Source organism: Vipera ursinii (assembly GCF_947247035.1).
Source record: "Vipera ursinii genome assembly, chromosome: 1".
Classification (NCBI taxonomy): domain Eukaryota; kingdom Metazoa; phylum Chordata; class Lepidosauria; order Squamata; family Viperidae; genus Vipera; species Vipera ursinii.
The window spans coordinates 30417359-30561537 of record NC_139512.1 but is presented as its reverse complement, the minus strand read 5'-3'; the positions used below and the strand labels follow the sequence as shown (position 1 = coordinate 30561537).

The window sequence follows — 144179 nt, the reverse complement described above, 5'->3', positions numbered from 1 at the left end:
CCCTCCATTTTATAACATTTTTTTTCTTTTTCATCTGAGGTTAGCAAAACTTCACAAAAACTGTGATGAGCATCTTTATCAGCAGTTTGAATACTGTTCATCTTTATCTTTCACTGTGCTTCAAAGGGGCTACCTGAATTTAAGTTAACTATTATAGCCATGTCTCTTTAAATCAGTTTTTATTATAATAAGCCTGCTGGCATCTGTGAATGAAAAATTAGGTCTCTACGGACTTCCGGTTTGTGCTCGTAGTGTATGGCCATGTGAGAGTGGACCTCCGCTCCCCATGGCTAATTTCACTCTGCTAGGGGGACCCTAGATGGGTCCGAAGTCACCCTGTAGAGGTAACTGTGAAGGAGGGGCGCCCCATTGATCACAAAGCAATGGCAATTGTTTTGTTTGATCTGGGGACAGCCCTCCAAACCCGACAGGAGAAAGGCTAGCCGCATGCCAGTGTCTAGCCCAAGCTACTGCAGCCAAAGTCCAAGAGCACTACCAAGAACAATGGTGAACAGTGTGCTTGGAACTGATGACAGTATTTGATTTTCTCTCTCTTATTTTACAACTAGTCCCTGGGAAAGATCCCCAAAGCAAACAACCTTCGAAAGTGAGGGGAGGGGACTACATTCCCATTCCCTCATAGACGGAAGTGGTGAATTAACCTTTAAGGAGAAAAGAACCTTATTGAAATTAAATTCAAAATACTACAATCTCATCAAACTTAGAAACTAAAACAAACTGTTAAGATTATATTCTAAAGGATTTTGATTGAATTACATAAAAAATAAAAATAATAAAAACTTTTTGTTTGAAAAAGCTGGAAAATAAATATTGGGTGACATCTAATGAACAATGAGAATATAGCACATTAAACATAATGCCCAGTAACAAAGAAAAAAATCTGTTCCCATGAACTCTGATAACTTTTAAGAAGATAGTTGCTAAGGAACAGAGAAGAGATTGCATACTGGGACAGCTATAAGATTGGAAAGTGTTTCAGGGAAAAGAAATACCTTGGTTGTGGTTTAAATTTATGAACTGTTTAAAAACTTTGATCTATGATAAATTATTGAGAAGAGAAGTTACAGGAAGGATTTAAGCTGGCTAAATATATTGAATTGACAATTGATTCTTGAAAGAATTGTTATAAAACATTGATTTTACTGAAACCTTGACAAGTGAAAATTACACTGGATTACAAAAATTATATATAAAAACAACAACTATACAAAATTGGACTGTATGGATTTTGAGTTTTGATTAACTTGACAAGGCTAATTACAGAGACCATGGCATTTATGACAGACTACTTGAAAGGGAGAAACAACATGGATATGACATACTCATCAAAAAATGATAGGAAACCACACCTAATATCTACTCCTGAAAGATTTAGCCTGAAAGATCAAAGACTTTTAGAAACACTTCAAGACAAGACAAATACTTTCCAAGATGAAATTTATGCAATGCTATGACAGATACAAACTACAATAGACCTAAACTATGAGGAGATTAAACATAACTTTGATACTGTAAGTGAATATACTTCTAACTTAAATCTACAATAAAAAAACATCCAAAGAATGATGGTAAAGAATGAACAAACAATTCAGACAACAGGATGTGAACTAGAAAAAAATGATTTAACTGGTGAAGTTACAAATGAAGGTAATTATAACTTAATACAAACAAGAAAAAACAAGACTTGGATACAATAAATATGGAAAAGATACCTTATGCATTAGAACGCCAAAATAAATCTGAGAAGAAAAACTTAACAAAATGGACACTGCTAGGATAATCATTGTTTGGGAGACAAAAAGCATACATTTTATCTACTATCTATGTTACTATCTACTATCTACTCTACTCCTAACAATAACTACAAAAATAGAAGAACTGAACAAGATAAAAATATTAATTTGAAAAACAATTTGGCAAAGGAAGAAGATTAGAGACCGGCTGAAGAGCCTGGATTCGCCCTATCAGATGGAATATTATATGAGTAAACACTTGTTTGAATATGTCTAAATAAACAAATAACTTTGGCCATAAAGGGACTTTACAATAAGTGGGATAACAGATATAAGTAATATAGTATTTTTTGATAAGATACAAAATGTAAAAATATTAGGATGTTGTAAGTGAAGGAAAAGTTTGAATTTTAAAGACAAATTAAGTTTGAAAAGATTTAGGATTAAGGAATTATTGAAATATTGAGGGGAAATTAGGCTTAATAAGAACTCTGAAAAAAGGATATATAGTGATTTAACTAATTTTTACAAATAGAAGTGAAATATAAATTGACTAGAAAGATGTTATGGATAGATGTTATGATAATTAGTATAGTATCTCTATAATATATGAAATATGAAAATACTGGGATGATACATTTAAATGGAAAAGTTGGATATTTAGATGTTAAACACTGGAAAAAATATGATTGACAAGAATTGTTTGAATATTATGGAGAAATTGAGTTTAAACAAGATTTATGAAAATAAGATATATGGTGAACCAATAAGATGACTCTTACAAAAATAACATAAGGTGATAAGAAAAAAATGCTAGATATGGATGCTACTATTGTTGGTATAAATATAGAAGGAAATGTTTTTATTTAATCATTTTAATATGGAAAATATCAAATATTAGAAATTATATTTGTTTAATGTTGTAGAAGGAGAATACTACTGGGTGAAGAGAAGATCAAGAAAATATATTATTAATTGATATACTAATTATGGAAATATAAAAATTAATTATTATTGATTGTTTATTAACTATTATTAATTGCACATTCTTTGCTAAAAAATTTATGAACCAAGACAACACACTGTACACCAGGCACTAAGGCTGTTATTGTAAAAAACCAATAAAACTTTTACAAAAGCCTTGGTGGAGCAGTGGGCTAATGCCTCCTTAAGTAACACCAGCTGCCTGCAATTAATGCAGGTTCGCGTCCCACCAGGCTCAAGGTTGACTCAGCCTTCCATCCTTCCGAGGTAGGTAAAATGAGGACCCAGATTGTTGGGGACTTTGTAATAATGCCGCTTGCGGTTTGTGTGAAAGCCCTAATAAGCAGGCATATACATAGAATGAAGGCTACTGCTAAGCTTGTAAGCCGCCCTGAGTCTTCGGAGAAGGGCGGGATATAAATGGAATTTAAAAAAAAAGAAAAGAAAAGAAAAATCAGGCCTCTACTTTCAAGGATTTTCTAATTTGGCAAACAGGTGCTAGTAGTGCTATCAAATCCATAATCATTCCACCGTGAATTCAGTTTGAGCTCTTGAAAATGAGGAACTCCTTTGCATCAGGCAGGGATGAGGTTCAGGGCTGCCGTCCTCCAGCAGGTGCAACGTTAATATTGTTTTTAATGCTTTGGGCAGTGGTTAACTCAGTCTTTCAGGCCTCCGAACCAGTGATTCGGATAAGAATAGGATAAGATTGATCAGCATCAAGCTGTGACATGCTTTCAAGAAAATGAAGAGAAGAGAGATAATAGGGAACAGAGATGCTTTTGTTTCTGACTAATTAAATACTGCCATGTTTGTCTTTTTACTGACAGTTAAAAAGTCACAAGATGTAGCCAATACTTCAGAGAGAGACACTGTGGACAGGAATGGTGAAGCTGGCTTACCCACTGAATTTATTGTTATATTTGCCAAGTTTCACCCGCTGTCTACCACTTGTGTTTATATACTTGTGTTTATATATTTTTTAAAAATGGTTAACATTGCAAATAGATGATTATATCCCTCCCCTTGCTTTGTGATGTCTTTGGTTCCAGGCCTAACATGTTCTGCAGCTGTTGAAATACTACAGCTTTCCCTGTTGTAAGGTATAATTCTCAGAACTGACTCAGACATTAATATGTCTCATCCTTTGGTTGTACAAAAATTTTATTTTTCTATTCAATTTCACAATGCCATTTTTATGTATAAAATTTCTGCCTAAGAGATATGCCTAAACCCACCCTTTCATATCTAATTTGTTTGGAATGATAGGCATGTTCTAACTAAATAATGATAATTTAGGTGGGTGGTATAACTTGTTTCATTATGCAAAAATTTGCCATTTGATGGGGTGGTGAAAAAGAAGAAAAACACTTAATTAGCGTGTATCTGAAAGAACTTAATTTGATCTTCCAGTGGAAGAAAGAAATGCAGGTCAAAGTGAAGATTAGGATTATATACACACTAGAAGAATCCACCCATTTTTACGGCTTCTTCTTTAAAATGTTGAGGAAATTAGTTTTGCTAGTGAAAAAATCCTACTGAAAACCAGTATTTAATTCAATCTAGATGGATTATTATTTTTATTCAAAAGCTTGATTTTAGTAAATGTTCTTGAATGAGGCCGAACAATTTGAATACTTATTGCCAGTGACAGGTTTGGAGGTAAAATCCTGTGTCCCACTCTCTTCTATCCTAACCTAATTTATAATAAAACCTAGAAGGTGGAAAATAATCATTCAGACAGTAAAAAAGAAAAGATTTAAAACAGTATTTAAAACATTTGAAAACACTTGTCACTGAGCACTTTAAAAGGTGAAATAAAGAGATGTGTTATAACTGCTTTCTGAACTACCATGTTGGTTTGGGTTTCTGGAAAATGCAGACTAAGTGCATCTGCTCCAGATCATAAAAGCCACTATTAAAAGAAGAAGGAAAAAAAAGCATGTCAGAGGAGAAAATACTTCCTGATAGGCAGATAACTGTCTGCTATCTGCAGAACTTCAAAAGAAGTAATTATTTACTGAAAAACAACCAGAAGTATTGTTTCATTTCCTTCATTTTTTTTATTAGTGCCCTTCCAATTAAATTTTCCCTCTTTTGTTTTTTAATTGCTCATTTGTGGCTTTTATAAGTAGTCTTTCAGGTGAGACAAAATAAAGCAGTGTTACATTCCATGCATGTAGAGGCTTAGTTGCCATTTAATTGTGTGTTCAACCCTGTAATTAAGAAGCAAATGGAAACTGATGCCCTTAAACCATAGAAATTGTAGGGTTCTTGGGGAAAGGCTTGGGCAACTGTACTTTGTATTAAACAGCCTCTGTGTATTGGGAAATACGTGCTGGGGAAGGGGGGGAGGGAGGGAGGGAGGAAAAGGGGAAGGGAAGACTACTGTGTTTGAGACTTTTAGAGTGAGGGTGGGTGAGGGCAGAAATAAAAATGTTACATAAAATCATGCAGGGCATGAGAAATGTACTGTAGAGAGAAATGCTTGGGTCATCTGTTGAAACTAAATGCAGAAATCACACAGAATGATGGTGCTCAACTTGGAAGACTAAGTGCATTAAGTAGCTTCATAGATCTTTTACTGCTCAAATCAGAGGCACTATTCTGCTGGAGAGTATTAGTGGAAGAAAGATGTCACCCTCCTTTTCATATTTTAGCTTCCTGAATGCATAGGGTGGACCAGATAGACAATTGGTCTCTGAAGCAAATTCAGGCAGGTTAAAAATCTCCCATATCCTGAGTACAGTCTAAAGAGAAGCATATTTAAGATGCTATAATTTAGCAAAACAGAGCAAAAAGATGGCCACTGATAGAAGTTCCGTTAAGGAAAGAAAAATGGCACATTTTTTAAAAAAAACCACTCTCCTAAGTCCTTCTATTCCTGAGTGTGTGTTCGAGTTTTTTGGAGTCACATTTTACTCATTGCATTACCAAGACTTTCTTGGAGTGTAGCTTAGAACTGTCACAAAGCATTATCTGGCCATTTGGCTGATACAAAACACAGCAGTCAGGTGAAATCCACTGCAATCCACTATTGCAGAACAACACCAATTTTACAGCTGCTGTACCAGTTACCAGTATATTTGTTTCAAAATGCTTTTTATCACCTACAGAGTTCTATCTGGTGTGCAAGGTGACCGTTTTTATTAAATATGATTTTGCCTGTTCTGCAAGGTTATCTAGAGAGGGATTGCTCAATATCCACTGCTATAAGGAATAGCAGGGACACAGGCTTAGAAGATAAGACTTCCCCATAGTTCCCACATTCTACTCCCAGTAGTATGTCCTTATTCTCTGTGTCTGGAAAGGTACTGAAAACACATTTTTTTTAGATGACAGATTTAGATTTAGATGACAGAGGTAACATTGGGCAGTCTTGTTTAGCAATATATTTTAGTGATGGTTTTCTTTATAACAATTATTATTTTAGGTTTACATTAATGTGTTATTCTATCTTACTGTACACCATCTAGATCTTGCAAGGATGTACTTTAAAAATGTCGTAATTAAATAAATAAACTGAAAACTGTTACCGTAAAATATAATCAGATACTATAAAATCTTTACAGCCTGGACCTCATGTCTACTTTTAGTAACCAAAGCAGCAATTTCTAGCAAAGTTCTCTGGGCAGCTGTTTAATAAATGATGAGGCATTGAGACTCATCTTTAAAAAAAAGTCTTTTAGTAAATCAATACCTACAGAGGACAAGACATACCAATTCAAAAACAAGCATTCCATCTGAAGGACAGACAGAAGATGGGAAGGGAATAAATATGCGTACTTAAGAACTAGAAAATACAGAAATATGGTCTTTAAAAAATGCCAGTCTTTTTGATGTTCAGATTACATTTCAAGATGTAACATTTTATTTTTGAAATACCAATTTTTTATGTCCAGTTTGTAGTTTTCTGGCAGTTTTTCGAGTACTTGATCTTCATGTGGGTGTTAAATATCAAATTCTCATCAGTCAGAGGTTAGTAATAGGCATTAAATATTAAATAGCATTGCATGTCAGTTCTAAATACTTCTGCATGCTGCTGTCAGACTGCAGAACCAGACAGGAGAACTATGTAGCTGCTGAGCCCATAGGAAAGTGGGAGCTGAGGAGTGCTGGGAAAATTCAAAGTCAGTGGCAGTCTTCCCTTCTCTGCCCATTGTACATATGCTATCTGTCTACATGCCAGGTGAGAGGAAAATGGTAAAGAGCAGATCTGCCTGCCACTAGCAGCAAGCCTGAAACTAAACCACATGGAAAAATTAAATATTGAAAACAATATCCAAAAGAAGTGTACAAATGTGAAATCAAAATGCAGACATGGCACTTTGAAAGCTCTTTGCCCAGTAGGTGTATATTAATTGAACAAGTGTTAATATAAATTTTTACAGAAGAAAATATTTGCATGCATCTTTGATGCCAAATTAATTTCAGGTCCCACTAAAGAAGTCATGATTTGGCAACAAGATAACTTAAATCTAACTCCCTTTGCCTTAATTAGCTCTTCATTGAACTTCATGGTTTTTTTTTAAAAGAGCCTGGATCTTATTTGAAGGGGACTATGAACACATGTGTATTTTTCCTAGATTGGAGAAAGGGCATTGCTACTGAGATCCCTGTACTACTACTTTTGAAGTATATGCATTAACTATACTGCATAGTTAATAGTTATAATAGTTATGATGTTATCTATTAAAGGGACCTCTCTAAAGGCTTTTTCATGTGTCTAGTCTGTGTAAAAGTAAATGTAACTCTTCAGATAAATAAAAAGTAAATTTGTATGTATTTGACTGTTACTTTATTCTGTATCTCCTTATTAGAAGCCAGAAGATGAAGACTGAAGCCTCAGTACAATACTGGTACTCAATATTTCCCTTCCCCTCTTTTTCCATAACATAACCTTTACTACTGGAAAGACTACAAACTTAAGAAAACGAACAAGCAAGATTATGAGATCAATAATTCTGTCTCAAAAATGAGAATCTGCAGAACTGTGATGCTTTTGCAGAATTGGCTTGTCCTCAATAAGCACTGGTTGAGCCATGGGATATCACAGGAATGGCGTCTGAACTGGTCCTCAGTTTCTGCAGGAAAAAGTATTTGTGATATGACAGAGCTGTGTGCATTTATTAACCCTTTGTAGGATCTGGGAGAAAACACTGCAGGAGATATTAGAGTAGTCTGAACGTTTTCATTGAAATGATAGGAAGGAAGATACACAGGCTGTCACTGTTACCATGGCTACTATGCTCCATGTTATTATGCTTGGAAATAAACAACTGTTTAAACCTTAACACTGCCATCTATTCTTTGACTATAATAGAGGGGCTCCAGGATTCAGATACTTTATACATACACCAAGGTACTTTTGTTTTAAATAGCTAAGTAAATGCACACATGGTCTATGAATCTCTCACCAAAAGCTTTCCCTCCATTCTCATTCTACTAGGAATAAGAAAATGAAATAGTTACAGCTGAGGCCATGGGGTGGCCTTGTCTGCTAAGAATAAACAGAATGGTTGAATTCTAGATAGTGTATAGCTGACCAATACCTATAGGAAGCATTATCTCAGGATCTGAGTTAGCACTGAGCAGGGAGCGATTGCCCAAGAAATGCACTACAGAACAGACCTGGGCATTTTATGGCTCCAGGGCCACATCCAGCCCTTTGGCTGTCCATAACAAATCCACATGAGGTTAATTGGAAAATAGAATTCAAATGTAAATAAGATGTAACATATATTCTTATCAGTAGACGTAATCAAAACCATATAATTTGATGATTTTTATGAAACAGTAAAATTAATATTGAGCAGAATTAAGTTCAGCCTATTCAGTTTCTCATGTCACTCATTGGGAAAATAAATTGCCCACTCCTGCCATAAAATAGCCAGTTGGAAGTGGCAGAAGAGTCCTCCACCGCCCTCATGCTCACCTAATTCTTTTTTGAAATGGATGGAAGCATGAAGGAGATGGGGAAAAAAGGAAAACTCACCAGGCAGGCAGCTATGCACCAATGGGTTCATGTCCTACAAACAGAACAGTGGCACCAGCTTTTGTTGGATAAGAGATCTGAGATTCATACAGTTCACTACAAATACAGTTCACATGACCACTCGCTGTATCTCAACCAACCTTGTAGGATTGCTGTGAAAATAAAACGGAGCAAGAGAACCAATATTTGCCACTTACTCTCTAGCACAGGAGTCGTCAAACTTGGCCCTTTTATGACTTGTGGACTTCAACTCTGCCAGGCACGCTCTAGCAGAAGGTCACAACTCAATCAAAAATCACAATGGTGCTTTTCCATCAACCTGGGAGGCTATAAAACCTCTATTTCTTTCCAATCCATTCCCAGTTTTTAAGTCCGCTTTTGCCAATCTGACATCCTCCAGATGTGTTGAGAATGCAATTGTTAGAATTCCCAAGCAACACAGCCACAGTATGGCAAGTTCACTGAGGTTGCTACATGATAGTCCTCAGCTTGAAGGCAGAAAGAATTGTCCAGTCCATATCAAACACTATAAGATGGGACAAAAAGAGTTCTGAAGTAGCCCATCAGCAGTTAACATTTGGGTGACAGATTGAACAACATTGATGTGCCATGGTTGTGGCAATACTGTCTTTGTTTCTGATTATGTAACTGAGGGTGAGACAACAAGGCTACTTATCTTCTCCAACACCCTCCTGGTCTAAACATCTCTTCCTTAGACGTAGAAGGGAAGAAGAATACAAGGTCTGAGACTTCACTGCCAGTCTTAATGCAGCCAATGCACAAGACTAAAAGTGCAAGACTCTTCAAGACCCAAGCGCTTTTAAGTATGTACAGCGACATTGTCACTTGCTCCATGGAAGAGCTTAGTTGGCTGTGAATCAGCTCTGAAGCAACATTGTTGTGAATTGCTCCAAGTTTTAAACTCCCCTTCGTTGTGCTATTTACAGATTTTCACTGTGCTACCCACTCTGATTACACCTTGCATTTAGGAAATTTGACTTTTGGTCTGATTCCTTTTGCATTATGAACACTCATTCTCAATCTGCATTCATTTCTCGAGGAGGCTATTGTGGTTGCACCACATGGTTTACCTTACAGTATTTTACTAAATGTAACCAAATTGCCATGGTTCGCATAACCTTCTGAACCACAACTCACTTTAAGTCATTTCTGCAATAGTATTTTCTAATATGTGCATAGCATCACCCAGTTCTATAGAGCCTGTCTGCAATCATCTGTAGCATGCATGTATATGTTAGAAAAGTCAAGATGGCAGCTGCAAATCAGATCAGCTCCTTTTGACATGCAGTCATTTATGCAGAAGCTTAACTTTTTTTTTACTATCCCCATGAACACTTCTGCAGGCAGGAAAAGAATCATCACCAGTCTGATTTTGCTTTCAGTCAACTGCTGTTCATTCCAGCCTCAGTGTCTGAGACTTCTCAGTGTAAATATAGAAAAAGATCCATGGAAAATGCACACACCTCACACACTATTGAGGTGACATAACTTGGATGAGATTGTAATTTTTATAGCTTTTGAGCACTGATGTTGATCAAGTGGGCAGAATTCTCTTTGTTATGTAATTACAGAGTGATCACATTTAAAAAAGAGATAATGTATTCCCAGAGGGGAGGCCAAAAAAGAAAAGATTTGCATGAAAAAATAGCATATGTTGTTTATCTGTTTAGATGCAGTTTTAAACTGTTGGGATTTGTCCAGGCAGTCACCAGGAGTCAATATGTTTAAATGGGAAGGATAAGAGACAAATAAACAGTTGCTCAACCTGTGTGACAATTCTAGCCTAGCCATGTCAGATGGACAGCACTATCATTGATGATAACCCTGGCAAGATGGTGGATTTACTCATGTTCTCTCATTTTTCCCATGTGACTCTCTCTCCTCACCCCTCACATCCCCCTGTCTGTTTAAAGCTGGCCAGATGCTATTCAAAAGATCACTTGGTTATACACCCTTTGTAGGCTCTGGATCTGTTGCTACCCTGCAGAACATTCCCGTGCCGGACACTTGATCTAGGTGTAACAGAAGCAACCATCAAAAGAGTTTGGTGTCTTTTATCAGTCACTCATTTTGCAAGGGTAGAATAGGAGTAAGCACTGACAAAAGAAATGGTTGAAATGCTTTAGGAAAGATCCTGTTGCCACCATTACTACTTTAAAGAGCAGGAGTTCAGCAACCTCCTTGGTCCAACTTTTTCCACAGAAAAGAGCCCAATCAGGTGGGTTATCAAGATGGCTTCTAAATCAATTATACTATATGCTACTTCAATAAAACTGACTGTGACATTTTTTTTCCTTTCAATGCACTTGGCTCTGCTTTCCAGCTCACTTAATAATGCATTACCAGAAGCTGAGGCAGCTTGATCTCTGAGCCCAGTAATAACACAGATCATATCCTCCTGTAAGGAATCAGGTTACTGTCATTTGGGAATCCAACAGATGGAAACTCTGGGATTCTTTCCATGGCGTTTCAGCTTTGGAGGTCTCCTACTATAGTAAATTACAAGCATATCATAATCCTGGTGTAAGACGGTCTGGGGGAGAGTGAAGGGGATGGAGAAATAGGAGGGCAATGGTGAAGTCTGAGGAGTTAGAACAAACTTTGCTGCAGAGATAGCCAGCAGGTTTTGAAAGCTCATGAGGCAGCAACCATGGTGAAAGGGTTAAGTAGGTTTGAATGGGATCTGGACCTGGCTGAGTGATAGCCTGAGGACTGGATGAGCCCCATGGAAGAAATGTGGTCCAGAAATAGCTTAGGTAAATACACGGTGGAATTTGCCAGAAAATCATAGATCACTGGCCTCGGCTTCTCAGTATCTATTGTGCTCCTGCCTAGTTTTCAGTCTATTTTCCCCATTCCTCCAAGTCAAGATTTTTCATCTCCTTTACCTTTTCTTGACTTTCATTATATGCTCCTATGCACTTCAGCCAACTGAAGGGTTGTCTCAAACCTGATCGTTGCCTGCTAAACATGGAAATGTTTTGGCAAGAGAAGCAGCGGCACTCAATGTCTGAATATGAGAAATGAAGGGAATGACAACAGACAGACCTCATAGACTAGTCTTGTGATGAACAGTAATTTGTTCCAAGCTCTCCCTGCTCTTGACGTGAGTTTTCCCCCTTTTTTTTAAAAAAAAAATGGAAGTGAGAGTTACTTGTGGCATCTGCGTCAAGGAGCTTTGGCAGTAATCTATACAGTATTGTTGTTTACTTATTCTATTAATTTAACAATATATGATTTTTTTCAACTTTTAAAAATTTAAAAATGCAAAGCAGGCCAGTGCGAAACAAAATCTCTCTAGCATTACCTGTATTTTGAAGCATAATAATGACTCAGCAGTTTGCCCACCTACCCACAAAAAAGCAAAGGTAGTCCCAGGTAGGGAGGATGGGGGTTACTAAAGAGAATAATAAGAAACATGCTTGCAAATTTACACCCTGCTATTGGAGATATCCCTATAGCAGCCATTTTGTTAGTGGGCAATCCCTAGCAGCCATTTTGTGAGTGTAAGTATATTGCAGTTCCAAAAGGTGCTACATCTATGATACCATCCATTTCTGTCCCCCTCAAACAGGCAATCAGGCCCTTCCCCTCTTTTCAGAGTCTGTCAAACACCTCTCTTTTGTCACATCATACAACAGCCACTGAACCATGGTATCTGATGTCCAAATGTCCAAAAAACGTTCTTTGAGCCCATGAGCATTTGCCCAGCCCTTGTATTTGATGGAAACAGACCATTATCCCCAATAACCAAATAAAAGCAGGAAGGCTCCCCTCTTTTCCCAGCTTCACTGCTCTTGGTTGGAGGCACAAATTAACTTTTTTGGATACTTGTAAGCCAACTTTTTTTTTACTCTGGCTGATAATTATTTAGGTGCTGTCCCTCTTTTCTCACCCCCTTCCAGGATTCCAGCAGAATCACTTATCAGTTATGGAGGTTTTGTGTTTGTGTGTGTGCGTGTTGGCAGATAATTCTGATTTGCGTACATTTTCCAGTCTAAAAAGTCCATTTTGCCCAATTGTGCACCTGAAAAAATGATATTGTTTCTTTAGGAATTGGGAGCTAGGAGAGAAGTGGTGGCAGTTTGGAAGGACAGCCAAGATACTTCTTTAGCCTGGCAGAAGAAGAAAGAGCAGTCAGAGTTTCTCCTTCCATCGCCCATTTGTTTGACCTACTTGGACTAGAAAACCTCCAAGGTCCCTTCCAGCTCTATTATTACTATTACTATTATATCTCACTGATTACTGTAGAACAAATTGGGATAGGGATGAGCAGGAAGCTGGGAACCAGCAATATAATATGTTGATGGAAAACATCAATTTTGAAAGCACAGTGAAAGGAATTCATACTCTCCAGCTTTAATTCATCCCTATTTCCAAACCATCTCTTTTTTATCTTATTACGTAGCTAAGGGGTGCTCTGAAATTTTATTGGTAGATTTCATTGATTTTTCTTGAGCTCACAATCTCTCTGGAATCTCTTGATCTCTCTCTTTTTTACATATCTTGTATGCACTGTCTGTTGTTGCATTTGCTTACCACAAACTTGCACTGTTGCTCAGGGTGCGTGGCATAAACAAGAAGGTACTGCAAAAGAATTAGGCATAATAGGGTTGTTTGTATCTATAATGCAACAACCGGCTGTCTCTTGTCTCTTGTGCTTGCTTGCCTGCACATCTCCGCCCAGGATCACAGCATTGTCTTGAAGAATAGCTTGCGTAGGAAAGGTTCTCCAAGCCCGTTGGTTCATGCCACATTAGCCAAATGCTTTTAGCTGCTGCTAATCTGCTCAGTGTTGAAACTTTGACCAGGTTGTGCTATTCAAAGTTGCCTCAAGCACACATTTCTTAATTTACTGAGCCAGAGTTATGCATGATAACACATATTTCTGTAAGGTAGAAAAACTACACCACTTCAGAACTCAGATATAGGAATATAGCCAGCCGTACCAACAGGCTGAAGAACAGCTTTTATCCGTGGGCTGTTAGGCTTTTGAATGGGATGTAATCTTATGCAGAGTTGACTTGGGAGGCCGGTGTGTGGTGTAGTTGGTTCACATAGTGTGGTGGGATGGAGGGTTTGTTGTCACTGTGTGTTGGGGGGAGAGAGCACAGGGGGAGGCTCAGCTAATCTCAATGTACACATGTTGTACTTTGACAATAAAGGTTTATTATTATTATTATTATTATTATTATTAGATGATGGTTGTAGTGGTGTAACATTTTTATTATTGCTCAAAATTTCTTGAAAACAGAGACTTTGGACTTTCCCCCTCAAGTGTAGAAACCTGTTGTTATTCAGGGTCAGCCTGTGGGTTCGGCAGTTGGGTCTGATGACTCAGAGGAGGAGGGGGGTGTTGAAGACCTTGCTGAGGGGGTTGAAGATCTTGCTGATGAGAGCCCTCAGCCAGGCCCTTCCCACTTGGTCACCACGGAGACCCAGCTGTGTGAGCCTGACAGCGTGGATGAAGATGACCCACAGCTGGCCCTGTTCAAGGACGCCCGACACAGGAGGCAGTCAATTAGGAGTAAACAGAGGAAGGCAATGGGGCTCCTCAGAAGGAGGCAGAGAGAAGCCACGCCCTGAACTCTATATAAGGGGAATGTGTGGGAGGGCTGGTTTGCTGAAGGCAACCGCTTGGATAGTTCCTGTTTCTTAAAGCTCCTGTTTCTTGGTTTGTCTTGTTCCGTTTGTTTTTGTAGCAATAAATTTGGCAGGCGTAATTCCAGCCTCTTGCCTTCTTGTAAAAGGGGTTGTCCCCGCCTTTTCTGCAGGGCCGGTAGCAGGCTGGTACAGAACAAAACCCCAGAATCAAAAACTCCATCTATTGCAAGTCTGAAAAAACCCTCCTGCTTTCTCCTCCCATCCTGCTGCCCCCAATCTTTATTCTATTTCATGAAATAGAAGTTTTTTCCCAAAAGAGAAGATAATTTTGGTGATCATCTCATGGATGGTGTCTGGTGGCTTTTCACTGTTATATGTTATAAGAGATGACCAAGAACTGATGATGAACTCTTTCCCACATTTCAGGTGAATCCCAAGGAAAGGTCTAAGGAGAGCAAAACTTTTTTTCTACTTGTTCAGGAATTGTGGGCAACATGGAAAGTTATCAGATGATAGAAAGACGTGTAACCGAAAAATAATCTACCAATAGTATTCTTCACAAAGTACTGGATAAATTTTATAGACATTCTTAAGCATTTCTATTGTAGGATTGTGGGGAAAATTAGCCCTATTGAAAGTAGTCACCAAGGGCCTGTGGTCACTGTTATTCTATTTCACTTTTTGTAGTACCCGAAGGAATGCTTGCAATGTACATAACATCATTTCATCAGACAAGGACATCTTTGATATATTTGATATTGATTGCTTCTTTGAAGATCATCCATTACATCTGTGAATGCCTTCTATGTTCCATGAAAGTTTAAAATTAAACTTACTACTGTGTTTCTCTGAAAGCAAGATCTACCCCAAAAATAAGCCCTAGCTTGATTTTTTTGTGTGGGCCTAATATAAACCCTACCCCAAAATAAGCCCTAGTTTGGGGGCAAGGTACACACCTAATCAAGCTAGGGTGGGGGTGAGGGTGTGGAGCTGCCCAACATGCCTTACACCCACTTATCTTACAGGCAGGCCTCTCCTCACTGGCCCAATTCTTCTGAGGCTTGGTTCTTGGCTGCAGAGGCCTTCCAGAAAGGCCTTTGACTGTGAAATGCAAGTCAGAGCTTCTTTCTCAGCCGCAGAATGAAGCTGCTCCTGCGGCTGCAGAAGTGGGCTGGCTGGGCAGGGCTGTCGGTCCCGTAGATGAGTGGAAAAGACACCCCTTCCTGGAAATAAGACCTGGTGCCTCTTTTGGAGGCAGCAAAAAAAAAAAAAAAGGCCGTGTCTTATTTTCAGGGAAACACAGTAGTTTCAAATGTGGATAAAGTGAGAATATTTGTTTTGGGGATCCTTTTGCAAGCTTCTCTGTTGGTTTCACCATTGACTTTCTGGGGAAGCTGGCAGAAAAGATTTCAAGTGACAATTACATCATCATGGAGCACTTGCCAACCAGTTTTAGTTGCAAACAGGTTGCCAAGAAAATCACAATCACATGACCATAGGGATGGGGGACATCATGATCACATCTACAGCAAGAATTGTGACCTTCAATTAATGTCAATAAATAAGGGTATACTGTAGATTAGCTTTTCCTAGCCAGGTGTCTATTAGATTAGGTTTATCTAATCCCACATTGCAAGATACAAACATGTTTATTACTATTTCTTGTAGCCTAATATGGCTTTTTGGGGACTCTTTTCTAATTTTATACTTGCAACAAAAATCATGTGAGGTGGATTGATCTGACAGACATCACCTAGTCTATGTTCAAGTAGGATTTCAATTTGGATCATTCCACTCTGAGTCTAACACCTTAAGTATTACATTAGTCTTGTGTAGCTGGTTGGGAAGACATGTTTTAGAGGACAGTTAATTGATGATATGCCATTTCTAAATACATAACTTCTTCCTGAGTATTTATGAGTTCACCTTCCCCTTTCAAACTTAGCTTGTCTTTTACAGGAAGTGTCTCTCATTATTGAGAACTGTCTTGAATGCATTTGGGTCACTATAAAAGGGGAGGAAATGACATTGCCATAGGTGTATACTATAAGCCACCCACCAAACAGAGGTTGCTAATCAGTTAACTAAGGTATGTAGGAAGCACATCACAATAGTAATGGGGGACTTTAACTATCCTGACATCAACTTGGAGACAAACTCCACACCAAGTAGAAGATCAAACAGGCTCCTGACAAACATAGCAGACAACTTTGTCTCCCAAAGAGTAGAGTCTTTGGACTTTTTGGACTTAATTCTCACTAACAGATAGAAGGTGTTGAAGCCACAGGAACCTTGGGGGGTGGAGTGATCATGCAAGCACAAGCAATAGAACAAAGTCAATCTACAGTCTTGGACTTTAAGAGAGCTAATTACAATAAACTTAGAGAGAGTTTGGGTAGGATTCCATGGATGAGAATTCTCAAGGGGAAAACAACTTAAGAAGCTTGGGAAATTTTGAAAAGTGAGAATATAAAAGCCCAGTCTAGCACAATACCAACAAAGAAGAAAAATAACAGCTCTCAAAAGAAACCAGCATGGCTGCATAAAGAACTTTCTGATAAATTGAAAGACAAAATAGACAAGTATAAAAGGTGGAAAGAGGGACATATAACTAAGGCAGAATATCAGCAGATAGCCTGAGCCTGCAAAGATGAAGTGAGAAAAGCTAAGGTGTGTGACAAAAGTCTAAAATAACAACAACAACAACAACAAAAAGCAGCTTCTTTCAACATGTAAAAAACAAGAAAAAAGTCAAGGAAACGATTGGTTCCATTAGTGGGAGAATGTGGCAAGAAGGTGACAAGCAACAGGGAGAAAGCAGAACTACTTAATTCATTTTTTGCATCCCTTTTTACACAAAGAAAAAAAACAGTCCAAGCTATCAGAAAAACAAGTTAAAATAGACAAGAAAATGGTAAGTGAGCACCTGCCCACCCTACACAAGTTCAAATCACCAGGATCAGATGGATTATACCCCAAGGTTCTGAAGGAACTGGCAGATGTGAACTTAGAACCACTGAACTATATCTTTCAAAGATCCTATAGTACCAGGGAACTACAGAGGACTCTGGAAAAGATAATCAAGCAATGAATCAGTGAACACCTTAGAGCAGGGGTGTCAAACTCAATTTCCTTGAGGGCTGCATCAGCATTGCGGTTGCCCTCAGGGGGGCGGGTGGGTATGGCCAGGGTGGGCGTGGCCTAACTGGGTGGGCGTGGCTAGACTGCGTATGGCCTACTGGGTGGGCATGGCCAGCTCTACATCGTTCGCATCCAGGGTGCCTATGGGGCCCTGGGCAGGAGTGGGACAGATCTGAGGGTCTCTGGCAGAAGGAGGGTCTCTGGGCCAGGGCCAAGGCAGTGGGGGCCGTTCCCTCCCTGTTTCCAGGATGGCTTTGCGGGCCGCATGAAACCACTTTGCGGGCCAGATCTGGCCCCCGGGCCTTGTGTTTGACATGTCTGCCTTAGAGGCAAACAAATCATAACCAAAAGCCAACATGGGTTTGTCAAAAACAAATAATGCCAGACAAATCTTATCACATTCTTTGACAAGGGGACAAAATTAGTGGACCAGAGGAATGCTGTGGTTATAATTTACTTGGATTTCAGTAAGGCATTTGATAAAGTAGGCCACAACCTACTATTTGATAAGATACAAAAATGTGGGTTAGACAGCATCACCACCAGACGGATTTGTAACTGGCTGACCAACCGCACTCAATGTGTAGTCCTCAAGTATGGTTCTACATTTAGGCAAGAAAAACCAAATGCACAGGTACAGGTTAGGTGGTATCTCGCTCAGTAGTAGTAACTGTGAGAGGGATCTCGGAGTCCTAGTGGACAATCACTTCAATATGAGCCAGCAGTGTGCTGCAGCTTCCAAAAAAGCCAACACAGTGCTAGGCTGCATTAGCACAGGGATAGAATCAAGTCCAGTTTTGGTCACCACAATGTAAAAAAGATGTTGAGACTCTAGAAATAGTAGAGAGAAGAACAACAAAGATTATCAGGGGACTGTAGTCTGATACATATAAAGAATGGTTGCTGGAATTAGGTATGTCTAGTTTAGTGAAGAGAAGGACTAGGGGTGACATGACAGCAGTGTTCCAATATTTCAGGGGCTGCCAGAAAGAAGAGGGAGTCAAGCTATTCTCCAAAGCACCTGAGGGCAGGACAAGAAGCAATGGATGGAGACTAATCAAGGACAGAAGCAACTTAGAACTAAGGAGAAATTTCCTGACAGTTAGAACAATTAACTAGTGGAACAACCTGCCTCCAGAAGTTGTGAATGCTTCAACACTGGAAGTTTTTAAAAAGAGATTCGACAACCATTTCTCTGAAATGGTATAGGGTTTCCTGTCGGAGCAGCGGGTTGGACTAGAAGACCTCCAAGATCCCTTCCAACTCTGTATTGTATTGTATTGTATTGTATTGTATTGTATTGTATTGTATTGTATTGTATTGTATTGTATTGTATTGTATTGTATTATTGTATTGTATTGTATTGTATTGTATTGTATTGTATTGTATTGTATTGTATTGTAGTATTGTATTGTATTGTATTGTATTGTATTGTATTGTATTGTATTGTCCTGATATCCAAAGTAGATTTCCTACCCCAAATTAGGGAGAATGCATTAGAGATGTATAGATACACTAACAATTTCTTGACCTTTATTTTGGTGTCATGTGCTGCTTTTACAGTTGAGACAGAAATATGAGAATAGGGCTATTTTGAGTCTTACATTAAAAGAAACAAGACAGAGCCTCAGGAATGCAAATGTTTAAAAAACTGGTTTCTGAATGCAATGACATGCAATAACACCAGTGTTATTCTCCTGGAACTTTACTATGTTTGCTTTTTTGTCACAGTTGTTCTACTTCAATTTGCAGGTCTTTATATTTTGTGATTTTCTCCAGTTCTTTCTCTTCTACAGTATTCTGCTTTCTCCAGGTATTGCAACACCCATTATCCAGAGTTTTTTGTCTTTCTTATTGATAATTGTTAAGTCTGGAGTATTATGGGCAGGGGCTCGTCTGTTTCAATTCTAAAGTCCCAAAGTAATTTAGATTCTTCATTTTTTATTACATCACCACCACCACCACCACTATCGTTGTTGTTGTTGTTGTTGCTGCTGCTGTTGCTGCTGCTGCTGCTGCAGCTACTATTACAACATGAAAGCAGAGCTGCCAGTTCTTTAGCTGACGTTGGCCTTCATATACAAAAATCTAGGATGAAATAATGTATTGGCATAGCAAGCAGTTTGGCCTTTTGTAATTGACAGATAATTTTTTTCTCAATGTACATGTTTTCTAAGTGCAAACCAAGAGTTTTTGGTTTGGTACCCAGTGTACTGATAACCACTGGAACCACCATGGCCGGTTTATGCCATAATCTTTCCATTTCGATTTTTTGATCTTGACATATTGTGATCTTCTCCAATTCTATTATTCTATTCTATTCTATTCTATTCTATTCTATTCTATTCTATTCTATTCTATTCTATTCTATTCTATTCTATTCTATTCTATTCTATTCTATTCTATTCTATTCTATTCTATTCTATTCTATTTCTTTCATTCAATCAATTTCTATAGAAGTCCACCTGATATTGCTATATCAATTATGCACAGTTTCTTCTTTTCAACCACAGTTAAATCTGGTGTGCTATGATTATGATTATTCCTTCTTGGATTGTGGGCCAGTAGGAACAACCTTAAGGAGGAGTTAAAGAAAATAAGGATTACAGGTGTGACTATGTGATTAAAGCCCTGTCCTTTTTTTATGTGCATTGCAATGTGCATAGAAAAGGGATGGAGCTTTAACCTCATGGTCATGTCTTCCATCTTAACTTTTTTGACCCAGCACTAGCATACTATTCAATGACAAGTGGAACTCTTGTTTGGAATATAATTGCACAACATTGTAGTCTGGTTCTAATCCTTAGCTTGCTTGAGCTTTGAGGAAATTTGCTACAGCTAATAAGGAATCTTTATTATACATTAAGATAGAAATTGTTATAAATGGATGATTGTCCACTAACAGAATATGTTACACTCAGTACTCTTTCTCTTACCCTTCCATAGCTTAATGAAACCCCTGCTTTGGACATCTAAAGGCTTGATGACTCTTAGTTATGAACATTTTAGCATTCCTGCTCTCAGAAACCTATTTCTTATATTTCCCATAAGTGTGACCAAATACAAAAGAATGTTAGATTTCTTTTACAAAACTGCAGGCATCGTTTCTCATAGCATAGCAGAAAGAGAGAAAGAATCTTGAATCACCTAGGAAACAACATAATTGAGGCTTTCAGGAAGTTTACATTGGTTCAATTATTTTTGAAGTTCATACAGCATGAATATATATATATATATATATATATATATATATATATATATATATAACATATATGTATATATATATATGAAGGGACGCGGTGGCTCAGTGGGTTAGGATGCTGAGCTTGTCGATCAGAAGGTCGGCAGTTTGGTGGATCAAATCCCGAGTGCCGCGTAGCAGAGTGAGCGCCTGTTACTCGTCCCAGCTTCTGCCCACCTAACAGTTCGAAAGCACGTAAAAATGCAAGTAGACAAATAGGGACCACTACGGTGGGAAGGTAACAGCGTTCTGTGCTAGTCATGCCGGCCACATGACCACGGAGACGTCCTCGGACAAGCGCTGGCTCTTTGGCTTTGAAACGGAGATGAGCACCGGCCCCTAGAGTCGGAAACGACTAGCACGCATGTGCGGGGGAACCTTTACCTTTACCTATATATATATATGTGTGTGTGTGTGTGTATGTTAACTCTTAGATTACCTTGCTAGGCCCCAAACATGGGGCAAATCTTTATTTCCAGTTTTCAGCCTTATCTCAAAGGCCATCGAACAGGCTGTAGTCACACCGGACAGTTCATATATTTGTGTAAATTACTGACAAAGAATTTAGGGAGGCTGATATGCATATATATATATGCATATCCACTCAAAACACACCCCCACCCAATCAGAACACATCCACCATTCAAAACACACTCCCACCCAATCAGAACACACTTACTCCCCCACCCAATCAGAGCACACCTCCACCCACAGAACACACCCCCTCTGGCAGTTTAAAAAAGAGGAACAAACAGCCACATGCTTCTCCCAGAAGAAGGAAGCAGAAGCCACTAGCCTGATGATGACGGATGGGATTCCGTCGAAACGTCGCCCCTACACCTTTAGTTCTACGCGGGGAAAAACCCGAATAACCAAAGATCCACATACGAACACCCGCGAAAACCTCAGAAAACAAATATCTTACCTCTACGGGGAGGAAATCCACCAGCTAACTAGGACCTATGAAAAACTCGAAGTACGAAGAGCTTCCATTCTGTGTGACCTCACATTCCTACGCAAATGCCGAGATCAAAATTTAATCCCCACATCCTTCCAATTGAAATTCCACTCCAACTCTGCAGCCATCAAACGCATCCTGATAAGAACTAAACTGGCCCTAATCAGAAATGAACTCCACACAAAAAGATTCCTCCTGGACCGAATCAACAGAGACCTCCTCACACTTCACCTCAAACTCAGCAACAAGATCCACCCCACACTTTGGGACAAATTCAAACAAATCGCTGTCTGGAGAGCTGAAACAGAGACTGCCTACAAAACAGACACACACACCAATAAACTCCGAAGACTAAAGGAACGCCAGAAACAAACCCCTCCTCTCTCACAGCATCACATGAAACAAACTGTGCACAACATCTCAGATAGGATTCTCACCAAAGCCAAAACCAACGTCCTGTCTAAAGGATTTAATTTTGCAGTCGCTCCCAAACACATTCCCACGGAAACCATTATATGCGGAGTCGAATCCAGCCTGACCAAAATTAACCCTGATGACGGCAACAAAATCAGACTTGAAGTGACCAACATCCTCTGCACCAGCAAACCACCCAAAAGCAACTTACCCAAAGAGGAACAGACAGCACTACTTAACCTAAAAAAAGACACCAGCATAATCATTCTGCCAGCAGACAAAGGCAACGCCACGGTGGTAATGAACTCATCTGACTACCATACCAAATTATCCAACCTACTCCAAGACTCCACATACAAACTCCTCAAGACAGATCCCACCACCTACATATATATATTGCTCCTGGAAGCATTGCTCCTGGAAGCAGCAGGAGGAACACTCCGGCCTGATGATGACGGATGGGATATACATATATGTTAAATGTTTGTTAAGCATTCAGAGTACACTTGCTTATTCCCAGACAAATCTTATTTCCTGTTTCAGCCTAGCCCAAGGCCATCTACAGGCAGTAGCCACAGCAGTGGCAGCTCATATTTCTGTAAATTTTTTGGCTTGCTAACAAAGAATAAAGGGAGACCGATACGATCATTTAAAACATTTCAGAAGGGTATGGCTGACTGATGAGAACAAATAAGGTTGAAATGATCATATCGGTCTCCCTTTATTCTTTGTTAGCAAGCCAAAAAATTTATACACACACACACACACACACACACACACACACACACACACACATATTGTGTGTGTGTGTGTGTTTCATATAAGCAAGCTAGCTACAATGAGCTTAGTCACATAAAATAGTATTCACCATACAAATGATGACTTAAAAATGAATTTCCCTGCATTAAAATACTGGTTACTAGAAGATCAGGAAATGTACAGATCGTGTGTCCACACGTATGATTAAAATAAATCAAAATGGCAACCATATGGCCAGATTAAAATTTTGCTTGTTTTTATGTGCCTTTGATTACATATTGTGGCTGCCATCTTGACTTTTTGACCCTATTTTGCAGACACCCTGAGAGATGCATGCAGATTGGCCTTATGGGGCTGCATTGCCCACTTCCACCTCACTATATCAAGTCTTAGCAAATTCTCCCCATGTCCTCATGATGTTGACTTTCTCTTGGCCCAACCATGGGTGAAGCATTCTTAAATTGCTATTAACAATATTGGTATTAAAGCAGAACCCCACCCCCCATCCCCATCCAATTTCCTCCAGTGGTTTATAAAATCTATTAGGGCTTGTCACCCATTTCTTAAAAGGAAAGGAAAGTATGCATCAAAGTGAGGGAAAGAACTGAAAATAGGGAGAGAACATCTCATGCTGACATAGTTTTTTGCCAAGTCAAGAATGAGTAAAGCGAACTTCAGTTCTGTAGAGGGGAAAGAATTTGGAGTAGGTGTAAATGAAACAAAATATTTAAATTACAACATTACCTTAGCGTAAATGGGGACCTGTTTGGTGCCTTTGCTAATTCTGATGGAATGAGATAATCATATCTGCTCCTGTCTTTGATTTATTCCTATAATTCATTGTTCCCCAAGTAGACGCCTGCTAGATAGGGGCTTCAGACCTACTCCCCTCTGAGGCAGATGGGGTTTATGGGAGTTGTAATCCAACACATTTGGAGACTATCTAGACCAGGGAAGTCCACCTTTTCACAGCTTTCCTCACTGGCAAACATACTCAGTGTGGCCTAGTCAGGGTAGCTGTTATTTCTTTGGGATGCTAAGTGGCATGCCTAAAATCTCTGTGTGAAGGCATGTTATTGATTTTGATATATCAAATGCTCACTCTCTCGAATGCTATTTGGCTATGGAAGCCAAATTTTGAACTGAATTGGAGAAGAAGAAACAAAACCCAAACCTTGGAATTTCCTCTTTGTCTGGTTTCTTTCTGCAGATATAGCCAGGCTAAGGCCAAAAAAAAAAAAAAGCTGAGCTCCTAAGTAAGCTCTATGCCCCTGCTCAGAATCCAGCCTCTTGGATTCCTCCCAAAAGCAGCCTGATGCTCTTCTCTGGGAATGAGCTAGAAAGGATTTGTGAAGGTGATTTCCCAGCATTTGATAAGAAAAAAAAAACGGCCTCAGGAATAGTGGCTGACAAGTTTAATTATTTTTTTATTGGTAGCTTAAATATATTTTCTGTCACTTCTACAGCTCTGAGAATTTCCTATGTAATAGTGCAGCATTTGAGATTCAAGTCTTATGGATACAACAAAGCCAGGGATGGCAGGGCAAGAACATCCAGAACAGAGAGTAGAAGGTTAACATAAGGTCATGAAGAAATTCTGCTGCAGCAAATTCAATTGATGTGCAGCTCTGTATTAGAATGTGGTCAAAGCCAAACCAGAGATGGTATCAGATACATTGATTGCAATCAATATGCTCATGTTTAGAAATGTTTTTAGTAGCTATTGCTTATAGTGGGTGCATTGGTACAGCAGGAAAAATTGAAGACTCATAGGGGTGAAAGCTACTTTGGAGGTCTTCTACTCTACCCCCCTGCCCAAGGCAGGAATTTTCAGACCATCACAGACAAATAGCTGTCCAACTTCTATTTGAGAGTATCCATAACTTCAGGAGGCAAACTGTTGCTCTGCTAAAAGATCTCACATTGAGGAGATTCCTCCTTGATTTGAGTTTAGCTCTGTCTCTGCAAAACTTCCGTCCATTGGTCCTTGTCTTACTCTCAGGAGCTAAGAAGAATGCATCCACACTGACTTCCTCATGGCAGCAATTCAGATATTGGAAGACTGGGAGTAACACATCCATCTTCACTCTAATTGACCTCTCAGTTGCCTTCAATACCATCATTGCCGATGAGGTCCTTCAGGTTCAGTTCGAGCAGTTGGGGGTGCTGATTGTCTTCTTTCCTTCAGGGTTGGTTCCAGTTGGTGTTGACTGGGAGTGATAAGTCCTATCTTTAGCCCCTACTATTTAGGAGACTGCAGGGTTTAGTACTTTCTCTGTTTTGGTTTAATATCTGCATGAAACTGCTGGGTGAAATTAGCCATAGCTATGAGGTGAAGTATCATCAGTATCCTGATCATACCCAGAGTCATATCTCCAGCCCTGGTGAAGTGATACTACAGTCTTGGTGTTGGGAAGCTGTGTGGGTTTAAATGGTGAACAATGGATCTCAACTCAACCCTGGCAAGTGGTTTTGGGTTTTGGAGCCACGAGGCTCCAGCAATTTACCATCTTTAGATCTTGGCCCCAGCAAACCTAATGCACAAATTGGGGCACTTCCTTCTTAACTCATGACACATGATCAAATGACAGTTATGGCTTGGAAGGATTATTGGATTATTGTAATGTGGTCTACATGGACCTGCCCTTGAAGAGCACGTGGTGCAGTTATTTACTTACTTACTTATTTATTATTTTATTATTTTTACAAACAATCCAAGGCAGTGAACATATCTAATATATCTTCCTCCTCCTGGTTTCCTTACCGATCCAGCTGAAAGGGCATTTACAGGTCCTATCTACAAATGAATGTCATTTGGCAGGACATAGAAGGAGAGCCTTTTCTACCTCTGAGCCCACTATTTGCAACATCATGCCTCCAGGATGAAATTGGTCCCAACCTTGCTGGCTTACCAAAAGAGCTTGAAAACATGGCTTTGCCATCTGGCATGGAGATCTAGTGACATTGGTGGAGAGCATGCTAATTGGCTGCATTTCTAGGAAAATGACTAGTGTACTCCTGCAGCACACTCTGGTTAACTTAATAGATCTATTACAAAGCTTCTGCCCTTTTACAATGCATTGAACACTAAGCTAAACCAAATGCTGTAAACACAGTTACTGTTTCTCTGGATTATCTCCACTCCTTAAAGCAGGGACAAATACCTAGGTACATTGAATAATAGTAAATTCTACTATTGATATATTGAAAAACTTGAATTGATTCTTCCTGTTTTTACAAGGCAGCACTCTTCAAAAGCACATTTGAATTAAAGTGAATTAAATATGCAGTAAGCTTAGGGTTTTTATTTTATTTTAAATAAAAAACAAACTGTCATAATTTTTTTTAAAGAGCTCAACAGGCAGAACAGAAACAAAAATGTTTTTAATTGAAGTGTGGCTTCAGCTACCCTAGAAAATATATATATATATATATATATATATATATATATATATATATATATATATATATATATATATATATATATATATATGTATGTATGTATGTATGTATGTATGTATGTATGTATGTATATATGCATGCATGCATGTATGTATGTATGTATGTATATATATATAAGAAAATGTTATATATCTATAATATATCTATATATCTATATCTATATCTATATCTATATCTATATCTATATCTATATCTATATCTATATATCTATATCTATATCTATATCTATATCTATATCTATCTATCTATCTATCTATCTATCTATCTATCTATCTATCTATCTATATATATATATATATAAGAAAATGTTCTTTGATCTTGCTTTCAGAGTTTGTCCAAAAGAAAATATTAAAAACCAAAATGTTGCAATTATTCCAGAAAGAATGCATTAATTGTCATGGCAACAACTTGATATGTGTCTGAGGTGACTGTGCATAAAGCACATTCACTGTATTACCTTGTTTTCACCTATCAGAACATGTAAAACAGTCTCTAGGCAGTTTCACAGTTCCACTGATTCATATTACCAGTATTAGTATTCACCAGTATTAGCTATCCTAACTCATCAGTTTTCTTGGCAAATCTATTAGAGAAGTAAATATGAGATTCTGAATCAGCATTTCAATCTCTTCCCCTAATTTGGATTGCTTTGTTTTGCTATTTTTATCTGTAATAGTAGATTTTCAAAGCTGAAAAGATAACAAAGATCATGATCTAACAGAATCCAATCCACCCTAGATTCATCAAGTGGGTCCCAGAAACAGGCTAATCTCTAAAATGCAAGAAGTGATTTCAGCTTGGAAGATGTAAGAATCAGATCATTTGTCTGCACTCCTTCCCTCTTCATTCCATATCATGGTGCAAGATCAGAATAAATGCCACAATGAAATCACTCCAGAGAATTAAACCCATTATACATCAACTCCAGGGAGACTGAGCCAAAGAACATAATTGCAGAAACTCTACTGTGTTTTGTGCTCAGCTTGATCCCATCTTAAACATTTGCTTTGCATAAATCTGTTGAGTGACTTTTTCGTGAACTACAAGGTAAGCAAAACTTTCAGAAGGCCGAAAAAAAGAAAAGAAAAAGAAAATATGGGTTTCTCTCCATTGCCTTCTCTAGGTTTCTTTTTTAATGTTTTAACTTATAATGCCTTTAATAGTTCTAAGGCAAATTTAGACACAGAACAGGATATGCTGTAGGGTATCTCTACTACCACAGACTTCAGTGTTCCTCCCAGTTCCTTTCTCCTGGTTGATCTTGGCAACAGATCATACAGCTCAATATAAACTATGTCCATTGTTAACTCAGCCTAACATTTCTTCATGGCTAGAACAAGACTTCTCTTCCCTGCCGCAAACACCTTCAGCCAAACTGTTGCTGTACCTCTCAAAGGTTGTCAGCTATTTCTCTTTTCTCTGTGTGCATCTCTCTCTGTGTTTGTACACACACTAATGTGCACATGTCTGCATACCTCCTCCTCCTCTCTACCCTTCCTTCTCTGCCTCATTCTCCCTCCTCCTTGTCCTCCCTTCTCTCCCTCCCTCTTTCTTATTCTTCACTATCACCTATCCTCCTCCTCCTCCTCCTCTATCTTTGTCTATCTAAAACAGGCAATGTAATGAGAAATGGATAGGATTACTGTATAGCTGTGGATTGTTCTGGGTTTGTAGGGGTGGATTTGCTTTTTTGAAAAACTGTGAATCCTATTTTGGGATTTATATTATAATTCATGACTCTCCCAGCAAGGGAAACCATGCCACCATAATTTCAACAATGCAGTCCCAGTTTGTCTACGGCAGCTGTAGTGATAAGCAAGGAATGAAGTTTTGGAATTTAAAGGTCTCTGAAATCCAGTATTTGATGAGCCCAATGTGTTGTGTTTGATAAACACAACTAGGTGTCCCTACAATAAAAATGTGATAGTAATATTTATTGTGTATTTATGCATTAAATATATATCCTGCCTTTTCTCAGGAGTTCAGAGGGTTTTCTGGCAGAAGGTGGATTTGTACCCGAGTCACTCCAGTTTTATTCTCTCATTTTAACCAATATGCTTTGGTAGCTATAGCTTTGGTCACTTTTATAGGAAGTGAATAGGCATCAGGAATAAGTAGCCAGCCACCAGTAGTCTTTTCTTGCACAGATTTGTCTAATTTCTCCTTAAAACTCTCAAATTTGAAGTTTTCATTACTGATTTGGCTACCAAATTCCATAATTTCATGATGTGGTCTCTTTTGAGTCTCCATCTTTCACCCAGTGAAAGATGAGTCTCCATCTTTCACCCAGGTATAGTACTAGTAAATCAAAAAGAAGTTTTTCTTTCACCTAGATTTTTCCCAGATATTATGCATAATTTTATACATAAAGTTCTAATACATACTTTCGTGTATAAGATGCTGCACATGTATAAGATGCACTTGATTTTTGAACAGGTTTTTTGCAGGAAAAATAGCGTCTTATACACAAAAAAATACAGTAATTAAGAATATGATGAGATGCAACTGCTTTTCATCTATCTATCTATCTATCTATCTATCTATCTATCTATCTATCTATCTATCTATCACGCTTCTAGACTGCCCATCTCCCTCATATATTGTACGTGACAAAAAATGAAAACTGAAGAAAAGCTCTGTGATCAGATACAATACAGAGTAAGCAGAACACAAGTTTGTCTTTTTTATCTTAAGACACAAACGTGATTTTTTAAAAATGCAGCCAAGTTGTCTGTATTATGACCCAGGTACAAAGTCATGTGTGTTTGTGTTGAAGTGTGTGTGTGTTTGTGCGTGTATGAAAGAGAGAGAGAAGTGGAAGAACAAAATCTGGAATAAATACATTAGAGCATAATAGAGATTATTGGTCACTCTGAAGTATTGTCAGTTTGTTTTGAGAATATTGGCAGAACTGAGCAACAAAATGTAGTAATGCAAGGTGGATTCTACCTGAGGAATCCAAGGCACAATTCCTTTTGTTCTCCAGCCTGAAAGCCATATGCTCTCTTCACTCCCTGCCCACCCCCGCTCACTCCTTCCCGGTTGCTGCTTCTCCTCCATCAGCACTAATGAATAATGGATGAAGAACAGTTTATAGCTAAAACAGATGAGTCTCCCAAGATCTTTAAAAGCTTAGTGATAATGGCTTTGCAGAGAAATTGAACATAGACTTCTATAACCTTGTTTTGTAAATTTCTTAAATATACGTTGTCTATGTATGCTGAATTAGCAGAGATTTCAGTGCCACCTGCCTTGCTGAGCTGATTTCTTAAACTTAACAAATAGGTATGTTTGCTAATGTCGAATAAGTTTACAAATCCTATTGGAAGGATATTGGAAGGATACATTTTCAAAATACTAAATACTATTTGTCTGGATCAGCATTTATACCACTCAGCCAACTCCCAATTCCGTTTGCAACTCTTTGGTCTCCCTTTCATTTGGAAAACATATCCAATAACTAGCATAACTTCCTTAATGTGGTGACCTCGTATTCATCTTCCATAATTCTTACCTTGAAAAGGCCTTCTGGTTGAATAATATAGATACTAAAGACCAAAACATGTAATTATTGCTATATCTGGTGCATTTCTAACTACAATTTCATAAGTATCTGATTATGTGTATTCCTAATTATGTAGTGTCTTGATATGCATTTGGTAAATAATTTTTAGAGTTAAATACTTTAATTTCAAAAGATAAGCATCAATTAACAATATGAAAATAAGCCCCTGTAGGCAGAGAAACACCATATTAAGAGATTTTCATAAAAGAAAAAAAATCAAGATGCACAAATAACTTTATTTATTAAAGCTGTGCTTTGGAGTCCAAAAGATTATTTGGAACATGTGGGGGTGCATACAGAACCCTCTTTACAGCTCATTAAAACAGCTGCATTTCTCTGCGCTCCAAATCATCTTTTGGTGATAAGAATCCGAAGCACTGCATAGTTCCATTATTTAAGTTTGGCTCATCCAAAATTATTTTGAATAATATCCCCCACCTCCATCTACACCCTCCCCATCTGTAATTTGGATCAGACTGTTTTCAGATATTAATTTATATATGTTTTATATATAATCTTTTATGGCTATGGTGGTAAGATGGCCAGCCAATAAATTTTGTAAATAAATAAATAAATAAAATAAATATTCAACGTGAAGACCAAAACATTAGAAAAAATATAGAAACTTTAAGACAAAAGGCTTCACAAATATAAATTGTACAACATAAATTGTACAAAATATAAACCTCATAGCAGCAAAATATGATTGGCAAGATGGCAGCATAGAAGTTTAATAATGATTTTTTTAAAAAAATGCAACTATAGATTGTTTAACAATAAAAGATAATACTTACTTTGTATCCGATACAAGCCCTTATGTTTTATATATACAGCAAAATTGTTTTCCTGGCAACATGGAAGTACATGACTACGGATTTCTAGGATTTTTTTTTGAACTTTCCATTTTAGTATATGAACCTATTAGCTTTTGAAGATAAACCTAGATGTTATATCAAATCTAAGTATTTCAGTAAGGTTAAGTTTTTGGAAATAGGAGCATGTCTCAAAGGTGTTTTTTCAAAAGACAACTGGAAAGAAAACATTTCACTTCTCATCCAAAAAGCTTCATCAGTTCTGACAGTATATGGTGTGTGTGTAATCATTCCATTTCCCCCACCATCCAGTCAGAACTGACAAAGCTTCTTGAATGAGAAGCGAAATGTCTTCTTCTTCTTCCTCAAGGAAAAAACACAATTCAGATGCCTTTAAAAAAAAACACCTTTGAGATGACCATGAGCTTGATGACTGAAAATCTCCATAGAAATAAGAGTATCTTTTATTCTTTAAATTATAAAATCTAAAAAAAATATTTACCAGTTTGAAAAATTAATGGTTATATAATGCAATTAGAGATCTATTGAGTTAACTTATTTATTAATACACAACTTCAAAGAAAAACTTTAAAGACAGTGAACTTGCATTCACTATGTAATTCCTTTTTAAAAGATCTTTTATCCCACCTTTATTGATTTTGTAAATAACTCAATGTAGCAAATACACACAATGCTCCTTCCTTATAATTTTTCCCACCTTGTGAGATGAGTTGGGCTGAAAGAAAGTGACTGGCCCAAAATCACTCAGCCAGCTTTCATGCCTAAGGCAGGACTAGAACTCAGAGTCTTCTGGTTTCTAGCCTAGTGCCTTAACCACTAGATCCAACTGGCTCTCTTTTTATGTTCTTAAGTGGACATAGCAATGTTCTAGTAATGTTCTCTGTGTATGTACAGGAAACCCAAGAAAAAAAAATAAATTTTCTTTGGCTGGATTTATACAACCTATTAGGTCATAAAGTAGTTTGTTTGGTTATGTTATGTAACCCAGTTATTATAGCACACTGTATAAGCTTTAGTTAAGTTTAGTTAACTGAATGCAGTTAATGTTACTTCCCTAATATTTTGCATTCTCAGAATGAGCAGTTTGCTGAAATTTGCTGTGAACCTAATATACTACCTGAGAAGTGTTGCAGAAAATGGGGAGAACCTATTCTATTCTCAACTGTAGATCATTCCAGGTGCACAGATGTTAATTTTTATATCATGAAAAGATGCTGGTTTGCCCTGCGTGACTGTGAAGAACCTTCAGCCCTTTAGTCAAGCGATGCTGAAAAAAAGAGAGGAAACTCTCAAGAGGCTGAAACACATTTAAAGTGCATCTGTGTATGATGAGACCCACAAGGAGATAAAGTGCATTGAATGCCACCATAGGTGCCATTAAAACTAAGCAGATCTGCCACAGAGCCAGTATCTCTGAGCTTCCCTGCCTAAATTTAGACAACAGTCAATGTCAATTTCTGATCAAATATACCCTTGCACTTAGTTGCCTCTGCTAAATGAAGACTGCTCTTCCAGAAGCAGAAGAACTATTAAGCTATTTAAAGAAAGAGATTTGGCAAAATACAAGGGAGAGCCAGATGTTAGGTCAGGATAAGATGCCAGTATTCTTTGGTCTTTTTGAAGAATATTGTAATTCTAATCCAAATTGGCCTATTGGTGGCCTTGGGAAATTGGATGCAGGTTCCAAGTCAACTATAAGCAATCTCTGATCATTCAAATGTTAAATGTTATAGGTTAGTTAGTTAGTTAGTTATTCAGTCAATGACCAGCAAGATAGATAAAAAAATTGCTTCCAATTTTCCTAGCCAATTATAGTTTTTTAAAACTAGGTGGAAGACTAGCTACTAAGTTATCAGTCTATTAACTACTATAAGGATATAATCACAAGGGTTGCATAAAAAATTCAGTTTCTGTATAAACAAGTCATCCCTCTTTTGTTAAGAAAATTGTGGGGGTTGATCCACATAATCTGAAAAGGAACATTTTACATGCCTTTAGGATTATATCTGTTCAGAGAGGAGACTGAAGTGGTCATGAGGAAGTTAGTGGTGATTGAGGCAGTTTAAACTATGAAAAACTTCATATTTTAATATTGCTCTGATGTTTGGTTGCTTGAGTAAGACACAAGACGCAATGCATTTTCTGAGGTATAGCTATCCTATACAGAACATTGTACCAGTTTATGTATTTGGATTCTATACGTACATTTCTGTAAAGAGATGCTGGCCTGCTTTATTCCAAGATATCTTGGTGGGACTTTTGGTGCAACTTTTCAAATATTTCTGATTGATGTGTCACCTTCCATTGCTCCTTTAAAGAAAGTATCCTCCAGTTGAAATTTGACTGTCCATGTTTTGCTAAGAACAACTTTCAGTAAGACTAGCAGAATGGCTGCCAGATTGGTCTAGCTGCATAATTTTCACTGCGTCTCCATAAGCAGTGTGAGCAAATGGGCAAAGAGGTCACAATGCACAGTTCAGGGGAATCAAGCAATATCTGAGATTTAGAAGAGTGGTTCTAATAGAAGAGGGAAAGAAATGCATGCTCTTTAGTAGTAACTTTGGGTTATTTCTTGAATATCTGGCCATAGTTAACAAGCAAGTTTTATATATATTATATATTTGTAAATAATCAAACTTTTAGTTCCCAAACCCCTAAATTTAAGAAATTAATTCTAGTCTCCTTTTAATGAATTGAGTATAAATTTTGCTAGTTAATGACCAAAATAAGGCTCTCCTGTGATAAGTTATGATTGTTTTTTAAATATCTGTCCATAATTAAGTTGAACAAATGTTTTAAAGTAAAAGATCTATTCAGTTGTTACTGTATGCAATAGGTAAATTAGTCAGATATTAAGATAGTTTTAAAAACAATGAGACACATTTTAAAATATAATCACTGTAGGTGTTTTTTTTGGTAGTGATAGTAACAGCAACAGTAGTAGAGTTTCCATCAGAGGACAGACTGCAGGAATGTTAGCATTCCTCATTTTGGATATTTGCTCATCGTAATCCTGTTCTTCCTGGTCTTGTAAGCTCTTCAATATAGCATTCCTGGCTAGATTTCACCCTAAACTAGGTCTTGCTCAAACTTGTTTTAAAATACCAAAACAAGGAGAAAAAGATATAGCCAGAATCTATTGTGTTCAAGAAAATGAAGAGCTTGCAGAGTATATATAGTATAAAGTCAAAGCGGGATAATATGTAGGCTTCTGTATACTTTGAGGAACATCAATACCATACTGGACAATAATCAGAGGGAATGAAAGCTTAACTGTATCATTTAGCAATGGTATCCCAGATTCCACTTCACAATTAGAGGATCAGGATATAACCTATTATACCAAAGGAGCAAGGAACATGGAAGGCTGCTTTGCATTGCATGCAATTTAGCCCACTACTGTTTCCTGGCTAGTGCCAATTTTCAAAGTATCAGGTAAGGGTTTTTCCCGATTACCTTCTGCTGTGTAGATGGATGAAATCTTTTATGTACAAACCTCCAAGAATCTCAGGCATCATTATCCTGAGACATAGTTGCTAGGGAACCTAAGAGGAAGAGTGCTATTGTCTTTTTATCCAATTTAAAGGCTTCTCAGTAACATTTGGTTTGGCATTTGGTGAAACATAATATGGCCTCTGTGAACCATTTGATCTTATAAAGCAGAAACCTTAAGATATGTTGAAGTTCTGAGGTAAAGTCTATTTTCCCCTATAGTTTAGGAAATCCTGCTGGCTACATGACCTTTCATCCTATACAGTACTAATCCTCTCAACTGAGAGAAGCAATTGGAATTAAGTAAGCTTTAAGCACGTAAAAATGCAAGTAGAAAAATAGGGACCACTACGGTGGGAAGCTAACAGCGTTCCGTGCGCCTTTGGCGTATAGTCATGCCGGCCACATGACCACGGAGACGTCCTCGGACAAGCGCTGGCTCTTCGGCTTTGAAACGGAGATGAGTACTGGCCCCTAGAGTTGGAAACGACTAGCACGCATGTGTGGGGGAACCTTTACCTTTACCTTAAGCTTTAACTGTGAATGTCTTATCCTGGTATCTGGAAGCTGTGTGGGTCTGGATGGGGAACAACAGGCTTCAGTTGAATCCTGGCAAGACTGAGTGGCTTTGGGTTTTGCGGCTCACTAGTTCCACAACTATACCATATTTGATGCTGGCTTGGTGACACTCCCATAGATTGACCTGGTGGGCATTCGGGGAAGGGCACATCTCCTGCTCATGAGCAGGTTGCAGTCATGACTAGAAGGGCCCTTGCACACTTGTGTGCCAATTGCACACGTTCTTGGATCAGCAGGTCTTGCTCACAATCACTCATGCCCTAATTACTTTCAATTTGGAGTACTGTAATGTGCTCCACATGGGGTTGTATCTGGAAGCTTCAGCCGGCACAGAATGTGGTGGCACAGGCAATTATGTATGCTTGTAGAATAGTATTATTAGTTGCACTGGCTGCTAGCTTGCTTCCAGGTCCAATTCAAGGTACTGCTTTAATCTTTAAAGCTTTTCATGGCAAGGGACTACCTCTTCCCAATTACATCTGCCCGCCGTATTAGATCTGGCATATGGGGCATATTGTGCATACCATCAACTAGAGATGTACATTTGATGAGTTCCAGGCAACTGGCCTTCTCTGTCATGGTGCCTTATGGAACATTTTTCTCTGTGAACTAAGATTAACTCCATCCCTTTTGACATTCTGGAAGTCCCTTAAGACCTGATTATGCCACCAGGCCTGGGACTCTCAGGCAACTGGAGACACATCTTGATGTCTTCATTGCTGAGGTAGATACTTTCATTCTCTTTGTATTTTACTTTTAGTATTTATCTTTTAATACTGATTCTTATATTTTTACACTGTTTATATACTGTATATTATCAGATTGGTGTATGCCACCCAGAGTAACTTCTTGTGAGATAGATGGCCATACCAATTTGGTTAATAAATAATGAACTCACAAGAGGCACAGGAGTTAGGTAAGGAGGAGATATATAATAGTTGCCTATGGGTTATTCTTTGGGTTCAAAGAAAACATGCTGCTGTGCACTTTATTTGTGGATATGGACACGGCTTTGCAGTCCCAGTCTGGAAGTGAAGAATCTAGCAGATTTGGGGCACTGAAAATCCATTGTTGCAGTAACTGTGTTACTCTGCAATACTATGCTACTCATGGTTTTCTATCAGTTTTGATAGGACTTATCTTTAAAGCTAGTGGAGGCTTCATAGCAAACCTTCATCCACCCAAGGAAATGAAATTTCAGGAATATTAAAACCAGGGGAAGGCATACAAATACATAAGGATACTTTTAATCAAAGCAGAAAGGTTTTCAAAGATTCGTTAATAGTACTGAAGTCGTGCTCTCCTGAGGGTTAATTAATCTGGTTGGTGAGAGTACATAAACATACACAGAGAACAACAAAAGGCCAAAAGGAATACAATGTACCTAAGTTGATCGGGGAATGGACTTACTATACCTGATTGGAAAACAATTTGGACTGGATTTTTTTTTTTGGTGGGGGGAGAAATGTATCGACAACAGAAGTTTATGATTCTGAGGAATAAGATACAATTGTTGAGAAAATCCTAAACTAAGATGACTGTAATAAGTTTTGGTTTTTGTTTTTAAATTCTGATTCCAGATTACTAAAATTTCTTTGTTCTGCATTCAAGAAATAACTCATTTATATTTGACGTGAAGGCTCAGACTCCTCCAGTTTCTTCCTTTGTCCTTCCAAACCTGAAATACCACAGGTGACAAGACATTTGAAAAGCACTGTTTCAAATGTTATATATATATATATAAAATGAGGGAAATAAGTTTTATTAGGCTTTGGAAGACAGCAGTATTGCAATACAAAATAAAATTACAATGGCAAGAAAATTGAATTTTAAGAAAACTCTTAAGTTGCATAGGAAAAACTGGAAAAAGACACTGCAGTTGTGGGAGTAAGAAGATGGGGGTGATCAGAGATTCCAAACCATTCTGAACACTTAAGCAGAGTCAGGGGCAAAAATTTCAACTACTGACATTGTTATAAAATGCTTTAATAAATAGTTTTCATCTGAAAACTACAGAACATGTCAAACAAAACGTACTGCACAGAAGTTTCTGCAAAGCAATTTCTGCGTTCATGTATAAAAAGTGGTTCCAAAATGGCCAAGCCATTGAAATATTTCTTTCCTTTGCAATTACAGGATAACCTACTTAACATAAGGTTTTATCAGTAATTAAAATAAAAGTAGAGCCCATTTCTGTAATAACAAAGCCTTTTTTAAAAAAGAACCCCACAAATGATGCATAAGCCTTCTATTAAGAATAACAATTTCTCCTGAGATTTTCCATCATGTAAGATGGAACCAGATGTTACAACCAACGCAAAGCTGAGAACAGGCCTCTATTCTCTCCGCATGCATCTAGTGACCCCAAACGCATGACATGATGATGCTGTGCTGCAGGTTTACCTGCCTCCACAAGTAGCAGCTAATGAAGTGACACAGAGGCAGGAAACTCAATTCAGTGGCATCACCCCATCAAACTTGAAGAAACACTAGTTATCAGGGATAAAGGAAAGAATCCCACAGCTAATTGATAATTGGCAGGTTTCTGCTACACCACCTAATTCCAGCATGTTTGCCAACATGTTTTCTAGCGTGAATAAGCATAACAAACAAGAAATGAGAATATTGTTCCCTTCATTAGGCCTGTATTTAAAAAAATGCAAAAAAGCAATACCACATGTAATAGAGACATTCACAAGAAAAAGAATATCACCCTGTCATCTTTATGCTGTACAGGATACTTACTCTCTGTGTTCTTGAGATGCGAGGAAACACCTTGGATCTATTTACATGTGAAATGGTTGCAATACATTGAAAAAAAGTACAAAAAGTGACCAACAGTTTCCCAACATTAATTATAGTAACATCATTTTCTAATATGAACATAATACCAAAATAAGGTTTTTGTATCTTTTTTTAGAAATTGCCATAAAACTTCCCTTTCTGCGACATAAATTAAAAAGGAATGACATTTAAAAAGATCAAAAATATTTTTAAGTTATTAACTCAAATATACAGAAGTGATTCATTTAAATATATACATATTTACAAAAATGCACTTGCACAATCTGAAAATAAACTGAATCAGTCTGAGAGAACCAAATATCTTCTTGTGGTAAACTTAGATGGGCATGGCAGTCTTTGACAGTTGCTATTGAGAAAGCAAGATGATATTTCAAGGCACTTGGTATGTGCTTCAATACTGCATTTCTAAGGAAATTAAATCAAATTGACAGAGTCAAATTAAAAAGGCCACTTTTTCTAACCAATCACAGTTTGAAAGATCTCTATAGATTTTCTTTTGTTCACAGAATAAGGCAATATTTTTTTCAAGGGGACAAACTTGTAGAAGTATTGAGAGAAGTTTTTAGTAAATATTAAACAAGAACACTTCATGTTTTCTTCCTTAAGTTTAGCAACTTCCTGAACCAGGAGGTTTCTAAGCCACTGTTGTAACAAGTAAAAAAACAAAACAAAACAAAAAACCCTCCATTTTGTAAACAGTGTTGAGCTTTCTGTGATAAACCTTATGAATTGAAAATACAAACTTCTCTCCTCTGCCTTACAAGTGTATTGTAAGTAAAAATTACAAAAATAGCAACTATCAAAGATTACTCTATCATCTGACAGTCATTGAATAATTTATACAAGGCTAAAAGAAACAAAATAAAATTTTTATTTTATTATTTTAATTTTTTTATTCAAAATAAAGTAACTATGAATATTTGACTTCAGACAGTTAAGTCCTTTATGCACAATGGAGATGCCAATTTCTCCAAATTTTTTTAACGTAAGCAATGTAGTCATGGTCCAAACACAGTTTAGTCTCTTCCACCTTCAAGGTTTTTTGTGTTCACATTTTTTACAGATCTGTTGTCCATTTTGGTTGTCTGAAGAGTGTTCTTAATAGGACTATTCTCTATTGAGTCCACTGCTACCTTTGTTGTCAAAGGTTTAGAGAGTTTTTGAGAGAGGAATTTGTCCATTTCCATAACCTCTTTTTCTTCTTCTTCTTCTTCTTCCTCCTCCTCCTCATACTCTGTATACTCCTCTACCCCATCGTAAGTTCTTTTTTGAGGAGATATAAAATTTTTCTGTTCATAATGAATGCCTTTATGACTGTAAGGTCTATCTATAGGATTCCAAATTGGATTTAGAGGTGCCCACTGATTATTTGTAGCTTCTTCTCTGGATGGGCGATTTCTTTCTCTCTCTTTTCTTCTCTTTCGTGTCCACCACACACAAATTATTATGCAGGTTATCCATACAATACTAAAAACTACACAGAGGATTGGAACCAGATAATCTAGAAAGCAAACCAAACACAGCTTAGAAACGGAATCCTGAAACTATATGGAGTGCAAATGAAATCTCCAAAAGGCATCATAGGCACTATTTGCAATGAGCCATGCAATCAAAGAATTGTTTTTGCAAAACTAATGAATTAGGAAGCAGCTATCATATTTACATTGAATTTTTAATGAGGGCTGTTTTGAGATGGCATTAAATGTTTCAATTTATCAACAAAATCACAAAACATCAAGTACAGTATAAAAATAGAAAGATGAGCAAATAGAAATTAATAATCAATGTTATTTTTTTAAAAAGAAAATGGAAATCTGTTTTATACTATGTATCAAATTTGTCATTTGAAATACCTGTGCCAGTCATTTATGACACAGTGTTTTTAGACACACTTGGACACAGGAGGACAGCCTTTCAATGTGATGTATTGGGATGATTTTTTGAACCAACATTCCTTTTTCCAAGAAGAGTGGCTTGAATGTTATTCTTGTCACTCCCCTTTGTAGAATAGGAGAGAAATACTGTCATGATTGGGGGGGGGCATTCTCCACTTACACTTCATAACACAACCATTAAATTAAAAGTGGAAAGTTATTTGGATAGACATGTAGAAAAGGCATTTATTTTGGTATTTATACACTTTCCTATTTATAATTTATTCCTTCTTTCTTCATGCAAGTACAGAAGGAATATGGGTAAACACATTTCATTAAAAAAGGAAAGACAGAAATTTTACTTAAATTTTTAACTTAAGCAGCTCTACTGCAGGACATTAAAGAAAATCAAAACCAAACATCAATGCTTAAAAGATGTACAAAGCCTAAACATGATAGCCAATTCCATTCTATGTAAACTACTTTGGGATTTTTTTAAATGAGAAACAATTTACAAGTATAAATAGTCCTTGTTTAATGACCACAATTAAGACTAACAATTCAGTTAAGGAAAGTGATTGCTAAGTGAAACCACGATTACAATCCTACTTCAGTTTTCCTTTGCCTTACAGACCTGCAAACGTTAGAAATGCAAGGCTTAGAGATAATATTACTTTTTCATCACCACTGTAACTGCAAACAATAGCTAAACAAGGCAGTTGATAAAAAATAGTACATGTACTATAAAATCAGTATATTCTGAGGTACGCAAACTGTCTCAAATGCATATTTTATCTTACCTGATGAAGAAGAATTCCCAACTACTATGGTCTCTATTTTGACTTCCGTTACTGCTAGCATAACTGTGCTGTTTTGCCGCCTTGTAATTGCATTTACTATAGTATTGGCAGCATTCTGTATGAGACTATTATCCGTCTCATCCTGATGCGAGATGAAAGACTAAGAAGAAAAGACAAACAGGAAACTTAAATTTAAAAGTAACTACTTTCTTGAGACTGATGATGGAGAACTTGAGAATTCCAGTTGACTGTTGTGGCATGAAGATTGATTTCAAGCCAATATGAAAATAAGGTAAAAGGTAAAGATTTCCCTCTCCAGTCATGTCCGACTCTAGGGCGTGGTTCTTACCTCCGTTTTTTTGGCCAAGGGAGACAGTGTTGTCCAAAGACATTTTTATGGTCATGTGGCCAGCATGGCTATACGCCAAATGCTGTTACCTTCCCAACAAAGTAGTATTTATTAATCTATTCACATTTGCATTCTTTCAAACTGCTAGGTGGGCAGTTATAATATGAAAGTATTACACTGATATATTTATAGGTATAATATTATACATATATATTAGTATATACTATACTAATAATAATATTTAATAATTCAATCATTTAATCATTCAATCAACCAATCAATTTCTATAGTAGCCTAATTGGCTCCTCCATCCAGTTGACTCAACTGGTTACACACTGAAGATTTCTTATTATTTACTGCAAGCTAAACTTTTAAACGTTGAATTAACATTTAAAAGTTTTTGATGTATTATCTGGCTAGATATTTGCATTAATGATATAACCTGATACATAAATAACACAAGCTTTCTTCAATTTGTATCCCAAATGCAACCATATTTGAGGTGGTTAAGTTAGCTAAGAACGATCACTTAATATTACTCAGCAAAAACAATGTCATCAAGCAGTCTTCAGTCCTTTCAAATCACTTTTCCTAGTTTCCAGGCTGAACTCATATTTTTACCTTTCCTGGTATCCAAGGCACGTTAGTTTAGCCAGAAAAGATAAATCTGATTTATATGGCTGCCCATCTTGCAAATGTTAATCTGGGCACCTAACAGAATTTTAAAAGGCTCAAATCAAATGAAATAAAAAATAAACAGCAAAAAATAAGGACAGACAACATATAACTGAGAAAACCAACAACCAATCCAACTGAGCTCAATTAACTTTCCAACCCCCATGCCTGGAAAAATAGCTAAGTCTTCCTGGGTTGCACATAATGCCATTATCTCATCAACAGGGCCTGGAACATGTCCCTCCTGGCAGATTTGGAACAGGCAGAGACAACTGGAAAAAGGCCAAACACAGCTGTATGCCATGAAAGCTTTATAGATGGCAACTAGCACTCTGAAGTGCACTAAGAAACCTACTAAAATACTTCTATTTCTATCTTTTGGGCTTTGACTGAGGTGTACAAAGTAGGTTAGCACTAAAATTAGTTAAAAACAGGTGACAATTAAAAATAGCAAAGATTCATGCTGAAAGCAAATCTAACATCCACACATTCTCTGCATTTTCTTTTATCTCTTAAACTGAATTACACTCCATTTCTATTTGCATAAATCTCACATCTGCCTTCAATAACTGAATGAACATTCACTTTACATGAATCTGAAGGGATGCTTTCTCTTTCACTGAAGAAAGAGACAATCCCTTTCTCCTTCTGGGTCATACCGACACTTATGTTCTTTGTTCAACTTCTGCACTTTTCTTGGACAGGTTGATTCATAATAAGCACGTCCTCAATAATAATTAGCTCATTATCCAAATCTTGGGTAGTTCTTACTGTATTTACTAAGCTGAAAACAGCCTGGCACTACAAAGAAAGGGCATTAATTTTAATTTAACAAAAATGTAATACTTACAACAGCAACTTCCACTGCATTCTCTATGGAGTAGGATAGGTCACACAACACTAACAATATTCTTTCACTAGAAACAGATCTAGTTGCTGGTAAATATCTTATTTCAGAGCATACATTTTCAACAGTAGTACCCTAAGAGAAGAAAATGTAACAACAGGAAATAAAAATTAAAGTGCATATTATTTTATAGAAAACTTAACTATTAAACAAAAAAAGGAATCAGTGTTATAACTTACAACATATGTAAACTCCTTATGTTACAATGTACATTAGTAGTTTTAGAAACACTATTCTCATATTCAGCAATCTCACTAGACTGCTACCAGTATATACTTGACCGGAGATATGCAAGGAGTTAATGCATGAAATTTTAACAAAATTCCCTTGTTTCCCTTATCTCTTCAACAAGAAGGAGACATCATGGTCAGAAATGAGGTTCTGGTAGTCACCTGCAAAAGATGTACCTTTTCCTTTCTCCTAGAACAGAGGTCCCCAATGTTTCTAGGTTGGCAGCCCAAAGGAAGGGGAAGCCATGGGGCTGCATGCGTGACGCAAACGGGAGTGGTGCGAATGTGTGTGTGATGCTGGGGGCAGGGCTAACGCCCATGTGACACTCAAGGTGGCACTAGCGCGAGTGGGGGGGCAATGGGTTTTCTAGAACCCTTGTTCTAGAAAACAAAACATTAGTGGTTAAAGATGCTGGCCTAGAAACCAGGAGACTGTGAATTCTAATCTAGAAAACTAGCTGGGTGATTTGGGGCTAGTCACTTTTTCTCAGCCCAATTCACCTCACAGGGTTGTTGTGGGGCAAAATGAAGGAAGGAGTATTGTGTTCACCACCTTCTTAATAAAGGTGGGATAAAAATCAAATCAGACGAGATCAAATCTTAAATAAAAAAGTGGAGATGGTGAAGATTCTGAAAGTAAAGCTTGGTGAACTGGAGGCAAAGCATAATCTTTATAACTAATTCCCTTAAGATGAATACTTCCCAAATAATAGTGTGAATGCCATTACTTCTCATAAACAGCAGAATAATATCAAATGCACAACTTTAGCGAAGGATAAGAATGAAGATAGCTGGCAACGTTGCTGTCACAAAGAAAACTAATATGAAGCAGAGTAAACTCCTAGTTTTGGTAGCCAATTTCCACCTTTATCCTTTGGATATGCTTTTAAAAACGAGAGCAAAGCTACAAAAGCTAGAATTTCGTCATCTGATTCAAGTGGACATGGTTTACTACCAATCATCAAGAAGAATAAAAGAAAGGCTATGATTCTAGATCACGGGTGTCAAACTCGATAGTGTCACGTGATGTATTGCGACTTTGTTGCCTTTGCGAAGCCGTGGCGGGCCTGGCTTGCACGTGACACATCTGGCCCACGGGCTACCAGTTTGACACTCCTGTTCTAGATGATTCTTTCCGAGACACAGAAGCTCTCATTTGTCACCCAGTTCTTCCATCTCAACACATATACTATCTTCCATATGCCCAAATCCAAAATGCAAAGGAAAAAAAAATGACCTGGCACACCAACCTACCAGTCACAGACCCATCCATGTGAGCACAGAAAAAGCAACACCTCCCACATATCAAAAGTGACTTCATGGCTTTCAGAAAGGTGAAAAAATGGAATAACCAGCAAATTGTTCTTTAATGATATAAACTTCAGGGATGATGGGCTACTTTTAAAAGATGGAATTCATCCCACTAAAAAGGCAAATTACATATTTGGATGATTGGCTATGTTGAGAGGATGACTTTAAATAGAAACAAGGCTTTGGCAGTCATGAGAGCATAAGTTACAAACTGGCGAGTAATGGATTATATACAGCAGTAAGGTGTTTTGCATTAGTTTAACAAAGAAAATGCAGATAAATGGAGACTAAATTTAAGGAAATAGACATTACCTTAAATATCTCTACACTAATGGACAAACTTAGGCAAGGTGAATGGGATGTCATAAGGCACAAACAAAAAAACAAAAAAATGATAGAATCGGAACTGTAGAAAACATGGTGAGATGAATTCCTCAAGTGGAACATTGGGCTTGATGGGTATACCTTGTTTAATAACAACAGGCAATATAAGAGTGGTGCAGTGTTGTATATCAAAGAAATGATCTATACTGAAGTCCAATGGAGTGATGATAATAAAAGTACTGAAAGCATCTGGGTTAAGATAAAAGGGCAAGCAAAAGAAAAAAAAAGATTTCTTACTAGGATTTGGCTATAGACCACCAAACCACTCAAATTTGTAAATGAAAATTTAATGGAACAGGTAACTGAAGCCTCAAAAAAAACATGAAGTAGTTATGATGGGATTGTTAGTGTTCTTGATTGTGAACAGAAATTTGGTTTAATATCCTACTATAGCAGTCTCAAAGCTTCAGCTTGGAAAAACAGGAATGAGTTTACGAAGGCAAGGCAGAAAGTGAACTTAAGCTAGCAAGAGAAGCAAGAAGGGTTATTCATATCATCAAGAAGACAAAAAGAAGTGGTGGGCTCACTGTTTACTCCGGATGGAGAAGTCTTAAGAGAATGCAGAGGAACTTAACTCTTGTTTTGCTTTTTGTCTTTATATCTAAAGGAAATGGTGATTTAAATATCATAGACTGGGAACACACTCAACAGAGAAAAATGCAAGTCAGTAAGGATATTATAAAGGAACTTCTAATCAATTTAAATGAGGGCAAGATGTCCTTCAGCAGAGGAAAATATTAAGTATCAGGGAGAAAAATGTAGAACATGCATAAGATGAGGGATTTGAAAACACTTCCAATGGGGGGAAAAACGTGGGTATGTATCGGCAGCAAGCCAACTGCAAGTAATGGAATTCTAGGCTGCATTAGAAGAAATACTATATTAAAGATACATAAATATCTCATTATCTTCTATTCTACATTGGTGAGATCAAATCCAGAGTACTATGTACGTTCAAGGTACTGTATTTCCAGTATACTAATGGATCAGTACACGTTCAGAGGATGGTGATAGACATATCATATACTCTATAAGGGCAAATTGAAGACATTTAGGATGTTGCATTTAGAGAAGATTGTGGGAAGACATCAATGTTTAGGTACATTAAAAATGGCATAGGAAGATGGTCAGGAAGTCATTTCCATTATCAGAATCAGAAATAATGCATAAAGTTGTAGTTAACGAGATTTTGCTTAAATATAAGAAAAAACTTTGCAACAATAAAATATGTACAAAAAAGTGGATCTATGGAGATTATGAATTCTTCATCTATGGAGATTCTTAAAAAGAGGCCGACAGCCATCTTTCCTGGATGTATTAACTGATTTTCTTATACATTTGTTCATTGAAATTATCATCATGGTTTCTTCAAATTATGACATTGAAAGCATGTTGATGTAATGGATCAAAATCAGTATACATGAAAAATGCCAGAATTCTCATTTATATTATTTTCCTCACTTAAGGATTCCAATTCTTCAACAAAGAAAATATTTTCAAGAAATGCAGAGAAAGAAATGTACCTGTCATAAGAGTTCTGCCGTCTATTCTCTTGAGTATCACAACAAATTCATCTAAGAAGTATTCAATTATTAAGAAACCATTTATCTATAAAGCAATTTCACCCAAAATGTACTAATTGACTGTGGTGGGAATGGATGGGAAAATGTGAACAGAATAAATTGTGTGATAAGGATTGGATCCAAAATCTTTGTAAAATTGGGCCTGCTTCCAAATTGTTGCATTTCCTTTCCAACTGATACAGATGGAAGGGTAGCACAAGGAAGCTACACCAGCTGACCAAATAGAACCCATCCTGCCAAAAAGCTCATTCCACAAAAGGCCAAATAATAGGCAAATTTTGAAAAAGATGGTCATTGAAAAATAAGGTCATTCCCAAGAGAGTCTGGGGAATTTTGAAGTCCTAAATGTATTCCAGGAAGAATATATAATTTCCCCAATACTTGTAGCAAAGCGAATTTGGAACTGATTATATATTGTTCACTATTTTGCCACACATCTACCTAATTTTTATACCAAAAACTGATGGGAATTTTAAATAAGACACATGGAATCCTTCACAATTAGAAAAAATGATTTTGTACAAGAGAGCTGATCTGTATTAACATTCCACATAATCAGGCAGGAGTATTTTCCTAAGAAAAAGATCAATACACAATACCAACAGACTTCAAAATAAAATAAAACTTTCTCTCTCATTGCCTCCAAAGCAGAGGACTGCAAACAGAAATGATGAAAGTACTACAGACCAGTTAATAACAATTAGAATTATGCTAGCAATGTGATCAATTCCAAAACAAAATGCTCTGTAAAACACTAGCAAAATCTAAATAAAACTTAAATGTCTTACCTGGGGTACTTTATCTCTGTTAAAAATTAGAGTAATTCTTGCACAGCTATTGTCCAAGTGGCCTGAATTGGGGAAGCACTTGATGTTACCAGGTAGAGATTCTGATTCACTGCATTCTCCCCAGCTAGAGCAAGGTGGTTGGAAACATTTGATGTATGAATTTTCTTGGCATTCTTGGCCTTTAGGACATTGATAACTAGAATGGTCCCCAAGTTTGGTAAGCAAACAAGATTTCCTTCCACACCATACCTAGAATTTAATACAGACCTATTGATTTCAATGGATTGTAAAAGGAAACACTAAAGGAGATTGTAAAATTAATTCCTATCAGTGTCTATTCATGTCATTCAAGCATGTTTTTCTAGGGTTATACTCATAACAACTCTTTCTTGTTCCTTATCTACATGTAGTCCTCAGTTAATAATGGTAATTGGAATTGAAATGGTGCACAGGTGGGCTAGTGAATGGTGAGTCCAACACAGTTGGGTAGCTGCTGGTGGGCAGGGGAGGGGAAGGTGCATGAGTGGTTGGTGAAGTATGATAAGGATGCTGCTGGGCAAGTGAAGATATGTGTGTGGCTGATGAAGTCCAGGGTGAGTATGGTGGGGCTGGCTGTTGCTGGGCAGGGGAGGATGTATGGCGGTCAGTGTGGCATGAGCATAGCAAGGCTGTTGTTGGGCAAGGGAGAGTGTGTAGGTGGATGGCGAGGCAGGGCTGGAGGGGGCTGCTGCTAGATGAGGGAGAGTGCGAACGACTTGCCAGTCACGCAACAAGGATATAGCTTACTTTTTCCTAAACATTGATGCTGGTGGCAGAATATGATTTAGAGGCTTGCACTGTGCCCAATAGCCATGAATTTAAGATATTAATTTTAAAGTATTATTTCATCAGCCCTAGCCAGTAGACTAATTTCTGGGCACTGTAAGAGTTCTTACTAAAAACATTCAGAAGAAGGTTACCATAAAGAAATATAATTAATAAATTCATTTCACATTGTTTAAAGTGGGAGAAGAATTCCATGAAAATTTACCTTGGTACAATCAATGTGGCCATCCAGACAATGGCAACTGTTGCATTCTTGATCCCATTTACTCCTGTGAGGAAAGGACTTTCCTTTAAACCAGCAAGATTTTCCAGAGCCTATAACTAAGGAGAAAGAAGGGAAGGAAAGGCAACAATTTGAGAATGGGAAATTTAACCTTGGAAGAAAATGCCAAGTTCAATTTGCAGATAAAGCCTGACAATCATGATTTGCAAGATGTTAACTTCAATATCTATTTTCTTATTTTAGTTTACAGCTTCAAATTACCTTCTTGGCATCTTGTTCCAGCTCGGCCAGCAGGACAAATACACCTGTAACCATTTATTTCATCAATGCAAGTAGCACCGTATGCACAAGGAGAGGATTGGCATTCATCAATATCTAAAGGAAAGTAAAATTCAAGGGATTTAGAAAAAAACAAGTGCTCAATGCATGAATTGCTATTGCTATTAGCAATTTTTACTAGAATTTATTCAGATATTGTATTAGTAGCTTTCTTCAAACTTATGGCTTTGAGATCCACTGAATTAGATTGAGTCAGCATGACCATTAGTTGTAGTGTCTGAAGATGATGGGTGCCATAATCTATTATACCTACAGGTCTGATGCTAGGAAACCTTTATTTTTAAAAATATCTCTTTATATCCCTCCCCCCCCCCCGTTTATCCTCTTTAGCCATTATAAACTTTCTCAGGTAAATTACTGCAAGCATCCATTTTCTTTGAGACTATGTTACTAAGGCAGAAAATGGAAGTTGGTTTTACTTATTTAACCACATCCTTCACATGGAAGTCAACTATTTGTAAGTGTTACAAAGTAGACAAAATACAACCTCTGTAAGAAAATCAGTAGGGTTCCAATTATGGCAAAGAATGAATCTCTGCGAATCCTAACCTTTCTTTTGAAACCAGTGCTTTTAGGTTAAAAAAAAAGAGAATTAAAGTGAGCGTGAGAGATAAAACAGTATTTACCTATCAGTAACTTTCAGAAATCTGTACATACGCTATTTCAAAATTTGAATATATTGTTAGAATGCTGTGTACCAACACACATGGTTTCTAAGTATAAATTTTATAACATCTCTCATTTTTTATTCAGCTCCTCTCGCCTAGGCATTTTTTAACATCAGATTGTCATACATTTTTTCTAATCTTATTAATTTCAAACTCTTGAAAAATTTCTCTAATTCCCTATTCTGTTTTGAATGCATTATCACTACTCATGCTTGCTGTGCTTTTAAAGTTAACTGGTCTTAATTATTTCTAAATAATGGAATATATAAATTTATAAATTATCAGAATTGTCTCGAGTGAGCAATATTTACTCAGACTTGGGACTTAAAAGGCTAATTAAGAAAAGTCAGAATTATTTCAGCTGTAAAGAAAGTTCAGAGACTTTTTGTTCAAACACAAATAAAAACAGGTTGTCAGTAATTCTTACATAAAGCAGTAATATTGCTGAGTATTCCAAAAAAGAGCATTCTGTTCAAGAGGTAATCTCTCTTTAGATGGAATCATATTTTAATATATAGTCATAGTGTTAAAATATAGATATAGAATACATATATACATAGAACCCTGACTTGCTTGTTTTCTTGCAGACGTTTCACTACCCTAACTAGGTAACATAATCAGTGCTGGTAAGAAATGCTGTTTGCAGTTTATATTCTGGTGTCTTGCCTGTCTGTGTGGGTGGGGGTGGTCTTAGGGATTCTTTGATTGGGCTGCTTACTAATGGCGCTTTGGCAGTTTCTTGATTGGGGTATTGCTTACTTGACTGTTGGACTGAAATTGACCTTAGAGTTAACTATACTGATTTGAGTACTGATTACTGGTGGAGAGGTGCTGGAGTCTTTTTTCTCTTTGGGGTTGGTTGATTGTCTCTTTTGCATAGTCTATAGATTTATTAATGTCTATGTGTCTATTGATGGCTGATTTGTCAGAGTGCCAGGCTTCTAGAAATTCCCTGGAACTTTTGGATTTGGCCTGGTCTAGGATTGTCACATTTTCCCAATTGAAACTATTGTTTAATCTGTCTGTATGTTGTGAAATTAAAGAATTTTTGTAATGCCTTTTGACTGCGTTGGTGTTCATGGATGCATTCTGCCAGTCTTCTGGCATACACAGAACCCTGTCTGGATCCATTTGGAATTAAGATTTTTATCTGTGCCTTTTAGCAGAGTTAGCAAGCCTTGGTCTGAGGTATCTCCTAATGCAGTTTACCATTTTTGTCTCATAGAGTCTAGAATGGATGAGACTAAAAATCTAAGAACTTAAGTTTTGTCTGATTTGGGAAAAAACAAGTATCTTAACCTTAGAAAGCTTAAGTTTAAAACAAAAACATGTTTGCTGGGGATAGATTAAGAGGCAACCTCCCCAGTCTAAAAAAAGAAAGGAGCCCAAAATTATTAGCCCTGTCCACTCCAATTTATTATGTTACCGGCCACATCCATGTTACTCCCTAACATGGTAGGAGGAAACACGACTTTCAGGCAAATAATTGTTCTTCATCTCTAAGATATTCTGCCCACTGTTTCCCTTCAGTTCTGAAACAATGGATTTTAAAGTAAAATAGAAGTGATACCAACTGAAGTAGGATGGATAATTTGTAGACATAAATGATAAAAGAACCCATTAGTTCTTAGCAACTATTCTTTATAATGATGTCTCTGATTCATAGTTATTACTTCAAAGAGAGCAAAAGAATCTATGATAGATAATTGAACTGCTCTACTAAAATAAGTATTCTGATAAGTTCACAAATCAGGTTAATGAGGGGTGAGTGATATTTGCCAGATGTAGTCTTCTGAACCCTATCAAGAACATCTTCAACCTTTAGATTAAATAGGCCTTGGCCACTGCAGTTTCCATATACATTTGAACCATTCAGGCAAAACAAAAAGCACTCAAAATCTTCATTACCTCTAATTCAAAATGTCAAGCAGTTTCAAATTGTTGTACTTCATCCCCAAATACTTCTGCATTTAATACATTTGCTAGTTTTTTTTATATATTTCAGAAAATGAATAAAAAATAACACTACTTTCAAAGAGGTAATTCTTGGCCATAAAAAAATTGGTAGCTCCAATTCTAAGCAAAAAGGCTCAAGAAGAAGAGGCTTCTTCTTGCCTGTGCGATCCACACTTTCTGTCTTCCTAATACAAAAGAGCTGAATTTTGTTTTTAACATTAAGAAGTCTCCATGATGACAAAATGGGGAGAAAGGTGCTTAAGAGGAAGAGCCAACCATCCTCTTGAATCCCAGAGGTTCTACTTCTTTTGGAAATGGGTATCATGGATGCAAATGTGGATTCTGTATCTTTGTGCATAAGTATGATGTAACTTTGAATCTAATGGAACATGGGCTGGCCAAGATGCCACCATCAAGTCATGTAGAACTTCTTAGAACTCAAGAATGGATGATTTTCCTTAGGTGTGGGAAATTCAAATAACTTGAATATATTTTGGAGAGAAGCATGGTGCCAAAGCCAAATGATAATAAATCCTAAACACTGAAGATCAATTTATTATGCTGATAAGAGGTTAAGGTAATAGAAAGATCTAATAAGAACTGGCTGAACAAGTGAAAGCATAGGAGTAGAAGGGGAAACAGCTGGTTAGCTGCTTTTATCCAGGCATAAAAGAACAGGTTGAAAAAAGATGCAAGTGGGACCATACCAAGCATTATCCTTTTCATAGTTTGTGTTGGTTGTGCTGTGTGGGTTGAGTAATCAGGAATCATCATAGTTCACAAACAAACTAAAGCCCTCCAAAACATCTTAAGTAAATCAAAAGACTCAGTACCCCAAGAAGTAAAAGAAGAGTCATCTACAACATACAATATAAGGAATGTAAGAGCTACAATGTAAGAAAAACAGGCAGAAGACTAGCAGAGCATACTCATAAATACCAACTAGCAGAGACACAATGAAAACATGCTTGATTTCTTAACACATTAACAGACTTTACTGTAGTTTCAAGTGGGAAACCACTAGGGAAATCCTGAAAGCAAGGCACTCAGACAAATCAGCCATCAACTGGCACAAAGAAATAAACAACATTTCCACACCATTCAAAAAATATCCAGGAGTTTATCATTTTTTATCTTGGATGAGGATGGAGTACTTCAGACAGACCTGGTGCATAATTTGGGGGTCCTCTTGTAGCTCCCACTCAAAGAGCAGGTGGCTAGGAGGGCTTTTTCTGAACTTCATGTTTTGTGCCAGTTATGCCCTTTCCTGGACAGACACACTATCCACTTGATCACTCATGCCCTGGTCATCTCCCATTTGGACTACTGCAATGTTTTCTATATGGGGCTATCCTTCAAAAATATCCAGAAGCTTCAGCTGGTGCAGAGTGCACAAGATATAATGGGTGCCCGAAAAAGAGCACATGTAACATGTCTGCTCTGTGAACTGCATTGGGCGCCAAGTTGCTAGTTATGATCTATAAAACCTACAGAATGGTTTCTGCCATCACATCAGTCCATCCCACCTGATCAGGCAGGGAAAATATGTTGCAAACCCTGTCAAGGAATTTCAACTGAGGTGGTCTAAGAAGACTGCCATTGCCCTGCCCTATGGAACTTTGTCCCCACAGAGATAAGGTTGGCCCAGACTCCCCTGGTCTTCTGCAAAGGGGTTAAAACGTGGATTTGCTACCTTGAGTGGGGATCACAAAGGAGTATACAGTTGTGGAGTTTGTTGGTGCCATTAAGAGCTCTCCCTTTGCCTTACTAATTTTAACAGGGTGTAACTATTCTTACCTTCTTGAACATTTTTATAACTTTTATTTTTTAAATATTTTAATTCTAACATTTTGTTTTTTATATGTTTTATATTTTGATGTCTTATTGTACACTGCTCCAACCCTTCTTTGAGGGAGATGGGCAGTTCAGAAATGTAAAATATAAATAAGTAAAATAAAAAAACATAAAATTATAACAAAAAGACCACATACTTCCTCACCATCAACACTCAGATAAACATGGGTTAACCCCTGGATTAACAACTAGACAAACAATCAAGCAGTAAACAATACCCTAATCAAGAAACAAGAAATTCAGACTAACAATCAAGCGTAAACAAAAAGAAACTGCCAAGGAGAAATCAATACTTCCATCGATGTTGACAAGGAAAGCTACTGTATTAAAAAAGTAAAAAAACCAACTCCCTTCTAGCACTGAAAATATTACCTAGTCAGTTAATCCCAAAGCTGCTGTTCAAAAGGCAACTAGACTTTATTTTTTTTTTTCCTTGAAAAAGTTTTGCTGCCCATCCAAGAAGCTTCTTCAGTTCTTGGATCAGAAGGGAAATGTTTTCAAGGAAAAATCAAGAACAGCACCTTTGGGACAACCATGACCTGGATGACTGAGAATCTCCATAAATACCTAGTCAAATAATGAAATGTTCACAACAGAACACCAATGACTCCACAGTTCAAACCTGAGCTACATATTCTCTCTTCTGTTGTTAATATAGCATCATGAAATGAGATGAAAATGATAAAGTGCTAATAGTTGTATTTGAGGTAAAATAATGTAGCAATTTAAAGTAAAAAAATCATGATTGGTGTGATACCAAGAGATCAGGCTTCTCAAGACCTTGGTAAGGCCATAAACAAGTTTTCAGAATGGAAGCTATCTAGAGAAAAGCACTTTGACTGAGAGAATAAAAGATGATGAGTAGGTGAGATGCTATGGACATATGTGTTAGGGTTTTCCAGGGTAAGTGTTCTAAACATAAGAGAGACAAAGTGTGTTTATTCAGTGGAGAGAATCTATCCCTGCACTCCTTGTATTTGAAATAAGGCAGCATTCAAAGCCCACAGTCCCAAAACAGGGGAGAAACATTTAAAGAGCTGTGCATCCCAATATAAACACAGAAATGACAGCCGAGAGAAAACTGTAATTAGTAAAAAAACAAAATAAAACTACAAATAACAAATGGAACTGACCATCATTATGGAAGTTGAAAAATAATTTAAAAGAAATATAATTTAAATAAAGGACAGGACAAGTTCCTACCATCTTAGTTCTGGAATATTCTGAATGGTCTTTGCAAAGGGTTCATAACACATGTATAAATCATAAACAACATAATGAAGAAACATATAGATAAATCTGCAGTAATAATAAACAAACATACTACAGGATATTCTTGAGTTGAATATATATTAAAGGTCTTGGCTGAATATGTTAGTATCATACATTTATTTAGAAATAGCAGATAATTTAAATACAATTTAAACCACATTTAATTTATGAAATGTTATTTATAACAGAATTCCATCCAATAACAAAAAGAGCACTATTCTTTGTAAGATAAATATCCGCATCAATGAATAATTCAGTTAGTTTCTGCATTATTTGAGATACAGCTGACTAAAACGTAATGCATGGGTAAGGGTAAGACATGACATGACAACAGCGTGATTTTTTCACTCCTTTTCCTATATAGATACTTACTAATTCTGCAGTCAGGACCAGCAAATCCAGGTGCACATTCACAGCGAAACCAATTCACACCATCAACACAGATGCCTCCATTATAACTGTAAAAATGATAAATCTATCATCGCAATGAAGGCTGTCAACAGTTTTTCAAGCTGAGAGAACATTAGTTTTTGTATAAAATAATGTGCTGAAATTCAAATTTATTTCTATCCATAGTCACTGTATTATTAGTCAACATTGCAAAATTCAAGTAGTGTAGTTAATTTATAATGAATCCCTTTTTAATAAAATATTTGTGTTGTCTTAATTTGTTAATTTAAGTTTAGTTAATTAAATGTTCAGTCACACTGAGCAAAGGTCTTACTTTTATTAACAGAAGCAGCATGTAAAGAATTGTTAATAATGGGTAATAACTTTGATTTAAACTCCCAAAATTCTATTAAAGCAGAGGAAAAAATAGGTAACTACATTGTATTTTAAAGGTAAAGGTAAAGGTTCCCCCGCACATGCGTGCTAGTCGTTTCCGACTCTAGGGGCCGGTGCTCATCTCCGTTTCAAAGCCGAAGAGCCAGCCCTTGTCCGAGAACATCTCCGTGGTCATGTGGCCGGCATGACTAGACGCCAAAGGCGCACAGAACGCTGTTACCTTCCCACTGCAGTGGTCCCTATTTTTCCCACTGAGCCACCGCGTCCCTTTTACATTGTATTTTATAGGAATATAAAACAGATTTTTTATTATTTCAAAAATAAAATACATTTTAGTAATATGACTATATAATTCAATAGTAACTAATCCAATCACATGGTTTAGATTTTACTTCAAACAAGGATATGAAGTTTTAGAAATTTATGACTTAAGAAACAGGACATTTTGAATGCAATTATATTAAGTTGCACAATTTCATAAATTCTGTAACCTCAAGGAAGTGGGAAAGCTATGAGAAAGCCCTTTAAAACTGTTCATTTTGTGGTTGCTAAGAGTTGACAATAACTGAATGGCACATAATCAAGAGTATTGACCCATAAAGGGACACAGGGGAACTCTAATAATGAAGATGCAGGTAGGAAGTATTTTTTCAAAAATCTGGAAAAATACTGCATGTAAAACTATGTACATAAAGCTGGAAGAAAATATTCAATTGCATATTTAAACATTTAATGCTGGTACACAAAACCAGAAAGTTCAAAGGGAAATTTGTAAAGAGGCAAGCTAATACTGAGGTAGAACTGAGGTAGAAATTTGTAAAGAGGCAAGCTAATACTGAGGTAGAACTATGATGAGTATACACACACACACATATATGTTTATTATATATGTTTATTATATATATAAGTTTAAGTTCACATGCTTACACTTATCTCTCTTCAAAACCAATATTGTATAAAAGGTATAAATAAAGCGCTTCATGATTTAAAAGTTAACGAGTCAAGATTCATAATCTTTTGACATTATTTGCAGCAAAGGTGCTTACTCTACTCTTTTACACTGTTTGAAATACATAAGCTTGTTTTTTAATTGTAGAAAATTTGGGCATGAAAAATCTTGCTTGCTTCCTCTTCAAGTATGAGCATGCTACCACTTCACTAAGTTATACAAATATAACCTGTAGCTTCAAATAGGGAAAACAAAATTAATTTAGGTGAATATAGATCCTTTCTGGACTCAAAATCAATGGTTATATCAAAATGGATATTTGAATTTTTGGAACAATGTAGATTAACCTCCCTAACTTGATTACTTCCAATTACATTAAATTACAATTCCCTGACAACATTAACAATGTATTCTGGAAGATGCATTCAACACATCTGAAAATATAAGCATCTGAGTGTGGGTAATATTCCATTAGTTTTTCACAGATACAGGTAGTTTGCAACTTATTACTGGTCATTTAACTATTTTCCAATAGCTACTTATGCTTTTGAAGTTATGACACCCTCCCCATGGTCATATGATCGCATTTTGGGCACTTGGCAACTGGCCCACCTTTATGGCCATTTTCAGCAGCCTAGTGTCAGCTGGTTTTTTGCTGGTTTCCAGTGTTTACTGCTAATTTCTGCCAAAAAATGTCCATTGGGGAAAACTGAAAAGCTTAAGATTCATTTAATGTCTACAAAAAACTGGATCTGGTCACGTTATGCCTCGACTTACAACTACAACGACTTACAAACATTAATTCTGGGCTCAATTATGGTCATACATTGAGGACTATGTGTATTATTAAAATCTGCATTGGTATTATATCAATATTTATCACTACTAAGATTGTTTTCTTTAATTTATAGCCTGTTGTGGATAGGTACACAAAGTAGCTAATAAAACAAAAAAGTAAAAAATTGCAATGTTAGAAATATAGCTTATAATAATAATAATCAAATAAATATTAAAATAATCTGATAAATAAAATCTGGCATGCATAGTGCCTTAATGATTTCATATTCAACAAGAAGGGGTAAGTGACTGGAGAAAGAAGGGAAGGCAAGCCCAGGTTTCAAGGGATCGCATTCCTGAGCTAGGAAAAAAGTTACTTTTCCCCCCACTTCCTCTCTTATTCTAAATAGGGACATCAAACAACTAGATCCAAATAATTCTGTTATAAATGGGATTATTCAAGTAAATTTTCTTTTGAGCTAATTTGCTTCCACAAAAATTTTACAGCTAAGAAACAGATTTCTTAGGAGTAGAGTAGAGTAAGTATAGGAAAGTTCATTTGGTAAGCCCAGCACAATTGCTTAAGATGGATGTGAAGATTTTGAATCAATATCATTTATTTTTATTGCTGTATTAGAATATTTTGAAAAAAGAATTATTATTGAGTACTCACCATGGATGTGGATTGCAATCATTAATATCTAAAAAGAGAAAAGTAAAGTAATTATTCATCTGAAGTATATAAAGAATATTAAATGTAGACCATATCTGAGCAATTCAGTCTAATTTTATGCATAGAAAGTTTCTGTATAGTATGTACAAAAACTTTCCCCCAACAACATACAATAGTAATGGCAATTCTATTCCTATATCCCAATTTGTTTTTATATGTAGTCACAGAAGTATCAATTCTAAAGCTCCAAGAAAGTAACACTACTGCATTGTTAAATGTGTAAACAGGAAACTTTTTTTCATATTGAAACATCAAATTGGATGATGCGAGTTAAAACCTTTGTCTGCTAGATTTATATTCCAATTTTTCTTGGGGAGCTCTAAGTGGGTTCTCTCTTCATCACAAGAAGTGATGTTTGTTGGCTTGAGAATTTGTTACTGACCCAAAGATAGTTTCATAGTTAAAGAGGGGCTTGAGCCTCGGTCTGCTCTGTTTCAGTTCAATATATGAGCTCATGTAAAACACATTTCTTCCCAAGCCTCATTCTTGCCTCTAGTTGGACTTGTTTTCAGTATCAGAATTTAAGAAAAAAATAGTTTTAGAAGTTAAAACACAGTGAGGTCATAAAAATTTTAATCTTATTAATAAATAATGATTTTGACCTTAAAAGTAGATTTTCCAGCCCTACTTTATAGATACAGCACATGCAAAAGTTTTACAAGAAATCCAACTTTGTTTTTGATCTTAGAACGCTGGCCACAAAGATATTGAGATGACCTCTAGAGGTTTTAAAGCAGTTCTTCCACAACTGGGGTTCTCCAAATGCTCCCTTTGCTTATGAGCCCCTTCCCAGTATGTCTAATTAAGATAGTAGGTAGAAAAGATGAGGTATAACAAAATGAGAAGCATTTTGGGGAAACATATCTATGTGTACACCAGACTATTCACACCATTAATGTAGGGATATTCTTTGTGTTGCTTTCCAATAAATAACTTTACTTTTGCACCAATTAGCATAACAAAATGCTATGCCACAATGAAGAACCACAGTATAATGCAATTCATAAAGAAGCCAACCTTCTCTTATCTACCATTTAAAACTGAATAATGCTACAATCATCACTGTTCATATTTTATGGCACAAAAACATAATAAAAATAGAGATTATTAAAATAATTTAAATGCAAAATTAGAAGATTTAGACCAGATGTAAAATTTTAAGCAAGTTTTGTCATGAGTCAAAAACTGAATCTCAACCACACCTAAGAAACTCAGTACTGTGTATCAGAATGCTAATACTCAAATACAATATTCAACTAAGCTATTTTAATAAAATGTAAAATAATTACTAATCTGAAGTATATTAACAGTATTAAATGTTCACCATATCTGAGCAATTCCATCTAATTTTTTGCATATACAAAGTACTTTGTATCAGAATGCTAATAAAATGTTGTTAGCTGTGAAGTCGTGTCCGACCCATTGCGACCCTATGGACAATGTTCTTCCAGGCCTTCCTGTCCTCTACCATCTGCTGGAGTCCATTTAAGCTCACACCTACTGCTTTAGTGACTCCATCCAGCCACCTCATTCTCTGTCATCCCCTTCTTCTCTTGCCCTCAATCTTTCCCACCATTAGGCTCTTCTCCAGTGAGTCCTTCCTTCTCATTAGGTGGCCAAAGTATTTGAGTTTTAGCTTCAGGCCTTCTGGCCTTCTAAAGAGCAGTCAGGGTTGATCTCCTCTAGGACTGACCGGTTTGATAGCCGCTAATAAAATACTCAAATATAATATTCAACTAAGCTGTTTTGATAAAATGTTTAATGCAATATGTAAAAAACTTTTAGTACAAAAGTCCACTCTTAAGTATCCATCACAATAAATTATCTGGGTATGCTACAGGACTAAGAACATTATATTAAAACAAACAATAATTATACTTACTCTGGGTACATGTGCGTCCTTCCCAACCTTCTTTACAAATGCAAGAAAAAGAATCTCCACTGCCAACACAAGTTCCACCATTCAAACAAGGATTAGGAATACAGCTGCTGTTCTTTGCTATAATTGAATTTTTAAAAAAGGGGGATTTTTTTGACCATAGGAACTTCCATTGATATTAACTAACAGGCCAAAAATAAAAATTCACATTGTTACAATTATTTTAATTTAGACCATGAAGTAGATTAGCACAATACTTGAAATAATTATCAAATAACCCAACTTCTATATCAGATGCTAAACCAAGCCTCTATCAAAAATTATTAATATTTTGTTTAACATCAATCATTAAACCAGTCAGACAGTCTTTTGAATGGGAGTCCAGAGTCTGATCAATGTCTTTGTTAATACCATATATGGGATTTTTGATAGATTTCAGTTTTTCAGTCTTATAAAGCAAACTCCCAGCACATTATCCAAAACTATCAATCCTCCAAGTGTGACTTCTAGGAGTTCTGGGAAGTCAAATAAATATTCTAAAATTTCTTAGTTTTAATGGATATAACCCTCATAAACCAAAGCTCTTTAGATCTTCAATCATTTTTAAGAACACAGACAGGTCCTGAGACCAAAATATTTCAGAACCAGTATTCTAAACTATTCAAAATATTTAATTTTGCCATGTTGATCAGCTAGTAACCTGACCATTATTTCTGCCTATCTACAGTGCATTCAGAAAGTATTCAAACCCCTTTCACTTTTGTCACATTGCAGCCTGATTCTACATTTGCTGAAATTCATTTTTTTCCTCATTAATCTACACTTAGTGACAACAGAAATTTAGAAATGTCTGTAAATTTATTAAAAAGAAAAGACTGAACTATCACATTGGCATCAGTAGTCAGACCCTTCACTCAGTACTTTGTTGAAGCACTTTTGGGCAACAATTACAGCCTTGAATCTTGTTCTTCACAGCCAGAGAGTCCTTCATGTGCTTTTTTGCAAACTCCAAGTGGGCTTTCATGTGTTTTGCACTAAGGAGAGCCTTCCATCTAGCCACTCTTACATAAAGCCCAGATCACTAGAGGGCTAGTGATGGTTGTCCTTCTGGACCTCTGTCCTATCTCCACACAGGATCTTTGGAGCTGAATCAGAATGACCATTGGGTTCTTGAGCACCTCTCTTACCAAGGGCCTTCTCCACCAATTGCTCAGTTTGACCAGGCAACTAGCTCTTGGAAGAATCCTGGTTGTGCCAAACCTCTTCAATTTGAGAATTATGAAGGCCAGTGCTCAGTGCAGCAGAAATTTTATTGTAGCCTTCCCTAGATCTGTGCCTTGCAATAATCCTGTCACTGAACTCTGCAAGCAGTTTCCTTGACATCATGGCTTTTGCTCTGCTCTGCATGCATTGTCAGCTGTGAGGCCGTCTATTGAGATACATGTGCCTTTCCAAATCATTTCCAATCAATTTAATTTACCACAGGTCGACTCAATCAAGGGTGTAGAAACATGTCAGCAACAATTAAGAGAATTGGGAAGCACCTGAGCTAAATTTCATGTATTGTTGCAAAGGGTCTGAACTCTTATGCCAATGTGATATTTCAGTTTTTTCTTTTTAATAAATTTACAGACATTTGTAAAATTTTGTTTTCACTCTGTCATTATGGGGTGCTGAGTGTAGTTTAATGAGAAAAAAATGAATTTCAACAACTCAAGATCACGCCTTGGTAAGGCCACACATGGAATACTGCATCCAGTTTTGGTTACCACAACATAAAAAAGATGTTGAGACTCTAGAAAGAGTACAGAGAAGAGCAACAAAGATAATTAGGGTACTGGAGGCTAAAACATATAAGGAATGGTTGTTGGAATTGGGTATGTCTAATTTAATAAAGAGAAGGATGAGGGGTGACATGATAGCAGTGTTCCAATATCTCAGAGGTTGACACAAAGAGTCAAGCTATTCTCCAAAGCACCTGAAGGCAAGACAAGAAGCAATGGATAGAAACTAACCAAAGAAAAAAGCAACCTAGAACTAAGGAGAAATTTCCTGACAGAATAATTAATCAGTGGAACAACCTGCCTCCAGAAGCTGTGAATGCTTCTACATTGGAAGTTTTTAAGAAGAGACTGGACAGCCATTTGTCTGAAATGGTATAGGGCAGGGGTCAGCAACCTGAAACAGTGAAAGAGCCACTCGGAACCGGTTCCCTCACAAAAGGAAAAACTGGGAGCCACAAAAAATGTGTGCACATGCGCGTACATGCACAGAACAGGGTTTGACTGAAGAGTGGAGCCAAGGCAAGATATGCACCTACCCTGCATATTTGAATTGATTGGTTGAACTTTTTTAGTCCCACTTTTTTTTTTGACTGCACATGGCAGAGGACTGGGAGCCGCGGGTTGCAGACTTGTGGTATAGGGTTTCCTGCCTGAGCAGGAGATTGGACTAGATGACCTCCAAGGTCCCTACCATCATCATCATCATCATCATCACCATCATTATTAACTGTAGAATCAGGCTGCAGCATAACAAAATTTACAAAAGTGAAGGGGATCTGAATACTTTCTGAATGCATTGTATATTGAGGTAACTTTGTTCACATTGTCATATTTCAACAGGGCTCCCAAAGTGTTATTGTGTTGCATTTGTTGTTTAAAAACTGTTAGATCCTTTCTTTCTCTTTCTTTCTTTCTTTCTCTTTCTTTCTTTCTTTCTTTCTTTCTTTCTTTCTCTCTCTTTCTCGCTATTTATTATTTGGCGCCCATTCAATCTGGGAGAATTACAGCATAAATATAATAAAAACTTCAATTATAAGATAGCAAAGCAGATAAAATAAAATCATTAAAACAACATGGAACCGGATTTTTATACATTTTCTGCCTCAAAATAGTGAGAAATGATACCTTTCATTTGAAATAATGATAATTAAAAGAGCTTTAGAGCCATAAAAAAGGATTGGTATCCTTAGGACTGATTATTTAATTCTACCTTAATGGAAGATAACCATCTCAATTCCCTCTTTCTTTTTTTCCCTCCACACCCTTCATTTTTATGCCAAAACAGCAGTCCTCAAATATAATCAACACTAGTACACTGTTCTACATAATAAAAGACTTTTTCTAGATCACAGAATGAAGAATGAAGAAACAGACTACTTATATTAGCTTCTCAACCAAGTCATTCTCTCGATTTAAAGACAATATAAGTAGATTAAGCACTTACCAATATTGCAAGCGCTTCCTTTCCATTCTGGAGGACAAGAACATCGAAAAGTGTCACCATCATCGTAACATGTTCCTCCATTTGTACAAGTATTTGCATCACACTGGTATTTACCTAAAATATCATAAAAGCACATTAAAGCAGCCTATCAAATATACTATAAATTAATTGCTATAGAAGGTAGGGATATATTCTTTGTTACATGGGATTATGTACATTATTAGACCCTGAATTCAACTTACTTTCTATTTCAGGTGTGCAGTGCTTCACATTCAAAGACAAGAACACCTCACTTCTTGGGATAATGCTGCAAGCTATGTAGGGCAGCTGCCTAATCCCAGGAAAACACGGAGCTGTTTTAAGAAGCTGCAGAGGTGTGCTATTCAAGTGCTCCTACCTCACATGAAGCATCATTTTGCATTTACCTAATGTGAAGCGCTATTTTGCTGCATTGCCCTTTCTAAATAAAATTATATGTGAAAATAATTTCAAATGGCATTATTTTATGAACATTAATTTTATATGGGGACTAGACAGAAGCTATAATTTATAACTTGATATTTTATTATACTCTTCCCTATATCCAGATCATTTCATTTGTTAGACTTAATTGTAGATTACCTTTTTCATCGCAATTTTTTTTGCAATTCTTAAGTTTTCTTTTCAGCTTTTGAATATTTTAAGCAGTAAACCACAACATACTTACTTGAATGACATGTTTTTCCCTTCCAGCCATTTTTGCATGCACAATAGAAATCATTCTCTAAATCAATGCACTGGCCTCCGTTGTGACATGGATTTGGTGAGCAGTCATTAACATCTGTAAAATTCATAAAGAATTGAACAAAAAATGTCTGTGAAAAGAAGAATCTTCATAAATAACAATCCATTAAGCCATACATAATCTAGACTCATTAATCTGTATTTAAATACTACAGATCCTTGGATAACTTTGAGTAAATTAATGTGGGTCACAACTTAATCTGTATGATGCAAATCCAAATTCTGTTAATTAAATTGCAATGAACAACAACTGCTGGGTTTGTACAGTATGTTAAAACCAAACTGAAATACTTTATTACTTAGCTCGGTAGAGAATCAGTGTAAAGTTATTAGATGAGAGCTAAAGAGGACCATCCAAAATTCAAGTATTTCTTAACATGAGATTTTAAAATATCAAAATCTGTCTGATTGGTTTTAAAGATAATATTGACTGTCTCAGATTACCTAGAAATTCTTGTCAACTTTGTTTCTTTATATTTTGGTTGACTTTTATTGATCTTTAATAAATGTTTTAAAGCATGTTTGATATTTATTTATTTATTTATTTATTTAGTTACATTTATATACCGCCCTATTGCAAGCGGTATATGATTATTAATATGATTATTAATATGATTATTAAGATATATAATCATATATCTATTATAATACTATAATAGAGGAATGATCTTTCTTATTAAAAATGCACATACTTATCTAATTTTTATAGTCTTTAAATCCTTCTTTGTATTTCTTCCCTCAGTTCTATTCTGTATCTTTAAAAATAAACTAAGCTAGTTATCACATATCTTGACATGTGGTTGAGAATTAAAATACAAACCTAAATTTCTTTTTAAGTATCATAAATAAAATCCCTAAGAACTGCAAGTGATAAAAAGATTTCAATGTCTAACTTAAATATATTAATATTTAGCTGTACTCACTAATGTCACACAATTTTCCTTCCCAGCCATTCCGACAGAAGCATCTGAAATCACTAATTTCATCTATGCAAGTTCCACCATTCTTGCAGGGTTTTTCAAGACAATCATCAATATCTAAAATATAATAATATAAAATTATTATCTGTTTGTTCTATGGTGACTGTTTGGAAGAAACACAAACACCTTAAATAAAATTCTTCAATAATCATTCAAAATTAGTAGGTATAAAACAAATATGAAATTAATGTGAGGAACAAAATGTTCCATTTGTTTCAAATAATATTGTACCTCAAAGATCCTTTCTAAATTAATCTGGTGCTTATTCGAGCCCAATGTGGTGAGTTTTGCTTTTCTACTCCAATGAAATAAGTCTGTGATGACTTCTTCTTTTGTTCAAAAAGCTACCATGTAACAATTGTTTAGTTAAACATGTAAAATCTAGCTACATTTAAGATGTTATCTGAATGGGCTCTTGCTTTATGAAGTCTTTATTACTTTGTGGGGTTTTCCATAATCTGAAAAATGTTAGCTTGTTGCAGAACAAGAATCACATTTATAAATGCTATTTATCACTCTTAAAAGTTTTACTACAAAACTAAATTTTATCAAATGTGGCGAAGTGTAAAATGGCAGGTTGTGGGCCAGGAAACCAGATACCAGGCTGCTCTGTTTCTGATTTTCTCTCTGAGCTCTCTTCACTCCAGCTAGGACAAGCTGAAAATTCTTGCCAAAAATCAACCAATATTCAACATACATTTCACCACAAAGTGCTTTTTTTGGACAAAACATTGGTATCAATGAGAAAGAGCAAGTGAGCTCTTGTAAATTTGCCAGACAACAACAATCTAGTCATTATACAGTTGATCTTTAAACAGCTCACCAATGAAAAACTATCATTTAGTATTTGTACAACACAGAAGCTGTTTGTGCAAAGCCACCTGCCCATCTCCCTATTGAGAGCAAATGGCTAGTATTCATAGAAATAGTCATTCACGATCGAAGTCTTCAACTAACTTAGACCTCTAAATCCTATTATGTGCTTATGGAACCACTTTAAACTGTTAAGAAACAATGTTTTATAAAGTAAGGCCAAGTACATTGTGTTTTAATACTGTATTTTTTCTTTTACATACTTTCATGACAATATGCTCCAGTAAAGCCCTTTTCACAGGCACAAGTAAAATTTCCTCCTGGTTGACTGATGCAGTGTCCATGAGGTCCACATACACTGGATGAGATCAAACGAATGCCATTCCGAGTAGCATTTGTGAAGACTTCTATTGTACAGCTGTCTATTACTAGGAATAAGAGAAAATTATGCATATAAGCTACTCTCTAGGATAGAAAGCCAGAATAAAGCTGTGGTTTCTTAATTCTGGCACAAAATTTTTCATTTAGGCTTCATGTTTAAGTTGCAAAATTTAGCAAAAAAACAATTTAAAAAGTCACTTTATGACACATCCTTGCATGGATTAGGGAGCAGATACATTCTAAATATTACTTGCTAGTACTTAGTATATGACATACAATGCTCTTATAAAATAGTAATTGGCTAATCATTATCATTATGAAGGAACTTTAATATGTATTAGAACTTTTCCCTCTGTACGATCTTTTAAATCTGCTCTAAATAGTTCCCATTTCGCTTGAATCAGACTTGGAGAGACAAAAAGTGGCTACAGAAATACATGAGAATGTGATCCTCTACTGTCTGTTTCACTGGCACTCAAAACAGAATTCAATCTGGGAAGCAAGGTTGATAATGCAAACAAGGTTAAGAACAAATTAAACAGATTGTCTCATTTTATCTAAGAAAAAATGACTAACAGATCCTCTATGGATAAGTAAAATAATTCATGTTCATCTCCATATATTTATTTTCTGTAGAAGGACTGAGGTTTGTTAGTTCCCTTTCTTACTCTATTGATTTTATTTTTTTAAAAAAAAATCAAATTTACATGCATTTAAGTTTGCCCATATTGTTAACATCTGTAATACTAATTAAGAAAAATCAGTGAACATGATTTTTTCCTTAAAGAATTCTATTATTTTAAGATTTCTGGCATTTGGATACATGGTCAAAATTTCACAGGACAGACAGTACCTTTACAAGAGTTATTTTTACAATGATCCTTGAGGTGAGAGCAGTTCTTTCCATCATAATCATCAGAGCAAGCACAGTAATAGTCTTCTCTCAGATCATAACACTGAGCTCCATTTTGGCAAGGGTTAGGCTTACAGAGATCTATATCGATCTGCAAAAGATTTAAACTGCAGTTAGTTTTGTAACAATATTCCACAAGATAGTTACTCTATTTTTTCAGATCAGTTGTAGACTTAAAAGAGAATGGTTTTCTACAGAGAGAAGTAATATGTCACTAAAATTAAATTCTAATTTATATCAAGTGATAATTCAACTTCTACATGAATATTCTGACATTTGGCGCTCAAAGTGACTTAAATGGGGGTCTTACTTCATTGAATTGGCACAATAAACGTGGGTTAACTTTGGCAGAGTGCGAGTGAGTGATTCAAAATCTTGGAACAAATGTTAATGGATAAAGGCGGTGTTTAACCTGGATTTTTCCAATCCTAGTCCAGTTTATTAATCATTAAAGCATGCTGGTTGAAAGCATTACTCTTAAGAATTTCAGTTCAATAGATGGATTTTATTAATCTATTTCTCTACCTGTCTTTTTCTGTGCATCAAATGAAACCTAAATTCCAAAACATAGACGGATAGACCCTAATTCTTACCTGAAAAGCTTCCTATAGAATTTCAGTTAAGATGCATCTCACACTTAAGATGTATTTGGTAACAGGGCTGATATAATAATAATAATAATAATAATAATAATAATAATAATAATAATAATAATAATAATAATGATGATGATGATGATGATGATGATGATGATGATGATGATGATGTAAGGGACCTTGGAGGCCATCTAGTCCAACCCCCTGCTCAGGCAGGAAACCTTATACCAGGCGAACCTTTTAGAGACAAGGTGCCCAAACTGCAACCCAAAACCAATTTATCGCCAGGTGTTGAGTGGGCATGGCTACAGTGGTCATGGCAGATTGAGTGGGCGTGGCCAGGGTGGGCAAGGCCACCTTGATGTTGCTCGTGGGGAGGGATGCCTGTGGGGGCCGGGCAGGGTTGGAGGAGATCCAGGAGGTCTCTGGCGGGTGGGGCAGTGGGCACGAGGCTCATCCTGCAGGGTGAGGTGAGGCAAGACAGGGTGAGGGTTAGGGTTAGGCAGCTGTTACTGCCGATGGAATGCCCCACCACTGCTTCACCAGTGGTGAAGGTGGAGTTTGGGAGGCAACGGCAGGGCATAGCCCAGCTGTGGCCCAACAGCAGCAAAGTTGTCCTCCCCACTCAAGCGGCCACCAGTGGCTCCATCCGAGTTGAAGAAAGCGGAGGCACAGCAGCAGGATTGCTCTCAATAAGGCGGGCACAGAGCGAGCAGCACACCTGGCTCTTGTTTGAGAGCAATCCCACTGCTGTGCCTCTGCTTTCAACTCGGACGGAGCCAAGGTACCCAAGCTGTGCACCGGCTGCCTCCCCCTCCCCCCTGTGCCTCGGACCAGTGTCTACAGCAGCTTGCTCAGGGAAATTATTACTTATAGCTTGTTGTAATTTAATTGCATTATGGGTATATTTAAAGCATCTTGAAGGCGATTTGCTACTATCATGATATAGGTGGCAAATAACTACAAAACTTATTGAATTACACATACAAATTATTCTAAGGAACCATAGTCCTAATATAGTTCTTTCTGTCAACTACAAGTGTTTAAAAGAAGCATCTACTGTATTTGCATTAAGCTTTTCCACAAGTTTCACCTAATAATGAAACGTAAAAACACAACAAAACCATATTACAGCATTAAAACAGTTAAATACCCAGCTAATGGAGATAGGTTTTTTTTCCATTAAAAGATCTGGGAACTGGGATCAAGCTTAGCTGTATGGGACAACATCTTCTAATACGAGATTGATGTTTAGGCATACCTGAAAAAACTGTTCTCTTAAATGAAGGTGCCCCCTTCTACAGATCTTAATGAGTCAAGCATTATTTTAGTACTAAAGCTTCAAATGAGCCAAAAACAACTAATAAAGAGGAAATAATCTAGCATCATTTCTCATTTATGTTCTAATACACAGAAAAAGTTATTTCAATAAAAGCACACTCAATTCAACAAAAAGGAAATGAATCTAGAGCAGTTGTTTGCTCCTAAATCACACATTGTGATTATAGCAGCATAGCCATATTAGAATGCCTGTACACTATCCAGTTGCTCATAAGATAATACACAATACCTTCTATACCTAACAAATAGTATAGGATTTTTTCACCCAAAAATACCTTGGCCTGCTATTTGCAAATATATTAATTCAAACAGATTGACTGGCGGAATGGTATTAGATCTCCAGATTTTTGCATGAAACAATTCATTTGCAAGACAAGAGACTGGCCTTAACAATTCATTAGTCTGTTCAAATTTGAAGCAGATTATGATTTCCTCCTTGCAATAGAAATTAGATGTAGAGTACTAATCAATACTTCCAATCAATAATTCTATTCCTAAATGGACTGGAGTGAAATGCAATAACCCTCTATTTACAAACCTACCCATTGAACATTAGGTTTAGAATTTGATTTATAGTCTGTAACAGTGATGGTGGAAAGTAAAGAAAGGGAAGGAAGGAAGGAAGGAAGGAAGGAAGGAAGGAAGGAAGGAAGGGAAGGAAGAGAAAGAAAGGAAGGAAGGAAGGAAAGAAAACACACTGTTGTATATTCAAAAAATGCTACTACTTTAAAAAAATAGTGCTCACAAGAGGGAAAGATTGAGAGCATCCCGAAGTGTCCTTTCAAGTACTTCCTTTCCTCAAAAGGCTTATAACAATAATTAATTTCTACTGCAATAGCTGACATATGCTATGAAGCAAAATCACTTAACTGGGATCTAGAAGAATTTGGGGGAAATGAAAGGACGGCTTTCTGTTGTAACAAAAAAAAGGAAAAAAATGAAAAAGGAGAAAGAAAATGAAAAAGAAGAAAAAGAGCGTTGGTGACCTCTTAATGGGCTCTTTCTTTTACGTGTCCCACTATGCTTAGATGGCAGTACTATTTTGCACCAAATTTGCTTGTTCCTGTGGGGCAGTAAATGAACTGTTGCATTCATCCACAACAACAAACACTCAAGCTGCTCTAGAATTCAGCCTATTCAAGCATTCTAACAAGTCTAAAATATCCTTCACCTCACAGAATTCTCCTGAGAAGCCATGAGGGCAAAGACAATGGAATCCATTGACGAGGTTAGTACAATGACCTGCATTCTGACATGGGTTGCTCGTGCAGTCATCAACTGTTTTTTCACAGTTCTTGCCTATGAAAGCAGGAGGGCATGTGCAATGATAGCCATTCACTTCATCCTGCATGGAAAAATTGAAAAAAAAATATCATTTCCAGAAGATACTATATATTTTTTTAATGAATAAAGATTACAACTTAAAAGACATTCCAGATAGTTTCTAAAAAGAATGACTGGGCCAATGGTTCCTCTAGGCTGATTCTCCTTTAACTTTAAATCGAGGCCCATGGATTAAAATACTGGAATGTCTATTTGACTGTAAGTGACTACTTCTGCCTTAAATTTTTAAAAACAAAGCTGATGAAGCACATGTGTTTAAAGAAGAAACCATTAAACCCATAATAAAATTGTTTGGGATGAGTCCAATGCCAAGCAATTCAATGCCACTAAAGTTTGATGTCTAGAAAAAAGTAACTTAATGGCTTTGTTTATGCTTTAGATTCATTGCTTCTACCATTATGCTTATTTATTATTTCTAAGACAGCTGTTATGGTCTTTTCAGAAAAAGTGCCCATCTGAATATTTCTGTTTTAACTTACTGATTTAGAGACTATGCCACGCAAAAGGCACAGAAGAAAGTTAAGTTGCCCAATAATTTTGCATCTGAAATTTTAGAATTACTGTACAAATGCTTCATAATCAGTTTGTTCTAAAACAAACTAATGACCATTTTAGTAGGATTATTCCCAGTTAACCTCTAAATGCTCACATATGGATTTGAATTGACTTTACTTTTTAACAGTGTTTAAATCTTAATTTGCATTTCCATTTTCTAATGTCATAAATATTAGGGATACATACCCAAATAAATATTTTCTGAAGTACCTCAGAATTCTTCTTTATGGTCTTAATTACATTTTAGGATAAGGTAATCCTCAAAATGTAAATAATCCTCTTATTTACAGAAAGGGGGCAATTAAAAGTCAGACAGTATCCTACCCTAATGGTTTTAATATACCTAGTCCATATTATAAAAAAATTGGATTTAATGTGTCATTTTATCTCCTTGATTTTACTGGATGAATTTATTTATTTATATGACTTCTATGGCTGCCTATCTGCTACAGGTAGCCCTTGCTTAACAAACACTTGTTCAGCAACTGTTTGAAACTATGATGGTGCTGAATGAAGCACTTAACAACCTGTGACCTATTGCAGTGCCTGCTGCTGAGAGATGATTGCGATCAGGTGGTCCTCACTCAATAGCTGATAGGATTCAATTATCAACAGCAATAGAGACTGTGATGTCAGTGATGGAAATTCAGGTCCCAATTCAAGGGCTACCTGTACATTACTGAAAGTATATTTTTGAATGGCTGTTGGCTATGCATTTGAATCTTGAACTGTGTAATGTATTATCCACACATGAACAATTGCTACGGTATTATTCGTCTACAAAGATATAAAGAATTAAAAGGGCGAGGTTAAGATAAATGCTGTTAGGATCCAATTATGATTGTCCTGATAAATTTTAAATTTAAAAGGTTGCTCAAAGAATCATAAAACAACAGAAAAAATACCTTGCAAGTCCCTCCATTTTGGCACTGCCCATGACAATACTTAACATCTAGGGATAAAATAGGAAAAGCATTAAAAATAATGGAAAAATAATGGAAATAATGGACTGAAGCATAATTAATGTTATATCTGTTGATTAAATATTCAAACTGATGTTTTCCAGAGGAAAGGAAATAAGAATTTTATGAGTGATGCAAATTTGAGAGAGCCCAAATCATAAAGTCAAGCAATATTTAAAACATATTGACCCATGTGAGTAATTTCTCAGAAACTTTCAGTTAGTTCATTCCATAATTCAAAAGCTAAGGCTTTTAGATGCAAGGAAGTATGTGGTAAAAGTGTCATTGTAAAGCCTTGTAGAAAAGTTAGGTTTGGAAATGACACATATGCATTAATTTGTTTTTAGTCTATAAATAAGAGACCCTTTAGGTCAAGTGTATACGCTAAATATTAAATACTGACTGATATGACAATTTACTCCTTTCCATCCTGGAATGCAGTCACAATAATATCCACCAATAAGATTTTTGCAAGAATGAGCATTAAGACAGGGTTTCCCTTCACACTCATTAGCATCTGTGAAAGAAGAGAAGAAAAGCAGAGTGAAGAACAAACCCAGAGAGAGATTGCCCTTGCACCAAAGCAAAGCTTCCATGCTTTCCAAATATCAGCTACATTTCATTCGCTACTTTAATATGATTTGCTGATATTTTCAATATGCATGCTGCATTCTTTGCCTTAGGAAAGCCTCAATGACTATTTAAATAAAATTCAGGGAAATAGCTGCAATAAAAATGATTTGAACAGGTTTCTTCCAACTTTTTCTAAAAACGAACTAAATCAAACCACACCACCCTGGCAGCTGCATTAGAAATTTTTCAACTAACAACTTAATTGTGGATTAGATGCAGAATAGCCAACAAATGTGGACACCTGGGATAATGTATGGCTATGCAGCATTTTTAAAGAATAGTTAGATATCAGCATCTGTTCTACCTCTTATGCATCCATTCAATCCCTTGCTCAACAGAAAATTGATTAAGATATCTGGGGCATTAAGATTAGTGATCTCACTGACCTAATTCTCCTCTAATGTCATTACCTATTTCCAGTGCTTTTTTGTAAAACAAAAAAAAAAGTGCTGGAACTCACACACGTCATACCTACATGTCATGCCTAACCTACAAGGTTTACCTTTGTAGCTGAAAAAACCACTTTCAATTTTAGTGTATCTAAAAGACTAGGATTTTGTTCAAGGTAAGTTAATACTATTAATGTTACCATGCGCTGTTTGGCTTTAAATTACAAAAAGGCATTTTATTAATCTTTTGAGACATTTGTCACAGGCATACCCATTTAGTTTAATGAGTGGAAATGGCAGCTTTCAATGTGGAATGAAATTGGCCCAATAAAACAAAATTTGGTTGCTTGTAAAAGATTGATTTTTTTTAAGAAGTTGTCAAACAAGGAGGAAAAATTAACATTTGGAGTTTAACATGGATATTGACTTGAAACAAACTGAAGTTGAAACTTTGTCAGTGAACAGCTTACTTTTAATTTACCTTTAAGTTAAACCCAATTTAATAAATAGATCTGATTAAACCTGTAAAGGTCTACCTTTACATCTGACCAATACATAATATATATTATTATTAATAATAATAATAATACTTCCAAATCACAAGACATTAACTTTATTCTTCTTCTTCCCCTCTGCAGTTTGAATATAAAGTACAAAAGACTAAAAAGAGATTTTCGTAGACATCCCAGCATTTGAACTACCCAAGGAACTGAAACAGCAAAGTTTTGCTGTCAGGCAAGTTTCCACGCCAGCCACCTTTCTTTCCTCTCGCTTTGCCTCTTTTTAACCTCACACCCCACCTTCTGTAAGGGAAGGCAAAAGGCTCGCTCACCCTCTCATGAAAGATGGCCTCCATGTTTATGTGTCTCCCACCACCACCATCAGCTTCCACACTACATGGTCCGACCCAGCCAATCAAGCCATGCTCTGGCTGTGGTGTTCTGGCACCTCATGGCTCCTCCTAGAGGAGGCAGACAGTGCCAGAGGGTACCCCGCTCGCACCGTACCGCCAACAGGGCATTTTCAAAAACAAACAAGGATAGGAAGGAAAACAATAGGAAAAGAACGCAACTTTGCAAAATCTGTTGAAAAAAGGTGCCAGAACTCCGTTCCAGTGCGTACTATGACAAAGAAAGCCCTGCCTTTTTCCCCTGGCAAAACAGTAATCGTGGGGGGTTTTTTTGGTGACTCCAGCCTGAATTATGCATTCAAAAAAGAATCGGCCCAAACATCTGTACAGAAAGCTCCATGTTTCTGAGTAATCCTGTAGCATGCACATACCACAATCATGAAATGAGTCAAGCAAATGAAGGAATAAGGAAAACTGAATGGCCACGTAGCAGGAACAAAAACTTTCTGCAGTGAAACACAGTAACTTAAACATTTACACATGCCTAATTTATCCAGTTATTTTGCCAAAGATAATTATCTATAGAAGGGAGGAATATTACAGAGATGAATTTTGATTAAATTCATTTGAATTAAATGTTGAACACTATACAGGCTCCTGCATTCAAAAGATAACAATTTGCACCCTATTTTATGAAGTGATATAAGCAGTAGCTAAATAATAATTTATCAAAGTTAACTTTAGCATCTTTAAAAATATTTTTGAAGTAATAATTTGAAACACTTTTAAATGTTAAGACTTACCAAGATGGCAGGTTGCTCCAATCCACTGCTGTGGACATATACATTCAAACCCATTAATGCGATCGACACAAGTACCACCACTAGCACAAGGGTTAGATGCACACTCATCAATATCTGGGGAGGAAAAGAGTTGTTTGAGATTGCTTGAAAGATATTTTACAGTTCTAAAGCTAAGAAAGACGCTAATTTAATCTGACATGTAATCCTAGAACTGTCTACAATTGTCAAAACTGGCAATAAAGCAAAACAAAATGAGGCTCAAATCCTAAAACAGGGCTAACATAATTTTTTTTAAAAAAGGAATCCCAATCAAATAAGGGAAAATACTAGCCTGTTCATGCATGTGAGCAGTGCTACTCTTTTGCATCTTTCTCATCTACTGTGGTTCTCCCTTTCATCATGTTAATTACTTCTCATTCTCTGATAAACTATTTTTAAAAAAGGTTGCATCCAAACTTTTTGAACTTATGGGTGCATTTAGAATTTTGTCAAGTACTGTATAACGTAACTTCATATATTGCCATTGGGAAAAGAAATTTAATTCAGAAAAAGGTATATGTTGAGCATTACAGCATTTTGTAGTAAATAAACTGGTGAGCATCCTTCCTATCAATTCTAAAATCACTTCTCTCTCTCATTCTCTCTTTTGGATAGATTGATACCATTCTTAAGCACTGTATTGTAGCCACATACCACAATAATTTAAAAGAATATTTCTGGGTGGAATTTTATTGTTTTAATTGAAAGAATCCAAAAGAAAATGATATAGAAAACCTGGAGGGTGACAAAGGGGGAGTCCATGTGTGAATTGCAGAAATGGGCACTTTCTTCAAGATATTTCTAAGGGAATGGCAACTGAGTTGCAAGAAATTTTCAAGCACCAAAATCAGTTTTTCATCAGCAAGGTACAAATATTATGATCAGACAGTACCTACCAATTGCACATGTTGGTCCATTCCATCCTTTAGGACACTGACATTTAAATCCAGATGAAATTTCATGACAAATTCCACCATTAGCACAAGGATTTGAAACACAAGCATGCTCAGCTAATGGGGAAAAAAATAATAGTTCTTAATTCCAGACTGAAACCATTTATAGTTTCTCTACAAGAAAACTCACCATTAAATTTTATACATTTAGGGTGGTCCCATACCGGCCAATTTCATTTTCTCTTGGTTTTTCTACCTTGCTTTGTTTTTTAATCATTTAAATATTCAACATGACTGCTTAAAAAATTCATGTATGTTCATGAATATTTTGTAGATTGCCAGTTTGCTTCTGGATCAAATTCAAGGTGTTGGTTATCACTTTTAAGGCCCTTCTGGCATACGTCCAGCTTATTTGAGGAACTGGCTCATCCCGTTGGGATTAGTCCAGTGCACCCGCACTGGCAGAAAAGGCATGCTGCAGATCCCATCAGTAAAGAAATTTTGGTTGGTGGGGTCCTGGAGAAGAGCCTTTTCTGCCATGAGTCCTACTGTCTGTAACATCCTGCCCCTTCCAAGGTGAAATCTGCATCCCTTCTGGCCTTCTGAAAGGGCTTGAAGACCTAGCTCTGCCAGATGGCCTGGGGCCCCAATGGGGAGTGGCATCGTGGAGGTGGTTAACTGATTAGATAGACCCTACCTCCTCCCCATGCGTACTTTGCTCCTTTCTTGGTTAATTGAATTTTAACTGAATTATATGTATGGTTTGTGTTTACTGTTTTAAGGTCTTATATCATATGCAGATTGTCAGCTGCATAAAGTTGCCTTGGCAAGATGGGTGGCACAGAAGTTTAGTAACAATAAATATTTTTTCCTATTGTTTTCATACTGTAATAAGATGAACATACTTTCCAACATTTCTCTATTACAGCTTTAGTGTATTTCCTATCATTATTTTGTACAGTTTGGGAGATTATCTAAGACATAGATGTCATTTGTAAAAAACAAATTCCACCCTGCAAGTATTTGTTAACTTATCTATAAATTCTTGAAGTATAGATTCATATTTTCATAAAAGACAGTGAAGAGAATAGAAATTCATTTATTTCTAATGCAGACAGGAAACAGGAGAATGCCATACATTTTGAATTTTTCCAAAACTATGTCACTAATTAATAAAATTTCTGGAGTAAAAAATGTATTATTAACTGTTGTATGTACCAATTTCACAGTTCTTTCCAGAGTAACCATCTTGACAAGCACAGCTATATTCATCTGGTTCTGTATTCATGCAGGTTCCACCATTTACACATGGATGATGATTTCCACAATAGTTTAAATCTAGATAGAAAGAAGTATTAAAGTCATAAGGTACAGAATTTCATATGAAAGCCTTTTCCAAATTCTCCTTTAATGCATCTGATTTCATCTAAGTTATTGCATATACTGTCATTTTTGTGACATTTATAATAGCACATAGAGAAATATCCATCAAGCTACCAAACATCTTACAGAAAAGTTACCTGATACAAACCAGACTCTGCTGAATGGTCTTAACTAAACATTTTTACATAAACAAGTGTTGCTAGATTTTTGTTAACCTTGAAGCTTTAAAAGTATTTATTACAAAGAGAAGTTCAATACCTTTGTTGCAAAGCAGGCCTCCCCAGTTGGTTTCACATTTGCATTCCCATGGGATGTTGCAACTCCCATGAGCACAGCCTGGGTAGGGGACACACTTATTGCAGAATTGCCCCTGCCAACCATAACTACACCTAGACATGAGTGCATATTGTTAGTAATATGTTCATTTTCAGTTGACAACTACAATTTTCATACAATTTTAAGTTGCAAACTTGCAATTATATTGTGTAAGCAGTCTTTTAACACCTAGCCACCGTGGATTGCCATAATCTTAAACACACGTATTTCTTACTATATCTGACATATATCAGTGAGAAGTTACAAAACGTGTAGGTTTTTTTTAGTATCAATAAAGGTAAAGTTTCCCCCGCACATGCGTGCTAGTGGTTTCCGACTCTAGGGGCCGGTGCTCATCTCCGTTTCAAAGCTGAAGAGCCAGCTTTGTCCGAGGACGTCTCCGTGGTCATGTGGCCGGCATGACTAGACGCCAAAGGTGCACGGAACGCTGTTACCATCCCACCGTAGTGGTCCCTATTTTTCTACTTGCATTTTTACGTGCTTTCGAACTGCTAGGTTGGCAGAAGCTGGGACGAGTAACAGGCGCTCACTCTGTTACGCGGCACTCGGGATTCGACCCGCCAAACTGCCGACCTTCTGATCGACAAGCTCAGTGTCCTAACCCACTGAGCCACCGCATCCCTATTTAGTATCAATAGCTCTTCTTATATAAATTAAAATAATTTGGGTTGCTAGCAGCGTGCCCGATTTATAATTTCAGCATTCATCAGGAGCTAAGTATTGCTTACCAATGTTTTAGGTTTACAGTAAAAATTATTTTTAAAAAACCTGTATTTTATCATCTTGAGTATTCTTAAATACTTGTGAATATGTCATTGTTTTATTCCGTACCTAAGAGATTGTCGTAAAACATTTTCAATGCTGAAGGCAACTCATTTCCCTCTCTACTTCCAATCTACTTTCCAATTTGAAATCCTTCCCACATCAGACAAGAGGTTCATGATGCCCACTGTCAATTATATTACTTATTATTAAATTTACCGGCTGCCTATCTTACCACACATTAACTCTGGGTGGCTTACAATGTTAAAAAGGATAAAACTGTACAAAACATAATAGCAATAAAATAATAAAACTACAAATTATTAACTAATTTGTATCAATTTTCTAATGTTGGTTCCAAAGCTATATACACATTGAAAGTAATATATAGCTGATAATAAGAATACATTATTTTATACTAGACTGTAAAATGGAGGTATTTAGATTCACCTGGAAACAGTATTTTTAATTAAACACTAGAAGAAGACTTATTGTTTTTACAGACATAGAAAGGAGCTACCTGTATATATAAGCTTGATTATGCTTGAATGAGCTACTTGTCCATATAAGTTTGATTATAACACATTTCCTAAATTTCTGCAGGAACCAAGTAAATATATAAAAAACTATTTTTTTTATTCCACACCATGTAGATTGTAAATACAATTCATATTGCACCATGCAGCTGTCTCAAGGGAAAGAAGATTCATTTCTTGTTCATTCTCAATTCATTTTTCATTCAAAAAAGGTCAACATATCAAGATTACTTGGGAATATTGGGTTTTCAGCTCTAAGTTTATTATATATGTAAATGAAACACTGCACTTGAATACAAGATGGCAGTGAGAGCAAAGCTGCTCATGAGTTGTTTTCTGTGCTACTCGAAATATTTATTTCATTTTATCTGAAGGCTGCCCTAAATACTCTATTTGAGGAGACAGATGGTATATAAAACTATTTTAATTTATACATTTGACAACGTCTGTATTTGAAAATATAAAAAATATGTGCTAAATTTATTGTTAGTTGCTTGCAATACAATTTTGTAAAATGTTATCATTTGAAAAATAGAAACAATCTCTCAAATGCAGATTTGTTTAGCAATTAAGTATCTACTCCGCAAAATTATATGCCCATAAGATACATACAAACAATGATCTGGCAGTTAAAAAGTTAGGAGACCCAGTTTCCTTAGCTACAGAGACTCACTAACTAACTTCGAGCCAAACCTTTTTTCTCAATCCAACCCAACTCACAAGATTATTGTTTAGGTCAAATAAGTAAATTGTATATACTGCATCTAAACAAAGACAGAATGTAAATCTAATACATATCGACATAAACTTCATACTGAGAAAGGTGATAATGAGTCCTGTTCCAAGAATCCACTATTTGATCAAGATATACTGGACAATTATACTCTCCAACCTTCCGTTTGAGGGAAGATTATGGAAAAAGTGACTGAACTGCAATTCTAGAAAATCCTAGAGAAAGTAATTTTCAGTACCACAGAACATCATATCCTTCCGAACCATCTTCAAAGGTTAGTTACAGTGAATTAAAATGTTTCTCCCCCTTCCTGAAGTCAAAATTCTGGGGTTGTGGTGGTTAAGAAAATTGAATCATAGGCCTCTTAATGGAGAGTGCTACAGGCCTTGATGCTCTCTCACTTTTATTCAGCATCTAAACAACATTACTGAATGAGATACTCCAGTAGCATAGGATAATGTTACTTTGGTATACAGATGATATTCATTGTTGTATTTTGACCCCTCATTGAGTAGTTGATGCTTTTGAAATGCTGCTCAGGAGCCTGGAGGTTGTTTGAGTCTGGATAGGATCAGGTAGAGACTTAATCCAAGGAAGATTTTTGAGTGAGATTCCACCGTTAACTCCAGAGTTCTAATGCCTCAGGCCGAACTGGTTTGCAGTTTAGGGAGAGCAGGTACAGCTGTGGTCAAGAGGGCATCTGCAAGCCCTCCATCTTGTATGCAGTCAACAGTAAATTCTCTTGGAAGAACAGCCATTGCTCATTGTGAGGACCCAGATTGTTGGGGGCAATAAGCTGACTTTGTAATAATGCCGCTTGGGGTGTGTGTGTGAAAGCCCTAACAAGCAGGCATATACATAGAATGAAGGCTACTGCTAAGCTTGTAAGCCGCCCTGAGTCTTCGGAGAAGGGCGGGATATAAATGTAATTAAAATAAAATAAAATAAAATAAGCCTGTTACCTGTTGATTTGGCTGTTGTAATGACATGGGGCTATACTTCCAAAGAGTGTGGAAGTTATAGGTGAACTAAAATGAAGTCACTCAGTTAGTGATGGGTGAATCTCAAAATATCCACATATGACTTCTATTCGGAAAGCTGTACTTGTTGCTAGTTAGCTTCCAATGCAATTCACAGAATGGCTGTGAACTCGTTATGATATATTTCGTTATATCTATGGGGTTTGAATAGCTAAGGGAGTACCTTTGCCTTGCCTGTTAAGATCTACAGTGGCTGGGTAGGCTTGTTGTATTTCCCTTAGAAATTGTTATTTTAAGGGCAATATAAGCACTCCTTCTAAGTTGCTATCTCACTCCTTTGGAATAGCACCTTCTGCCCAATTGTGTAATCTGCCCCTTCCCTCTGGTTTCTATGAAACCTGGTTGCTCTATCAAGCCAGAGAAGCTGGTTTGCTATAATTGTCTTTCAATCATGGGATTGAATTCTTCAAAGTTGTTAATGTTTTTATTCTTATTCCATAGGAATGTTTCTAGTTATTTTTAACATTGTATGATTTGAGTCTGAATTACATATTGGGGAGTTCTGTGCCACTCAGAGTAAGTAAGTAAGTAAATAAGCAAGCTTACTTGCACTCCCCAGGTACACTGCATCCTCCATGGATTAAATTACATCCTTGCTTACATACAGCTATGAAAAGAAAGAATTAAAAATCAGTTAGAACTAACTCTTTAGAAAAAGTGATTACTGTAATTAAATGATACTACCATTTTATGCAGTTTTTTTCTTGAAGGATAGCTTTAAGAAAAAGTGGAACAGTTTTAGCTAGAATTATCAATTACTATTATCACCTCCTGAATACAAAAAACCAAATAGATTTTTTGGGTCTAAAAATATCTATTTCAGGAAACACAGAAAGATATAAAGGAAGAGGAAACATAAAGCATTATAAAAGTATCCTGTCCAAAAGCTATTCTTACAAGATATAAATATAATATAATGTCTCAGATGCTGTGCCAACATTCTAATTTTGGAATGGATGCAGATTAAGTTCTATAAAATGAGGAACAGAACAAAACAGAATAACAGAGTTGGAAGGGACCTTGGAGGACTTCTAGCCCAACCTCCCATGAAGCAGGAGATCCTATACCATTTCAGACAAATAGCTGTCCAATGTCTTCTTAGTGTTTTAACTGTGAACTATAAACAAATGAAACAATTGCACTATGGTCAGCTTTCAAAACACAAGCCCAGCATCTTCAAAAGAAGTTTCTAGAACATCTAGTCTCTTAATATACTTGATCAACTTACACAATAGTAATACTAGAGTTTATCTGGTTAAGAAAGCAAATCACAGCTAAACCCCACTGAAATATAAGATGTGTGAAAAATAGCAATCATTATAGCTTGTTTACTATAGTAAGCAGTGCATGTTCTTGAACGTTTCAGAGGAAATGTAGAATAAAAAACATTTTAAAAATAATGAGCTTCACTGAAGTAGGCAGTCGGTTCAAGAGCTTCTATGGTTAAAACATTTTCTGATTATATGCTTTTTAAAGACTTGCTGATTCAATACAGTATCTCTAATAAACAAAATCATATTAGTTATTTTACAGGAGGCATAACTCAATGATGGACATTATTTTGCTTGCAGAAGTTATAAAACTGAGCCCCTGCCTTTTTCCTATTTAGAAAGGACTCCAAAACTTCTTGTTGTTAGCTGCGAAGTTGCGTCCAACCCATTGCGACCCCATGGACAATGTTCCTCCAGGCCTTCCTGTCCTCTACCATCTTCTGGAGTCCATTTAAGCTCACACCTACAGCTTCAGTGACTCCATCCAGCCAACTCATTCTCTGTCATCCCCTTCTTCTCTTGCCCTCAATCTTTCCCAGCATTAGGCTCTTCTCCAGTAAGTCCTTCCTTCTCATTAGGTGGCCAAAGTATTTGAGCTTCAACTTCATGATCTGGCCTTCTAAAGAGCAGTCAGGGTTGATCTCCTCTAGGACTGACCGGTTTGATAGCCTTGCAGTCCAAGGAACTCGCAGGAGTCTTCTCCAGCACCATAGTTTAAAGGCCTCAATTCTTTGGCGCTCAGCCTTTCTTATGGTCCAACTTTCAGTGTCATACATTGTAACTGGGAAGACCATAGCCTTGACTCTACGCACTTTTGTTGACAGGGTGATGTCTCTGCTTTTTAGTGTGCTGTCTAGATTTGCCATTGCTTTCCTCCCCAGGAGCAAGCGTCTTTTAATTTCTTGGCTACAGTCCCCATCTGCAGTGATCTTGGAGCCCAGGAAAATAAAATCTGTCACTACCTCCATTTCTTCCCCATCTATCTGCCAGGATTTGAGAGGGCCGGATGCCATGATCTTGGTTTTCTTAATGTTACGTTTCAACCCAACTTTTGCACTCTCCTTCTCCAAAACTTAGTGTCAGTATTAACTGGAATAGACAACATGTGACTTAAAGGTCCTGACTGCCTAATTCAGATATGGCATCAACATAATGTACTGGGTTAATAATAGTGCAGATATTCTATGCTGGAGAAGAACAATTATTTATTTATTTTGATCTTCAAATACTGCAATAGATGGCTTGATGATATGAACTTTGTTATGACTTATCAGTGCCAGAAGCTTACTACATCTACTCTGGGAGGTTAACATACATGAATGTATAAATAAAACAAAGAAAATAGTGCCACCTAAAAATGGATAGTTTACTACTACATTTCAGTCATGAGTGTATCTAATAGCTACAAAAATAGGCCAGGAGAGTAGTCAAAATCCTTAAGTTTGGCCATTTCTCCTCTTTTGCCCTAAAATATGTCACAATTTCAGTATAACCATTGCATTATAAAACATGAGAAATACAATACCTTGTTTACATTCGTCACCTATCCATCCTTCCATACAGGTCTTATTTCCATTTTGGTCACATGAGTAATGGCCCACAAAGTCATCACGGGGCCCACAAAATTTATTGCACTGTGGTCCATAATAGTTTTCATCACATTTCACTCTTATTTGTGCTTCAAAATGAGCAACATGGCCATTCAACTGTAGTGTTGTCCATCTATCCTCTGGGTTTATCATACCCGCGTATGATACTCTGTCAATTAATGATTTCTCATCTACAAATTGAAAGAAGAATTTAAATAAACATATTTTAATACAGAGCATGTTAGCAAAGGAGAGCACTCTAGTTGCAAAAGGACAAAATGTGGCCAGAAGTCCATAAAATGTTAATTTTTGTATTGAGAATCAGCACACCCAGTAAGCCTTCTCTGCACTTGTTTTAAAAAGCAAATTATCTTAAGAATGAAGGAAGTCATGTTGTTAAGGGTGCTGGGAAGCTGCTACTGGTTAGAAATGGATTTTCACACATGAAAAACAAACTTAAGAAGTAACCAGTGGCAAACGAACTACAAGATTCCTGCATGCCCCCAATACAGAAGTGTAAAATTGTGGTTTAACCTTCTCTTGTTGCACTTGTGCCTTCCATCCCATATTTTTCTATAAATTGAGAAGACAGTAGAATTTACAGAGTATGTTGTGGTATAAGACAAAAGACTATAGAGTTCAGTACTTGCATTGAATTCCCATTGCTTTCTATACAGAAATTAGCATGGGGAGGGGGAGAATCTTGAGAAAAAAGATCTCTACTACATTATGAAATATTTCCTCATGTTTTCTCAATGCTTCTTCAAATTATTATTATTATTATTATTATTATTATTATTATTATTAATTCAATTTGTATACCGCCCTTCTCCCGAAGGACTCAGGGAGAAGGGCGGTATACCTCAAAGCTTCCAGAGATTTAGTGGAAACACTCATAAAACAAGTTTATTTATTTGAAGTATTGTGCTATTCTTTTGAGTTTGAGATCCCTGATCTAAGCTATCATATTTTGGTTAATCATTTCTTTTTAGTGTCTCAGATGTTTGAAAACAGAAATATGCTAACTTGTCTTTGGGGTTTGAGTAAAAAAAAAATCTAAATGTTTCCTACAAGGTGTCTTATTTCCTCATAACTGTCAGTTCCAAGTGTTCAAATTCTTTAAAAAATATACTCACCAGCTTTTGTTTCATTATCCCAGTCCCAGGCTTCTATTATTAAAGTGAATGACCTCTGAAACAAAGCATACAAATCAGTTACTGGAGAGGCTAAATCAATATCAGAATCCTCTGAAACTGACATGTAACATGAATCAGATTTAACACTAGCATCAAATTATTCCAAAACAATAGCTTGTTTCTTCCAGAAAGATTTAATTCATTTATGCAGTGATCTGGTCTGTTGCAAAGCAAATTTACAAGACTTAGTCAAGAAATATCTGGTGGCAGATAATACTCGCTATTCAAAAATCCAGTCACTACTAGCAAAATAACTATTTAGGAAAAATTCCCTAAGATTATACCTGTATAATTGTTTTTTAAAAAAATAATTAAATGTAAAAGTAACTTTGAATTTTAAAGTAATTGTAAAATAATTCTAGGTTAAACAAAATATTGGACTGTAGAAAAGAGGCTTTATAAGAGTAAGTTCTCAATATTTTGCAAATGTAATCTATACCAAGCCAGATATTTTAGGATTGTTCAATCTTCAACAATATTTTGGAAGAAGAAACATGCTAGAATACCTCTCTTATTCATCAAAGAAACTCCTATTTTGGGGGTTCTGAAAATGAAAAAGAATCTGAAAAAGATGCCATTGCTTTTAGGAATCCTTTCATTAATGTTAACTCAATTATTAAAATGATGGCACATTATTTTTCACACTTATGTGGTAGCCTCTTATTCTATGATTGGGGCCTTCACTAGGAAAAGGGGCTTGTGTGGGTAAATGAAATTGTGGGCTATGTCATTGGACATGTATATATCCAGAAGGGTCTCCTAAGGCAAACAGGCTACGATGGATACCCTGGACTAACACCGATCACATCTGCCAACCTGCATTGGACCAGAGTGGCAGACTATGGTCTATTCCTTCCACATGCCAATAAAGGTTTAAGGTTTAAGGTTTTATTTAATTTGTATACCGCCCTTCTCCCTAGGGACTCAGGGCGGTTCACAGGGCATATATAATTACGATACAAAAGTTAAAATAAGATTAAACCAATGCCCAAATAAAAAACAATAATACAATAATAAAAACAACAATTTTAAAAGCCCATATTCCCCCATCAGGCCAGACCAGCTAATTCGAATAAATGGGTCTTCAGGTCGCGACGGAAGGTTCGGAGGTCTGATGTCATCCGGAGCTCCACCGGCAGTTGATTCCATAGTGCCGGAGCGCCCACAGAGAAGGCCCTCCCCCTGGGGGCCACCAGTCGGCATTCCCTTACCGGAGGCACCCTGAGGAGGCCCTCTCTGTGGGAACGCACAGGGCGGAGGGGAGTTGACGCCGGCAGCAGGTGGTCCCTGAGGTAACCCGGACCCATGCCATGTAAGGACTTAAAGATCATAACCAAGACCTTGAACCTCACCCGGAAGACAACTGGTAACCAATGCAGCTCGCGGAGCAAAGGTGTAACATGGGAGTACTGGGAAACTCCCAAGACAACTCTCGCGGCCGCATTCTGTACCAGTTGGAGCCTCCGAGTGGTCTTCAAGGGAAGCCCCATGTAGAGAGCATTACAGTAGTCAAGGCGAGAGGTCACGAGCGCATGAGTGACCGTGCACAGGGCATCCCGGTCCAGATAGGGCCGCAACTGGCGCACCAGGCGAACCTGAGCGAAAGCCCCCCTAGTCACGGCCACTATATGGTCTTCCAGGGTAAGCCGTGAATCTAGGAGGACTCCCAAGTTGCGAGCCCTATCCACGGGGGGTAAGAGCTCACCCCCCATAGAAAGAGATGGAACATTTTGAATGTCCCGGGATGCCGGAATGCACAGCCACTCAGTCTTGTCAGGGTTGAGTTGAAGTCTGTTCCTCCCCATCCAGACCCGGACCGCCTCCAGGCAACGGGACATCACAGCGAGGGCATCACTGGGGTGGTTTGGGGTCGAAAAGAAAAGTTGGGTATCATCGGCATATTGATGATACCCAACTCCAAAACCACGAATGATCTCACCCAGCGGTTTCATGTAGATGTTGAACAGGAGAGGCGAGAGAACCGACCCCTGAGGAACTCCACAAACGAGAGACCTAGGGGCCGATCTCTGCCCCCCTGCCAACACCGACTGCGAGCGTCCCAGGAGATAGGAGGAGAACCACTGAAGAACTGTGCCTCCCACTCCCAATCCCCTGAGACGCCGCAGCAAGATACCATGGTCGATGGTATCGAAAGCCGCCGAGAGGTCTAATAGGACTAGGAGAGAGGAATATCCCCTGTCCCGCGCCCTCCAGAGATCATTCATCAGAGCGACCAATGCCGTCTCCGTGCTGTATTGGTTGGAAACATGTCTAATTAAAAGATCCTAGTTTATATGGAATAACCTGAGCAGACTTGGGATAAAACTAGATTTTGATTGACTTTATGGTAAAGATAAAATATGTGAAAACTGACCAATCAAACTGAATATTACATGTCAATTGGATATAAATAAGGATTCCATCTAGCCTAATCATCCACTATGTTAACAAAACTTTATACAGACCCAATTGACCTAGCTGGGCACCCAAAGTCAATATCTATGGGATCATTTGATGACTACAGAAGATGGAACATTCTGACTTGAAATCTAAGAAATTAAACTGAAATCATGAACAAATAACGTGAATTTGAGAAACTAAAATACAGAGAACTGTAGGTCAGAAAGTATAAACTGTAAACCATTTGCTGTAGAATGTTTCGAAAGCATTATGGAAATAGAAATAGTTTGTTGACAGTTGCATGTTATACTCTAGAATGCTCTTTGTAGAAGCTCCCATTATTCCTGAACATGACCTTCCTAATTTCCCCTTGGGGAAATTAATCAAAATTCACTCTTCTGAAACCTTGTATGCAGGTCCTATTTTTCTCATTTCCTCATTCTGTTTGTCACACTTTCAACAACAATGAACACTCATGGTTGGCAGAACTGTACTGAAAGAGTACTGATTAAAGGTTCCAAATAGGCTTCGACGGATTTGTGTGCTGCTATGCCTAGGTTCCATGCCATTGAATATTTTTATCAATGATTTAGATGTGGCACTGAACAGAGGTTGGATTAGATGACGTAATAAACTCACTTCCAACATTATGAGTTTATTTATGACTCTGCTCATCAATTGACTAATAGAAAGACTTATCACTATTATATGATCAAGGTTTAATGTTATGTTGAAAATTGAGTCTTTCACGTGTATTGTAACCTTTTTTTCATTTCTGTGCATTAAAGCAAATGAATAATCTATATGGAGATTACATTCTTCCCAAGTAAATACAGCAAGAGCAAATGCTAATTTTAATCCACAATAAGATCAAGGGACCAACTGTAGTTGAAAGCAGTCAGAAGAAGAAACTTAAGGAATGTGAAAGATAAAGAAAGGAGAGGATCAAGAATGACTGAGGTGCTGACTGAATGTGTACTGAGTATAAAATGAATGGCCAATAGAACTGTGAGATTATTTGGTCATACAGAGAATATGAATGAGAAATGAACTATTTAACGAGTATATAAAGGAAGAACAAGAGCACTGGAAAGATTTAAGAAGTTGTACAGTACTTGGACGGAAATAATGAAATCTTTGAAAAAAGAATAGTGAGAATGTTAAAGTTTAGAATGGCAGAGTTATTACTTTAATCTCTCAGTGACTTCTGAAATTTTTGAACATGTTTTCTTTTTCACTGAATTGAGTCTAAAATTGTTATTTAGTGATTCATTTCAAACCTGCAGTTTCCAGATTCTTTCTAATTATATTTTAATCTCTATAATTGTGTGCCATCCCAATGGTAATAGCATTTGAAGCACTTGGGAGAATACTACTTCTAATATATCAGAGCTATTCAATCTCAATTTGCTCATCTAATGTGGAAGGTTAATATATATTTTGATCTGCCTCAGCTGGTATACCTTTTAAGAACATACATAGACAGCGTACTGCAGAATTTGAGAACTACTCTTCTCTTTAAAAGGTATTCAATTAAGGAAATCAAGTATGATTCCTGAATTGTATTTGTATTAGATCAAGACAATTCCATTCAAGTGTCCTTGTTATCGAGACCATAACGCAATGCCTGGAATTGATAGGACTCTAAGTCTAATACATACATTTATATAACCCAAAGTATAGATCCAAAGGATGTATAAGACATCTTTGTCATAATAAAAAGGACCAACTATAAAAACAGAAACAAAACTATCAACATCTTCAAAGAAATAAAAATGACTAGGGAAGAAGAAAACAGCAACATGCTAATCCTTTCTGGATATCCTCAACAGCAGAGGCAGTGATGGCAATTAGAAACATAAGTTTATCATAAAACCATCCACACCAATGATCCACTACCAAGGTAATATCCCAACCTCCCACAAGAGACGCTGTGTAAGAATACAATTTAGAGAGCACAAACACACTGCAGCAACTCTAAACAGCAGAAAAAGGAAATAACTATACAACATCTTCCACCAAAATGGATACCCATACAACTGTAAAAAAGTGCCTGACCACTCAACCCAATATAGTACAACCAACACAAGCTGTGAAAAGGATAACACTGCCATACATCAAAAATATCCCAGAAACAACCAACAGACTATTACAACCACATGGCATCACTGTAGCACACAAACCAAACAAAAATCTCCAAAACATCCCAAGTAAACCAAAAGACCCAGCAGTCCAAGAAGAAAAAAACAGGAGTCATTTAAAAAGTAAGAGTGTAAGGATTGCAACAGCTACTATATAGGACAAACAAGCAGAAAATTAGCAGAGTGCATCCTAGTAATTGGAAGAAAGATGAAAAAAACCTCAATTTTACAATACATGGACAGACTTAACCATAGTTTCAACTGGAAACAGTGAGCATACTAACATTAGACCAACAATCAAGAAGCAAACAATATCCCAATGAAGGGACTCCCAAACAGGGTGGGTTTGATTTAAATCAAGTCAATTTAAATCATGATTTAAATCAATAGTAAAAAGACTTGATTTAAATTAACTCAATTTGAATCATAATTTTTAAAGAGCAACCGTCATTTCTGTCCCACAGTGGATTCTCCTCTGACCCGCTGTTGACTCACCGACAATCCCATTCACTTTAATGGGATGGCTGGTGATGTGGCAGTGACACAACAAGGTGAGGGACGTGGCGGGTAGCTGGTGAGTGGATGCCCGCTAACAGACACTCCCATGATCATCTGAAATGACAGGTCTCTTTAAATGTAAGGACTCATTCTTGCTGGTAGTTAGAATCTTTAATATTATTATTATTTGCAAAACAAAATGTTTGCTTCCTATTTAGAATAATAATTTGTCAGGTTAGTAAAAGAGCAATACCAGAACTGATTTTAGATTAATAGGTTAATCGCACATAGTTGGAGAACTATTCAAATTCTTTTATTTAATTAAAACACTTAGAGCCTGGTACAGATGCATTTCTCTTCAAACAATCATACAGTTTGAAGTGTACATAGATTTGCAAAACAATGGGATGGAGCGTTCTTGCCTAAACGCCTTTTTTCAGCATGATGATGGAGAATCCACGAATGGGTTAACTCTGCCCAATTAGACTAAGTCTGTCAAACTTGCCACGCTTCCCCTGGGCCAGGATACCTCCCAGTTACGATGAAGGCGAAACTATTGATGACAGTCCAACGTGTTGGCTCCCATACCCGACACAGGACCTGACGGACACTAAGGGGTGGGTGTGGATTCTCCATCATCATGCTGACAAAAGGCATTCAGGTAAGACAACGCCCCTTCTCCAGCATGATAGATGAAGAATCCATGAATGTGATATACCAAAGCCGCCCTGTCCCTACGGGAGGGAATCAGTCTGGGCCTGTGTCCCACCCTGTGGCACTACTTGTTGTAGCAGTCTCCGACCAAATGAGGGATCCGCGGAGGCAAATCTATCCAGTTTATAATGCCTCACAAAGGGGGAAGGGGAAGACCATGTTGCCGCCCTACAAATGTCCCCAATGGATGCCTGTGTCGCCCACGCTGCGGAAGTTGCAGTGCTGTGAGTGGAGTGAGCAGTGATATGAATTGGAACTGATAGTGAATGTGATTGGTACGCCCCTGCAATACAAGCCCTGATCCACCTGCCTATAGTGGAGGCAGAAACCTGCTGCCCCATAGTAGAATGTTGAAAGGAAATGAAGAGGGCTTCCGACTTGTAAAAGGACGCTGTTCACTTAAAATAGTGGCATAAGGCCCTGCGGACGTCCAGGGCGTGCCATTGATGTTCCAAATCACTGTTACCCAGTTTGATAATGAAACCTGCAAGTTTCAAGTTGAGAGAGAACCAAGGACCCACAAGTTCAACCCTGAGCTATATTCTCTTCTAATGTATTCCTTTGGTTACAGTTTTTAATCTTTATCTGTCTCTTTATGCAAGCAGCTACAATAAGTCAATTATTGTCAATTAGCATAATTTTTTTTAAAAGCACAAAAGTAGAATTGGATTACAAGAAATTTGCAAAAAAATAAAATTAACAGTATCCCATTTTGTCCAACCAATGACTTCAAGTTCCAAGGAATGTTAGATATGTTTTTTATTCCTTAAAATACTAAATTTAACAACAAGGATAACAACAATAGAAAAACATTCCCTGTTTATTGGATCACTGAATTTTAAAAGTAGTTAGCTATCATTCTTTTACTGCTGGAACTGTAATTCACAGTAAATGACAAAATTCTGATTATGGGAGACCACTGTACTCTCCCCTAGGGTAGACTGCTCTTGAAGTACCAGGCCCAGCACTGGGCTCTGAATTTTAAAAGTTACATGGAGAAGCTGCTTTTAGAAGAAGAACCACCAACCTGATAAAGCATTTGGAAATTAGTTCAAGGAACCAGTGCAAGGGATGGAAATGTTTAAGTTACAAAAGGAAAGACTGAACGAAGAAACAATACAGATATAGTCCTTGTTTAACATCCATTTGTTCAGTGATTATTTGAAATTATGATACAATACCGAATGTAATGATTTATGAATTGTCCTTGAAGTTCTGGCTCTTACATCATTCTTGCTATCATATAAACAAAATTAAGGCCTACCTCCATTTATGTCCGTCTATCAGCTGCTGCCACCTGCTCCTGCCATCCAACTCTGCCACCACCATCAAATGCCATTGCTGTACTAGCTTGGGCTTCTTCATGCCACCTTTTGCGCATGCTGCCAAGACTGTTCTCATACCCTGGAGATGGCCTTTATTCAAGTCCCAGTCAGGCCTTCTTCATTTAAGAAGAACCTGGCTATAAGGGTCCCAGATTGAAGCCAGCACACTTGCTGTAATAATTGTTTTGTCAGAAGTAGGATACGTTTGCTGGGGGATAAACATTATTGATAATCTTACTTTCCTTAAATAATAAGATGCAACAATTCTTAACCTCATGTTCCCTTCTGTACTATTAACTTTTTTCCTGATAGCATAGTATTCTATCATGGAGAGGGGGAATATATCATTTACTTCAAAGAGCACCTGTTTATAAAGAATAAAAAATTAGCAATAGCATTTCATGAAAAGATAATATGCAAGTTGTTTGAATGTTTAGACAAAATGTAATGCTTTCAGACTGATAGTTCACTTTGTTACAAGGGCCAATAATTTCTGGTTCTCTACATACTGTTTATCTCCCTCTTCCTCCCCCCCTCCCCCGTTTTCTCAATCTCCAAGTTCTCTTGGCTTCTGCCCAAACCTTTGTTATTTGTCTAGTTGAATATAAGCAAACTACCATTTCATTAGAAAGACAATGACTAATGAGACTGTTGGAGGTAACACGGCCTTTATCTTGCTCCTGGTTAGAACTAGGTGAGGCATGTCTCTTAGACAACAATTTCTCAATGCCAATAATGGCACAACAGAAATTTGAGGACTCCCTGCAGAGAGAATGTTTGATCACTCTCCCCAAGAGATGAAGAACCACCGGCTATAGTAGGAAGCTTAGAAAATGATGAGGGAGTTATAATGGCATTGTAGTTTCTTTGGGAGCTTGCTCCCAGTTAAGGCTTGAAAGTAAGAATAATGGTGACCCTGTTTAGCAAAAACCTACCAGAGTTGTAGTTTGGTAAGTGCTGTTTAGTTATATGGTTTATACTAGAGGGCAGCCAAAGAACTTTACAAGTTTTGAATGGGTTTGGTGTAGTTGCATAACCCATGTGTGACTCACAGAGACCCAACCATTTTGTTGCTACAAGCCATTTTCTTTCTAAATAAATAATTCCAGAAGACGAGAACTGCAGATTGTAATAATGACGCAATGACATCCAAAAGGATGGACTGGGATTGTTTTTTTTTTAAATGACAAACCTTTAGGGTTCAATGAAATTATTTTACTTGCTGTAAAAATAGAAATAAAAATTACATTGCCAAATTTCACCAATGGACTGCAAAAAAAAAAAAGCTTGAAGGTCACATGTAGTCTACGCATTTCTTAACACAGCATCATTGCTGATATAAAATAACACTTCACAGACAAAACCAAATATTTAGAATGCTAATTATTTTTAATTACAGGTGTATTTACATAAGCTCCCTTCCAAAACAGCATATACCGGTATATTCTTTGACTTCTAAATAGGAAATTTTAATAACATTAATTTTATTTCTTCTGGAATTTACAAACTCTCTCTGAAACTTCATTACCCCAGGTATTTAGTTCCTTCAATGGGTAATACGATACTGTAATGAAAAGATATTCTACCTTGTATCATTATATTCAAGCTAAAGGCAGATACTATGCATAATACTAGCCATTTGGAAATCATTCATAGGGCCAAAATATTTAGCCAGATAACAGGCACATCACACTGATTGTACATAAATGTCACACTAGGACCTAATTGCAGAGTAACAGTCAGCTTACTTTAGCATTAATCTAATTAATCTGTCTTCACACAAAAGGAAAAAATAATCCAGCCTATCAAAAGCATTACTGTAGAAGATGGAACTGGAATGCAAGTCAAATAGGCAAGAATATGGTAAGAAAACACCCATCCGTTTTGGACAAGTACAAATTGCCATGACCAGAGGGATTACATGCCAGGGTTTAAAAGGAGCTGGCAGGTGTGATTTCAGAATCAAATCTTTCAGAGCGCCTGGAATACAAAGGAATTACCAGAAGATTGGGAAAGAACTGATGTGGTTCCAATCTTCAAAAAGGATAAAACGTGGATTCCTGACAGAGAAATTCCCTGGAATTTCAGTGGAATAGCTTGCCTCCATAATTGTGGGTGCTCCATCACTGGAGGTTTTCAAGAAGAGATTGGTCAACTATTTGTTCAGAATGGTATAAGTTCTCCTGGGGTTGGACCAGAACACCTGCAAAGTCCTTCCCAACCTTATTATTCTATGTTCTAAATTAACAAGGACAGAGCTCATTTGAAGGCTATGTTCCGGTAATGAAGGCATTAAATATTTTTTTTCCTTTATATTCAGGACAAAGTTATTCTACAACATATACATTTTGGGGTAAAATTAAAGACTTTTTACATTTGAATTTATATGCAATTCATTTCTCATATTTATTGAGAAATAACTTCACTCATGCACTATCATAGTATAAGAGGAAAAAATATTGCAAACTTAGGGAGATAAGAAATGTTGAAGAAATAAGAAATTAAAGACTTACATTCTTAATTATACATATTTTGAGTCCATGGCCTTTTTCTTATGAAAACTATTATATATATATATATATATATATATATATATATATATATATATATATATATATGTATATGTATATGTATATGTATATGTATATGTATATGTATATGTATATGTATATGTATATGTATATGTATATGTATGTGTATGTGTATGTGTGTATATATATATATACCTATATATATATACCTATATACCTATATACATACATATACATATACATATACATACATACATACATACATACATACATACATACATACATACATATATATATATATATATATATATATATATATATATATATATATATATATATTGGTCATTCGGGTTTTTCCCCGCGTAGAATTGAAGGTGTAGGAGCAACGTTTCGACGGAATAAAACCCGAATGACCAAAGATCCACATACAAACACCCACGGAAACCTCAGAAAACAAATATATGTGTGTATGTGTGTGTGTGTGTGTGTGTGTGTGTGTGTGTGAAATTATATTGATCCCACAAAATTACAAATGTACTACGTTATGAAGACTCATGGCAGTGCTGCACCTGTGCAACAGCAACAAACAAGTTTCCAAGATTTATAAGACAAATAATGATAGGTAAGTTATTATTCAAAACTGGATAAGAGTATTGATCTAGAACAGAATACAGGCTTCCATCCCATTTCAATATTGCAACCAAAAAGTCCTGACCACGCTCATATGAAATATACACTTGCATCTTTTGTGTAAAATACCTACTTTTTTGTGAGAACTAAGGAGTAGGTATTGGCTATTGAAAGAATATAACATTCCAATGTTGGTGATGGTTTCCTGTCAATCATATTACCAATAACTAATTTACAGTTGAAGACCAATTGAAAAATAGAATATTATGATACACAAACTGTATAAAACTAATAGAAAGACAAATGAATGATATAATTCCTATGGATAATGCCACCATTAATGAGAGAGCCTCTTTGGAAAATACCACATGTAGCTGAAAACCTTTGATGGCAATAATGATTGAACAAAACACGAACAGGTTTTTGGATATTTCTGCTGAGAAATGTGCAAATAAACAAATACATTCCATACGAGACCAACTTATACAGGAGGAGAGAAACTGGAATCTCAGCACACTATGGTATACCACAAAGTGGACAATGGAACAAGGCATGTGTTCCTGACATTCTAGTAGCATCAGAACATATAACAACAGCATTCCACATAATGAACTCTATTAAATGTTTTTTCTATCAACCCTGAAGATAACACATTAAATCTTGAAAACACAAGTACTATACTATTTTCAGACTGGCACAAATAATACCTTAAAAATACTTGGAGGCCTTGAAACATAATTTTATTGCAAATCACTAGCTCTGCCCCAAAGGATGATCTTTAGGTAGAATTAAAATGTTCCTTTGAAACATTCAAAATAAAAAACTGCCATCTAAAGAATTGGCTGAGATTATCCTTTTGGGATGAATCATTGGTTCATCTGACTTTTGATCACAAATTTCTGCCTGGAAAAAAATACTGTTGCAAAATGTGTTTCCTTTTACAGTTTTTCTGCTCCAATTTTATTACTTGGTCTCAACAGAAGCAATGCAGATATGTAACCAGGAGTCTTCAATCTGAATATACAAGTAGTCCTTGACTTACAAGGATTCATTTAGCGACCATTTGAAGTCACATCACTGAAAAGGTGACTTATGATTGGTCCTCATATTTACTACCATTGCATCCCCACAATTATGTGACATCTAGCATGTATTTACAATAGATGCAGCGTCCTGGGTTCATAATCACCATTTGCAACCTCCCTAGCCGGTGTCTGAAAAAGTAAATGGAGGAAGCCAGATTCATTTAATGATAACGTAATTCACTTAACAATTGGCAGATCCCGGAAGGTCATAATCTGGTATATCTCTCCATTGTGAAAAATGTTCATTTATTTCTACTCTTTTCTATTCTTTAACCAGTTACTTATCAAGAAGATGCCCTATCCTTTTATTTCACTGCCGTTAAACTAAGAAGTCTTTGATGAGTAACTTTATCTAAAGTTTTCTGGAAATCTAAGTAGATGATGTCTACTTAACACCAACGGGAAATCAAGCATAACAAAGATTCACAGTTCTATATGCAAATTTATCACACAGATCATGGATTGTATGTTGACTACCAGATTTTAAAATATGCAATTATTAAAGATGGTGGACTAGAACCAGAGGCATTCATGTTAAGTTTATCCTCATCCACGGAACCACTCTGGGTGAATTGGTTCAGTTGTTCACTCAACTCTTCCTACTTAATCCCTATGGAACTGTTGTAGAAGGACCTGAAGCGACCAGTTCATGATAGGAACTGAGATTGTTCTGTCAAGAGCAATGGGCTGAAAGTCCTTCAAGCCAATGTGCAGTGCTGATCAACATTATCAGTCAGAAATGTTTAGGTGCAGTTGGTGCCCAGCAACCAGTTATCTGAAAACAAAGATTCACATACTTTTGCCACATACAAAAACAGGTAGTCCTTTGTTAACTATAGCTTGCTTTAGTGATTGGTGTATGGCACTGAAAAAGTAGAGCTCACCATTTGTGAGCTTCACAGCCAGCTTCCAATGAGCAAAGTCAATGGAAAATCTGGCAGTAAGTCTCAAGTCATGATTATGTGATGCCGCATTTAATGACTGCTTATAATTTGCTTAATTACAGCAAAGCTTATGTTGTAAGTCATGTGATGTTTCACTTAATGTCACTTAGCAATGGAAATGCTAGACCCAATTGTAGTTGTTACCTGAGTAGATAAGGTTTTCCTTATCTAACTTGTGTAGAGAATAGATCACAATTTAAGCCAAATTTATGCAGAAATATTGTCAATTTCAAAGGCTTCACAAATTTTAAGCACCACTATATTTGACAAAGGGACGCGGTGGCTCAGTGGGTTAGGACGCTGAGCTTGTCAATCGGAAGGTCGGCAGTTTGGCGGGTCGAATCCTGAGTGCCGCATAGCAGAGTGAGCGCCTGTTACTCGTCCCAGCTTCTGCCAACCTAGCAGTTCGAAAGCACGTAAAAATGCAAGTAGAAAAATAGGGACCACTATGGTGGGAAGGTAACAGCATTCCGTGCGCCTTTGGCGTCTAGTCATGCCGGCCACATGACCATGGAGACGTCCTCGGACAAGCGCTGGCTCTTCGGCTTTGAAACGGAGATGAGCACCGGCCCCTAGAGTTGGAAACGACTAGCATGCACGTGCGGGGGAACCTTTATATTTGACAAATATATGATTGAGTTTTGAATAAAACATGGTGTTTTACAAAACAAAGGTCTATGTTATTAAGCAAATTTGGGTAGTAAGGCTGGTATATTGTTGTTTTAATCATTAATATATTAGCAATGAAAGTTACCAGCTGCCACAGAAATTGATTTTGCAGCAGGGAACACATAAAGCCTCTCTGATATAAGGGAGGAGAGATCCTCTTAATAACATAAAAAGATCATTTTTTAAATTCCATTTATATCCCGCCCTTCTCCGAAGACTCAGGGCGGCTTACAAGCTTAGCAGTAGCCTTCATTCTATGTATATGCCTGTTTATTAGGGCTTTCACACACCCCCAAGCGGCATTATTACAAAGTCAGCTTAATTGCCCCCAACAATCTGGGTCCTCATTTTACCTACCTCGGAAGGATTTATTTATGACCTAAATGAAAATTAAGCAATCCAAGAAATTGTTTACACATACGTCTTCAGGATAGCTAGATTCATTTCTTGCAGCTAAAAAATCCTAAAAAAGAAAATAGCTAGATTCATTTCTTGCAGCTAAACAAGCAAGCAACCCCAAGCAATCTCTAGGCCAGGCATGTCAAACTCCTGGCCCATGGGCCGGATGCGTCATGCTGAAACTGCGCCCACCCCATTGCCGGCAATGGGGAAAAAGTCATGATACTTCACGCGACATTGCGAGTTTGACATGCCTGCTCTAGGCAATCTCTCCTATGTCTGACCCCACCTACCCCACCCTTCACAGAGCAGAGCAGAGAGACTGGAGTAGAAAGGATTATTAGAGAGTAAGCAGATACACAATGAGGAATACATTGCCCTGTTTTAGCTGCCAGCACCACATTCTTTTCAATTTGATTTCTCCATTGTGTGTCTGCTTACTTTCTTATAATCCCTTTCTCTCCAATTAATAAACTTTATTTCCTTTCTTACTGATTATCTGAGCAAATCAACCAACATTATCCCAAACATGATTGCTAATCCAAGACTATATATACCCCTGAAATCAGAGCCTGCTTGAAATCCAGACAGGATTTTACAAAGGCTGTTAGATGAAAAAGCTAACTAAATATTTTACATGATGCCTTCTGCCAGAAATTATACTTGAAGCAGCTAATAGTAAAAATAAAATAAAACCACACAAATCAATTAAAATAACCAAATAAATAATGATTTAATCACTAGAGATGTGAGATGACATATTATATCAACACTAGACTCATTCTTTCACATTAAATTAAAAATATGGAGGGTTCTAAATTCAAAAACAGTAATGAAATCTTGTATGGAATGGGGAGTTAATATATTACATCAAATTGTTCCTATATAATCATCTGAAAAGCCTAGACCAAAAGAGCTCTCTGAAGTCTTAATAAAGGTAACAGATGCTCAACAATTGGACACAAATCTTTTCACTCTCTGGAAAGTCATCTACAAGTAGAAATGTTTTCAAATAACTACAATTTCCACAGGTCTGGACATTCCTGGAAGTTCTACTGGAGTGCAGAATGAAAGATCCAAGAAGTCTCTAGAAAACCAGAATGTTATCACTATAGGTTGATCTCGCTATTACTGATGTCAAAATGTATGAGTTTACTATTAGAAAGAATCTGCACAAATTATTCCTACATTGAAGGAAAGAGTTGTTCAAAAGAACACCAGGCAAGATCAAAGTTTGCTTATAACATCTAGGCAAAGACTGAACAATATGCTACGGATATATGAGACAAAGTTAAAGAGTTATCTGGTCACAGTACCAGACATTTTTTGGAAAAAACCAAAGAAAAGCATATTAACTGGAGAACCTGATACCATCTGTAAAGCATGGTAGTAGAAATGTAATGACTTGAGGATGCTTTGCTGCATCAGTTTGGACAGTTCACTATGGTAAGAATCCACTATGAATACATGTTTTCTGGTACTGTGGCCAGATAACTCTTTATTTTTGTCTCTTTTATCCAGAGCACTTTATTCCAGGGACTGCTCGAGGATAATGTGAGACTACCTGTTAGAAGACTGAAGCTCAGCCAAAAGTGGACTTTATATAACAATGTCTCTTTACATGCCATTAAATCCACCAAGTAATGGCTATACTGTATATTCAACAAACCCCTTAAACATTGCACAGCTGGAAAAATTCCAGAAGAAAAAGTGGGAAAACTTCCTCCCAGTTAATATCTAAAATTGGCAGATAGCTATAAGAAATATCTACTTAATATTCTTTTTGTCAAAAGGAGCAATACTAGATATTAGTGCCAAGGATATATCACCTTTACTTTTGTATAATGTTTGAATGAACATAAAATATTGATGTTTCCACATTATTAAAAAAAAATTTACAGGTGAACTTTTTCACGACTGTATCATTTGCAAAAAGCAAGTGGCAATACATTCAGTTAAAACAGTTTTACATTTATTGTCCTAGAGTCTTAATTATTTGAAAATCTATTATTACGATATATTCTCTGCAGCTATATATTAGCTAAAATATTTGATTTTGCTAAAATGTAACATATAACATCAAGGGAAAATTACTTTGGCATATGTACATTTTAATTTAGTTTAAAATTGCAGATTAAAATTTGTTGATTTAAAATTAAATCAACAAAAGTTATTTCATGTATGTCAGATACCCATATGTTTTTAAGGATGAAATTTTTAGTGATAAGTTCAGAAACAAAACAAAAAAATTAAGCACATATAAGCATGTATATAGTGGTTCTTACGTTCATCCTCATTACATACCAATAGTGTGGAAATCAATAAAAGGACAAAGTAAATAGATACTGTTTTGGTTACAAATGCTAGAGAGTTAAAAAATGATATCTACATTTTTTAATATCTGAACAAGCATCAGTAATTTTGACTGCAGGACTAATTCTAAATTTGTTTTAACTCCCATTGTTCCTCTCTTCTAAAGATAGCTGAATTGATAAAAATATATCAATAAAAATTGCTCCTAGACAACTCAAGCCTACTTCAGCAGAACCAACCTTCAGCAGTCCCAGAATTTTTGCTAACTCAAGGATGGAAGACATGCTATGATGAAATGTTCAAAGAGAGTGGCTTATGTCTTTAACTTTTCTTAAATTAACCTATATCTTCTCTATGAAATTTCTCTTAATGGCTTTGATTAAAAAAGTAATATTTTATAAAACAGAGAGTTTGTAGTAGTGATTAAGGAAGCTGGCCTAGAAATCAGGAGACAGACTTTTTTTGCTGTTTTTGCTGTTTTCTTTCTAAACAGGTTGCTGGAAGAAAAATGGGTGCTTGATGTTTCCTATATACATACCTATCATCTTAACCCCTTTGGGGTTTTATGAAGTTATTGAGGTACACAAAAGGAAGAAACAGTAAGCTAAGGAAAAACAAAGAAAAGGTAGTAAGCTAAAGTTTACTTTTCATCAATATAATTTCCCATACTTATCTATATCCTTGTATTTCTGCAAACTGTCCTTGCTGCCACTATTTAATCTATATTCTGCCTTTATCATTTTTATAAACAACTCAATAGGTATAAAATGCCTTGTCCTTATCATTATCTGACCTCTTAATTCTATAAATAACCCTAAATATTATTAATAATATCACAAAATCATGTACAGAATCCCTTTAGAGGAGAGGTGTCAAACTGCCAGCCCACGGGCCGGTTTCATCATACTGAAGCTGCGCCCACCCCATTGCCGGCAATGCAAAAAGAGTTGTGATACGTTGCAACACATCACGTGACGTGGCAAGTTTGACACCTGTGCTTTAATGTTTACAAGTCAACATTTTTCTGCTTTAAACCTATTTGAATCTCACACCAGACTGCATGTGAAAACTAAATGCAAACTGAAGCTTGACAAGTCATTGTATTAGTAATCTTTATATTTACTGAATGTAAATCAACAACTGCCATTACCTGTTTGCAGAATATAGCACAACACAAATATAATCTATAAGGTTTACCCACATGAGCTCTAACTTCCCCACAGTAGATTTTCAGAAACAGCAGTAACTTCCCAGACTGGTAGACATGCAGCAATAAACAATTATTTTCTATCTAGCTATACAGTTAACTCTTTTTTCCAATCAACACTCTATTTACATATCACCAATTCAAATCCAAATGTCCTTACTGATCGAAAAGTTGACTGGAAAATGTTTGAAAATAGCAATCAAATCATAAGCTCTTAAACAATAGCCTAATTACCATGTTTGGATCACTCATAACAGTCAGCTTCTGTATCATATTCCATTCATATGGAAAGCAAACCTAGAGGAATTCAAGATAAAATCAAGACCCCATGTTTTTCAGAGACGTAGATGTTTTCCCCCTTCCTTTTTGAAGTTTTCAAATAGGGGATATTCAGGATAGTTTCTATTTCTGCCTTGAGAAGGGAAATGGATGATTCATAAAGCGCTTCGCAATTGACATATAAGACTAAAACTAAAAATCTTCAATAGAAAAAAAATAGTCCTTAAGGCTTTGGTTATGCTCAAATATCACTCAGATTAATTTGGTTATACCAATTTAAACAAATGTAATCCTTGATTATATTCAGCTATTATATTCAGCTATTCAGAGGAGAGAGCTAATGATTTAGGGCTTACTAGAGCAGGGGAGCAGCAGTCTGACAGTCATGTATCTCTAATATAGAGGGAGAATCAAGATCAAGATCACTCCTTTTTGTTGTTTTAGCAGTGGACAAGAGATCAATATCATAAATAGTGATCACTAATCCTAATCCTGCTTCTTGCTCAATGGATAACACAAAACATCTGGGAATGCATCACTAGTGAATTACAGGCAAAATTGTCTGTGGCTATCCACATGTAAGGTAGAGGAGAATCTTTTAATTAGAGGTATGGACGTAAATATACAGCTAATACTGAAAATAGGACTTTTCTTTCCAGAATCCTCTTTAGAAATCCTGACAATAGTTATAATTGATTTCACATCATCTAGTGGACTTAAAAGTCTAACTGGAACATTTACAACTTTGATTTCAGAATCAAACTGAATTATGCCAAACTTACGCTAGCTGATTTGAAATAAGAGAAAAGAACCTACATATGCCACATCTTATTTACCACATCTCTAAACAGAAGTGGTATACAGGTTAAGTTTAATGGCACTGAGTATCATATGTAAAAGATCAAGTTCACACTTGAAAGTCCAACTAATTTATTGCTAATTATGCCTATGTACAGGAATCTTCCCAACTCAGAAGATTGGACCTGATCTTTCGCGCCTGACAGGGATGTGTTTAATGTATAGGAGGGGATGAATTATTAAATTTGTTTATACAGTATTTGTTGTGATTAAGCGCAGGAAAATCAGGGAAGTCCAGGCAGTTCAAATGTATATAAGTTTATTGCAAGCTTATGCTCTCTACAAGAATATGAAATACTAATGGACAAAGCAAAAAGATAGTATATATGAGTCAATAAAATTCAAGATGGGCTGGACTTACCAGTAGATCTCTTGTAGGAATGAAGGGACTCGAGACGGATGACACATTTGAGCCCTTCCTTGGGCTCAAGTGTGGTCATCTCCTACAACTTCTTTATATATTTATTTACCTTTTCTCTTTACTTGCACTTTTTCTTCTTTCTTTCCACTCTTTCCTTTAAGTTTAGTTTATATTAGTGCTGATTATTGTATCAAAATACACTTTGTGGTGCTAAGATCAAAGGAAAAAGGAGTGAGAATTTGCTTTAATAATTCCCATTTTCTTCTGCCATACAAAGGCACATTCAAAATGATTTGAAGGTATTTGGTGTTGTTATCTTTCAACACTGAAACCAAACATTTTTTCACTGCTGCCTATCTTTTCTACCTCCAGATAGCAAAGTCCTCATACACTGTTTGCCAAGATCATTCCATTCTCTCAGAAGGTGGAAATGAGATCTGCTGGAGGACTGCTATCAAGTAGTAATATGAAAGGGATTCAGCTTTTCACCACCTAGACTTTATCATTCTAAATCAAAATAATTAAGAGTAATATTGCATTTGGGACTAACCTATTGCAATTCCATTAGTTTGAAACTAACTTATGCAAGCTCCAGTAAAGACAGTGGGTTCCCACATAAATGCAGGGCAAACATAAATGATAACTCATCTGAAGACTGTACTTTGAATTCTCCAGTTTTCCCCATCTCCACAGGAACACTAATATGCTTAAATTGACATAAACCTATAAGGACAGAGTGGGAAGAGCAACTGAATCTTTCCACCTATTTCACTTTAGTTGTCACTCTACCCAAGGCTTAGCAACATGGCAAACATTTTATAGAATAATAATACAGAGGCAGTAATGAATGAAGTTAAATATTCTTTTTAAGAGGTACAATGTATTTATCCATGCAGTATTACTTTGCAGCATTTACATACAGCTCTCAATTTGAACCTGTTTCTCTCACAAACCTATGCCCCTTCTTAATTCTTTCTGGACTTCTCAGCAGTATTCCATATCACTAACCTTGGTTGACTGCCTACAAGAGTTGATGAAGGAAATGCATTACAATGGTCCTTAGGGACAGTTTCAGTCAGTAGTTATAGAAGAAAATCTTGTGGCTATAAATTTGTGAAGTGTCACAGAGCTTAATATCTCCCCCTTGTTAATTAACATCCACATTAAATTGCTGAGAAAGCTCATCTGATCATTTGAATGACAATCATCAGCATGCTTACCACCTCAGGGCATACAGGTGATATTGGAACTTTTGCCCTGGTGTCTAGAGGCTATTAAGATCTAGATACAATTAAATAAGGTGTAATTAAACTCAAGATAGATGTGATTACTGCCTGTCCAATGAGGAATTAAATTCCATATGTTCTTTCTTGAAGAGAAGACACCATTCTTTAGGAAGCCACAATAGTAACTTGGAGATCCTTGTTGGAAGGAAGTGGAAACTGGTCAAAGGGTTTTTGTTCAGCTCTGGCAAGTGTACCAGTTGTGGATCTCCAGTCATAAATGAACCATTACATTTATAGGCCTTTCAGACGTAAAAGGCTCTATGTGAAGTGGAATCAACATCTCTCCAGGACCCATTTTTTCAGACCCATATATTGCAATCAAATAAGGACAGGTTCTTAAGTGTCTGGAGGTGAGGAGGCATTGCCTTTCTATAATGGTACCAATTTGTGGAAAAGTTTTCCTTTAGATATTAGATTTTCCCCACAGGGGAATCTATAAGAAAGCAATGAAAGACAGAATTATTCCAAAGAGCCTTTAGTAGTTAATTGGCATCCTAATGAACACATTGTATGTATTTTGATACAGATTTTAGTTATGTTTTTTTAGCATCTTAATACATACATCTGAAATTAACAGAGCAATTAGTATGCTAAAATTTATTGTAGACACAATGGTTGGTGTATGTTACTGCTATTTTAATTGCTGTGCATTCATGTGGATTCAGTTCATGTAACTTTAATAAATGAGCTTTTTTCAAAATATCAAAAGACTATAGTTCTAGGACCTGTGGAAAGGAAGAATTAGATTCAGAAACTACTACTACTAATGTGGTTTCTTGGTTTTCTTGCTTAGTATGCTTCCAAAATTTTGGTTTATAAAACATATTTTATGGTTTCCTGTGTTGTATCACCCAGCCACTTATGATTTATTTATCATTAAAAAAATCATGATGTAATTCAATGTCTTAACTAGACCACAATTTTGTATTTACTGTTGATACTTAATACCACTTAGAATGTTCAAAATTATCTCTTTACTTAAACATGAAATTAATCTAAAGAAAAGCATTCAGAAAGCAAAAATTTATGCTTTTGGCCAGACAATATCCACTTCCTCCAGAGTCTTCAGTTTCTTAGCAACCTCATCAAACAAACCTAAATTTGCAATCTTTTACTGGTCTTCTGTGACACACACATACACATATATACATACTTTTTATATGATGAGTTATGGGCTTAAAATGCTCCCTCATACTGCAAACTAATATATCCCCATTTTGTTTTTGCAATCAGTACTTACTTCTATACAATAATTTTAAGTATCAGAGGTATACTTTCAATGGCAAAGTGAAGAAGTTATCAAATTTTCAAAGTAGAACCAAATGTATCTATTATTTTACTGAATTATCAATGGGTAGTTTGGGTATAAATAGCAATACAGTAAATGTATATGAAAATATGATCATTCAGTGCTAAGAAATAGTACAGTAGCTTTTTATAGTTGCACCTGAACTTGTACATCAGTTTACGTTCCTCTACATGTAAAAAAAAAACAATGTTGTGCAACTTTAAGCATCATGTAACTTTGTGCCAGTCACTTTCTCTTAGTCTATTCTATCCCATAGAGTTATTACTGGAGGAGAGAATATTATGTAAATCTCCTTGAGTTGTTGAATGAAAGGTTTAATATAAAACTAAATATTTTTTTAAAAAGTAACCATAACTCAGCCATATATAAAATCTAGTAAGAAAGAAAAAGCCCCAATGACTGGTGATCAAGAGATATAAGCAATATTTTATGCCAGAAAAGTATTAATGTATCATTGACACAATAACATTTTCGTAAATGGTCACATTGGAGAACCATCGGTAACTGAAAATCTAGACTGCCTCTTTTAACTAGCAACCATGATTGCCTAGAAAGAACAAACAAATGCTACTAATACCTGCAGACACAAACTAAGCAGGAATTCTCAGAATCTCAGTCAATTATTTCTATAGGTTAGCAGCAACAATATTATCTAAAATTGCAATAATTTTTTCAATTTAACGGTATGTGTTCCCCCAACTTCTACCAATATTCAATACTCAGTATTTTTATGAAACGTATTTCAGTTAAGGCTTGTAGGAATATTGGATAAAAATAAATCATTTTTGTTCTTTGGCCTGTATAATGTATTTATATATCTCTATATAATACAGATATAAAACCTACAGATCAAGAAAACATACAGCACCAAGTACTTTAGAATTCCTTCAAAATAAAATCCTGTTTTTAATTTGCTTTGTGAAGCTTTGTTTTGTAAACATTTATTAAGTCAAAAGGGAAATACAGAACATTTAATATTTTATATACCATTTATAGTATTTAAAAATACTCAATTTCTAAAAAGTGATTCTTGATTGAACCTCATTTCAAATAAAGTGCAGACACAAATTGACAGCTGAGTTTTATTTTATTTCCACTTGTGGACTTTTAATTTTGTTACTGTTTGTTGTGAAATATACTGTAGTATTTGGACAAAGAAGGTGACTTTTTGATCTAGGCTTTCTCCGAATTGTGGCTGTTTGCCAGATTAATATATTAGCATTTGATTGAAAAACATTGTGAGAGGGTGACGCGTGCTGCCTTAAAACGCTCAAAAAAGAAATAAGACCAGTAGAAATCTATGGAACTTCCACAATATACTTATAGTCAAGTGGTAGTTGTGTTTTTAAGAGTTTTGGGATGATATGTCTGGTAACAGAATGTTCAATTTGGAATTAATGGACAATTTACTACAGAGGAAGAGGAAGAAAGTTTTGTGGGTTAATGCGGGTTAATTTGTGTAAGAACTATCTATTATAGCCTATTTTGGCTAGAGAGGTTAATAGGGATAGGTGCTTGTGATGTGTAAGTGAGAATATGTCTAGGTAATAGTGAATTGTGGAAGAACATAGATGGGAATGATGCTAGTTTTCTTTTATTTTAGTTTTTTATACATATTTAGTATTGTTAAGGATTGGTTTACTCTATATAAGCTAGAGAGTGATGGATTTTAGAGTTTATAATTGTTAGTATATGATTGTTTATGATTGCTTTTTAGATATATACCTTGTATTTTGCTCTGGGAAGTCGGGGGGGGGAGGGGGGGAGGAGGGGAAGTAGAGGGGGGGGAGGCAGGGGAGGGAGGAGGGAGAGGGGGAGGTAGGGGGGAGGTAGGGAGGGGAGGAGGGAGGGGGAAGGGGGGTTTTTCAAAGGAAAATTGTATTTTAAAACTTTTCAATAAAAAAAAAAAGAAAAACATTGTGAGACAACTATTTCAATGTATTAGTTGCTGAGTTCCTTTAGCAATAATATGTGTTTGTGTGAATTATAACATAACATTTCATTAAGGCAGCGGCCTCCAATCTTTGCTGCTTCGTGGCCTGGCTGGGGGGGGAAGGGGAACTGGACCGTGTGAGTGGCAGGCCAACATGCACGTGCGCAGCCCTTGTATGAGTGGCAGGCAGACGTGCAGTTCAACTTGCCACTCATGCAAATTGAACTGTGCACGCACACACTCCGGCCAGCTACTCACGTGGCCCAATTCCAAATAGGTAACAGCTCAGTAATGGGCCACAGCCTGGAGGGTTGGAGACCCCTGCATTATGACAATGGCCTTGCTATAGTGGCAAAGAAGTATGTGTATAAACATGCAAATAAATTAGGCAAAGTAGCCCATGAATGAATATAAACCTAATGTAGAACACATCAAAATCCAAGATTACATATAATTTAAAAAAAATAATCCCAACCATCATAAGCTAATTTATACTGATTTCTTAAAACACAATACCTCCTAAATAAATTAAATGTTCTGTAGATATCAATAGAACATTGCCACCTTCCCTACTCTTTTACAGAAACCATGGGAATGGGAATCAGCAGATAAATAACCTCTGGCTTCCTTTCACATTTACAAAAACATCTACTGGATAACAAAGAGAAAGAGTGAAGTCGGCAATCAGAATCAGGTTTGCCATTATTTATTATGTGCCATTAAGTTGTTTTCAACTCCTACTGGCCTCCATATCAATCTCCCCAACCTGATCCTTTGTATCTTCCAATGGTACATTCTTCACCACTTTAATGGAAGCAATCTATGTTGCTGATGGTTGTTGTCCTTTCCTTCTATCTTACTGAACATTTAAGCTCCAGGTCTTTTCATGATGTATCAAAAGTAGGATAATGTGAGCCTGGTCATTTTTCCCCAGAATGAAAGCTCTGGGTGGACTAGTTTAATGGTCTACTTGTTTTCTTGGCTGTATAGAGTATCCTCAGGAGTTTCTCTAACACCAAAGTTCAAAGGCATCAACACACTGCTTTTTCAAAATCCAACTGTCACTTTCAGTTTCACAGTTAATATCATGATTCCATGATTCTGATTTTTGTTGGTACAGTCACAACATGGCATTTGAGTATCTTCTCCAGAGCCATCATGGCTGCTATACCAAGAGACAGTCTGTGGCAGTTTATTCCTTTACTGTTGACGATTGATACTAAAAGACAGAAACTATCTATTTTATCTTAAAACTTCCAAATTATCAGCTGAATTCTTGCATCAGTTGTGCAACTTAAAAGTTCTCCTTACAAGAAAAAATAGTATTAATAGTATTAGTATTGCTTCTATTTTACTGTTTCATTAACCCACTTTGAAATAAAAAAGTCATTTTAACAAATTACGGTAGTTTGATTACAGTACTCTATACCTTTTAAGTCTTAAACACTTATTACAGGTATTCCTGTAATATCTGTAACAACCATAGTTAGGCCTGGCAACTTGATCTTTAAGAGATCACTTCCACTTACTCAATGACTTTAATTTTTGGTTTATCAAAACTTTACAAGAATAAAAGGCAGTCCTAATAAGGTTATTTTGTTAATTCTTATGAAATAATAGTCTTCAAAACAAATCTGTAGTTTATAGTAATAAGCTAGGCAACCGACGTAGTCTTAACCTGACTCTCTCATGCCTAACTTCATGATTCCTTTTAAGAGTTTAGGGTTTGGGCTGGTATGTTCAGTTTCTGTACAGCAGCCTTTCACTATCTACCCAGTAAGAGCTATATCCTCCCCATCCCACATAATAAACAGTGCATAGAATTACTCCTTCAATTAAGAACCACATTCTGAGCAAGATAAGAGAGCTTCAAGGTAACCAAACAAATCTAACATTATTTAATCATAAATACAATTTATTTAATCACACAATTTTGGGAGGTTGAGGTGAGCTATCTCCTAAGACTGCAAATGTACAAGACTCATTGCCATGACATGTTGTGAAGTAGTTTCAAACTTAATTGGCATATTTAAAAAAAAATACTAATTTGCTTCACCCTACACTCATCTTTCATTGCAAATTAATGTCTTAATAGGAGCAATGTTTTACAAATGTTGCTTAAATTTATATTAATCATTAATTGTTCACCATCCTGACCACTTTCTAAGATTTGCTTTTTCATCCATTCTATTCCAATACATTCTATTAGCTTATCTCAAATTTACCCTATCAAGTCCTATGCAGAATACAAACTTGAATTTGCTTTAATTAAAAAATAAACTTTTTTAAAAACATGGGAAGGAAAGCATGAGCAAAGTCATCATTAGAAAATAGGCAATCCAAAACAGCAAATATATGTAGATAGATTAGTTGCTTTAATTGCATTTGAATCATGATCCAAGACAATAGTTTAATATATTTAATATATTAATTTATGAGAAACAATTTGGATCATATATTTCATTTCTATAAAAATAGCTGCAAAATAATCCACAAAATACAGGTAAGTTTTATTGTTTTTTTCCAAAACTATAGCAACATTATCACAATTGCAGTAAAAGCACTGAAGTTATCATTAGTCTATAACAGACATGTCAAACACAAGGCCCGGGGGCCAGATCCGGCCTGTGAAGTGGTTTTATGTGGCCCGCGAAGCCATCCTGGAAACTGAGGGAACGACCCCCACTGCCCTAGCTCTGGCCCAGGGACCCTCCTCCTGCCAGAGACCCTCAGATCTGTCCCACTCCTGCCCAGGCCCCCATAGGCACCCTTGATGCGAACGATATAGAGCTGGCCATGCCCACCCAGTAGGCCATACGCACTTTAGCCACGCCCACCCAGCAGGCCACGCCCACCCAGGCCACATCCACCCGGCCTCCTGAGGGCAACCGCAATGCTGATGCGGCCCTCAATGAAATTGAGTTTGACACCCCTGGTCTATAAGCTGAAAAGGTGGTGCTGGATCTTTTTTGACCACATATTTTCTCCATTCTAATTTATACACATCATCTGATTCTTCACCTATTTCAATCATAAGCCCATCACTATTATATCTAAGTCCATCCACCTTGCTGTAGGTTGCCTTCTTCTCTACTTTCCTTCCATAATGTGTCCAAAGTAGAAGAATTTGAGTGTGGTCATTTAAGCCTCAAGAGAAAATTCTGAATTGATTTCTTTAATAATCCATTTATTTTTTTGATTGTCCATACTATTCTCAGCAGTCTTCACCAACATCAAACATCAACATTATTTCAATCCTAATTCCCACCTTACTAAAAACTTTAAATATATATGACAAGCTATATACAAGCATATATATGACATGCCAAAACAAAAAATTATAACTCCTTCATATACAGCAGTGATAGTAAAATCCCGTTTTATAGATTTCAAGAAAATGTTTATTTAACAAATTTATAGTCACCCATCTACCCAAATAATTGTGATTTTTCCACATTTTACAACAATTTAAACAGAGTAAAAAACTACATCACAGGACAGATACCTCTACTGCATTCTACACATATCCTAACAAATATGCAGTTATTCACTCATGTGAAAACACTATTAGTTGATGAAAACTCAGCATCATCTAAAGTGAGAAATTTAAGTGTAGTCAGACTTTCTTAAATGAGGTGAGAATTAAAACTAGAGACATGATATAATTGAAGATGTATGCTTAACTGAATACTCCCCAAAAGATAACTATGCTGTGTTCGACCCATTTTCTTAATTGCAATATTATGCATACAAAAAAGATTAATAGGCCATTACACTTTATTACTCATCAGAGTGTAGGAAAGAACAAATCTAAGGTCAGACTTATGTTAATCACTATAAAAGACAATAATTCATAAAATTTTATCAGGAAAAGTAGTGGTAAGTTGCATAGAAGTCTTATCTTCTGTACTACGGGAAGCATTCTTCCCATCTTACTTTGCAGTGAAAGGGATCAATGTTTTAATTTCTACTGCCTTTCCTCAGGTTAATTTGACAATTTGCAGACTGTTCATCCTGTGGCATTGTGGTTTGAGTGATACGGTTTTGTTAAAACATATCTGTTACCCTTCAGGCAAGTATGGCTGCTTCTCATCTTTCTTGCACTGCTACTAGTATACCCCCAAATCAGCAGATATGGTCTGCTGTACCATTAATTTTGAAGAGTGTTTTCAAAGAACCCTAGTGTGACAAATATACATATTTAGAATAAGGAACTCAATAAAAAGTTATTTCAATTACCCCCTTATAAACAATAGGCTGGGAATATTTTAAAAATAAAAATATTACATGTGAAAGGAAAACCTGAAATATTTTTGTAGATCATCTTGCTATTATATAGATTTTAAATAACCTTTCTGAAATGTGATGAAGCCAAGAGAAACATTTATGGATCCTAGTCTCATTACTTCAGCTAAATTTGACTTTTTCCCAACTTCAAACACTTGCACAATGATTTAAACGAAGTATTAATATTGCAAAGTCAACAGGCTGAAAAGATGCTTATTGTCAGATCTTGAAGCAATACATCAAATTAAAGGACCTCACAAATTTTAAAAAGGTTAAAACATAAAAATATTATCATTAAAGCATACACAAAGTGTTTTAGTCAAAATTAAGTGCTGAAGATAAAATATGACTTTTTCAAAATGTGATTAAAAACGAAGCCAGTTTAGTCAGAAGACTGTTTTGGCATCCAGATCTGTATAAAACCAACAGAATATACTGAACAATGGCCCACTAGTCTCCATTCCCTCAATTAAATATGTATGTTATAATATGCAGACCTTAAGTATCAAGATAACCTAAATTAGACCCATTCATCAAAACCAGTATTTAGTATTAGCAACTACTTTTTTCAGGCAGCAAAAATGACCAGTTGCCAATAAAAGCTGCTCACTCAGCCTTTGGACTAAGGAACAGCTTTCTAAAATCCTTAACTTGTATGGGTAAAATGTAAGAGTTGTGTCTCATCAATGAAGTATTATTCATCACAATTACACAACTATATTCCACACAGAGCATACTCAAAGCACTGTTTTATTGTTCTAATTTAATGCTAAAAAATTCCATCATAAAGGAAATCTCATCAAGATATCTGGATCTCCCACAAATTTTGTATTTATAATCTTTTTCTCTAATAAATGCAATGAAAATGATCTTTCAATTAAAGGAAATATTTCAAGAATTGAATAGTTTTGATTATATAGCCTACAGTACCTTTTAAGAAAACAACTATGAAAATATGAATTGCTAGCTTCTAATAGCAACAAAATAGACTCAACAGCGAATGCAACAAGTACAGTCAGCTATAAAAGTGACCATCACAAGGAACTGCAACTTGCTAAATGAACTCCATTTAAAATTGAAAACAGGATGGATTGTACTGTATTAGGTATGCTCTTTTGCTTTATCTTCTATTGCTAATTAGTTATTTCAAGACTAGCCACTTTTACACACCAATAGAAACTATTTTAAAAAGTACAAATGACAAATATTCCTATACACCTGCTGTATTGTTAGAATTCAGCATGAGTTTAGGAAATATCTTTTCCTTTTAGTAAAAAAATATACAGAGAAATCCATTCCACATACTCTTTTGTGAAGACTCTTTTGTGAAGCATTCTAAGGATCTCTCATTCCTTCCCATTTGTTCCCTGTGGTGCATATAATACTGTATTCTGTTTTGCAAACAATCATACATCTACACATACTCTGGTAAACAGCCAAAAATTAAAGTACTTTATTTACTGCCACACAAGTACTCATGAGCAGAAATCAAATGCAACTACAGTAAGGGTGAAAATAATGATTCCACAGTTGGGCTTTTGTTCTGCATGCTTTGGAAGTGCTGTAAAAACTCACAGGGACAACTCCACAATTTGATAGTTTTATATTGATTTAAATTATATCAAAATTAAATAAATATGTGCAATATACACTGCCAGCACAACTGATCAGCTGAACAGAAAAAAATGTAGTCCAAAGAGTTATAGATAAAACGATTTTCTAACCGTAGAACTTGGCTTTTAATATAACTACAGTCTCAGCTCAGTGTCATTTTAAGTCACGTTGTCTGATGTTTGCTTTAATATGTATAAGTCCAGTTACCGCGGTTGCAGTATCAACCCATCCTATCACGATTAAAGTCAAGAGTGAAGCGTTAAGCAAACTACAAGTTCTTCCTCCTTTTGAGTTAATTGGTTTCTTACCCTTTTTGCAGAGTGTACCACACTTCACATGTACTCAACGGATTTTATTACCACGAATTAAATTTTGGTATAAATTAGAAATCGACTGCAGCAGTTATCGATTTCCTAAATAGTAAGCAGAATTGAATAAAAAAAAACCATGAAGGAAGGAAACAAGAATGTTATGGAAAACCAGGAGCAGGTTTCCAGCTGTTCCCTCCCCCTACTAAGCCTGAGGAGACCAAAGCAAGAAGCGAGGCTCCTACGCGCTTCGCCCTTAAGCGCTCTTAGTCCAACGGTCGCTGTTGAGGCGCGCGCCAGGCGGGTGAGTATTCTCGCCACGCCTCCTCCCTACCCGCGCCAGGTCTAGTCCCAGGAGCCAAGTAGCTCGCGCCTTTCGCGAGCAGCAGCACGCGCCCCGCGCTTTCCCGTAGCTTGGGGCTAAGAGCAGCTGCTTGCTTTGCAGCGGCGGCAGCCACCGCCTCCTTCCACGCCCCGCCGGCACAATTCTCTCCTTTGCGCACACGCCCTGTGATACACGTTAAGGATTTCTTTAGAAAGAAAAACAAAAAGTAAAAAAAAAAATAAAAAAAATAAAAAAATGAAGGCGCAGCCAGGCGGAAAACTAGTTACACGCGCCCTCTGCTGGAAAGACGCTTTTGCAAATCCAAAGAAGTGTTCAGGAAACCGGAGGTGTATGTAATACAAATATATTTTAACAGGGTTGGGCAGCAGCACTTTTCGCCGGAGAGAGAAGATGAAGAATCCGAGAATATGCAAGCCGTAAGTATCTTCATCTATGGGAGAATTCTTGAGCAATAACAAAAAGGTTTGGCGCAGAGGTCAACTACTCGCACCTGGCCACGCGAAGAGACGCTATCGCACACCGGGCTTCTACTCCTCGCCTCCCCCGCTCCTGGCAGCTGCTCCTACCAAGCGTAGACACGCCCCTATGAGATGCCTCTAGGTGCGGCGTTTTCCATTTTTCAAAGTAATCCCCATCTTTCAGCTTATTGTCCCCATCAACTGGCTCATGGAAACTTAAGCTTTATTACCCGCGCCACACAAATTCGCGTAAGGTTCCCATATATCCACAATACAAAACGTGTGGCTAGGTTTCGTGGCTATTGAAGGAAAAACTTGAAAATTTTCTAATGAAACGCGAGAGATTGCGATGCTGCTCTTTTTCCAACCTCAACTTGGTTTCCTCCCCCCCCCCCGCCTTCCGCGTGTTGGGGGAAGAGCAGGAAGGAAAAGAAAGCCGCCCGTTAGACACACTATCCTCCACAAACCAGAACGGGCGTAAGAAAAACCCAACTCAAGTTACAGTTCTGTAGTTACCCACAAAGTAAGTCAAAAGCGGCAGCAAGATATAGCCCATTTAAGCAGCTACTAATAAACGCGGCTGCAGAACCACGTTTGCTTATTAGAAAAATAGACCAGGAACGAAGAAACTGGACTTACCGGCCAAGCAAACTGAAAAGGTATAACAATCCTCCCCATGTCGTGGTTTTTACCCTGATGAAAATTTCGGCTGTTCAGATAAAAAGTATTTCCACCAAGAACAGGAGTAGATCCGGAGCCGTAGCTGCATGTCCCAATAGGCGTGATTTTAGCCTGATATTCCTTCAGACAGACTTTCACGTAAGTATCACACTCATCCCGACTACAGTCCACTTTCGTTGGGGGTTTCATGCCATCACAACATTCCCCATTCAACAATTCGCCGTTTACATTCTTTACCGAGTTAATCTGCAGCTCGAAATAGCCCGTGGACTGGGAGACCTAAAAATAAAGAAGCAAAAAGGGAGAACCTCATTAACTGTAGTGTCTGGGGAAAAAAGTGCATGGAGATTTACAAGCGGCCGGTCCAGAGTTCCCAACGACAAAGTAGCCTTCTGATAAAACTTAAAACCATGGGCACTATTAAAAGAGAGGAAACAGTGCCGCAATTCCGGCTTATCGCAGTAATAGGGAGGCTGATTGCAAGCCGCGCAAAAGACCTGCAGAATGCTTCACAGGCAGCTAAAATAGGCACTTCGAAATTGTTTGATGCCAGCCGAATAGGCACTCCCCATTTTTAAAAGTAATTGGAAGAGATGCAAACCGCGTTACTGCTTTTTAAATCAATGCGTTCGGGAAATGGATTAAAAACGCCGAGGGTGCGACGCGCAAACGCGCAATGCAAGTTTGCCTCCGCGTTCTTCCAAAGCAAACATACAATTGGAAGCATCGACTAGTTAAGGGAGCTTGCAAATAGACAACAGTAAAGCCGTAGCTTTCCAATCTTCCCCGGGGAAAAAAAAAATCGGGTTTCTTTTTTGTAGTTTCACAAAACAATACGTGCTGTTCTTTCAAAAGGAGGGAGCGACAAAGTACTCAAATCTCATCACCGGTTTAAGTGGAAAGGTAAAATTTACAAACCGTCCCAAAGTCGTCCCCGATCAATTTCCGCCCAAAGCTAACCCTCCCCGCGCTCTTCCTTTGAAACAAATTACCACCACAAGCCAATTCTGCCGAAATGCAGGCAGTTCTTTTACCTGCGTCCATAAAGTTAGGAGCAGCCACAGCCTGAGCGCCGCAGCAAAAAGAGCCCAGTGCCGCCCGCCACAATCCAGCATGCCTGCTGCTCCGAGCTGAACGCCTTTGGATCAGGGAAAACAGGCAAGGACGCGACAAGCCATCGGCCAGCCGCTGCTCGGCGCATCGGCAGCAGGAAGGCTTTCGCCGGGTGCTAGGTGAAAGCTCTCCCGAGCCTCAATCACCCCCTGCCCCCGATGCTTAGCCTAACAGCCTGGGACCGCTGGAGGCGCAGCCGGCGCTCGCCAGCTGGGATCCACCTAGATTTACAGCACTCCGCAACAGAAAAGGGAACGGTCTGCCAGCAGTAGCAGTAGCAGCAGCGGCGGCGGCGGCGGCCGTCCCTCGCAACCCCGCTCGCTCCTCTGTGCGCCTCTGCTGTGCGAACACCCAACAAGTAGGTGCCAGAGTGACAGCTTCATCGCCCATTAGTCAGCAGCGCCTCTGCCTTCATATTAATGAGGGGGAAGGGCCCAGAGCAGCAGCGGGCGGGTGTGGCCACGCGACTTCTTGAAGGGCGGGGGGGAGAAGCGAAATGAAAAAGGCTGGAGCGTGCGCAGCCGTCGGAGGTTTTTCCAACCTGTCATTTCTCTCCCGCCCAGCGAGGGCCCTGCGGCGGGCAGTTGCGCAAGCGGGTCTGTTGCGCGTGGGCAAGGCCCTGCCCAGTACGTGCGCGGCGCTGCGGGGGTAGGAAGGGACGTGTGCCTTCTTGCCCCGTAACGTATGCTAGACTTCGCTTCGCTGCCAGTAAAGGAGTGGTATCTTGTGCTCAGCAAGCGTGGTATGCCTTTGGATGGCTGTTTACCTGTCCCTGCCCGTTTATTCCAAGATAAAGTGCTCCGAATTAATCTAATTTTGAGTGCTTTTTCGATTTCCCCATCCAGGAAACCATGCCCCGTTCTTCGATCCTACAGTAGCGGAAGGAATCGGGGAAAAATATGCTTAGTCAGTTTACTGCTAGCTTTCGAACTGAAAGATATAAAGGCCGGTAAAAGAAGTTTTGTGATGCTCGTTTACCGATAAATGTTCTATAGAGAAGGAGAATACATTTTATTTATTTTCAGTCTTTGTCCTGGGTTAGTTTTGGGGGCAGGAACCAAAATAATGGCAATCAAAGCTAGTACTCCTAAATTACAACTCAACGCCCATGTTAGCTGGGAGGAAATCTGAGAATTTTAACCCTTCACCTATAGGCATCAGATTGGGTAAGTTAAATCTGTTTTATCATCCTGGAAGAATGAATAAATGCCAATGAATGTTTTTGCACAACACGCTAGGCTATGATTTATGGAAGCCAAGCTAAAATAAAATTGTAAACCACACTGGTTGAATTTGTACAACACAACCACAAACTAACCAATATCATTTTAGCCTAGCACATTTTAGCAGGTTGCCAAACCTGCAATTTTTGGTTCTTATCATGTGACCCATCCAGTCCAACCATTTAATGAAGATTATTCTTGTTCTAGCCTTGGTTCTTGTAGAGCTCAATATTGGTTCAAAAATTATGCCAAGCCATAAATGGTTTGCTTTGTTTTAGTATAATGTAATTCTACTTCCAACAGCTGCAATTTATAATGAGTTCTTGGTTAATAGTTAAAGATTAGTGGTTATAATAACACAGCATGTGTGAATGTGGCCTATTGTGGTGTAGTGAACAAACTAAACGGGTTTGCACACTGAATATATATGACTGATTTCTTAAGCCACAATTAGCAGGGTTTCACATGCTAAGTTATAATGCATGGGTTAATAGACCATAATGATTGGATTTATACAACAATTATATTAAATCTTAATGTACTTTGTGTTTGACATTTGTGTGAATCATATTTGTGAACCATGGTTTATGGCTTAGTGTGTTGTTGAGCATATTTATATTTAAAAATGTATATGCTCACTCGCTCTCAGTGACTCCAGGCAGCTTGCAAAGATAAAAACCCAATATAAAAAGCAATAACCCTTCAAATCCCCCACACCTCAGCAACAACAATCAGTCAAATAAGCTCCATCTGACTGGGTTTCCCAGGCCTATTGACAAAACTAGGTTTTCAGGGCCTTGCAAAAGAATGCCAAAGTGGGAGTCAATCTTATATCTGTGGGGATGATGTTCCATAGGGAGGGAGCCATCACAGAGGAAGCCCTTCTTGGTCACCCTAGATGGATCTCTGTAGGAGAGGGAACCTGTGGCATTCCCTGCCTCCCCCTCTGATTGATCAGGTAAATGTGACTGGGGAAAGGTAGTGCTTCAAATAACCTTAAAGCCATATAGAGCTTTAAAGATGATAATAAGCACCTTGAATTGGACCTGGCAAATCGGCAGCCAATGTAGCTCACGTGAGCTTCAAGGCCTGCTGTATTTTGAACCAATTGAAGCTTCTGGATACTTTTCAAGGGCATCCTCATGTAGGACCCTTTGAATTTATGACTAACTGAGCAATAAAAACCAGCTAATGATTCTGTTACTATTGGCAGTTAGAGATGAAATGGAATTCCATTTCCTGAATGCAGTCTATAAAAGCCTTGTCCAAGTGGCACCTTCCAGATGCTTTTGGACTTCAGTTCTAGTATCCCAATCTCACACTATTTGGGAGGTACTGGAATGAGACAATTTAACAAGTAAAAGCCCTACATGGCATGGGTCCAGATTACCTACGGGAGCACCTACTGCCAGCGTCAACACCCCTCCGTCCTGTGCGCTCCCACAGAGAGGGCCTCCTCAAGGTGCCACCGGTCAGAGAATGCCGGGTGGTGACCCCCAGGGGGAGAGCATTCTCGGTGGGTGCTCCAATCCTCTGGAACTGCTTGCCAACCAAAATCCGGACGGCCCCCGACCTTCGCACCTTCCGGCGTGACTTAAAAACCTATCTATTCCAGCAAGCCGGCCTGGCCTGATAGATTTGGGGTTTTATTTGCTTTATTATTGCTTTATTGTATACTTACTTTGCTCTGTACACCGTCCTGAGTCCTCCGGGAGAAGGGCGGTATATAAAATAAATGAATGAATGAATGAATGAATGAATGAATGAATAAATAAATAAATAAAATATGCCCGCCTTCATTACTATAAATTATTTTAATTATTTAAAATGGTTGGATGACTCTAGAACAGGGGTGTCAAACTCACAACATCATGTGACATGTCATGTTGTATCAAAACTTTTTTCCCATTGCCGGCAATGGGGTGGGCATGGTTTTGCCATGATGCATCCGATCTGTGGGCTGGCAGTTTGACACCCCTGCTCTAGAAGATGATATAAATTGCTATTGGGGAAATGACTGTTGTCTACAAAATACTGAGCCACAAACCATTTAATTGTAATGTAATCTAGGATGTTGTATAAACCTAGCCTGTAACTTATCACGATTAGTTAGTTGTTTATAAACTGATTACCTGACTTCTGTAAAACTTTGATTTAGCTTTATGAATCTAAACTAATAATGTTTGGGCTGATACTTAAGGCACTTTTTCACATAAATGCTTAATATGTTTTTTTCAGTTGGCTTGGAGCAGTACATAAACTCAACTAATAAAACAGATGCTCCATGCTAAATTGATGTGACAAATGAGATCTACCAAAAAAATAGCATATTATCTCATCTTAATAGAAATGTTCAGAGTGCCAGCTAACTAACAATGGTATCCTTCAAAATACCATTAGTTGTGTTAGCTGGGGGTTATGGGAGTTTGTCCAATACAGCTGGAGGGCATCAGATTGGAAGGGGCTCTATAAACTAGTAAATTCTCAGTCACCTTATTCCCTGTATTGCCTTCTCCTCCCCATCTACTTCCCTATCGTTTTTCTTAACCGTAATATATTAATAGTTAATAGTTTCTGGGACCATTGGGTGCTCAATTCTCTTGACATTGGAGGAAAGGCAGAGATAATATACATTTCTATAAGTCTTAAGCCTTCCCGAACTATGTTGATAAATTCTTGATACTTTTTGTTTCAGCTTTTTGTTGTATGAAAATTTTTTATTGGAACAAGGCTGACTGGATTCCCAAATTGCACTAATTCATGCTTTGCTAGGTAAACCCCAGTGTAGTTACCACAAACCAAGCACTTGCATTACCCCAAATTGGTCTAGTGCAGGCATCTCAAACTGCCAGCCTGCAAGGTGGATGTGTGATGCCGAAACCGTGCCCACCCCATTGCCAGCAATTGGGAAAAAGTCGCAATACGTCATGTGATGTCATGTGACATCGCCAGTTTTACATGCCTGGTCTAGTGGCTAGAAACCAGTAAACTGAATTCTCATCCTGCCTTAGCCATAAAAGCCAGCTGGGTGACTTTGGGCCAGTCCCTCTCTCAGCCCATCTCAGAGGGAGGCTGTTGTGGGGAAAATAGAGAGAAGAAAGATTGTTTAGTAAGTTCACTGCCTTATTTGTCAAAATAATAAACATGTAATAAAAAATCTGAAATTAAAAAAGATTAAAAATGCAGCCCAAACTCCTTGTAGTTAAGGATTATCACATCATTACTGTAAATCACCTGTAGCAAACCATTAATTCTTTTCCAGCTGTTCTGTGAGTGCTGAAGGTATCAGAGTTGATTGATGTCAGCTGCTTGGGCATCCGCATAGTTATATGGTGTACTCAGCAGCTTGTAAATCTAAAAAATCTCCCTTTCCTTCATCATTAACCCTTTCATCCTCCAGCTCTATTAGAGAAAGCATGTTGGGAACAGTTAACCAAGAAGTCAAAGAACTGTAATCACCCTGCTGGGCATGGAAGCATTTCATAAAGCAAGCCCCCTGCCCCCCTTTTCAGAAATCCAGCCTGATTCCTCAGCTGCCAACCAGCACACCACTCTTCTGCTATTCATGGCCAGCGTATAGCTGAGCTACAGTACCTCCTTCAGCTGACACAAGAGCAGCTGCTAAGTGGGAGCCAGCTGGCCAGCTGCTCACCCCAGCTCAGCTGCTTCTGCTGCACTTCATCTGTCCCATTACCCCTTATGACTCCTGTCTTTTATCTTCAAACTATGATGGGCCTACTTGTATAGTTGCTGATCCTCACTTTGGAGTCTAGGAACCTTCCTTATCAAAGTAGGTTGGAGAAAGGTAAAAGGAGAGCCAGCCAGATCTGAGTTCACTAAGACATACTTTAACCATGGTTTTCTAATTAAGTAAAAGGCAAGGTTCAGTATGTGAACTGAAAGGGAAACCAGAGTACGAGACAAAGTAGTTGGGTTTACAGTAGTAAACAATAGTTTAGAATGGTTTAGAAATTGCAGTGGCTGCATTCACACATTGTATATAGTGTAGCTTGTAAACCAAATCAATGATTTAGTTTCTCTAGCATAAGCTGTGTTGTGATCATATTATCTGCTCCTGTGACTAATTGGAGGCAATCAATATTTTGAAATGGTATATTTTTAGTAAATTTCTTTGCTGGTTAATTAACTACATCTTAACTACTATTGAGCAGAAAGTTTTTTTTAAAAAGGCTACTATATTCCTTCATGGCAGCTACCATGCAGCCAGGAGTTCATGACTTACAAACACTGTCTACCTACAACACTTATTCCTCGTCTTCTTTCAGACCCAGTCTTACTTTTCAGTCTTCCCAAATAGCAAAGAATGTCGCAGAAATTCCTGAACATTCATATCATTTGTTCCTCCAAATACAATCTTATGCTCTCTCTCAAAACCTTAGCTAAGGAATACAGTACTTGTCTATCCTATTATTGCATTGCCTCTTCTTATGGCAGGATGAAATGGATTCCCTAGAATCTATGCCATCCGTGGCTGGTAGGGAAAAAAAAGATTTGGAGATGTTATAATTCATGGTCATTAAGGATCTGTCATCTCATTTGCAGATGCCAACAGGCCAAATACCATTCATATAGGAGCACTAGCTGGCATATGCCCAGAAATGGCATGTCAAGCATTGATGCCATTGGATACTTCATAAACCTCTGGGTCAGTTCAAAATTCTATTAGAGCTCAAAATTTTTATTCAGAATTGAGGCCGTTATGTGTAGAATACCACAACAGTTTATCAAGTTGAGTTTTCTATGTACTATCAGCCAGTGAGAAGTTGAACAGGTTGTAGAAATTCAATAAATGTAGTATGCATAATAAATGGCCTGGAGGTGGGCTGCATACCTACTGGCCTGTATGCTACTAGAGTGGGGATAGGCACCATCCCAGGTAACTAATTGTAGTGATGGAAGATACTAGTCTTAAGCCTGATGCAGAGCTAACATTTATGGTGGGAGATCATGGTCTTCTTACTACTGACCTTGTCAGGTTCTATTTCTCACTGCCTCCTTATCAAGATAGAAGGCTCTAAATGCCTCTATGGATCTGGGAAACATCTGAATCTTGATGTCTCTTATTTTACCTAGCAAGGTTATTGGTAGCACATCTTTGTATGGAAAGATGTTCCCACAGGGAAGTGCAAGTGGGGCAAATGACAGGGAAGTCATGAATGAAATGATGACTTGTTTGTTATCAGATGTTAGGGCAATATTACATAATTGTGTATTTTTGTGTTTTATTTCATCATGTTACCATTTTGACATCATCTTTGCTTGTTCTAGACCACGGGTCGGCAACCCGCGGCTCTGGAGCCGCATGCAGCTCTTTGAGCCGTCTCCTGCAGCTCCCAGTCGCCCGGTGTGTGCGCACCTCTCCGAACGGGCGGAGGTGCGCGCGCACCACTCCAAAGGTTTGGAGAGCTGTGCGCGCACCTCCGCCTGAACACCCGTTTGGAGACCTGCTGGTGTTCGGGCGGAGGTGCGGTTTGGCCCGCAACAACTTTCTAAACCGGCACCAGCAGGTCTCCAAACCGCTGTTCAGTCAGAGGTACGCGCGCACCTCTCCAAAGGTTTGGAGAGGTGCACGCGCACCTCCGCCCAAACACCCGTTTGGAGACCTGCTGGTGTTTGGGCGGAGGTGCGGTTTGGAGACCTGCTGGTGCTCGTTTAGAAAGCTGCTGCGGGCCGCGGCAGCTTTCTAAACCAGCACCAGCAGGTCTCCAAACGGGTGTTCGGACGGCAGTTTGGAGGTCCCGGGGGTGGCTCCGGTGATGCCCGGGCTGAAGGCGGCGCCGCAACCCAGCGCCCGTAACCACGGAGACCCGTCGCCGCTGGCGTGCAGGTGCATCCACATAAAAAAAAGTGGAACCGCGCGTATGTATCCACGCACGCGCATGCGCAAAAAACAAAACGTTTTGCGCATGCACAAAACATTTTGTTTTATGCACGTGCGTGGATGCACGCGTGCGGTTCCCACTTTTTTTATGTGTGATGGAACTGGTTCCCAGTGGCTCTTTTGCTTTTTCAGGTTGCCGACCCCTGTTCTAGACAATATCACCTTCTGATTTGCTTCTGAACATCATTCCAAGTGTTGTTTCTTAGCTACACAGGTTTACATGACTTTAAATCTAGATATCTGCCCAAGGGATACATCTTTTCCCTCATCAGCTTGCCTTATACTTTAAGATCTTTTTTGTAATGACTATTTTGCTGCTATTGCTATTATTGTGCTACTATTACAACTAGTGCCCTCAAACTATTGCTAGCTTTTATTTTATCTGAGACTAGTGTCTTCTGCCTTAATTTTACCAGATACTTAATTTACCTGTCTGCATGTTCCTTCTGGCTGGGTTAACATATATTGTACTAATATGATATTTTAAACTCATTAGTTGACTGATTTAGTGTGATATTTGCTCCTAGCCTCTATTTGAGAATTATAGAGTGACCTCATTGGAATATATTGCTAAGCAGTTATTATTTTTATTTCATGTTGAAAGAATCTACCTATTGTGGTTCAGTAGTGTATGGCATGTTCAAAACATGATTTAATAAACCATTTTAACTAAAGTTATTGGCTTTATATAGCACAGTAGATGAACCCAACCATAATCTGTGAGACCCATAACTGAAGAAAAACAAAATTGAATAAGGACCATGGAATAAATAGAAAACATCTTAAGTTTTACAAACTTCCCACATGAATTTCTGCTAACTATGAAATGCAGGCATACAGTTATGTACAAAGATGATGCACATCCATTCTGCAAACCAATAGAATATGAAGCTGAAATTATTAATATGGATGCAACTCTTTACCTGTGAGCAAACTGCCTTGATGTAAGTGAACTTGCGTCTGCAAAAAAATGTCTAAAATTGTGGAGTTCTGTGCCTGATCTTTTCCACTAAGCTATCCCACAAGATTGATGACAATGCAGCCGAAGTGTTTATACAAGGCTAGATTGCTGGGGAAATGTCAGTATGTAGTAAGAGAAAACATTAATAGTGTGCAGTACCATGGAAGAAACACTCCCCTGATAGCAAGAAAGATTGCAGATGAAAATATAATATAATAACTTGCAGTAGAGGGAACCATTCAGTGATGCACATGAGGTTAATTTCCAAAGCGCTTCGGGGCTTTTGCCAAAGGAAGCTGTGCTTGGATATTGAGCTTCCATCCATATACAGAACTACTTTGCTCTCAATGGCAAGCAACTGTCAGTCTCTGTGCAGCTGCAATTTATTGCAATGTTTTGTTCTCTAATAAATTTCCGTAGGTGCTTAGAAAGACTCACAGCAGTTGTTATATCACTGAGATAAAGTGTTACCTTGGAACTTGTAAGCCAAGAGTACCAGGAAAGCAAATTTTCTTTTTCTAAAATAAGGTAAAGGTCTTCAAATTGCTTGCTCTCACCTGCAAGTACCTACAGTACATAGACACTTTTGTATTGTTTTATTAACAATATTATGGATATAATTTATTTATTTATTTATTTATTTGCTGTTTTCTTCTCTCTCTCTTTTTTTTACTTCCCAGTTTAGACTAAAGCCGTGCCTTTCTTAGTGCTTGCTCTCCCTGCAAGAACTCCTTTGATTAAATTGTAGGAAAATTCACAATAAATGAAAAATCTGTGCTTGCTGAATAATCATGTTATGGAATTTATAGCCACAAACTACATTGATGGCCACTGACTTAGATGACCCTGAAAGAATCAGACAAATTATAGAGAAGGTTTATTAATATCTGTTTGGTGGTAGTAGTTATTTCATTTTTAGTTGACTTTTTCTCAATGATATGGTTAGGTCCTCTTACAAAATGCCATATGTGTGCCTGCATGTATGTGTGTAGTCTCCACTATGTTTGATACTTTGTAAGCATCAATTGGACAACATAGAACATAGAACAACAATGTTTGAATCAACATACTTCAATGAGTTAACATATAGAATATGTCCAAAATCTGGGACTATAATGAAATATGTGAATTGCCTTGGGGAAAGAGGGGAAGAGATCCTGGTTAGAAAACAATCAGAAAATTTGGTGGAACATTCAAAAGATTTTAAAGAGAAAGATAAAGTTTTCTCCGCAATTGTTTTTATTGGGTATTGTTGTAGATTGTGATGTTAAAGAAACCAATTTGATGTTGAATATGATAACAGCAGCACGGTTACTGGTGGGACAATATTGGAAGAAGGATAGTTTGCCTACTATAGAAGAATGGGTGCTTAAAGTTTCGAATCTTGCAGAAATGTCTAAGATTTCTGCTTACTTGAAAGATCATTCACAGGAAAGATATATTTCAGTTTGGAGGAGATGGATAGATTATATTCAGAACAAATATGGGACTAAAAAGTTCCATTTAGCTAATTTTATTTTATTTTTTATTTTAATTCCATTTATATCCCGCCCTTCTCCGAAGACTCAGGGTGGTTTACAAGCTTAGCAGTAGCCTTCATTCTATGTATATGCCTGCTTATTAGGGCTTTCACACACACCCCAAGCGGCATTATGAGTAGATTTTAGAGGGGTATTGTTATTGATCTTAGTGTTGGTACTTTGTATGTATTTATGTTAAAGGGGAGTTAAAGCACATTATGAATTTGGTTAATTGTATATTATGCATAAATTTTTTTAGAATATGATTATTATAACTATAATCCTGTATTTAGCTCTGGGAAGTGGGCGGGTTTGGGGTGGGGGGGATTTGGGGATATATTGTAAAATCTTGTTTTTGTAAAACTCTTTAATTAAAAAAAAAGAAAACAATCAGAAAAAAAGGAAAGGAGTCCCTAGTAGCTTAACAGGGGAAAAAATAACAGGAATGACCCATTTTAATGGTTCAAGTAAGGTAGTTTATGCCTTCAGATTTTGCAAGATTTATTAATTCTTATAATAAAGTAGAATTCATTCCATCTAGTCCTGTTTCCTATTTGTTTGAAGGGGGGGGCTGATAGGGACCCATGTCTCCCAAGGGACTGAAAGTTGCAAAATTGTATCTGCTTCAGTGCTCCCATATCTTCTGCCTTCACTTCCCAGAAATCCATAGGTTGTGTGGCAAAAGGGAAGATGAGACGAGCATATTCCCACTTTCAGAAGCTGTGAATGCTCCAACACTGGAAGTTTTTAAGAAGAGACTGGACAGCCGTTTGTCTGAAATGGTATAGGGTTTCCTGCCTGAGCAGGGGGTTGGACTAGATGACCTCCAAGGTCCCTTCCAATTTTTTAAATAATAATAATAATAATAATAATAATAATAATAATAATAATAATAATAATAAAATTTCCCTCTGGCCCCTGCACCCAATATCCGGCAGCCATGCGGTGAAAGCAAATGGTGGAGGCCTATATTATATCTGGAAAGAGGAAGGACAAGGGAGTAACGGATTTCTACTGGCATGGGAGGTGCCGAAGATGGGTAAGTCCTCTTCCTCCATGGAGGTAAGGGGCCCTTGGGCACACACTAGAATGGGCAGTGTGGATACACTTTTCCTTGTGGTCCATTTCTCATTTTATTCCCCCCCCCTAGCAAAGTGGGAGGGTGTTCTGTGGGTAAGCCAAGGAGGAAGCTTCACTGGGACACTTCTGAGGGTCATGAAGGGAGGAGAAACAGTGCAACCTATATTACAGGTAGAAAGAATGACCCAATGAGTCATGGGTTGTCCTGTTTATGTGTATACACAAACACACACACACACAGAGAGATGGATGGAGATGATACAATGTCATATAGGAATCTTCATGGTTAAGTAGGATTTGGATCTAGTACATGTTCCTTCCTACCTAATTTTCTAACGTTCTGGTCACGAAACTATTTTGGGTCTCTGGTCACGACTGTTCAGAGACTGTTACTGCCAGGTTTTAAAGATAGCTAAAGATTGCTTTTATGTCATTCTCCTTTGGGGACCCAGGAGTACTAGCTGAATTGTTATCTGGGTGATTAGAGGATCTAGAGCAGGGGTGTCAAACTCAATTTCATTGAGGGCCGCATCAGCATTGCCTTTGCCCTCAGGGGGCTGGGTGGGTATGGCCTGGGTGGGTGTGGCCTACTGGGTGGGCGTGACCAGAGTGCATATGGCCTACTGGGTGGGTGTGGCCAGCTCTACATTGTTCGCATCAAGGGTGCCTATGGGGGCCTGGGCAAGAGTGGGACAGATCTGAGGGTCTCTGGCAGAAGGAGGGTCTCTGGGCCACGGCCAAGGCAGTGGGGGCCGTTCCCTCACTGTTTCCAGGATGGCTTCGCGGGCCACATGAAACCACTTCGCGGGCCGGATCTGGCCCCCGGGCCTTGTGTTTGACATGTCTGATCTAGAGGATTAGATTTACAATTCAGCTTCACACATTGTCCTGGAAAGGAAATGAACAGTTTGCAGGAATAATTGCTTAGGAAAAGAGTTAAGCAGCCTCCTTATACCTACAAATGCTTTGCAAATGTACATTTGGCAAATGTAAGCATGGTAACACAAAGTAAAATATTGATCCAGTCTGGAACAGTAAATCTGGGGATCATCACTAGTTTTTTTTTTCCTGCCTGTCTTTATACTGAGAAAAATAAACAATTGAGATTGCTATATGATGTAACGAAGTGGGAGAAATGTGCTAACTGTTCACTTTTGGGGAGTTATATGGCTGAAATTAGTTATTAATTTTGTATTTTCTTTTGTTGAAAAAGTAAGCCGACGAGTGATTTTGGGTCAGTCTCTTCCCAAACCAACTCACAGCGTGGTTGTTGTTGTTGTTGTAGGGAAAATAGGAGGAGTCTTATGTGCATTCGCTGCTTTGACCTAGTTATAAAAATGATAAAATATGGGATAGAAATAAATACATAAAAATAAATAAAAAATAAAATACTGTATAGCTCATTGGTTCTAGGAAATATTAATTGGTTAATATAGTTAACCCTGGAAAACTCATATTTTTATTTTAATTCCTCCAGAAATATTAGAAACACACACACACACCTGAATACAAAAATACAAAAATAAAACAGTGAAATACACAATGACATATTAAAAACACTTAATAAATTATTAAAATGTCTTAATAAAACAAAGAAAAAAGCCAAAATAAGAGAACGCAGAGAATTTTTTTTTAAAAAAAAACTAATATTAAACATCTCAATATGCATATATTAAACATATAGAAAGCACTGGTTTACAAAAAAAGACTTTATAATATATTATTATCAAATAAATAAAAAGTATCCAATAACGGAACCTTGTTACTCCAAAATATCATTAAATCTGTACCAAAGCAAAACATATTTCATTTTCTGATTAGTAGAAAATATGGCTTTTTTCAAAAGAGTCAAATTATAGATTTTGAAACAAGAACACCTAAAGAATTCTAGTTACCACAATTAGAGATCTGTCACTATCAGTATTCAAAGTAATTCTCACTGAATAAAACTCATGCATTTTATTTTGCAGTTCAAAGGCATATAAATTTGTTCCTATGTTTTCTCACAAATCTTTGCAGCAGAAACAAGGGTTATTACTGTAATATTATTACAATTATAAATGTGTTAATCTTTAAAGATGCCACAGATTCTTTGTTTCAGTTGCCTAAGTGAGCCACAAATTTCTATGAAACTTACTCCCTGCTTAGTATTTGTAGAGCTACAACTTCTTTTAATCTTAAAAACTTGGGTGTAATGCAAGCTATATATAGATGTATCACATAGGTACCTAAAAGAATTCATCATTTAAATATATATAAATGTGAAAAATAATATTGTAGATCTTTTTAGCAGGTGGAACAGAAAAGCTATTGTGATAAAATTAAAAAAAATAATGCTACAATTTATTTTTGGAAGAAAAGATTTTTGTATATTTAAAATTCATCCCTTAATTTCAAAAGATAAAGGCAAACACTCTTCAGTCTTGATTTCTCTGATTTGTCTCATTAATTAAAAGTTGCAGTTAATCATTTAAAATTTCAGCTTGTATTTCTTCCATCCATGTTGTAATCTTGTCAACTTCTGACTGTTTTCAAGGGACAAATAATAACTACAATAATTTTCTCTCAAACATTTGGATATTCTTGACCACATCTTGTGGATCCCCCCCTGCATTGTTCAAATTTTTCTGTCCTTGCTTTTATTTCTTATGACTTCTCTTATCCTTAGAATTGGTCCTGAGCTCTGATTCAGTGTTAATCTTACAATCTGGAAATATTTTAGGAAGTAAATAGCTAGCTGGTGGCCTGGAGTCTCCTGGAACCATATTATCTACCTACTGATGGACTTAAGAGCTTGGGATTTAGTCTGTTTTTACTTGATTTAAAAACAAATTGATTTCTTTATGTGTTATGCACATAAAACAATAAACATTGTTTTCCACAATTACTAATTGTGTACTGTATGTAATTTTGTCTCTTAAATTAGTTTACCTTTTGTCTAATTTCATCCTATTACTCTCACTTACCAATATCATTTTGAATTTTATTTTTCTGTTCTTGCAAAAAACAGTTTGTATCATCAGCAAATCTCATCAGTATTTCTTCTATCTCTTCATCCAAGTCATTAATAAATATGCTTGGGTCCCCACCTGCCTGCTCTGCCCACAGCTCGGCCGATGCCCTAGTGGAAGCCTGGGAAAGGGCGGCTACAGAGGCACTCGACCGAGTTGTACCCATGCGGCCCTTGACCCGGTGCAGATCCCAGTGGGCTCCATGGTTTTCCATGGACCTCCGGGAGATGAAGCGTCGGAGACGGGGCCTAGAGAGCTGTTGGGGGTCCAGCCGATCCGAATCCGACCGGTTGCGACTAAGGTCGTTCACGAGAACTTATCTCGCGGCGATGAGGGTGGCAAGGTCCAACCACTTTGCCACCCTCATCGCGTCCGCAGATAATCGCCCAGCCGCCCTGTTTAGAGTAACTCGCTCCCTCCTTAATCAGGAGGTGAGGGAGGAGCCCTTGCAGGGTCGTGCCGAGGAGTTTAGCCAATATCTGTTGGACAAAATCGCTTGGATCCGGACCGGTTTGGACTCCGACTGGGCAGAGTCTGACGATGAGGACACGGGCAGTCTTGTCGATGTTATCTGGGAGGAGTTCGACCCTGTGACTCCTGAAGACGTGGACAGGATCATGGGGAAGCTGAGCTCCACCACGTGTTTGTTGGACCCGTGTCCCTCCTGGCTGATTTATGCGGCCCGAGATGGGACACGAGGCTGGCTCCAGGCAGTGATAACTGCTTCTTTGAGTGAGGGTAGTTTTCCCGCCGCCTTGAAGGAGGCGGTGGTGAGACCCCTCCTCAAGAAGCCTGCCTTGGACCCAGCAATATTAAACAACTTTCGTCCGGTCTCCAACCTTCGCTTCCTTGCGAAGGTTGTTGAGAGCGTGGTGGCGCATCAGCTCCCTTTGTTCTTGGATGAAGCTGATTATCTAGACCCGTACCAATCGGGCTTCAGGCCCGGGTACAGCACGGAGATGGCATTGGTCGCGCTGGTGAATGATCTCTGGCGGGCTCGGGACAGGGGTTGTTCCTCTGTCCTAGTCCTGTTAGACCTCTCAGCGGCTTTCGATACCATCGACCATGGTATCCTGCTGTGGCGTCTCAGGGGGTTGGGAGTGGGAGGCACAATTTTCCAGTGGTTCTCCTCCTACCTTCTGGGACGTTCGCAGTTGGTGTTGGCAGGGGAGCAGAGGTCGACCTTGAGGCCTCTCATTTGTGGAGTCCCCCAGGGATCGGTCCTCTCGCCTCTCCTGTTCAACATCTATATGAAGCCGCTGGGTGAGATCATTCGTGGTTTTGGAGTTGGGTATCATCAGTATGCTGATGATACCCAGCTTTTTATTTTGACCCCAAACCACCCCAGTGATGCCCTTGATGTGATGTCCCGTTGCCTGGAGGCGGTCCGGGTCTGGATGGGGAGGAACAGGCTTCGGTTCAACCCTGACACGACTGAGTGGCTGTTCGTGCCGACATCCCGGAAAATTCAGATTACTCCATCTCTTGCCATGGGGGGTGAGCTATTGCCCCCCATAGATAGGGCGTCCTCCTAGACTCACAGCTCTCTTTAGAAGATCATATTGGAGCTGTGACTAGGGGGGCCTTTGCCCAGGTCCGCCTGGTGCGCCAGTTGCGGCTCTATCTGGACCGGGATGCCTTGCGTACAGTCACTCATGCACTCGTGACCTCTCGTTTGGACTACTGTAATGCTCTCTACATGGGGCTGCCCTTGAAGACCACTCGGAGGCTCCAACTGGTGCAGAATGCAGCCGCGCGAGTTGTGTTGGGAGTCTCCCGATACTTCCATGTTACACCTTTGCTCCGCGAGCTGCATTGGCTGCCGGTTGCCCTCCGGGTGAGATTCAAGGTGATGGTAATGACCTACAAAGCCCTACATGGCATGGGTCCGGATTACCTACGGCAACACCTGCGGCCGGCGTCAACTTCCCTCCGTCCAGTGCGCTCCCACAGAGAGGGCCTCCTCAGGGTGCCTCTGATCAAAGAATGTCGACTGGTGGCCCCCAGGGGGAGGGCGTTCCCTGTGGGCGCGCCAGACCTGTGGAACCGCTTGCCGGTTGAGCTCTGGATGGCCCCTGACCTTCGCTCCTTCCGGCAGGATCTAAAAACTTACTTATTTGAGTAATCCGGCCTGGTTTGATGGGTTTGGGGTTGGGGTTTTAACATGGTTTTAATTATTGTATATATCGGGCATAATATTTAATTGTTTTTTAACTTTTGTACTTTGTCTTTTAATACTTATTGCCCTGTACACCGCCCTGAGTCCTTCGGGAGAAGGGCGGTATAATAATTTAATAAATATAAATATATAAATATAAATATACTGCACAGCAGAGAAGCCAGGATTAGACTATTGTGACATCTTACTTGATATCTGGTTCCATTGTGATGAAGAATTATTATTGAGCACTTCTGAGTATTTGAAAACCAGTTATGTATCCATTTAATTTTCATGGGATACTTTGCTAAACAATTTACTGAAAAAAGATGCATCTCCTGAATTCCAAAAAATAATTAAAGACATTATCCAGGAAAAGTCTAGCATGGTTTCAGAAGTCACGCTCAGCTACCATGTTGGAAAACAAGCTCTTTATGTTGTGGCTCTAGAATCTTCCAAGGTATTCAGATGAGACTGTTCTGCAATTTCTGAAAGTCTTCATTTTCCTTTTATAAAATACAGATAACAAATGCCCTTATCATGTGTCACTTCACCAGCGTTCTGGCATTTCTTAAAGATTATAAGTTTTTAGCCAATCAACTGATTCGTTTGGCACCTGACAGCCCTACAAGATAGCTAGCTCAAGAAACTGATTCCACAAGACGAAACCTTTCTGAGATGGGGACCAGTAATATAGAATCCTGCAAGTCTGCCTGGGCCACCTTTTCCCTTCTTTTTACAACCCAGGGAATTGGGAAGAGCCAGTCTGAGTCTCTTTCTGATAGGTTCCTGGCTCCCTGGCTTAATGCATATTTCTTCTGCTGCTGTTCTAAAAGCCAGGTCATCTGGCTCCATACAATTGTATCTAGGATACAATTCCTCTGGCCCTTTATATTTGCAAATAAAGAGACATTTTCTAGGTGTCTGTCAGTCTCTAGCTTGAATCCTATCTCTGGATAACATTTCTTTTAAATCACATCACTTTTAAATTCCAGTAAATAACTGCTGGAGGTGCATTAATTCTCTTCATACTTTTGCAAAATATTTTCTTTCTTCCCACCAAAATTGTTCTGAATTTTCTCCACTTCTTTTAATCTTAACTATTCTTTGCTCTCTTTGAGCACATTTTACAACTTATCTTTTTCCTTTTTCCATTTATATGCATAATATTTTTTTCATAGTATTTTGGAAAAAACCATTTTCTTACATGTATTTTTCCTCATTTGCAAGCTCCTCCTCATTCCACCAAGCATTCATTTTTATACTTCCCATTAATGTAACTCCACACTGTTCTATGGTACTATACCAGGGGTCAGCAACCTGAAACAGTGAAAGAGCCACTCGGAACCGGTTCCCTCACAAAAGGAAAAACTGGGAGCCACAAAAAATATGTGCGCATGCGCATACATGCGTGCATGCACAGAACAGGGTTTGACTGAAGAGTGGAGCCAAGGCGATATGTACCTGCCCTGCATATTTGAATTGATTGGTTGTACTTTTTTAGTCCCACTTTTTTTTTGGACTGCACATGGCAGAGGACTGGGAGCCGCAGGAGACGTCTGAAAGAGCCATATGCGGCTCCGGAGCCACGGGTTGCAGACCTGTGTACTATACAATAGATTGCTTTTCATTTTGTACCAAACAAATTCCACATCCTCTTTCTACCTGGCCCTACCAAAAATGGTCTGTCCAAATTCAAAACACTCATCACCTTTTTCTCCTTTGGCAATTCCTCCAGTCCTTCATCATCATAAAAATACCCAAATCAGTTGTGCTTTTAGATTTATATTCATTTCTTACTTATATTTATGAATAGAAAACTACATATATGAAACCCAACAGATTATTTTTTAAACAAATATTCAGCAAACTATTCGCATTCATTCCTGGATTTCTGAATGGCCCTGACTTTTTTGCACTTTCTCTTCTTGTTCCCATTTATTCAATCACATATTCCAGCAAAATAACCCCCCATTGCATTATTTCAGAATGCTTCCAACTGTAGAAGATACAATATATTAAAGAAAAAAGTTTAGGTCTACCTGATTTGAAATTGTATTTTGCAGCTTGTTTAGTTTGGATGAAGGAGTCAGTGATGCTGAGAAACAGGAAGTTATTGGAATTAGCAGAGCATGCTTTAATATTTAATTGGCATGGCTATTTATGGTATGATAAAGCTCAGGTTGATTTAGATTTCAAAAATCACTTTACTACATATGCCATATAGAGAATATGGGATAGATATAAACTTAGGTTGTCTCAGAAAATACCTTTATGGCTGTCACTACAAGAAGCATATTATGCAAGATAATTAAGCATAAAAGGTTAACATATGGTGGTATATTGGAATTCTTCCTAAGAAAATTTTAAAATCAAAAGAGATCTGGTATCAGAAAAATATATAGTATGCATCAGTGGTTTTCCTATGTACAATTATTAGAAAGATTCAAAGTGTATAAAAAGTCTTTTGGTTTTGAACCAAGTAAGATGGAATTCAAAATGAAATGTTGAAACAAAAGATGAACAAGTGAACGTATGATAAAATTAGCTAAAAACTTTGGGTATAATATACACATGGGAGTATATGTAGATGGAAGGATTGAAATTCACATTGGGTTACAAGATAAATTTTATAAAATTATATACCTTTGGTATTTATCACCAGAAAAATAGTCTAAAAAGTATCTCAAATACAGGTGAAACTCGAAAAATTAGAATATCGTGCAAAAGTTCATTTATTTCAGTAATGCAACTTAAAAGGGGAAACTAATATATGAGATAGACTCATTACATGCAAAGCAAGATAGTTCAAGCCGTGATTTGTCATAATTGTGATGATTATGGCATACAGCTCATGAAAACCCCAAATCCACAATCTCAGAAAATTATATTACATGCAATCAATAAAACAAGGAGTGTAAATAGAACAATATCGGACCTCTGAAAAGTATAAGCATGCATATGTACTCAGTACTTGTTTTGGGCCCCTTTTGCAGCAATTACTGCCTCAATGCGGCGTGGCATGGAAGCTATCAGCCTGTGGCACTGCTGAGGTGTTATGGAAGACCAGGATGCTTCAATAGCGGCTTTCAGCTCTTCTGCATTGTTCGGTGTCATGTCTCTCATCTTTCTCTTGGCAATGCCCCTTAGATTCTCTATGGGGTTCAGGTCAGGCGAGTTTGCTGGCCAATCAAGCACAGTAATCCCACGGTCATTGAGCCAGGTTTTGGTGCTTTTGGCAGTGTGGGCAGGTGCCAAGTCCTGCTGGAAAATGAAGTCAGCATCCCCATAAAGCTCGTCTGCGGAAGGAAACATGAAGTGCTCCAAAATCTCCTGGTAGACGGCTGCGTTGACCCTGGACTTAATGAAGCACAGTGGACCAGCACCAGCAGATGACATGGCTCCCCAAATCAACACAGACTGTGGAAACTTCACACTGGACTTCAAGCATCTTGCAGTGTGTGCCTCTCCATTCTTCCTCCAGACTCTGGGTCCTTGGTTTCCAAATGAGATGCAAAAGTTGCTCTCATCAGAAAAGAGGACTTTGGACCACTGAGCAACAGACCAGGTCTGTTTTTCTTTAGCCCAGGTAAGACACTTCTGATGTTGTTTGTTGTTCAGGAGCGGCTTGACAAGAGGAATAGGACATTTGAAGCCCATTTCCAGGATCCGTCTGTGAGTGGTGACTCTTGATGCACTGACTCCAGCCTCAGTCCACTCCTTGTGAAAGTCCCCAACACTTTTGAATGGCCTTTTCCTGACAATCCTCTCCAGGATGCGGTCATCCCTGCTTGTGCACCTTTTTCTTCCACACTTTTCCCTTCCACATAACTTTCTATTAATGTGCTTTGATACAGCACTTTGGGAACATCCAACTTCTTTTGCAATTACCTTTTGAGGCTTTCCCTCATTATGGAGAGTGTCAGTGATGGTTTTCTGCACAACTGTCAGGTCAGCAGTCTTCCCCATGATTGTGATTCCTACTGAACCAGACTGAGAGACCATTTAAAGGCTCAGGAACCCTTTGCAGGTGTTATGGCTTAATCAGCTGATTAAAGTGGGACACTTTGAGCCTAGAATATTGTACCTTTTCACAATATACTAATTTTCTGAGATTGTGGATTTGGGGTTTTCATGAGCTGTACATCAATCATCACAATTATGACAAATCACGGCTTGAACTATCTTGCTTGCATGTAATGAGTCTATCTCATATATTAGTTTCCCCATTACTGAAATAAATGAACTTTTGCACGATATTCTAATTTTTCGAGTTTCACCTGTATATGCTGAGAATGTGAACAACAAGAGGTGACATGTTATTATGATTGCTGGACATTAAAAAAACTTTTTTAAAAAAAGATTAAAATACATTAATTCAGAAGAGATTTTTAAAAATATACAATAGTATACAATTGAAACCTTTTGGGACATGGATAAACAGTTGGAAAAAAACCTATGGAACTTTGTTTATGAGCATGATTTTAAAATAGGAGTGGTAGGAACATTTGAAAGATATAGGGAGTCATAAAAAGTTAGCATGTGAAAGACTATATCTATTATGTTACAGAGTACCGTAATATAGTACATATTAAGTGCCCATTGAATTTAGTTTATAATGTTGACCATGAAACACAAGCCAGAAGTTATCATCTGAGAAGTTGACTGCTGCTGCAGAGAACCTGGCAGCATTGTATGTTGGAGCAGATTTAGTATCTGAACCCAACAGCATGTAGTAAAATTGTCCTAGCTGATACTAGTATAAAACTTGATACCAGTGCAAGTGTAGTATGAGCATTGGAGAAACACATGCTCTATTATTTTTATTCATCCAGAGATGCAAGGACATTTTGATTCTTTTTTTTTAAATTTTTTTAATTGCAAATTTTATTATTTAAAACTTTGGACAAAGTGTTAACGGTCTGACATTCCTTCTTATCTACATAATTTTTGTATTTTATACACATATATACATTTTATGTACATATCATTTATATACAATTAGACAATATTTGATCTTATCAACCATCTTATTCTAATGTGTGAAATCAGCATCCTGTATATCACTATTTAGACCTTCCTTTCTGTTCCCACCATAGGTAAAACTTATTCCAAATTTTGTAATAATCTGATGTGATCCTTATTTTTAATTTCCATAGTTAACTTGTCCATTTCTGCGCATGCTCAAATTTTATTTATCACTTCATTCTTGTCTGGTATTTCACTATTTTTCCATTTCTGGGCGAATGTCATTCTCGCTGCCGTGATGATGTGTATCATTATATATAACTCTTTGGTACATTTCTCTGTTGTTATGCCAAATAGGAAAAAATCTGGTCTATAATCTACTCTCCATCCTGATATTTCTTCTACCCATATCAATATCCTTTGCCAATACTTTTGCATCTTATTGCAGGACCACCAAATATGAAAATAAGTACCTATTTCTTCATTTTGATCCTTAAAAGTAAATATTGACTTGATGGCACACAATCAATTAATAATCATATCAAAACTTACTTCCTTGAATGTATTCATCATTTCCACTCTTGATGATATGATCACCTATATTCATACATATCCTTCTCATTTTAGTGTAATTTAATAGCTGCATAATATATTTTTCTGTCTTTTGGTTGTCAGATCATGCTTTTTTACATTTAGCTTCTCTTACATTTCAAGTCACAATTTCCTATCATTGGATTATCATTGGATGGACCTTAATAATGATAATGATAATAATAGATATTGAAATATTGGAACACTGCTATCATGTCACCCTTAGTCCTTTTCTTCATTAAACTAGACATACCCAATTCCAGCAACCGTTCCTCATAGGTCAGGCGCGCCTGACCTATGGAACCGTTTACCAGTTGAGCTCCGGATGGCTCCCGACCTTCGCTCCTTCCGACGCGACCTAAAAACCTATCTGTTTGAGCAATCTGGTCTGGTCTGACCGGTTCTGTTGTAATTATTGTTTTAAGGTAACTTATATTCTACAATAATGTTTTCAATATCTGTATTTGTGCATTTGATATTTATGTCACTGTTCACTGCCCTGAGTCCTTAGGGAGAAGGACGGTATACAAATCAAATCAAATCAAATCAAATCAAATAAATAAATAAATAAATAAATAAATAAATAAATAAATAAATAAATAAATAAATAAATAGGTTTAGCCTCCAATCCCCTAATCATCTTTGTTGCTCTTCTCTGCACTGTAGTCTCAACATCTTTTTTACATCGTGGTGACCAAAACTTTAGATACTGACTTTTACCACTCATCATGGCTTTGGTCAATCATGATTTTTGCATAATGCTTTTAGTAAGAGGAGGTAGAAACTAGGTTACCAGTCTTAAACCGGTGCCACATGCACCATTCCTTGGTAATGGTACAGACAGCACAGCCAATGTCCAGCTTTGTTTCAACCAGTCATACCCGTCTTGCAAGTTAGGATCGTCTACCTAGGAATGGTGGCTGCATCTCACTGCATAGGAGCTAGATGCAATATACTGACACACACTCAACATGCGTCCCCCTCCTACCTTCCAAGTTGGAATAATTTAACCAAACTGCCCATTTCATTTTCAGTTTTGCCATTTTCCACTTTTCTACTGATAAAGAGCCTAGATCAGGGTTGTCAAACTGCCGGCCCACGGGCCGGACGCATCACACAGAAGCCGCACCCACCCCATTGCTGGCAATGGCAAAACTGTCCCGATACGTTACGCGGCATCACGTGATGTCGTGAGTTTGACATGTCTGGCCTAGATTATTTTAAAATTTTGCTTCTTTTCATAAGTAGCAAAATTCTAACAATATTGGTAGTTGCTAGGGTAAGGATTTTCTGGGTTGGCTAGCATTACATGAAATATGAGAACAAAAAGTTCAACACAAAGGATAAAACTTGAAAATACTCTGTGTATTTATATTAAAAATGTAATAAATATATGTGTATGTGTGTGTGTGTTACTACATATGTATATACATATATACACACACATACTTGAGTCCTTAACTAATGAACAAACATCATTATGAATTTGAAATAAATGGGTATATCCTAAATGGCAAAAAATTGGATCTGCATCACTCAAGGGCAGGAAATAAAAACAAATTTCCCTTTCTGTTCAAAACACACAATTCACCTGGAGCTTTCTATTATCACTGCTCACAGAAAGGGTAGAGTAAAGGTGATAGGATCATTACACAGTCAGAAGAAATCATTTTCTAATTTTAAATATTCCCAGAAATGAAAGTGAGAAGGGTCCAGTTAAAATAGTACAAAAACTGTACTTTGGTGTAGTTTCTGAAGTTTCTGAAGATTACTTTGTATTCTTCTTTGGCTATGATATATGTCCTTTTTCACATATCAATATTTTAGATGAATGTTCATCTATACACACCAGTCTTATTTCTCATGAGGATTGTTTGTGATTGTGCCTACTTCATAATCTTTCCTATCCTTCAAGATTCCAAATCATTGGATCCAATTTATTTTCACATAGAGTTCATGAAAATCTCTTCTATTGAAGTCCAGTATGCAAATCTGATTGTTCATCCTCTTCTGGATATACAAATTGAAGGATAATACAATAATAATACAATTTTCTCCAAGGAATCAATTATTTTCACTTTTTCAATGAAATATTCCTTGGTATGGATTAAATTCAGAATAGCAAATCCAACAGAAGTTGTCAGTGAGAAAAGATAAGAATTTGTTGAAACCTATGCCACTTGGTAGAATTAGATTCCCAGCAGATGTCAAAATATTTAAAATCCCTACTGATCACTACTGCATTCATTTTTGAAAAATTGGTCATTTGGAGTAGAACCTCAATGGCTGCTTGGTGAAGAATGCAGTGAGAGACATGTTGCCTAGCGAGCCAGCCCACCTGCTAACACATAGAAAGAGGCTGCAGAAGACAGATGAGAAAAATTGAAATAACTACCATCCTTCAGCTATGCTTAAAAAAATAATTTGTCCAAGGAATGGTCAATCAGTGTAGCGGCAAAGCCAAGAATCACTGCAAGGTAGCTTAAGAGGCAAGGACTATCTGATAAGGTTTACTGCTCAAGACCACAGCAGACACTTTACCATTACAGTAAGAGAAAAGGGTTTAGATCAGGGGTCTTCAAACTTGGCCCTTTTATGACTTATGGACGTCAACCTGCAGAATTCCTCAACCAGGCACGCTGGCTGAGGAATTCTGGGAGTTGAAGAATAACTCAAGGAAGCAATAAGAATCCAGCTCAGTCTAAATTAGACAGCTCTTAGGACTTTGTGTAGTGTCAAGCCTTACTGTTCACCTTTGATTTGATCTTTTGCTTTCGGCTCTTTTAAACTGCTGAACATAAGGGCCCTGTTTCAACAATTTTGTTTAGTCTTGGATCATACAGGTCTTGACACCACCACTGCTGGTGCACTGGATCAAAATGTTATCTTCCTAGGAAGAAAGCACTGGCAGCAGAATTCCCTGAAGGAAAAGAAAATGTCCCAAGATCAAAAGGCATCCTTCAGGCAAAGGATGATTCAACTTTTTCAAAAAGTCTCAACACATAAATTTTTGTAGAGAAGAAGACTGTGGAAAGAATGAAAATAGTGGTTTGAGTACAGAGGTGTTTGTAGGAGGGGGAGGGGTGTCAAAAATATCAAGGGGGGACATGACTGCGTGTGTCACATATGTTAAAAAAGTAGGGTTTCAATTGCATGGTTATGGTCACCATCTTAGTTTTATTTACCTCTCCCCTCCCCCTCTAGATTGCCTTGGTTTGTAGGCTGAGAACATTGCATGGCTTTAGAAGAAATTATGTCTTTCAGGAAGAGTGAGATAAATTGGTGAGAACCTTGTTCAAGAGGCAAGATTGCTATTTTTTATTAATTATTTTTCCCAAATGCAATAACTTGCATTAAGATCAGGCTTGCATATTTGCTTGGGTAGTTCTTTTTTGTTTTAACATGCAGTTTATGGATCTGATATTAGATATGTTCAATAAATGTGGTCCATTATATTTCTATCTATAGTTCTTTTCAGCACAAGGAGCCTGTGATTACAGAGGTACAATTAAAAAGTGCTGTCACCTTTCAGCACTTCAAAGATGGCACTCACGAAATGGCTTGACTTCAAGATCCAACTCAGTAGAAGCAGCCATTTGCATTTAACATGATATCTGAGAATATTCTCAGCAAGAGAAAGGATGTGAACAATCCTGCTACTAAAAGGCTTTTAACTGCAACCATCCTCTGTAACAAAATTACACAGGCAGTAGTTTCCATTTTAATAGCATTCTCCTCCTTGGTAACCTTGTTTTGGTCACGGGCCAATAATTCATAGGCCATGAGTAATGCTCCATTCAGGTTATTCCAGGAAAAGAGAGAGAGGCTAGAAGCCTCTTTTTTCTTTCTCTAAAAAAATAACTCTCTATAAAAAGTCCTCTTTACAATCTCCTTCATGAAGTGCCTTTTGCATTTCCTATGCATACAATATCAAGGATCCAGTCCAATGACAGAAACAATTGTTGGAGAGAGAGTGCAACTTATCAGAAAAAACCAAGCATGGAAAAGTCTGAACCCTCCTATAACTGTGTAAAGTAACGAAATATCAATGGTCACAGTCAATCTGCTTTAATGCGCTGGATCTCATATTGTTAATTCTCTGAATACTATTGTTGGTAGGACTAGCTTGGTGATCCTGTTAATATTGTGGAAGGCATTTCTAGTTTGGAAAGTATTTGTTCTGCATTAACTGAACCCCTGCTTGGCATACAAATGCTCACAGGTTCAGTTCTTGATAATGTTGGCAGTCCACGTAGATACCGTAATAAAAGTGTAAAACAAGCTTCCTCTAATCTAGATTGGAATATCCAGTTTTATTGACCACAAATATATACTGTATCCTTGGTAGAATAATGATATCCTTAGGAAAGTGTGCTACTTAGAACAGAATTCAATCCTACAACTGTTCAGAATTTAAATGCCTTTGAACAATGTTTTTTCACCTTGGCAAGTATGAAGAAGAATTCTGGGAATTGAAGTCTACACATCTTTATGTTGCCAAGACTGAGAAACACAACCTTTGAATATCACTGAATAGCACTTAAGGGATGATCCCTATTGTCAAGTTTAAAAGAAGGCAAGGTGTTCATTCTAATTCCAAATGCAGCACTTCCACTCCCGAGCTTCAGAGAAACTTATCCTGAAGAGATGCATTTTAGAAATACAACTATCAGATCAACAGAAACATAACCCACCATTTTGTGTTTTGCTGAATTCAAATAATATGCATGTTTTGTTGCTGTATAAATATCTTTTGAGAAAAATCCCTACAACTTATACCCCCTGGACTTCTCAAAAAAATGTGATGGCATTTTTTGGTCAAGAGATATATACAAGAGGCTTGCAAACTGATGTAAAAATTGAATAGGCCAGATCAATCAAACTGATATAGATTGAAAATTAAGGCCTCTGCTCAAATTTTACATATGTAGTGCATTTTTTGCACATATATAAAATGATGTGGAAGTAAATGTAACAGACTCACAATAAATGCCTGCCATTTTTTGAGAAATCTGCTTGAATCTTCCATCCCTAAGTATGAATTAAAATGAACTCTCCAATATGACACAATCACACAATGATTTAGGTGGCAACAAAGCAACATAACAGACTGAAGAGAACACAGGAAAAGCCAATAATATGTCCTTTTCTCCTGGAGCAGGTGTTCTGTTTTGGCAGAATCTTTTCAGGCGGGAATTCTGCTTAATCAGTAAAGGTGTTTCACATAGCCAAGTGGCCTCTTGTCATAAATTCTGTTAGCTAGAACTCCCTGTTCTGCTTTTTTCCCCCAAATCAAGCTCAAACACCACCATCCCACACTAGCATGTACTTTGCATTTGTTTCTCAGCACCCTGTGAATCTGATTCTTGGTCTGATAAATGCTTTTTCATAGTTATCATCTGGTTCTGCTAAGCATTCCACCCATCTGTACTTGGTTCCATTAGCAGTACTGTCACCATCAATGAAATGACATGAATACCAGTCTATCGTTGCCAGTAGGATTGCTGGAAAACATTAATTAGCCCTCATTTGCATTTGTCACTGCCACTTTTGTAGAGATAAATCTGTCATGGCAAAAACACTTTCAGAAACAATTGCTGTTTATGTGATAAGTAGAAGTTCCACTCTGTTCATGCAGCTTTAGTTAGTTAGTGTCAAGGACTTAACAATTTGCAACTGTGTGGACAAACTTTCACTCCCTTCACCTGTTCTGAGCAATCACCAGTGGCTTATCCAGGGTTATTCCAGTGGTCTCTTCCCCTCCATCCTGCCATTTTACACATTGTTTTCAGGTATCATCATCATTCTGTTTTGCCAAGCATGCACCTTTTTTTTAATCTAGTAAAAAAAAAGTCAAGTTAACCATGCAGCACCCTATAGATTCTAATATGAACAGTACAGTCAAACACACACCAGGCAAAAATAGTTCCCAAGAGGACAAAGTTAGACACTGCCAGGATTGTCCACATATTTACCTTCTGTAGATCTGGATAACTGAAACTACCTAGGGCTCTTCATCTGGGAAAGTGATTGAATCTGAAAAATGTATGACAATTGGCAAATAATCAACAAAAGCCCAGTTTGATATTCCTATTATTTTTCAGGATTGCTTCAGTGAGAAAAAAAATAGATATTGTATTTAAAGCTGAAGACTATCCATTAATCTCATGTCAGAATTGCACACATCCTTTTCTTCCATAAATATACAGTAATAGCAGAGGTTGAAGGGCAGAAAAATGCTCTCGCCAAATGAAATACAATAGCCATTTCCCTCTGCTAACCAATTTTCTTTCCCAAAATGCCCTCACTGTTTGTCCCAAGTAGAGATTGAAAATATATTTATATGCTATTAAATCTCTTTGGGAAGTGCCAAAGATAAAGAGCTGCCATTCATCACATTAATCGCTCTTTTGAATGAAATGTTTGAAGAAAAATTATAATAGTTACCCACAGAATTATAATAAATTACTTATACTGTAAGCTTTCCAGATAGCGGGTACCATAGGTGAACAGGCCCACTTCTGAAGATGGCTTCACGAGAACAAAAACTCCCTGCCCCATTTTATCAATCAGACACACTCCCAAATCCTCACATAGCAACATGATGTGAGAGATCTGCAAAAAAAAAAGAAAAAGAAAGAACAATCCTAAAATGAAATAAAGCTGACAAATGCCTAGATGGTTTCCTAACCTAGATAACATGTTGGACTGGGATTTGTACACTACTGTGAGCTCCTAGAGAGAAAGCAGGAAATAAAAAGTATTTGAAAAATAATAAATAGAAATTTGTATCAGTGGGGGAATTCTCAGTTAAGAATGGCGTTCTTTAATTAGGGAATTGATAGGAATGGATGCAAGCTGAATTCTTCTGTTTTCCAAGAAATCCAGATATAAAGCATCTCTTTGAAACTGTCTTTTTAGCAATCAGTCTGGATTATAACATCAACACATGCTAGTATAGCTTGAGTTTTCACTTGAAGAAAGGCATACCAGTGAAACTCTAGCTGCAGGCTCTTGAATCTGCACAAAAACCTTAAAATTATACAAATCAGGAGTCCCTGGAATAGAAGGGTTTTTACAAGGGATGTGTACATACATACATTAGGCTCTAAAGCCTAATATGGACAGTCTTTACCATTTGTTTAAAGGGATGATAATTTATGTTTTTTCATATCGTAGCAGGGAAGACTACTTTCTTTTTTGTTTATGTCGTCACTTTTTAATGTGCTATTTGTACATTTCAGGCTGGCTGAAGAGCGACATGCTTGAGAGCGAACGTTGGATAGATGAAGAACAGGCAGCAGAGAATTGTTTATCTCCATGAAACAATCACACATTCATAATGCATAGCAGAGAGGAACAGAGGATTGCTGGCAGGTGGGCTGAAACAAGAAGTTAAATACATCTCTACACAAATGGTGGTTTTCTAAACAGTAAATGAACATGCCAAGTTGACTCACCCACGTGTGAGCACAATTATTCCGTTTTCTCAAGCATATGAAAATGATGGACTCAGGCCTGTAGATGTTAGGCAGCCAAATATTTCCAAGAAGAGCATCTGGTTGGCTTGATGCAGATTATTGCAAAGATTATTGATTTTATAAATGTAAATGAGCAATCTTCTTCCATTTAATTGTGTCTGATTCTCAGAGACTGCCCGGAGGAAGTCCATGCAGATTTCTTGACAAAGGTTTTTCAGAAATATATTGTCATTGCCTCCTTCCTAGGGCTGAAAGTGACTGGCCCAAGGTCACCCACTGGTTTCATGACTGTGAACTCACGGTTTCCCAGTTTCTAACCTGATGCCTTAATGACTACACCACTATTTATTTAAAAATGGTTTTCCAAATAACCCACATTTAGCTCACTTTCTGCCAAAAAACAATCTTAGCATAGTGTCCTTCAAATATTAAAGAAGTATTCTCTTTTACAAGCAAAACATTCCTTATGATTTCCTC

The 144179-nt window shown here is 37.3% G+C and overlaps 1 protein-coding gene across 1 annotated transcript; it reads right to left on the bottom strand.

Moving 5' to 3' along the window:
• Nucleotides 1-36791: 36791 nt before the first annotated feature.
• Nucleotides 36792-113895, bottom strand: JAG2 (jagged canonical Notch ligand 2). The gene is made up of 24 exons (XM_083359991.1): nt 113653-113895; nt 83059-83113; nt 81859-82113; nt 79609-79669; nt 75914-76044; nt 75491-75610; nt 74276-74389; nt 73341-73454; nt 70609-70655; nt 68976-69149; nt 65808-65958; nt 64837-65001; nt 63704-63817; nt 62704-62817; nt 61998-62111; nt 58773-58889; nt 56831-56858; nt 54018-54103; nt 47818-47931; nt 47539-47654; nt 46509-46757; nt 42156-42287; nt 40282-40441; nt 36792-39108 (listed from the first exon to the last, which is right to left on the bottom strand). Exons 1-24 carry the CDS (start codon nt 113881-113883, stop codon nt 38624-38626), a joined length of 3447 nt encoding a protein of 1148 aa, XP_083216117.1. The 5' UTR covers nt 113884-113895; the 3' UTR covers nt 36792-38623.
• Between the last annotated feature and the right edge of the window lie 30284 nt (nt 113896-144179).

Coding starts and splice junctions, on each gene's coding strand:
- JAG2 (XM_083359991.1), bottom strand. CDS start 113,883: ATGAAACCCCCAACGAAAGTGGACTGTAGTCGGGATGAGTGTGATACT. Junction 82,114..83,058: donor GGATAATGAAACAAAAGCTG/GTGAGTATATTT, acceptor TTCAATTTGTAG/ATGAGAAATCATTAATTGAC. Junction 74,390..75,490: donor TGGAAAGAACTGTGAAATTG/GTACATACAACA, acceptor TTTCCCCATTAG/CTGAGCATGCTTGTGTTTCA.